The 144179-nt window shown below is 40.7% G+C and overlaps 5 protein-coding genes across 6 annotated transcripts; all 5 read right to left on the bottom strand.

The window, feature by feature from the left end:
* Window positions 1-6222: 6222 nt before the first annotated feature.
* Window positions 6223-8252, bottom strand: LOC129860108 (zinc finger protein 239-like). Its single transcript, XM_055930428.1, has 2 exons — window positions 8231-8252; window positions 6223-7305 (listed from the first exon to the last, which is right to left on the bottom strand). The coding sequence occupies exons 1-2, from the start codon at window positions 8250-8252 to the stop codon at window positions 6290-6292; spliced, it is 1038 nt and encodes a 345-aa protein (XP_055786403.1). The 3' UTR covers window positions 6223-6289.
* A 29636-nt stretch (window positions 8253-37888) lies between these two features.
* LOC129860107 (zinc finger protein 239-like) lies at window positions 37889-40593 on the bottom strand. The gene is made up of 2 exons (XM_055930427.1): window positions 40581-40593; window positions 37889-39358 (listed from the first exon to the last, which is right to left on the bottom strand). The coding sequence occupies exons 1-2, from the start codon at window positions 40591-40593 to the stop codon at window positions 38427-38429; spliced, it is 945 nt and encodes a 314-aa protein (XP_055786402.1). The 3' UTR covers window positions 37889-38426.
* Window positions 40594-51962: 11369 nt separating this feature from the next.
* Window positions 51963-104534, bottom strand: LOC129860216 (zinc finger protein 345-like). The gene is made up of 5 exons (XM_055930607.1): window positions 104322-104534; window positions 88690-88938; window positions 66720-67734; window positions 63900-63911; window positions 51963-53504 (listed from the first exon to the last, which is right to left on the bottom strand). Exons 1-5 carry the CDS (start codon window positions 104422-104424, stop codon window positions 52421-52423), a joined length of 2463 nt encoding a protein of 820 aa, XP_055786582.1. The 5' UTR covers window positions 104425-104534; the 3' UTR covers window positions 51963-52420.
* On the bottom strand, window positions 84644-142382 carry LOC129860165 (zinc finger protein 883-like). Its single transcript, XM_055930526.1, has 2 exons — window positions 142221-142382; window positions 84644-86339 (listed from the first exon to the last, which is right to left on the bottom strand). The coding sequence occupies exons 1-2, from the start codon at window positions 142321-142323 to the stop codon at window positions 84892-84894; spliced, it is 1551 nt and encodes a 516-aa protein (XP_055786501.1). The 5' UTR covers window positions 142324-142382; the 3' UTR covers window positions 84644-84891.
* LOC129860178 (gastrula zinc finger protein XlCGF17.1-like) lies at window positions 128252-141877 on the bottom strand. Of its 2 annotated transcripts, none has more exons than XM_055930555.1 (3): window positions 141476-141877; window positions 134141-134389; window positions 128252-130883 (listed from the first exon to the last, which is right to left on the bottom strand). In XM_055930555.1, exons 1-3 carry the CDS (start codon window positions 141576-141578, stop codon window positions 129868-129870), a joined length of 1368 nt encoding a protein of 455 aa, XP_055786530.1. In that variant the 5' UTR covers window positions 141579-141877; the 3' UTR covers window positions 128252-129867. The 2 variants fall into 2 exon arrangements, with proteins under 2 accessions (XP_055786530.1, XP_055786531.1); XM_055930556.1 differs by lacking the exon at window positions 141476-141877 and adding an exon at window positions 135272-139757.
* Window positions 142383-144179: the final 1797 nt, after the last annotated feature.

Genomic DNA, 144179 nt, shown 5'->3' with positions numbered 1-144179 from the left:
GGTACCCTTCCCCAGATCTGTGCCTCCACACAATCCTGTCTCTGAGCTCTACGGACAATTCCTTCGACCTCATGGCTTGGTTTTTGCTCTGACATTTACTGTCAACTGTTGGACCTTATATAGGTGTGTGCCTTTCCAAATCATATCCAATCAATTGAATTTACCACAGGTGGACTCCAATCAAGTTGTAGAAACATCTCAAGGATGATCAATGGAAACAGGATGCACCAGAGCTCAATTTCGAGTCTCATAGAAAAGGGTCTGAATACTTATGTAAATAAGGTATTGATGTAAAAAATAAAATGTAAAAAAATTCTAAAAACCTGTTTTTCCTTTGGCATTGTGGGGTATTGTGTGTAGATTGCAGAGGAAAACGTTTTATTTAATCAATTTTAGAATAAGGCTGTAACGTAACAAAATGTGGAAAAAACCAAGGGGTCTGAATACTTTCCGAATGTACTGTAGCCAATTTAGAAAAACGGGATTGTCTTTTTCTCCCCTTTTTAACATTACAAATAACAATGGAAATCAACAACTCTGTCTCTGTTGTCATATGTTTCTTTCTAGTAAGTATTTCCCATCCTGGAGACTGAGACCTTGTGGAAATCTGTGGTAGAGAATAATGAATGACAATTTAGACACTACTGTAAAGGGTTGCGTCAATCTAATCTGGTATCAGGATAAAATGTGATTCAAAGTCACCGAATATACTGTAACGACCCTGGGTTTATAAGCGCGGAAATCGACTTTGCCGCTCGAGCATGCTTTTGCGGCACAGTCGATAGCGCGCCGGACCTCGGGCTAGGAGGTCGAGGGTTCGAGACCTGCTCCCTGCTGTTTCATTACAATACTTTAAGTATTTTTACTTAACATAAGTGATAAATGGTAAATGCAATTTTCGTATATACGGGTTCACTGTATCACCACGCAGGGTAAAGCAGAGAACTGACTGAAATAGTACAGACATCTTCTTTTATACTGTGACAGATGTAGTTCCAACTTTAGAGTTGGCCTGTCACAGTAGAGGCTTAGCGTGGTTTAAACTTGCTAGCCTATCGGTGGTGCCCAGGCTGGAACTACATCTGTCACAGTAGAGGCTTAGCGTGGTTTAAACTTGCTAGCCTATCGGTGGTGCCCAGGCTGGTCCCAGCCTCACAGCACACAGGATCCAGATATCCGGAAGTGTTTGTTGTGAAGCTTGAGCTGATTCTTCGGTGGCTACACTGCTCAGTTCCTGTTTTCTTGTTATTCAGCAGTCACGCTATGTTTTGATATTTTTGTTAAAAAGAGAACAAAACCATCCTTCACACTACGTTACCCTATAGTAGTTATCATCATCATGCTTTCCATAGTTTAAGCATGTAGCTACCTAGGCCTTGCAAACTAGTTATTGTGTTATCCAGCTAGTTATAAAATTGCATGCTAACACGAAAGATTTGTATAACTAACCCAAGATAGACCACACCCTGTTGTTTCCAATGGAGGACTTTTATTATGAAGGCGAACCGTAAATTATACTGTTGTGGATTATCGCAAAAGTGAGCCCTGCTAGCTAGCGAGTAGCGACCATAACATAGCTATTTGCCATCTTTATGTTAGTTAATTTAGCTACAGTGGCTAGTCAAGGTCAGAAAACTATCTAGCGTGCTAGCTAATACAAATAAAACTCAACATACTACATGGTAAATCTATTCTGTACAATGTGCTATGGTAACTTGTTAGCTAGCTAGCCTAGTTGGTAGGCCTAACATTAACGCCAGCTAACGTTAGCTTGCTACATTTATGGCTCTTCCGTTAGCTAGCTAGCCTTCCGCTAGTTAGCTAGCCAACAGTTGCTAGCTAGCTTGTTAACGTCCTATGCTAAATCATCCAGCAGGATTCATGTATTCCCAAAAGGAAACGAAACAAATTGCATGGAAAACGTACCTTTCTCTTTTCTGTCTTGACGTTTTAATCTTGTCTATAACACTTTTTTTCTTTTGCGGCAATCTATCATATCAAGATTTTGCACGCTGATCTTCTCGACCCCTGTTCTAAAGACAATCATGTACGTTTTACTCAATACATTTTCCCTGACACCCAAAAGTACTCATTACAGTTCGAATGCTTAACAGGACAGGAAAATGGTCCAATTCACACAGTTACCAAGAGAACAACCCGGGTCATCCCTACCTCCTCTGACCTGGTGGACATACTAAACATAAATGCTTTGTTTGTAAATGATGTCTGAATGTTGGAGTGTGTCCATTGGCTATGCATAATATTTTTTTTAATTGTGCCATCTGGTTTGCTTAATATAAGGAATCTGAGATGATTAATGCATTGACTTTTGCAACTTAAGTATATTTAAAACCAAATACGTTTAGACTTTTACTCAAGGAGCATTTTACTGGGTGACTTTCTATTAAGGTATATTTACTTTTACTCAAGTATGACAACTGGGTACTTTTTCCACCACTGGCTATTGGTTCACTGTAATTACAAGTAAGTACCCCTCAAGATAGACTTCATTATAACTGGCCAAATCCTGTGTAACACCTAGTAATTACATTGTACTTGTGCAGATATTAAATATACTCTGTGGTGTACTAGTGTATTTGTTATGTCACGTCCACAAGCTTTAAATTGAGTGCCAGGTTGTCAGGGTAGTGTACTGTATAGGTACACATTAATTACTCCTAAAGATACACTTCACTTTATCTAGCTAAATCCTGTGTAAGAAGTAGAAATTACATTGTATTTAGCCAAACATTACATGTGCTTTGAACATTTCTTATTCCTCATCTGGGATGAGACTTGTATTATATTTGTTTTCGTAAACTCAACCAAGTTAACCCAGATCGTACGCTTTATTTTGGGGGCTAGTGCTAGCAACAGCATTGACTGTAGATGTATTTTGAACAGTGCACATTAATGTTTAAGTAATTACATTTTTTTTTTTTTACCAGGGAAGTTGACTGAGAACACATCCTCATTTACAGCAACAACCTGGGGAATAGTTACAGGGAAGAGGAGGGGGGATGAATGAGCCTGGAAGCTGGGGATGATTAGATGGCCAAGATGGTATGAGGGTCAGAATGAGAATTTAGCCAGGACTCCGGGGTTAACAATCTTCCTCTCTGGTTCCTGTCCCTAATAGTAATTGGGTCATTGTTGATTTTTGGTGGTAATGCTGTTACAAGACATTGGTACCATATAAAACTTTAAAATGACAATACTTTTTTTTTCATTTGATTTAACTGTCATTTAATAAGAAACATATGTAAGTCCTTTATAATGCAAAACATATATTTGTGTGCATTGTAGCAATTACTGGTGGCTAGCAAATTGGCTTGTCCCCATGGTGATGTGTAAAGGTGTAGTGACATGTTTTGAGTAGATAGACATGTAAATTATTTTGAATTCCATGAATTAAACAAAAACATTGTATTTTCTGTATAGATAACCCAAAAAACAAAGGTTGACCAACACAAATTCATGTAGAATGTTTATTTCTCATTAGCAGATCAATTCAGTTCATTACAGTTATCCAAATGCATTAATGATCAATGACTAAAATAATGAATCTATCTAGTTTTAAAAGACAATTTAATTAACACGTAGTCGTTTCATAGCCTGTGTATCATTAAACAAAAGTTATGTAGTAAAAAAATTACTGACACCATCTCTATCTGATACATGTGTCTACTAGCTCATTTCGACAGAGAACTGCAGAGGGACAACTTGGTGTCAGAGCAAAATGTACTATATGTAAAAAAAAACTTAAAAAAAAACTTGATAAAAACATAGCACACAATTTAGTATTTTACGGTATGTTATGTTACATTGGCCTATAACTGTAATACGATTTGTAGGATGTATAGTATGTTACGAATTAGATTTAGTACAATATGTTACAAATGTATGATATTTTACGTATTCCAATTTGTTGTTGCTAACATTAACATTCTAAGTAGTTGCATGCTAGGCTAACATGCTAAGCAGACTATATAAACAAAAGTATGAGGACACCTCTTCAAAATAGTGGATTTGTCTATATTTCAGCCACACCCTTTGCTGACAGGAGTATAAAATCGAGCACACAGCCTTGCATTCTCCATAGACAAACATTGACAGTAGAATGGCCTTACTGAAGAGCTTAGTGACTTTCAATGTGGCACCGTCAGTTCATAAAATTTCTGCCCTGCTTGAGCTGCCCTGTTCAACTGTAAGTGCTGTTATTGTGAAGTGGAAATGTCAAGGAGCAACGGCTCAGCCGTGAAGTGGTAAGCCACACAAGCTCAAAACACAGGACCGCCGAGTGCTGAAGCATGTAAAAATTGTTTGTCCTCGGTTGCAACACTCACTATCAAGTTCCAAACTGCTGCTTTTCATGGTTCGGACTAGTCCCCTTAGTTCCAGTGAAGGGAAATCTTAACGCTACAGTATACAATGACATTATAGATGATTCTGTGCTGCCAACTTTGTGGCAACAGTTTGGGGAAGGCCCTTTCCTGATTCAGCGTGACAATTCCCCCGAGCACAAATAGACGTCCATACACAAATGGTTTGTCGAGATCAGTGTGGAAGAACTTGACTGGCCTCCACAGAGCCCTGACCTTAACCCCATCGAACACCTTTGGGATAAATTGAAACGTTGACTGCGAGCCAGACCTAATCGCCCAACATCAGTGCCGACCTCACTAGTGCTCTTGTGGCTAAATGGAAAAAGTTCCCACAGCAATGTTCCAACATCTAGAGTAAAGCCTTCCCAGAAGAGGAGTCCTTTATTGCAGCAGAAAAGGGGGACCAAGTCCATATTAATGCCCATGATTTTGGAATTAGATGTTTGACGAGCAGGTGCCCACATACACTACCATTCAAAAGTTCGGGGTCAATAAGAAATGTCCTTGTTTTTGAAAGAAAAGCAATTTTTTGGTCCATTAAAATAATATCAAATTGATCAGAAATACAGTGCAGTCTCAACGTCAACAGTGAAGAGGCGACTCCGGGATGCTGGCCATCTAGGCGAAGTTCCTCTGTCCAGTGTCTGTGTTCTTTTGCCCATCTTTTATTTTTATTGGCCAGTCTGAGATTTGGCTTACAACTCTGCCTAGAAGGCCAGCATCCCGGAGTCGCCTCTTCACTGTTGACGTTGAGACTGGTGTTTTGCGGGTACTATTTAATGAAGTTACCAGTTGAGGACTTGTGAGGCGTCCGTTTCTCAAACTAGACACTAATGTACTTGTCATCTTGCTCAGTTGTGCACCGAGGCCTCCCACTCCTCTTTATATTCTGGTTAGGGCCAGTTTGCTCTGTTCTGTGAAGTGAGTAGTACACAACATTGTACGAGATTTCTTGGCAATTTCTCGCATGGAATAGCCTTCATTTCTCAGAACAAGAATAGACTGAAGAGTTTCAGAAGAAAGTTATTTGATTCTAGCCATTTTGAGCATGTAATCGAACCCACAAATGCTGATGGTCCCGATACTCAACTAGTCTAAAGAAGGCCAGTTTTATTGCTTCTTTAATCAGCACAACCGTTTTCAGCTGTGCTAACATAATTGCAAAAGGGTTTTCTATTGATCAATTAGCCTTTTTAAATTATAAACTTGGATTAGCTAACACAACGTGCCATTGGAACACAGGAGTGATGGTTGCTGATAATGGGCCTCTGTACACCTATGTAGATTTTCCATAAAGAAAATCTGCCATTTCCAGCTACAATAGTAATTTACAACATTAACAATGTCTACACTGTATTTATGATCAATTTGATGTTATTTTAAAATGGACAAAAAAATGTATTTTCTTTCAAAAAACAAGGACATTTCTAAGTGACCCCAAACTTTTGAACGGTAGTGTACTTTTGGTCATGTAGTGTAGTTGCAAAGTTGCTTATTAGCTAAAATGCTAAAGTTGTCCGTGATGAGATTTGAACAGGCAACCGTTGGGTTGCTAGACTTTCATGTTATATGCTGACTCATCCATCCACCCGACCAACCACCATCCTTTTACCTTAATAGGACATTTTAAAATGTTTCAACTTCATATTCATCATCTCCAGCACCACCCCAACATCAACACATGTGAAAATGGCGCGTTTCTATGTTTTGAAGTAAAAAAAAAGATGGAGAAAGATGATTTCCAATGTCATCATTCTATAACGCTCCCTTTCCTCTGCACAGTTCTCTCACAGTGAGAAACAATAGGATTACAATAGAGTGTTCTACGCTTTCTTCAATAGATCCAATTCACTCTTACCACTTCTTTTATGAGATGAGGATTAATTGATGGAGTGACTTTAATCTTAGCTGGTCTGAGAGAAGTGATGTGAATTCTCTCCTTTATGTGTACATTGATGTGTTTTTAAGGTAGCCAATCGGGAGAAACTCTTCCCACAGTCAGAGCAGTAGTAAGGCTTCTCTCCTGTGTGTGTTCTCTGATGAGATTTTAGCTCAGTTGATGTTGTGAAGCATTTTCCACAGTCAGAACAGGAATAAGGCTTCTCTCCTTTATGTATACGTTGGTGTATTTTTAAGTTGCCCTGTTGGGAGAAACTCTTCCCACAGTCAGAGCAGGAGTAAGGCTTATCTCCTGTATGTATTCGCTGGTGACATTTTAATATATCCAATCGGGTGAAACTCTTTCCACAGTCAGGGCAGGAGTAAGGCTTCTCTCCTGTGTGTATTCGCTGGTGACATTTTAAGTGAACCTGTTGAGAGAAACTCTTCCCACAGTCAGAGCAGCAGTAAGGCTTCTCTCCTGTGTGTGTTCTCTGATGAACTCTTAACTCAGCTGATGTTGTGAAGCATTTTCCGCAGTCAGAGCAGAAGTAATGCTTCTCTCCTGTATGTATATGTTGGTGGGTTTGTAAGTGGCTCTGTTGAGAGAAACTCGCCCCACAGTCAGAGCAGAAGTAAGGCTTCTCCCCGGTGTGTATTTTTAGGTGTGTTTTTAAGTTGCTTGATACGGAGAAACTTTTCCCACAGTCAGAGCAGGAGTAAGGCTTCTCTCCTGTGTGTATACGTTGGTGTGTTTTTAAGCTGCTCTGTTGAGAGAAACTCTCCCCACAGTCAGAGCAGGAGTAAGGTTTTTCTCCAGTGTGGACTCGCAGATGAACTGTCAGAGCCTGTGATGTTGTGAAACTCTTCCCACAGTCAGTGCAGGAATAGAGATTCTCTCCTGTGTGTATTTTTAGGTGTATTTCTAGTTTTGATAGAATTGGGAAAATCTCCTCACAATGTGGGCAGTGGTGAGACCTCTTATCTCTGTGATCTTCCTGCTGTTGCTCTCCGGATATAGAGAATGTCTCAACATGGTCTCCTGTGTGAACAACATCAGAAGAACCAGTCAGTTGGGGTGATATACATATGACTTCATATCAGTAGGCTGTACAATACAGGGAATAAAGCTATTAGGGCTGTCCCGACAAAAAAAATATTCCCGGTCGACCGAGAGTCTTGTTTTCTTTTGACCAAATGTTTTAATTTTCAAAACGTGTATTTTTCCATATATATGTGTTGAAATAAAATCAACTATATGGAGGCTACTGAGCTTGTCTGATGCTTTAAGTGCTGCGATTAAAAATTACACAAATTATTCAAGAGGGATCCAGAGATCAATATAGCGTAACCAGAAGAAAATACATCTGTTCTCGACTCTCCTCCTCCCGCTGCTGCGTTATGATTTGTGGAAGAGTTTCGTTTAATTTATAATAAAGTCTTCATATCTCAAATCAATGTCATGTGGTTAATCAAAATTCTATCAAAATGACACAAATCTAAAAGTAACTTCTATTGCCAATATGTAAAAATAGCTTTCATAAAGCCAACAAATAAAAACAATCGCAGCCTGCAGGTAGAACATACCCTGATGAAAATAGATATCCTATGAATCAAATTGGCTGCACATTGCCTGTCTGCAAGAAACTTGAAACATTGTATCAATTAATCATTTGGTCTGGCCCTTGCTAGCAAACTTGCAACATTGTATAAAATATTCTGGGCCCTTAGAGTTTCCCATGACAGCGAGCTCCAGACAGACAGAGCTGTAGGCTATATTGTACAAGGGATAAGAAGTAATCAGGTAGGCCTATTTTATGACGTTTCCACTGGATCAGAGCATTACATTTTTTCCCCTTTCATGCTGAGTGCTTATCGAAAGGGAGAGAGATGGAACGATTTTTCAAATAGGCTACGTTGAGGAACTATTGTCATTCTCACTGGATATAGAAACAGACTTTGTTTACTTGCTGTTTGAGGTGAAGTCATTTTTTATTTGAGAAACTCCACAGTGACGGCGAGTAAAGACAATCAGAAATAGTATCAGATCCCCAAATGGGCACATTTATAGGCCTACATTTGCAAGCAGGGCAGGTAGCATAGGCCTACTTCTATGTGTAATCAAGGCCAGGTAGCCTATAGGCCTACTTCTATGTGTAATCAGGGCCAGGTAGCCTATAGACCTACTTCTATGTGTAATCAGGGCCAGGTAGCCTATAGGCCTACTTCTATGTGTAATCAGGGCCAGGTAGCCTATAGGCCTACTTCTATGTGTAATCAGGGCCAGGTAGCCTATAGACCTACTTCTATGTGTAATCAGGGCCAGGTAGCCTATAGGCCTACTTCTATGTGTAATCAGGGCCAGGTAGCCTATAGGCCTACTTCTATGTGTAATCAGGGCCAGGTAGCCTATAGACCTACTTCTATGTGTAATCAGGGCCAGGTAGCCTATAGGCCTACTTCTATGTGTAATCAGGGCCAGGTAGCCTATAGACCTACTTCTATGTGTAATCAGGGCCAGGTAGCCTATAGGCCTACTTCTATGTGTAATCAGGCCAGCTAGCCTATAGACCTACTTCTATGTGTAATCAGGGCCAGGTAGCCTATAGGCCTACTTCTATGTGTAATCAGGGCCAGGTAGCCTATAGACCTACTTCTATGTGTAATCAGGGCCAGGTAGCCTATAGGCCTACTTCTATGTGTAATCAGGGCCAGGTAGCCTATAGGCCTACTTCTATGTGTAATCAGGGCCAGGTAGCCTATAGACCTACTTCTATGTGTAATCAGGGCCAGGTAGCCTATAGGCCTACTTCTATGTGTAATCAGGGCCAGGTAGCCTATAGACCTACTTCTATGTGTAATCAGGGCCAGGTAGCCTATAGGCCTACTTCTATGTGTAATCAGGCCAGCTAGCCTATAGACCTACTTCTATGTGTAATCAGGGCCAGGTAGCCTATAGGCCTACTTCTATGTGTAATCAGGGCCAGGTAGCCTATAGACCTACTTCTATGTGTAATCAGGGCCAGGTAGCCTATAGGCCTACTTCTATGTGTAATCAGGGCCAGGTAGCCTATAGACCTACTTCTATGTGTAATCAGGGCCAGGTAGCCTATAGGCCTACTTCTATGTGTAATCAGGGCCAGGTAGCCTATAGACCTACTTCTATGTGTAATCAGGGCCAGGTAGCCTATAGGCCTACTTCTATGTGTAATCAGGCCAGCTAGCCTATGGGCCTACTTCTATGTGTAATCAGGGCCAGGTAGCCTATAGGCCTACTTCTATGTGTAATCAGGCCAGCTAGCCTGTAGGCGTAATCAGGTGTGTGTCCTTATTCAAGATTGACAGGAGCGCTCCAAACAATAGACAATTAATAAATTGACAACTCGTAAATGGAATGAGATATACCAAAATATTTTTCTCACAAGTGTAGCCAAGGTTGTAGGCTCTGCAAACAATGTGTCCACTCCTACAATGATAATGGTAAGACTGGCCTCCCGGGTGGCGCAGTGGTCTAGAGCACTGCATCGCAGTGCTATGCTGCGCCACCAGAGTCTGGGTTCGCGCCCAGGCTCTGTCGCAGCCGGCCGCGGCCCGGGAGGTCCGTGGGGCGACGCACAATTGGCTTAGCGTCGTCCGGGTTAGGGAGGGTTTGGCCGGTAGGGATATCCTTGTCTCATCGCGCTCCAGCGACTCCTGTGGCGGGCCGGGCGCAGTGCGCGCTAACCGAGGGGGCGGGTGCACGGTGTTTCCTCCGACACATTGGTGCGGCTGGCTTCCGGGTTGGAGGCGCGCTGTGTTAAGAAGCAGTGCGGCTAGGTTGGGTTGTGCTTCGGAGGACGCATGACTTTCGACCTTCGTCTCTCCCGAGCCCGTACGGGAGTTGTAGCGATGAGACAAGATAGTAATTACTAGCGATTGGATACCACGAAAATTGGGGAGAAAAGGGGATAAAATTTAAAAAAAAAAAAAAAAAAAAAAAAAAAAAAAGATAATGGTAAGACTGTAATAATAATATATTGAATGCATTACCGTAATTAAACAAACATTGTAGATTAGAAATGCTAAATGTACTAAGGCTAAATGTACAACTGGTGATAGTGGTGTGTCATCCCCTCCGCAATGGACTCGTCCACCCAGACAGGCAATGGTCTAGTCCACCCAGACAGGCAATGGACTAGTCCACTCAGACAGGCAATGGACTAGTCCACTCAGACAGGCAATGGACTAGTCCACTCAGACAGGCAATGGACTAGTCCACTCAGACAGGCAATGGACTAGTCCACTCAGACAGGCAATGGACTAGTCCACCCAGACAGGCAATGGACTAGTCCACTCAGACAGGCAATGGACTAGTCCACCCAGACAGGCAATGGACTAGTCCACTCAGACAGGCGTGAATCAGACAGATGTCTCGTGTGCCATAAATGTTTTATATATACAGTACCAGTCAAAAGTTTGGACACACCTACTCATTCAAGGGTTTTCTTTATTTTTACTATTTTCTACGTTGTAGAATAATAGTGAAGACATCAAAACTATGAAGTAACACTTGTGGAATCATGTAGTAACCAAAAAAGTGTTAAAAAAAATCAAAGATAATTTTATATTTGAGATTCTTCAAAGTAGACACCCTTTGCCTTGATGACCAGCTTCATGAGGTAGTCACCTGGAATGCATTTCAATTAACAGGTGTGCCATGTTCAAAGTTCATTTGTGGAATTTCTTTCCTTCTTAATGCGTATGAGCCAATCAGTTGTGTTGTGACATGGTAGGGGTGGCATATAGAAGATAGCCCTATTTGGTAAAAGACCAAGTCCATATTATGACAATAACTGCTCAAATAAGCAAAGAGAAACGACAGTCCATCATTACCTTAATACACAAAGGTCAGTCAATCCGGAAGATGTCAAGAACTTTGAAGGTTTCTTCAAGTGCAGTCGCAAAAACCATCAAGTGCTATGATGAAACTGGCTCTCATGAGGACCGCCACAGGAAAGGAAGACCCAGACTCTGCCGCAGAGGATAAGTTAGAGTTACCGGCCTCAAAAATTGCAGCCCAAATAAATGCTTCACAGAGTTCAAGTAACAGACATCCCAACATCAACTGAGATTTTTGGTTTCAACCACCGTGTCTTTGTGAGGCGCAGAGTAGGTCCTCCTTCCCACCGTGAAGCATGGAGGAGCAGGAGTGATGGTGTGGGGGTGCTCTGCTGGTGACACTGTCAGTGATTTATTTTGAATTCAAGGCACACCACAGCAATCTACAGCGATATGCCATCCCAACTGGTTCTGAGCATAGCAGGACTATTATTTGTTTTTCAACAGGACAATGACCCAACACACCTCCAGGCTGTGTAAGGGCTATTTGACCAAGAAGGAGAGTGATGGAGTGCTGCATCAGATGACCTGGCCTCCACAGTCACCCGACCTCAACCCAATTGAGATGGTTTGGGATGAGTTGGACCGCAGAGTGAAGGAAAAGCAGCCAACAAGTGCTCAGCATATGTGGGAACTCCTTTAAGACTGTTGGAAAAGCATTCCTCATGAAGTTGGTTGAGAGAATGCCAAGAGTGTGCAAAGCTGTCATCAAGGCAAAGGGTGGCTACTTTTAAGAATCTAAAATATATTTTGATTTGTTTAACACTTTTTTGGTTACTACATGATTCCATGTGTTATTTCGTAGTTTTGATGTCGTCAGTATTATTCTACAATGTAGAAAATAGTAAAAAATAAAGAATGGGTGTGTCCAAACTTTTGACTGGTACTGTATATTTGCCACTGCTCGACAAAAAAAAAAATCTTGGTCGACTAACAGCCTATTGACCAACAGTTGACCAGTCGACTAAATGGGGTCGGCCCTAAAAGCTATTCCACAGTTGAGGGCAGAAAGGGGTGAATAACTACACAGACTAATTTCATATCATCCTCCACTCACTACCACAAGGGTTAGTACATCTTTATTACTAGGCAGAAAGTTAAGTGATACGGGCCACAAACTGTTCCTTCTCCCTTAAGGTGACCTGACCTTGGCCCCCCTTCCTCACTAATCCGCAGCTCTCCACCCTTATCAGTACCTCTTAACATGTGATCATCATCCCATCACTCAGTACATTCCAATCTTAACTGTATCCACCATATCCATTCCTCCTAAAGATAACCATTCACTTCTGGTGTAGACCCTCTAGACCAGGCCTGGTGATTGGTGTCAAACTTTTTCCCCAGCCCCAGCTAACACACTTGACTCCAATACATGATCTTCAGTTTAAGAACGCAATTAGATAAAATCAGCTGTGTTTGCTAGGGATGGGGGCAAAATGTGACACCAATCAGGCCCCCAAGGACTGGAATTTCCCAGTCCTGCTGTAGACCATAGCACTCAATATTTCAATAGGATACCTGATAATTAACACATTAACACTAAATGTAGGCGTCAGAACCCAGAATCCATCATTAGTAACTACACAGACTCATTTCATATAATCCTCCACTCACTATCACAAGGGTTAGTAACTACAGACTCATTTCATATCATCCTACATTCACTATCACAAGGGTCAGTAACTACACAGACTCATTTCATATCATCCTCCACTCACTATCACAAGGGTTAGTAACTACACAGACTCATTTCATATCATCCTCCACTCAGTATCACAAGGGTTAGTAACTACACAGACTCATTTCATATCATCCTCCACTCACTTTCACAAGGGTTAGTAACGACAGCCTCATTTCATAGAACTTTAAAACACTGGCAGTTTGTCTATTTCACTTCTTTAGTCTCCTCTCTGAGCACTCCAGATAGACCAGTTAATAAAACAAATACTGGTGTCAAACCATGCAAGTGTCAGTAGCATGAAATAACATCTACCTTCTCATTGTAACAGTTCATCATGAAACAGTTCTACTGTAACTTTTCATACACAGTGGGACGAACAACAAACTTAGTTAGACAGAATCTGCTCTTACCATGAGAAACAGATGTCCCAATCTTCACCTCCTCTTCTTCATCTTTAATGTTGACATTCAGCTCCAGTGTTTGACTGCAGTCTTCCAGCTTCACTGATGCCATCTCTGGATCCTGCAGTGCAAAACGGTCTCCTGTGTCACAATCAGGACCCAGTGACTGTAGGTTTGGACTCAGTGTGGAAGGAGAGAGGGAGGCTGGGTCTGTCCTCACTGTTGATGTTACCGACCTCAGACTTAATCTGAGTCGGCCTGTAGTAATAAAGAGAAACGGACACAAAAATGAGTCTTGAAAGTTCTGACACAATATTTATTCTCAAACTATATTAGATCAGGTAGCTAAGCACTGACAACAAACCATTAAATTCATCTTTACATTAGACACAACGTTCACACTATAAATTAGGGTACACTACGTAAATGAACTTAGCGTATTCTAAACTAGATTTCCTAAACAGTGCATTCAGATAATATTCAGACATCTTGACATTTTACACATTTTGTTACATTACAGCCTTATTCTAAAATGTATTAAATCGTTTTCCCCCCTCATCAATCTACAGACAATACCCCATAATCACAAAGCGAAAACAGGTTTTAGGAATGTTTTGCAAATGTATTAAAAATTCTAAACAGAAATATCACATTACATAAGTATTCAGACCCATTTACTCAGTACTTTGTTGAAGCACCTTTGGCAGCGAATACAGCCTCGAGTCTTCTTGGGTATGACGCTACAAGCTTGGCAGACCTGTATTTGGGGAGTTTCTCCCATTCTTCTCTGCAGATCCTCTCAAGCTCTGTCAGGTTGGATGGTGAGCGTCGCTGCACAGCCATTTTCAGGTCTTTCCAGAGATGTTCAATCTGGATCAAGTCCGGGCTCTGGCTGGGCCACTCAAGGACATTCAGAGACTTGTCCCAAAGCCACTCCTGCATTGTCTTGGCTGTGTGCTTAGGGTCGTTGTCCTGTTGGAAGGTGAACCTTCACCCCAGTCTGAGGTCTTTAGCAGGTTTTCATCAAGGATCTCCCTGCTCCATTCATCTTTCCCTCGATCCTGACTTGTCTCTCAGTCCCTGCCGCTGAAAAACATCCCCACATCATGACACTGCCACCACCATGCTTCACTGTAGGGATGGTGCCAGGTTTCCTCCAGATGTGACACTTGGCATTCATGCCAAAGAGATTCATCTTGGTTTCATCAGACCAGAGAATCTTGTTTCTCATGGTCAGAGTCCTTTAGGTGCCTTTTGGCAAACTCCAAGCGGGCTGTCATGTGCCTTTTACTAAGGAGTTGCTTCCATCTGGCCACTCTACAATAAAGGATTGACTGGTGGAGTGCTGCAGAGATGGTTGTCCTTCTGGAATGTTCTCCCATCTCCACAGAGGAAGTCTGGAGTTCTGTCAGAGTGACCCTGGGTTCTTGGTCACCTCCCTGATCAAGGCCCTCCTCCCCCTATTGCCCAGTTTGGCCGGGCAGCCAGCTCTAGGAAGAGTCAATCCTGTCTCAGAGCTCTACGGACAATTCCTTCGACCTCATGGCTTGGTTTTTGCTCTGACATGCACTGTCAAATGTGGGACCTTATATAGACAGGTGTGTGCCTTTCCAAATCATGTCCTATTAATTGAATTTACCACAGGTGGACAACAATCAAGTTGTAGAAACATCAAGGATGATCAATGGAAACAGGATGCACCTGAGCTCAATTCTGAGTCTCATAGCAAAGGGTCCGAATACTTATTGAAATAAAGCATTTGTTTAAAAAAAAAAAGATTAATTTGCAGAAAATTTAAAAATGTGTTTTTGCTTTGTCATTATGGGGTATTGTGTGTAGATTGATGAGGAAAAACATTTAATTTCATCAATTTTAGTACAAGGGTAAAGTAAAAAAATGTGGAAAAGGGAAGGGATCTGAATACCTTCAGAATGCACTGTAAGTAATAAGCAACTTGTTCTCATGCTGAGAAATATGGTAGGCCACTTGATTTAAACATCTGAACATGTTGGACAGGCTAACATAATTTTCAAACAGTTGGAGACAGAAAGAAGGGTGTGTTCATAACAATTAAACTGTTCAACCTTGTTAGCAAATAGATCCAAGTAGCAAATAGATCTAAACTTGAAATATAAAAGATTAGCTGGCTAATCACTAGCACGTGGGCTTGAGAGAAGTGATTATTGCAACAACAAAAAATAGCAGGTTAAACTATTTTGATAAAATAATAAATTATTAGTGGGTGTTATGGTTGTGGATGGCTTATATTTAGCTTAGGTATAACTTCACAAACCCTGGATTCATTAGATTATTGCTGACTGTTTGAAATGCAGTGTATTCAACCTTTAATTGTACAACGCTTATTTAGAGAAAAACAAAATCTCTCTCTCTCTCTATATATATATATATATATATATATATATATATATATATATCGTGAATTGCCCATAAGTTAAAAAAATAATAAAAAAAAAAAAGATACAGCTGTATGATATTTAGTCCATATCGCCCAGCCCTAACGGAGTACATTAGAGTAGAGTACAATACAGTACGTTATACTGTACTATACTCTATACTGTTGTACTGTACGGAACTAACCGTTACTTTTCTTTCCTGTACTCTACTGTACTGTGCTTTCCAATCTTGTGAAACAGTAGCTATGTTTCCAACAAGTTATCCAGTGATTTTTTTTGTTGACATGTAGAAAAAGTTTGAATAGAAAATAGATCCGATGATTGCCCGCTAGTGTTTTCATTTAATTATCTTGTGTCGATAAAAACAGCTGTTAGTAATGATGCAACCCATACAGTCAAATTCCGCAATCATATATATTTTTTTTTTAAACACAGATTCACTTGTCAGAATAAAGAAAATTTGACAAAAGAAAAATCCACCATCAAACGATTAAAAATGTTGTTGAGCTTTATAACCAATATTCTTATTATTATAACCATAATTTCTCTTATATCTGTCGTCGCAAAGATTTGACACAATACTTTTGTCGAATGCTCCTTCGTCAATGAAACCCTGCCTAATGATGTGATTGGTTCAGATTTGGTCCGGTCTAATGTTTGGGCCAAGTCAAAAAAAGTCATCCAAAAGACGTTGACGTCGGTCCTTGTTTACTGGGGTGTATCCTACAGTGTCGGCCTATAACTCTATTTTATGAATGTCCATCCATGTGGTAGGCCTAGCGTTTGTAAAACAGCCAGTTGCATTGGCTTTATTAGTCCTGGTTCCTGTGATTAATTATTTTGTCTATTTAAGCTCTGAATAGACCCATCAGCTAAACAACTTTATTAGGAGTTATCCTGAGCCTATTTGCAATGAGAATCAATGCGTTTACACAGCGGGAAATGCAGCAGTATTTATTTTTTGCTATGATCATCTCGTCAAAAATGTACAGAGAAACTTGAAACCACTGATGATCATGACAATTTAGCTGACAGGGTTAAACTCCCAGACAACAGTGTTTTCAGAGTCCTGCAATAGAGCTGAGATGCTAATATTTGTGTAAACTCTACATAGTTGTGTTCTGTGGGTGTCACTGAGTAGGCTGAACAATCCATAGGTAAGAATGTAGAGTGCAATATGAATGTCCAACACAAACAAAAGACCCTCCATACTCAACTGGTGGACCGCGGACCGGATCCAGAATGGGGTCAATACGTACCACGGGACCAAAAAAAATATATAATAATACTTTTTTTGTTGGGCTTCGACCCCTGGTATCATATAAACACACATAATACATGGAAACGTGCAGAATTGCAGGAAATTAGCTTTAAAACGGAAAAGAATTGATCTTGCCCCATCGCAAAATGTGTAGAATTGTGTGATATTACATTTAAACCTGCCAACAAGAGGGTTGTGAAGATTTTGGGGTTGCAAGTTGGGGGTTTGTTACTACGCCAAAAAATGACAATATCCATCCGGACCTTTGCCACCTAGGAAATGTGTGTGACTGGACCTTCTCAAATAGTACTGGAGTACCCCTGTAATAGACTGACTGGGGAGGTGATTTTTCAGTCAAAGTCCTGCAATAAGAGCTAAAACGCTAATATGTGTGTTAACTCTTGATAATTGTTTTCTGTGTGTGTCACCTGTTTCATGGGTGCACAATCCAACCCATTTCATAAATACATATAAAAATGTCCAATACAATTATGTGGTCTATATCATCCACAGTGGGATTTCAAACGTTTTTTTGTCTTTATTTTCATTTTAATCAATTATTGTAATTCGTTTTAAATGAAGTAACATTCCAATCATGTTAGCATTATCTAGTCCAAATATGGAATGATTCCACTATTTTCTATCCATTTGCCTCACTTTCAATTAGGTACTTTTATTTTGAGGTTGAACCGAAAATTCCACTATTGTGGCTAATCGTTATTGTGGCTAGCTTCACATAGGTAGGGACAAGCTGGTACCAGGGCTGCGTCCAGCAGGAGGACTGAGACGTTGGCCACGATCAGATATAAATGTATTATGTAGAACAAACATGCCTCTGATTCTAAGGAATCATGTCAGTTCTATTCAGGGCATTTCTATCTGCAACTTCTACAACGTTTTTGTACTGAACATCCCCAGGCGAAACCCACTGAGCTATATACGAACAATGAAAGCCTCACAATTGACAACGTGTGGTGGACCCCACGCCGTGTGCTTGTAAAATATTTTTTATCACGTTCTTCACTCACTCGGTTTGACACAAAAATTACACAAAACCTTTCCCAAACGTTATTTCGATATTAGTCCGTTTAAACGTGATATTACATACCTGTAATAATAAAGAGAAACGGTCAGCACAGTTCTGGCGTTTTCTTTATTCTGTAGAGTGGTGGGCCCGGAACTTCCTGTTCCCCCCACTGCCACAGCGACATTATTGGACTGATGGACTAACTACTACTAAAGCATGTAGAATAATAAAGTGAACTTGATTAGCTACACAAATAATCATTGGTTTAAAAAAACTATGGGGGTGTCTGTTTTAGTGTCTTAAGTTTTTCAACCCATTACATATGTATTGTAGATGATCTCTGTGGAAGGCCAAGAAGATCATCAAGAACCTCAGCCACCAGAGACACGGCCTGTTCACCCTGCTACCATCTAGGAAAGGGGGATACCTAGTCAGTTGTACAACTTAACGGCTTAAACTGAAATGTGTCATCAGCATTTAACCAAATCCCTCTGAATCAGAGAGGTGCGGGGGGCTGCCATAATCGACATCCACGTCTTCGGCGCCCGGGGAACAGTGGGTTAACAACAGATATTAAACTTGTCAGCTCGCTCTAACTACTAGGCTACCTGCCGCCCCTAGCAGTTGGAGACAGTACAGGTGCATCAAAGCTGGGACCGAGAATGAAACCGCTTCTATCTCCAGGCCATAAGACTGTTAAACAGTCATCACTGATTTGATTTCGAGAATATTGGTGACTAGCAAATTGGCTTGTCCCAGTGTGTAGAGGTGTCGTGACACGTATTGAGTAGATAAATACAGATATATTTATTTGAATTTCATGAATTAAACAAAAGCATTATATTTACTGTAAAGATAACCCACATAACTACAATGATTCAGTAGATCAATAAAGTTGCAGTACTCTAGCAGGTCTCACAGCTGCTTATGCTGACAAAACATATTAGAGAATAGGTTAGATTTAGCTTTGTGATGCTCATTTCAACTTCCTGTCTTGTTAAGCTTCAGAAAAGCACTAAATATGTCACTTAAAATGTGTTTTTTTTGTAATTCGTTACACAAAAGAGAAGGGTTTGACCAGTACAAATTAATGTACAATCTTTATTTTTCATTGGCAGATACATTAAGCAGGCTTCAATTAAGTTATCCAAACATATTCATAATGAATAACTAGTCTAGTTTTAAAATACAACTTAATAAACAAAAATAATCCACCCAAACGAATGGTGAAAACTGATCATCACACCATCTCTATCTGATATCAGCTCATTCCCACAGAAAACTGCAGAGGGAAGCAGTACCACCCAGTCAAGCAGCCTCACAGAGGATATTCAACCCTCAGGGCAAATCCAAGGTAATCTCAATATCTTTACAGTAGAAGCTAACAAAACACACCAAAACTGACCAGGTGCACACTGATCAGTAAAGAGAGGCTAACATTCTATAACGCTCCCTTTCCTCTGTACAGTTCTCACAGTGAGAAACAATAGGATTACAATAGAGTGTGCTACGATTTCTTGAGAATTAAGTGATGGAATGATTTTAATCTTCACTAGTCAGAGAACTGATGAGGATTTTCACATTTATGTTGGTGTCTTTTTAAGTGGCCATGTTGAGAGAAACTCTTCCAACAGTCAGAGCAGGAGTAAGGCTTCTTTTGCCAAGACCAAACTCCCACAGAGCAAGCAATGCAGACGCCCAGTGGCGAGGAAAAACTCCCTAGAAGGAAGGAACCTAGTTAGAAACCTAGAGAGGAACCAGGATCCGAGCAGTGCCCAGTCCTCTTCTGGCTGTACTGGGTGACAAATGACTTCGGGAAAGTATTCAGACCCCTTGACTTTTTCCACATTGTTACGTTACATCCTTATTCAAAAATGTATTAAATTGTTTTTTTAATTTTTTTATCATCAATCTATACACAATGCCCCATAATGACAAAGAAAAAACTGGTTTAGACATTTTTGCTAATTTATTTTTGCTAATCTACCATAAAAGCTTGATTGGTGGAGTGCTGCAGAGATGGTTGTCATTCTGGAAGGTTCTCCCATCTCCGCAGAGGAACTCTAGAGCTCTGTCAGAGTGACCATCAGGTTCTTGGTCACCTCCCTGACCAGGGCCCTTCTCCCCCGATTGCTCAGTTTGGCCGGGCGGCCAGCTCTCGCAAGCTCTTGGTGGTCCCAAACTTCGTCCATTTAAGAATGATGGAGGCCACTGTGTTCTTGGGGACCTTCAATGCTGCAGATATTTTTTGGTACCCTTCCCCAGATCTGTGCCTCGATACAATCCTGTCTCGGAGCTCTACGGACAATTCCTTCGACCTCATGGCTTGATTTTTGCTCTGACATGCACTGTCAACTGTGGGACCTTATATAGACAGGTGTGTGCCTTTCCAAATCATGTCCAATCAATTGAATTTACCACAGGTGGACTCCAATCAAGTTGTAGAAACATCTCAAGGATGATCAATGGAAACAGGATGCACCAGAGCTCAATTTCGAGTCTCACAGCAAAGGGTCTGAATACGTATGTCAATCTTTTTTTTTTTTTTTATAGATATATTTTGAAAAATATATATAAAAACCTGTTTTCGCTTTGGCATTATGGGGTATTGTGTGTAGATTGCAGAGGACATTTTTTATCTTATCAATTTTAGAATAAGACTGTAATGTAACAAAATGTGGAAAAAGCCAAGGGGTCTGAATACTTTCCGAATGCACTGTAGCTAATTTAGAAAAACAGGATTGTCTTTTTCTCCCCTTTTTCATGTTACAAATAACAATGGAAATCAACAACTCTGTCTCTGTTGTCATATGTTTCTTTCTAGTAAGTATTTTCACATCCTGGATTCTGAGATCTTGTGGAAATCTGTGGTAGAGAATAATGAATGACAATTTAGACACTACATTACCCTACAGTAGTTATCATCATCATGCTTTCCATAGTTTAGGCCTATAGCTAGCTAGGCCTTGATAACTAGTTATCGTGTTATCCAGCTAGCTACAAAAGTGCATGCTAACACTTAATATTTGTATAACTAACCCAATATTGACCTCACCCTGTTGTTTCCAATGGGGTACTTTTATTATGAAGGCAAACCTTAAATTCCACTGTTATTTATAATCCTTATTGTGGCTAACTTCACACAATGGTGAGCCTCGCTAGCTAGCGAGTAGCATAGCTATTTGCCAGCTGTAGTTTATGTAATTTAGCTAGCTACAGTAGCTAGTCAATGTTAGAAAACTAGCTAGCTAATACAAACACAAACTCAATATACTACATGGAAAGTATATTCTGTACAATGTGCTATGGTAACGTGTTAGCTAGCTGGCCTAGTTGGTAGGCCTAATAATAACGCCAGCTAACGTTTGCTACCTAGCTAAATTTAGTTAAGTACGTTTCCTAACGTTAGCTAGCTACAGTTATGCCTCTGCAGTTAGCTAGCCAACACTTGGTGAGCATAATAATAAAGAAATTCCCATCAAAATCCTTCTGTTTAAGCATTAGATTTATATTTGCATGGGCTGCGTCTCAATCTACCGCATCCGCTGATGTCGTCCTTCCGTGGCAGAGCCGCGGTGGTGTTTGTCAGACCAGGAGACACCAACTTCTGTCTGTATCGTCCGAAAAATTCGGCCAACAAGCTGAGACTCACGAACAAGTATATTTTTCTCTAGGACGCCCACAAGTGTCTGAATGTAACAGGTACCAGTAAAAAACATATTTAAGTATATATTGAAGTACTTTAGTGGGGGGGGGGGGGTTCAGGAACCCCCCCCCCCCCCTCAGAAACTTCAAAACCAACTTCCCTTTGAAAAGTGTTATCTATATCATCCCCCACTAATTATCGCAAGGCTTATCAACTGTTAGGGTCAATTCCATTTCAATTAGGCAATTCACAAAGTAACCCAAAATCCAATTCAACATTTTCCTCATTCAAAAGCGTTTAAGAGAATTGGATGTCAGAATTACAGAATTCAACCTAACAATAGACTGCGTGATAATTTATGGAGGTCTAATTTATCAAGATAATTTATAGTTAGATAGAACCTGCTCTTACCATGATTAACAGATTTCCCAATCTTCTCCTCCTCTTCATCTTTAATGTTGACATTCAGGTCCAGTGTTTGACTGCAGTCTTCCAGCTTCACCGATGCCATCTCTGGATCCTGCAGTGCAAACTTGGCTCCACTGTCACAATCAGGATGCAGTGACTGTAGGTTTGGAGTGTGGAATTTGTCAACTCTGAATAGTATCCCAGTCCTAAATAGAAGTCTGAGATGAACTTCCTGGTCCTCCCCTGTGCATGCCACACCCCCTCCCATTGTAATGTACATATTAACACATTTTGAACAATGGCTTCCTAAAATGCTGTGGTGCTGACTAACACAATAGGAAAGGTTGTGGTAGATGTGGGCCATCACAGGTGAGTTCACAGCTTTCACTCTAAACATTCATATCAATAACTCACCCTGAAATGGGCCATCAATACCAGAGTTCTACAATACTATTTACATAAACAACTGGGCATTACATCAGTCTGACCCTCAATATAGTCTTTGGTATATATTGAGCTCTAACAAAGGGCCATGGAAAAGGTCTGTTGAAATGAATACTGTAGTGGTGTAGAGAAAGGTAACACAAGCTTCCTCTCTGATTCCATTCCCCAATAGTAACTGGGTCATTGTTGATTTGTGGTGGTAATGCTGTCCCTGGATACCATATAAAACACTTTAAAAATGACAATTGTTTTTTGTTTTATTTAACTGTAATTTAATAAGAAACATATTTAATTCCTTTACACTGCAAAACATTCATTTGTATGCATTGTAGTAAATTGGATTGTCCCAATGGTGATGTGTAAAGGTGTAGTGACATGTTTTGACTCAATAGATATTTTGAATGCCATGAATTAAACAAAAAATTTGTTTTTTGGGTTAACTATACAGAAAATACAAAAGGTTAAACGAGCACAAATTCATGTAGAATGTTTATTTTTCATAGGCAGATCAATTACATTAATTGCAGTTATCCAAATAAATGTATCAATGACTAAAGTAATCAATCTAGTTTTATAAGACAATGTAATAAACACCTAGTCATTTCATAGCCTGTGTATCATTAAACAAAAGTCAGTATGTAGTAAAAAAAGAATCCACCCAAACTAATGTTGAAAACTGATCATCACACCATCTCTATCTGATACATGTATCTACTAACTAATTCCCTACCTGCAGGGGAATAACTTTTTATTTTATTTATTATCATTGTTGAATATTTAAAACATACAATCTATTTTCAGTGAAGCCGCTCGACATCTACATCACATTAGTCATCTGACAGACTCCCATCCAGAGCGACCCACAGATGCAACAACGGTCAAAGCTCTGAGAGACAACTTGCTGTCAGATCAAAACGTATTATATCTTACAAAAATCCATACCGCTCACTTTAGTATGATACCAGTATATTATGTTACATTACATTGGCCTACGAATGTATATGAGTCGTACAATATAATACGATTTGTAGGACGTATAAGTATGTTACGAATTACAATTCATACAATATGTTATGAATATGCAATACGTATAATATTTTACTTATTCCAATTTGAGGCTGTTAACATAAATTAGCATGCTAAATAGTTACATGCTAACCTAACATGCTGAGTACACTATATAAACTTAGCAAAAAAATAAACTTCCCTTTTTCAGGACCCTGTCTTTCAAAGATAATTCGTAAAAATCCAAATAACTTCACAGATCTTCATTGTAAAGGGTTTAAACACTGTTTCCCATGCTTGTTCAATGAACCATAAACAATTAATGAACATACACCTGTGGAACGGTCGTTAAGACACTAACAGCTTACAGACGGTAGGCAATTAAGGTCACAGTTATGAAAACTTAGGACACTAAAGAGGCCTTTCTACTGACACCAAAAGAAAGATGCCCAGGGTCCCTGCTCATCTGCGTGAACGTGCCTTAGGCATGCTGCAAGGAGGCATGAGGACTGCAGATGTGACCAGGGCAATAAATTGCAATGTCCGTACTGTAAGGCGCCTAAGACAGTGCTACAGGGAGACAGGACAGACAGCTGATTGTCCTCGCAGTGGCAGACCACGTGTAACAACACCTGCACAGGATCGGTACATCCGAACATCACACCTGCGGTACAGGATGGCAACAACAACTGCCCGAGTTACACTAGGAACGCACAATCCCTCCATCAGTGCTCAGACTGTCCGCAATAGGCTGAGAGAGGCTGGACTGAGGGCTTGTAGGCCTGTTGTAAGGCAGGTCCTCACCAGACATCACCAGCAACAACGTCGCCTATGGGCACAAACCAACCGTCGCAGACAGGACTGGAAAAAAGTGCTCTTCACTGACTAGTCACGGTTTTGTCTCACCAGGGGTGATGGTCGGATTTGCGTTTATCGTCGAAGGAATGAGCGTTACCCCGAGGCCTGTACTCTGGAGCGGGATCGATTTGGTTGAGTGTCCGTCATTGGCCTGGGGCGGTGTGTCACAGCATCATCGGACTGAGCTTGTTGTCATTGCAGGCAATCTCAACGCTGTGCTTTACAGGGAAGACATCCTCCTCCCTCATGTGGTACCCTTCCTGCAGGCTCATCCTGACATGACCCTCCGGCATGACAATGCCACCAGCCATACTGCTCGTTCTGTGAGTGATTTCCTGCAAGACAGGAATGGCCAGCGAAGAGCCCGGATCTCAATCCCATTGAGCACGTCTGAGACCTGTTGGATCGGAGGGTGAGGGCTAGGTCCATTCCCCCCCAGAAATGTCCGGGAACTTGCAGGTGCCTTGGTGGAAGAGTAGGGTAACATCTCACAGCAAGAACTGGTAAATCTGGTGCAGTCCATGAGGAGATGCACTGCAGTACTTAATGCAGCTGGTGGCCACACCAGATACTGACTGTTACTTTTGATTTTGACCCCCCCTTTGTTCAGGGACACATTATTCAATTTATGTTAGTCACATGTCTGTGGAACTTGTTCAGTTTACGTCTCAGTTGTTGAATCTTCTGTTCATACAAATATTTATACGTCCAGTTTGCTGAAAATAAACGCAGTTGACAGTGAGAGGACGTTTCTTTTTTTTGCTGAGATATCTATATATCTCTCTATATCTATATACACACACAAAAGTATGTGGACACCCCTTCAAATTTGTGGATTCGGCCATTTCAGCCACACCCATTACTGACCGGTGTATAAAATTGAGCACACAGTCATGCAATCTCCATAGACAAATGTTGGCAGTAGAATGGCCTGAAGAGCTCAGCAACTTTCAAAGTGGCATTGTCAAAGGATGCCACCTTACCAACAAGTCAGTTCGTCAAATTTCTGCACTGCTAGAGCTGCCCCAGTCAACTATAAGTGCTGTTATTGTGAAGTGGAAACGTCTAGAAGCAACAACGGCTCAGCCGCGAAGTGGTAGGCCACATAAGCTTACAGAACGGGACCGCCAAGTGCTGAAGCGCGTAAAAATAATTTGTCCTCGGTTGCAACACTCACTACCGAAATCCAAACTACTTCTGGAAGCAACGTCAACATAAGAACTGTTTGTCGGGAGCTTCACAAAAAAGGGGTTTCCATGGCCGAGCAGCTGCACACAAGCCTAAGATCACCATGCGCAATGCCAAGCGTCAGCTGGAGTGGTGTAAAGCTATTGGACTTTCTGGAGTGATGAATCACGCCTCATCTGGAAGTCTGATGGACAAATCTGGGTTTGGTGGATGCTAGGCGAACAATACCTGCCCCAATGCATAGTGCCAAATGTAAAGTTTGGTGGAGGTATAATGGTCTAGGGCTGTTTTTCATGGTTCGGGCTAGGCCCCTTAGTTCCAGTGAAGGAAAATCTTTACGCTACAGCATACTATGACAGTATTGACAATTCTGTGCTTCCAACTTTGTGGCAACAGTTTGGGGAAGGCCCTTTCCTGTTTCAGCATGACAATGCTCCTATGCACAAAGCGAGGTCCATACAAAAATGGTTTATCGAGATCGGTGTGGAAGAACTTGACTGGCCTGCACAGAGCCCTGACCGCAACCCCATCGAACAACTTTGGGATGAATTGGAACGCTGATTTTGAGCCGAATGAAAGAAAGTCCCCACAGCAATGTTCCAACATCTAGTGGAAAGCCTTCCCAGAAGAGTGGAGTCTGTTATAGCAGCAGAGGGGGGACCAAGTCATTATTAATGCCCATGATTTTGGAATGAGATGTTCGACGAGCAGGTGTCCACATACTTTTGGTCATGTAGTGTAGTTGCAAAGTTGCTTATTAGCTAAAATGCTAAAGTTGTCCGTGATGAGATTTGAACATGAAACCTTTGGGTTGCTAGACATTCATGTTATATGCTGACCTATCCACCCCGACCAACCAACCACCATCCTATTGTTTTTGCCTTAAAGGAAAATGTTTAAATGTTTCAACGTCATATTCAACATCTCCAGCACCACCCCAAAAAATATATATTTTCAATTACATTCTATAACGCTCCCTTTCCTCTGCACAGTTGTCAGTGAGAAACAATAGGATTACAAATGAGTGTTAGTCTTAATGTTATCAAATTCACTGTTACCACTTCCTTTATGAGATGAGAATGCAGTGATGCAGTGACTAATCTTAACTGGCCTGAGACAACTGATGAGGCTTCTTGCCTTTATGTGTACGTTGATGTGTTTTTAAGGTAGCCAATTGGGAGAAACTCTTCTGGCAGTCAGAGCAGCAGTAAGGCTTCTCCCCTGTGTGTGTTCTCTGATGAGATTTTAGCTCACTTGATGTTGTGAAGCACTTCCCACAGTCAGAGCAGGAGTAAGGCTTCTCTCCTTTATGTATACGTTGGTGTATTTTTAAGCTGCCCTGTTGGGAGAAACTCTTCCCACAGTCAGAGCAGGAGTAAGGCTTCTCTCCTGTGTGTCCTCTTTGATGAACTTTTAGCTCAGTTGATGTTGTGAAGCACTTCCCACAGTCAGAGCAGGAGTAAGGCTTCTCTCCTTTATGTATGCGTTGGTGACATTTTAAGTTGCTCTGTTGGGAGAAACCCTTCCCACAGTCAGAGCAGGAGTAAGGCTTCTCTCCTGTGTGTATTCACTGGTGACATTTTAAGTGGATCTGTTGAGAGAAACCCTTTCCACAGTCAGAGCAGTAGTAAGGCTTATCTCCTGTGTGTGTACGTTGGTGTGTTTTAAAATTGCTCTGTTGAGAAAAACTTTCCCCACAATCAGAGCAGTAGTAAGGTTTCTCGCCAGTGTGCATTTTCTGATGAACTGTCAGAGTCCGTGATGTTATGAAACTCCTCCCACAGTCAGAACAGAAGTAAGGCTTCTCTCCTGTGTGTGTTCTCTGATGAACTTTTAGCCCAGTTGATGTTGTGAAACATTTTCCACAGTCAGAGCAGTAGTAAGGCTTCTCTCCTGTGTGTATACGTTGGTGTGTTTTTAAGTTGCTCTGATGAGAGAAACGCTCCCCACAATCAGAGCAGGAGTAAGGTTTCTCTCCAGTGTGCACTCTCTGATGAACTGTCAGAGCCTGTGATGTTTTTAAACTCTTCCCACAGTCAGTGCAGGAATACAGATTCTCTCCTGTGTGTATTTTTAGGTGTATTTTTAGCTTTGATAGAAATGGGAAAATCTCCTCACAATGTGGGCAGGGGTGAGACCTCTTAGCTCTGTGATTTTCCTGCTGTTGCTCTCTGGATGTAGAGAATGTCTCAACATGGTCTCCTGTGTGAACAACATCAGAAGAACCAGTCAGTTGGTGTGATATACATATGACTTCATATCAGTAGGCTGTACAATACAGGGAATTAAGCTATTAGGGCTGTCCCGACAAAAAAAATTATCCTGGTCGACAGAGTCGTCTGTTCTTTTGACCAATCGATTGGTAGACATTTTAAAACGTGTATTTTTCCAAATATTAGACAGACCCTTTGTTTGAATAAAATCAACTATATGTAGGCTACTGAGCTTGTCTGATGCTTTAAGCACTGCAAGAAAAAAAATCAAGACACAAATTACTAAAGAGGGAGCCAGAGATCAATATAGCCTAACCAGAAGAAAAAAACCTGTTCCAGACCCTCCTCCTCCCCACTGCTGCTGGCCTTCTCAGATTCTGCCGTCACCCTCCTGAAGTTGCTGATAATAAGCTACACCAGCGGTCAACAGATTTTTCCATTTGGAGTGGCAGGTTATCGTGCCATTTCTACTGATCTGCGTGTCAGTTATGATTTTCATCTGCACATTTTCATGGAACCTTTTAATTTATTTTATAATAAAGTCTTCATATCTCAAATCAACGTCATGTGGTTAATCAATTATATCTAAATTAAAATGATTCAATTCTAAAAGTAACTTCTATTGCCATTGCCAATATGTAAAGATAGCCTACATAAAGCCAACAATAAAAACACTGCAGCCTGCATGTAGAACATATTTCTTATGAAAATAAATATTCTATAAATCACATTGGCTATGCATGGCCTGACTGCAAGGAACTTGAAACATTGCATCCAACTATTCATTTGGTCTGGCCCTTGCTAGCAAACTTGCAACATTGAATAAAATATTCTGGGCCCTTAGAGTTTCCCGTGCCAGTGAGCTCCAGACAGACAGAGCTGTAGGCTATTTTGCACAAGGGATAAGAAGTAATCAGGTAGGCCTATTTTATGACGTTTCCACCGGATCAGAGCATTACATTTTTCCCCCTTTCATGCTGAGTGGTTATCGAAAGGGAGAGAGATGGAAAGATTATTCAAATAGGCTACATTGAGGAACTATTGTCATTCTCACTGGTTGTAAAACCAGACTTTGTTTACTTGCTGTTTGAGGCGAAGAAAAATGACTTTGAGAAACTCTACAGTGATGGTGAGTTAAGACAATCACATTTGGAAAGAAGTTGAAGGTGCTCAACCAACGTGAGTAGAGTTGTAACCTCAAAATGTGTAAACATCATTGAACAGGAAAAGGCACACACTCGCTCACCATTTTAAAGAATCTTAGTTTTATTAAGCAAGTTTAAAACATTGACGTTTCGGTCTTCAATGCCCTTCAAACGTCAATATTTTAAACTTGCTTAAAACAAAATCATAGTCATGAGTGAGAGTTGTGCCTTTTCCTGTCCAATGAGTTAAGACAATCAGAAATAGTATCAGATCCTCAAATGGGCACATTTATAGGCCTACATTTGCACACAGGCCAGCTAGCCTATAGGCCTACTTCAATGTGTAATCAGGCCAGGTAGACTATAGGCCTACTTATATGTGTAATCAAGCCAGGTAGCATAGGTGCGTGTCCTTACTCAAGATTGTCTAGAGCGCTCCTGTCAATTAATAAATTGACAACTCGTAAATGCAATGAAATAAACCAAAACGTTTTTCTCACAAGTGTAGCCTAGGTTGTTGCTCTGCAAACAATGTGTAAACTCTTACAATGACAATGGTAAGACTGTAATAATAATAATAATAATATATTGTGCATTACCGTAATTAAACAAACATTGTAGATTAGAAATGATGTGAATTAACAGTAAAAGCACTACTGGTGATACAGGTGTGTGCCATCCCCGCGGCCTCTGCAATGGACTAGTCCACTCAGACAGGCAATGGACTAGTCCACTCAGACAGGCAATGGACTAGTCCACTCAGACAGGCAATGGACTAGTCCACTCAGACAGGCAATGGACTAGTCCACTCAGACAGGCAATGGACTAGTCCACTCAGACAGGCAATGGACTAGTCCACTCAGACAGGCAATGGACTAGTCCACTCAGACAGGCGTGAATCAGACAGGTGTCTTGTGTGCCTTATATTATTTTATTTATATATATATGCCACTGCTCGACTAAAAACATATTGGTCGACCAACAGCCTATCGACCAATCGACTAAATTGGGTCAGCCTTAAAAAAAAAGCCTAGCTATTCAACAACCTAAGCCAAAAAGGGGCGAAAATTATGAGTCATATAATCCTCCATTCACTATCACAAGGGTTAGTAACTACACAGACTAATTTCATAGAACTTTAAAACACTGGCAGTTTGTCTACTTCACTTCTTTAGTCACTCCAGATAACCCAGTTGTTCAGGGATGTGTTGTCAGAATTACAGAATTAAACCTATTAATAGACTGGGTCAAAACTTATGGCGGTCTGTTACTCATGCTCTTACCACGAGTAACAGATGTCCGTTTCTTCTCCTCCTCTTCTTCTTCATCTTTAATGTTGACATTCAGCTCCAGTGTTTGACTGCAGTCTTCCAGCTTCACTGATGCCATCTCTGGATCCTGCTGTGCAAACTGGGCTCCACTTTCACAATCAGGACCCAGTGACTGTAGGTTTGGACTCAGTGTGGAAGGAGAGAGGCAGGCTGGGTTTGTCATCACTGTTGATGTTACCGGCCTCAGACTTAATATGAGTCGGCCTGTAGTAATAAAAAAATGGACACAAAAAGTCTTGAAAGTTCTGGCACTTTTATTCTCAAACTATATTAGATCAGGTAGCTAAGCATTAACAAACCATTCAATTAATTTCAAATTATACAAGGTTCACACTAGAGGTCGACCGATTAATCGGAATGGCCGATTAATTAGGGCCGATTTCAAGTTTTCATAATCGGAATTTATTTAACTAGGCAAGTCAGTTTAAGAACACATGCTTATTTTCAATGATGGCCTAGGAACGGTGGGTTAACTGCCTTGTTCAGGGGCAGAACGACAGATTTTTACCATGTCAGCTCGGGGATTCAATCTTGCAATCTTACGGTTAACTAGTCCAACGCTCTAACCACCTGCTTTACATTGCACTCCACGAGGAGCTTGCCTGTTACGCAAATGCAGTAAGAAGCCAAGGTAAGTTGCTAGCTAGCATTAAACTTATCTTATAAAAAAACAATCAATCAATCATAATCACTAGTTAACTACACATGGTTGATAATATTACTAGTTTATCTAGCGTGTCCTGCGTTGCATATAATCGATGCATTCGCGAAACAGGACTGTCGTTGCTCCAACGTGTACCCAACCATAAACATCAATGCCTTTCTTAAAATCAATACACAAGTATATATTTTTAAACCTGCATATTTAGTTAATATTGCCTGCTAACATGAATTTATTTTAACTAGGGAAATGGTGTCACTTCTCTTGCAACAGAGTCAGGGTATATGCAGCAGTTTGGGCCGCCTGGCTCGTTGCGAACTGCGTGAAGACTATTTCTTCCTAACAAAGACAGCCAACTTTGCCAAATGGAGGATGATTAATCAAAAGCTCATTTGTGAAAAAAGCACAATCGTTGCACGACTGTACCTAACCATAAACATCCATGCCTTTCTTAAAATCAATACACAGAAGCATATATTTTTAAACCTGCATAGTTAGCTAAAAGAAATCCAGGTTAACAGGCAATATTAACCAGGTGAAATTGTGTCACTTCTCTTGCGTTCAATGCACGCAGAGTCAGGGTATATGCAACAGTTTGGGCTGCCTGGCTCGTTGCGAACTAATTTGCCAGAATTTTACGTAATTATGACATAACATTGAAGGTTGTGCAATGTAACAGGAATATTTAGACTTATGGATACCACCCGTTAGATAAAATACGGAACTGTTCCGTATTTCACTGAAAGAATAAATGTTTTGTTTTCGAGATGATCGTTTCCGGATTCGACCATATTAATGACCTATGATTTGATAGAGCAGTCTGACTGAGCGGTGGTAGGCAGCAGCAGGTTCGTAAGCATTCATTCAAACAGCACTTCCGTGTGTTTTGCCAGCAGATCTTCGCAATGCTTCAAGCATGGCTGTTTATGACTTCAAGCCTATCAACTCCCGAGAAGAGCTGGTGTAACCGATGTGAAATGGCTAGCTAGTTAGCGGGGTGCGAGCTAATAGTGTTTCAAACGTCACTCGCTCTCAGACTTGGAGTAGTTGTTCCCCTTGCTCTGCATGGGTAACGCTGCTTCGAGGGTGGCTGTTGTCGATGTGTTCCTGGTTCGAGCCCAGGTAGGAGCGAGGAGAGGGACGGAAGCTATACTGTTACACTGGCAATACTAAAGTGCCTATAAGAACATCCAATAGTCAAAGGTATATGAAATACAAATCGTATAGAGAGAAATAGTCCTGTAATTCCTATAATAACTACAACCTAAAACTTCTTACATGGGAATATTGAAGACTTATGTTAAAAGGAACCACCAGCTTTCATATGGGACCAAAAAATATACATAATAATACTTTTTTGGTTGGGCTTCGACCCCTGGTATCATATAAACACACATAATACATGGAAACGTGTAGAACTGTAGGAAATTAGCTTTAAAAAAGAGAACAAATCTCAGCCCTATCGTAATGTGTAGAATTGTGGGATATTAGCATTAAAACTGCTAAATGTTCTCTCCGCCAACAAGAGGGTTGTGAACAGTTTGAACAGTTGCAAGTTGGGAGTTTGTTACTATGCCAATGTAACAGTATAACTTTAGACCGTCCCCTCGCCCCGACACTGGCGCGAACCAGGGACCCTCTGCACACATCAACAACTGACACCCAAGAATCGTCGTTACCCATCGCTCCACAAAAGCCGCGGCCCTTGCAGAGCAAGGGGAAACCCTACTTCAAGTCTCAGAGCAAGTGACGTAACCGATTGAAACGCTATTAGCGCGTACCCGCTAACTAGCTAGCCATTTCACATCCGTTACACTCACCCCCCTTTCGACCTCCTCCTTTTCCGCAGCGACCAGTGATCCGGGTCAACAGCATCAATGTAACAGTATAACAACAACTGACAATATCCATCTGGACCTTTGCCACCTAGGAAATGTGTGTGACTGGACCTTCTCAAATAGTACTGGAGTACCCCTGTAATAGACTGACTGGGAAGGTGATTTTTCAGTCAAAGTCCTGCAATAAGAGCTAAGAAGCTAATATGTGTTTTAACTCTTGGTAATTGTATTCTGTGGGTGGCACCCGTTATATGGGTGAACAATCCAACCCGTTTCATAAGTACATAGAAAAATGTCCCCAATGCAACTTTGCGGTCTAATACATCCACAGTGGGATTTCAACCGTTATGTTGTTTATTTTCAAATTAATGAATTATTGTAATTAATTTTAAATGAACTAACATTCCAACCATGTTTAGCGTTTCTAGTCCAAATATGACACCATTCCATTAATTTGAATCAGTTTGCATCATTTTCAATGAGATCGAACCGCAAATTCCACTATTGTGGCTACTCGTTATTGTGGCTTGCTTCACATACCCAGGGACAAGGGGTGCGTCCAGCAGGAGGACGGAGACGTTGGCCACGATCAGATATAAATGTATTATGTAGAACAAACATGCCTCTGATTCTAAGGAATCATGTCAGTTCTATTCATGGGATTTCTATCTGCAACTTCCCAAAACGTTTTTGTTCTGAACATCCCCAGGCGAAATCCACGGAGTTATATACGAACCTGGAAAGCTTCACAAATGAAAACGTGTGGTGGACACCGCGCCATGTGCTTGTAAAATATTTGTTATCATGTTCTTCACTCACTCGGCTTGACAGAAAAATAAGACAAAACCTTTCCCAAACGTGATCATACCTTGACGGATTTGTTATTTTAACTGGTTATGACGTTATTTCGCTATTAGACAGTTTAAATGTGCTATTACATACCTGTAGTAATAAAGCGAAACGGACAGCACAGTTCTGGCGTTTTCTTTATTCCGAAGAATGGTGGCAGGCTACCCGGAACTTCCTGTTTCCCACTACCGTAGTGCAACAGCGACATTATTGGACTGATGGACTAACTACTGCTGAACCATGTAGAATATAAAAGTGAGATTGATTAGCTAGACAAATAAACTTTGGTTCAAGAAAACTAAAGCAGTGTCAAAGTTTTCAACCCATTACATATGTATTGTAGATGATCTCTGTGGAAGGCTAAGAAGATCATCAAGAACCTCAGCCACCCGAGACACGGCCTGTGCACCCTTCAACCATCAGGCGGAGACGGTACAGGTGCATCAAAGCTGGGACAGAGAGAATGAAACTGCTTCTATCTCCAGGCCATAAGACTGTTAAACAGTCATCACTGATTTGATTTCAAGAATATTGGTGAATAGCAAATTGGCTTGTCCCAATGTGTAGAGGTGTCGTGACATGCTCATTTCAACTTCCTGTCCTTAGCTTCAGAAAAAATCTAAATATGTCACTTGAAACATTGTTTTTTGTAATTTATTATACAAAAGAGAAGAGTTTGTCCAGCATAAATTCATATACAAACTTTATTTTTCATTGGCAGACCAATTGTTAGCTTAAATATGGTTTTCCCAAACACATTAATTATCAATGACTAACATAACAAATCTAGTTTTGAAAAGACAATTTAAGAAATACACGAAGTCGTTTCATAGCCTGTTTATCATTAAAGAAATAGTAATTTAGTATTAAAAAATTATCCCAAACTAGTGGTGAAAACTGATCACACCATCTCTATCTGATACATGTTGTGTCTACTAGCTCATTCCCACAGAACACTGCAGAGGGAAGCAGCACCAAAGCACCCCCACACCATCACACCTCTAACTCCATGCTTTACGGTGGGAAATACACAAGCGGAGATCATCTGTTCACCCACACCGTGTATCACAAAGACACAGCGGTTGGAACCAAAAATCTCCAATTTGGACTCCAGACCAAAGGACAAATTTCCACCGGTCTAATGAACATTGGTCATGTTTCTTGACCCAAGCAAGTCTCTTCTTCTTACTGGTGTCCTTTGGTAGTGGTTTCTTTGCAGCAATTTGACCATGAAGGCCTGATTCACACAGTCTCCTCTGAACAGTTGATGTTGAGATGTGTCTTTTACTTGAACTCTGTGAAGCATTTTTTTGGGTTGCAATTTCTGAGGCTGGTAACTCTAATGAACTTATCCTCTGCAGCAGAGGTAACTCTGGGTCTTCCTTTCCTGTGGTGGTCCTCATGAGAGCCAGTTTCATCATAGCGCTTGATGGTTTCTGCGACTGCACTTGAAGAAACTTTCAAAGTTCTTGACATTTTCAGTATTGACTGACCTTCATGTCTTAAGGTAATGATGGACTGTAATTTCTCTTTGCTTATTTGAGCTGTTCTTGCCATAATATGGACTTGGTCTTTTACCAAATAGGGCTATCTTCTGTATAGGTATATTGATTGAGGGATCAATATCTTGTCACAACACAACTGATTGGCTCAAACGCATTAAGAAGGAAAGAAATTCCACAAATTAACTTTTAAGAAGGCTCACCTGTTAATTGAAATGCATTCCAGGTGACTACCTCATGAAGCTGGTTGAGCGAATGCCAAGAGTGTGCAAAGCTGTCATCAGGCAAAGGGGGGCTATTTGAAGAATCTCAAATATAAAATATATTTTGATTTGTTTAACACTTTTTTGGTTACTACATGATTCTATATGTGTTATTTCATAGTTGATGTCTTCACTGTTATTCTACAATGTAGAAAATAGTAAAAAATAAAGAAAAACCCTTGAATGAGTAAGTGTTATGAAACGTTTGACCAGTAGTGTGTATATATATATCTTTAATTTTGTTTGCAAACTGATATGTGACACGTATTAATGCCAAAATAACATTTTATTTTTAGCTAAACAGCTGGGGCTCAAATCAGGCTCTGTTCCACCTGCCCTGAATGACGCGTCGCCACTGCCTAAATCTATTATCACTGCACTTTCAACCATATGAAAGCACAACAAAGTTGAAATGGGAAAACAATGTTAGATATTTAGTTTATTTATCCAACAACAATGTGTTCTCACTGTGCTTCAGTTGAGTTTGCATTAACAGTACATGGTGCAAGTGGTAAACGCTGTTCAATAAGGTTCTGACAGATTATTACAACAATTATGAAGATCTCACAGACCTGAAACCTGCTGTCCTGAACATGCACACTTTCTCTGACTACATAAGAACAGTATAGTTACAGCAACCCCAAAATATGTCCATGGATGTTTTATTTGTTTAAAGGTTGAATAAATACTATTACATTAGTTTGTAAGATAATCAAAAATGTCAAAAGTGAAGGTTAGTACATGATTCCATATGTGTTATTTCATAGTTTTGATGTCTTCACTATTATTCTACAATGTAAAAAATAGTACAAATAAAGATATATTTGAGTTAATAAAGCCGCACACAAACATTGTCTCTTTTTTGTTTTCTTGTGTAAGGCAGCTCCAAAATGCAGGTGTTTCAGCCTAGCTCAGTGCTTTCTGTTGAGATGGGGCAAGCCAGCAGAAAATACAGAGTGTAGGGGTTGGTAATGTTCTCTAGTTGCGCCGTGATTGGCTCAATGTTCTGTCACTCATGGGGACACAACGTCACCGCAAAATCTACGGGTAGAGCAAAAAAATTCTAGGCCCTTGGGTGCTGCCAAAGACTCACATTAGAAATGGCCACCCAGGAAAGCTCAAGGTCAGATAAAATGACGTCAAATCAAGTGCGCTGCCCTATGGGACCCCTGATCACGGCCGGTTGTGACCCAGCCCAGGATCGAACCAGAATCTGTAGAGAAGAGAAATTATAGATAAAACGTATCGGTGCTCATTGGCTATAAACATTACACAAGTTGGAAATGGCAAATTCAACAATGAGTGCCAAGGCGCCACTGCAGCCCCGGGTTCGATCCCAGGCTGTATCACATGACCCATGAGGCGGCGCACAATTGGTCCAGAATCGTCCAGGTCAGGGGAGGGTTTGGCCGGCCGGGATGTCCTTGTCTCATGGTGCTCCAGCAACTCCTTGTGGCGGGCCGTACAACTGCAAGCTGACTGTGGTCGTCAGTTCGACAGTGTTTCCTCCGACACATTGGTGCGGCTTGGCTCTTGAGTTAAGCGAGCAGTGTGGTTTGGCTCTCGACCTTCACCAAGTCCGTAGGGGAGTTGCAGCCATGAGAAAAAAAATTGCAACTACCAATTGGATATCACAAAAAAGGACGTAACACCAGGGGCCAGAAAAGTTTGAATACATTGGCCATCATGTCAATCCAGCATGACTTCTGTTGCGTTCAAAACAACTGGAAAGTCAGAACTGGGAAATCTCAGACTTCAGTGAGTTCAAGACAACTGGGAACTCGGACAAAACAACTCAGACTTGTGAAAATACATAAAAAAATATTTTAAACGGTCATCCAACTCAGAATTCCAAGTTGGGAACTCAGGCCTCTTTTAAGAGCCCACAAGAAGGATCACCGCGCAACCTTCCTGTTCAAGTGAGCACGGCACAACAAGGTAAGTCCAAAAATGCTGCTGCTGCATAAATGATGTAATATGCCAGGGAGATGTGTATACTGTAGCTAGGAAAGTAATGCTAAGTGTATGTTGTGTAGTAAGATGTTAGTAGGTCATGTGCCTCACCCTAATAATTTGGTCTATTTTCACCTCTCAAATTTGCCTACTTTTCTGCTTCACCCTATTTTCAACACAATTGGCTGGAACACCTCAATGATTCAGGAAACTTTGATTCCCCATCACTAGAGACAATTAACAAAAAATCTGATGTTGTTAAAATAAAGGTACTTACAAAATGTTTAATTGTGTGTGGTCACTGAATGCACACTCATTATTTTGCAGCATGGGGAAGGGGTGTGGTCACTAAGTATAGATTCTTCTTCTATGGTGTTTATTGGTAGTGTGCAAACCAACATTAACTGTGCATCACTGCCACATTCTGGGCTGGAGTGTGATAGAGACATGTGGTTCTGTCCTGGTGACATCACAGGGTCAGAGAGAACTCCTGACTGTAGTCATACCAAAACACTCCCGGCACTCAGCCCATAAGAGCCATTCATACTGTCAGATCTAATATGAAGAACTGAATACAACCATAAGAACCATTCATACTGTCAGATCTAATATGAAGAACTAACTATAAAAGAAAAGAGTTTGACCAGTACAAATTCATGTAGAATTATTATTTTTATTAAATCGGCAGATCAGTTAAGTTTGCTTCAATGCAGTTATCTAAACATATTCATCATCAATGACAAAAATAACTAATCTAGTTTTAAAATGCAACTAAATAAACAAATGTAGTTGTTTCATAACCTGTATATAATTAAACCAATATTTGTTTAATAAATCAAATATTCCCCCCAAACGAATGGTGAAAACTGATCATCACACCATCTCTATCTGATACATGTTGTCTACTAACTCAATTCCACAGAAAACTGCAGAGGGAAGCAGTACCACCCAGTCAACCAGCCTCATAGAGGTTATTCCATCCTAAGGGCAAATCCAAGGTAATCTCAATATTTTTACAGTAGAAACTAACAAAACACACCAAAACTGACAAGATGCACACTGATCAGTAAAGTAAAGAGAGGCTAAAATTCTATAACGCTCCCTTTCCTCTGTACAGTTCTCACAGTGAGAAACAATAGGATTACAACAGAGTGTGCTAGGATTTCTTGAGAATTAAGTGATGTAATGACTTTAATTTTAGCTGGTCTGAGAGAACTGATGAGGCTTCTCTCCTTTATGTATACGTTGGTGTGTTGTTAAGGTATACAATCGGGAGAAACTCTTCCCACAGTCAGAGCAGTAGTAAGGCTTCTCTCCTGTGTGTGCTCTTTTATGAACTTTTACATCAGTTGATGTTGTGAAGCACTTCCCACAGTCAGAGCAGGAGTAAGGCTTTTCTCCTTTATGTATAAGTTGGTGTGTTTTTAAATTACCCAGTTGGGAGAAACTCTTCCCACACTCAGAGCAGCAATAAGGCTTCTCTCCTGTATGTATTCGCTGGTGGCATTTTAATATATCCAATCGGATGAAACTCTTCCCACAGTCAGGGCAGGAGTAAGGCTTCTCGCCTGTATGTATTCGCTGGTGACATTTTAAGTGGTTCTGTTGAGAGAAACTCTTCCCACAGTCAGAGCAGCAGTAAGGCTTCTCTCCAGTATGAGTATGTTGGTGTTTTTGTAAATGGATCTGTTGAGAGAACCTCTTCCCACAGTCAGAGCAGGAGTAAGGCTTCTCTCCAGTGTGCACTCTCTGATGAATTGTCAGAGTTCCTGATGTTGTGAAGCTCTTCCCACAGTCAGTACAGGAATATGGATTCTCTCCTGTATGTATACGTTCATGTGTTTTAAAGGTATCCAATCGGGAGAAAGTCTTCCCACAGACAGTACAGGAATACAGATTCTTTCCTGTATGTATATGTTCATGTGTTTTTAAGGTATCCAATCGGGAGAAAGTCTTCCCACAGTCAGAGCAGGAATACGGATTCTCTCCAGTGTGTATTTTTAGGTGTATTTTTAGCTTTGATAGAATTGGGAAAATCTCCTCACAATGTGGGCAGTGGTGAGACCTCTTAGCTCTATGACCTTCCTGCTGTTGCTCTCTGGTTGTAGAGCATGTCTCAAAATGGTCTCCTGTGTGAACAACATCAGAAGAACCAGTCAGTTGCTGTGATATACATGTCAATCAAATGTATTTTATGAAGCCCTTTTTACATCAGTAGTTGTCACAAAGTGCTTAACAGAAACCCAGCCTAAAATCCCCAAAGAGCAAGCAATGCAGATGTAGAAGCACAGTAGCCAGGAAAAACTCCCTAGAAGTCAGGAACCTAGAAAGAAACAGAGAGGAACTAGGCTCAGAGGGGTGGCCAGTCCTCTTCTGTCTGTACCGGGTGACATATGTATTCATATCAGTAGGCTGTACAATACAGGGGAATAAAACTATTCTAAAAAGTGGGTAAGAGTTGAAAGCTAAAAAGGTGCGTATCATCCTCCACTCACTATCACAAGGGTTAGTAACTACACAGACTCATTTCATATCATCCTCCACTCACTATCACAAGGGTTAGTAACTACACAGACTCATTTCATATCATCCTCCACTCACTATCACAAGGGTTAGTAACTACACAGACTCATTTCATATCATCCTCCACTCACTATCACAAGGGTTAGTAACTACACAGACTCATTTCATATCATCCTCCACTCACTATCACAAGGGTTAGTAACTACACAGACTCATTTCATATCATCCTCCACTCACTATCACAAGGGTTAGTAACTACACAGACTCATTTCATATCATCCTCCACTCACTATCACAAGGGTTAGTAACTACACAGACTTATTTCATATCATCCTCCACTCACTATCACAAGGGTTAGTAACTACACAGACTCATTTCATATCATCCTCCACTCACTATCACAAGGGTTAGAAACTACACAGACTTATTTCATATCATCCTCCACTCACTATCACAAGGGTTAGAAACTACACAGACTCACTTCATAGAACTTTAAAACACAGGCAGTATGTCTACTTCACTTCTTTAGTCTACTCTCTGATCACTCCAGATAACCCATTGAATAAAACAAATGCTGGCAATACTGGTATCAAACCAGGCAAGTCTCAGTCGCATGAAATAACATCTACCTTCTCATTGAAACAGTTCATCATGAAACAGTTCTACTGCAACTTTTCATGTACAGTGGGAAGTTGGAATGAATAACAAGCTTTGTTGTGCAGTCTGGAGTTTCTCAGGGATGTGATGTCAGAATTACAGAATTTAACCTAGCAGTAGACTGGGTCATAACTTACGGAGGTCTAACTAATGAAGATAACTTATAGTTACCTGCTCTTACCATCATAAACAGATTTCCCAATCTTCTCCTCATCCTCTTCTTCATCTTTAATGTTGACATTCAGCTCCAGTGTTTGACTGCAGTCTTCCAGCTTCACTGATGCCATCTCTGGATCTTGCAGTGCAAACTGGGCTCCACTGTCACAATCAGGACCCAGTGACTGTAGGTTTGGACTCAGTGTGGAAGGAGAGAGGCAGGCTGGGTTTGTCCTCACTGTTGATGTTACCAGCCTCAGACTTAAATTCTAGTCGTCCTGTAGTAACAATGAGAAACAGACACAAAAGTTATTGTCTTGACAGTTCTGGAACTTTCTTTATTCTCTAAAAATATATGATTATTTCTTCTTGTTCAATTCTCACTTCAATAGATCAGGTACCTAAGCATTGAGAACAAAACATTAATTAATTCACATTAGACACAAAGTACACACTTTAAAATTACACAACGTAAGTACACTTAACATATAGTAGATATCCTGAATTCAAATAAATGACTCAAAAACCATTTAGTACAAAGTTATTAGTATGTTTTAAGCAGCACTATGTGCTATTTTCCAGAATAACCTTGTTTTAACTATTATTTCAGTCACACACAATTGTATTTCCCGTTCACACCATATTAACAATTATAGATCAAGAGAGAAACAACTTAAAGTGTCTGAACATTAGTACACATGTATAAAACTGATAATCATTACATTCAGCTTCAAAACAGTAGGGCGACCGTGAAATTGTCTCTCTCTCTGATCAGAGTAAGAACAAGCTCATTTTGACTGGAGCACGGAGCAAGATTCCCACCGGCTGGAGTGTCAGCCTTCTCGCCCGCTCCAATTTCACTCCAGTAGCGCACACTTCATGAGCTCAGGGCCCAGAATGTATTGGTAGTCTACTTGTGTGCTGCTATAACCCCTTGCTTTAGCTACAGTCATTGAGTTTGCTAAATATTTTCATAAAGAAACTGATTTAAAAAAAAACACAGGTGCAAAATCAAGGTGACTTACAAAGATGAGGACCAAGACAAATTTCTTGTGATGTAATGTCCACAACTAAAGAACCATTGATGGTGTACTTACTACATGCTAAAAGACAGGAACAAGGTGGGTAGCTAATGAAGTGTGTCATTGTAGCAAAGTATTTATAAACTAAAAATCAGATATCTTAAAAGTTTCCTTCATTTTGGTTCTATTATCTATACAATAGGCCATAATTGATGTAGACCCAATAGGCCTGGCATATTCACACTTTCAAGGAGCTTTATATTTTGTCTGGGTTATTTTGCCTAAAAACTTTAAGGCCTACCTATAGGAAGACAAAACAACAACTCTGCATCCCTGCCCAGCCTGGCAAGAGTGGCCAAAAAGGTGTTTGCCATCCCCAGCGGCTCTGCAAGCACAGAGAGGATATTCTCCGCTGCTGGCCTGCTGTCCAGGCACCATCACGTGAACCAGAAGCCACAGACTCTGGCCAAATTGGTGTTTCTAAATATACATTCAAAGTCACTGAGCCTAAGCAAGTCACAGTCTACAGTCCATTCGGAAAGTATTCAGACCCCTTCCTTTTTTCAAAATGTTGTTACATTACAGCCTTAATCTAAAATGGATTAAATAATTTTTCCACCTCATCAATCGACACACAATTACCCATAATGACATCACAATAACCCATAATGACATCACAATAACCCATAATGACAAAGCAAAAACAGGTGTAGACATTTTAGCAAATATATTCAAAAAAATATATAGAAATACCTAATTTACATAAGTATTCAGACCCTTTGCTATGAGACTTGACATTGAGCTCAGGTGCATCCCGTTTCCACTGATCATCCTTGAGTTGTTTCTACAACTTGATTGGAGTCCACCTATGGTAAAAATAAATTGATTGAACATGATTTAGCAATGCACACACCTGTCTATATAATGTCCCACAGTTGACAGTGCATGTCAGAGCAAAAACCAAGCCATGAGGTCGAAGGAATTGTCCATAGAGCTCCAAGACAGGATTGTATCGAGGCACAAATCTGGGGAAGGGTACCAACATTTCTGAAGCATTGAAGGTCCCCAAGAATAGTTGCCCCTATCATTCTTAAATGGAAGAAGTTTGGAACCACCAAGACTATTCCTAGAGCTGGCCGCCTGGCCAAACTTAGCAATCGGTGGCAAAGGGCCTTGGTCAGGGAGGTGACCAAGAACCCGATGGTCACTGACAGAGCTCCAGAGTTCCTCTGTGGAGATGGGAGAACCTTCCAGAAGGACAACGATCTCTGTAGCGCTCCACCAATCAGGCCTTTATGGTAGAGTAGCCAGATGGAAGCCACTCCTCAGTAAAAGCCACATGACAGCCCGCTTGGAGTTTGCCAAAAGCCCCCTAAAGGACTCTCATACCATGAGGAACAAGATTTTATGGTCTGATTAAACCAAGATTGAACTCTTTGGCCTGAATGCCAAGCGTCACGTCTGGTGGAAGCATCATGCTGTGGGGATGTTTTTCAGAGGCAGGGATTGTGAGACTAGTCAGGATCGAGGGAACGATGAACAGAGCTAAGTACAGAGAGATCCTTGATGAAAACCTGCTCCAGAATACTCAGTACCTCAGACTGGGGTGAAGGTTCACCTTCCAAAAGGACAATGACCCTAAGCACACAGCCAAGACAACACAAGAGTGGCTTCGGGACAAGCCTCTGGAAGTCCTTGAGTGTCCAAGCCAGAGCCCGGACTTGAACTCGATCGAACATCTTTGGAGAGACCTGAAAATAGCTGTGCAGCGAAGTTAACCATCCAACCTGACAGAGATTGAGAAGATCTACAGAGAATGGGAGAAACTCCCCAAATACAGGTGTGCCAAGCTTGTAGCGTCATACCCAGAAGCCTCAAGGCTGTAATCGCTGCCAAAGGTGCTTCAACAAAGTACTGAGTAAAGGGTCTGAATACTTATGGAAATGCAATATATATACTTTTTTATAAATTGACAAAAATGTCTAAAAAACAGTTATTGCTTTGTCATTATGGGGTATTGTGTGTAGATTGATGAGGAGAAAAAACGATTTAATCCATTTCAGAATAAGACTAATGTAATAAAATGTGGGAAAAGTCAAGGGGTCTGAATACACTGTATATTCTATATTATTATAGACTGATTTAATACAACTAAATGCTGTTAAAATGCTGAGCGCTTAATGTTCCTGACTCCCTACCAGTCTAGTGTCGCACTTAGGGATGCCAACTGTCCCGTATTAGCCGGGATGTCCCTTATATTGGGCTAAATTGGTTTGTCCCATACCCCCTTGTCCCGTATATTCATCCAATCACAGTATAACGTAAACGCGCCAATTCCTGCAAAGTAATTTCTGTTGTTGTTCGGTCGGTTTTGCATATCAAGGAAATATGGATCAATCTGGAAAAAAAGACTGTGCAGCTACAAAAACAATGTGAAGCAACAAAGATGTGGGTTAAGCACGTCAGTGGTGACTCGACGAAAGCTTTCTGTTCTTTATGCCGTCAGGAATTCTCAATTGGCCAATGGAGGGGAGAGTGACCTAACTCAGCATGCATCAACAGAAATGCACAAGAAGGCCACGCTAGCTAAAGGTGCTAGGCTAGCAATATCGGCGCATTCTTCGTGACGTCTACTGCGGGAAATGATCCGCCTCCTACGGAAGGTGAGCCCGTGTATTTCTCAGTGACGCCTCCAACAAGGGAAATAGAAACAGGTTTCCTGTGAGATATTTCTCTGTGTCTGTCTGGAAAAAGCACGAACAGGATATTAGACACATCACAGCCTATGGCGCAGATAATGCCAATGTCAACTTTGGAAAACACCACTCCGTTTACCAGTTATTGAGCAGTGACAACAATCGCATTCTGAAAGCTAATTGCCCAGCCCACATAACTCATAATGCCTTTTGCCTTTCCAATTGAATACACTGTATATTCATTCCCATAACACCATACCCACACCGCCGTGTCACCGTGCACGCCATATTTAGTCCCTTATTTGGTAGTGAGAAAGTTGGCAACCCTAGTCGCACTCGCAATTGCTTCACAATGTATTTCTTTGTTGGCTACAGCCTTGAAATAATTGAAATAATATAGCCTAAATTATTAATTTCCTTCTTAGGCTCCCTGTCTGGCACCTGGCCTATTTATAGTGTTATATGCTGTTTAATATAACATGTAGCCTATTTGAAATGATGAGCGCTTCTTACATTCACCTTTTCATGTTTATTAAAAACTTTTAATTCAAATCATATGGCTTGGTTTCAATAGTTCAAAACCAAATGGTAGGTCCATGTAGTCACAAAAATAGATGGGTGTTGGTTACATTGTGATTTTAATGAATGGAGCGGCAATTTTCTTTCCTGTAAACTAAGTGCAGGTTTTAGCGGAGCATTTGGAAAGGACGTGGAACGCCGGAACAGTGAGCGGGATTTCCGACCGCTCAACTCTGCTCATCTACTCTCTGTCTCTGATGCATCCGCACTGCCTGTACTGAAGTCTGGTGACGCAGTTGTTGGCGCCGCCATTTTACCAGCTCGCGTCACTAACTTAGAAATGTCAAATAAATGGATCCTTTAGGAAATGACCTTGATGAAATTATGTACATTCACTTAGACAAACCAACGTCTCTAGTTATGTGACTTGTAAAATAACTTATCGCGTTCTTCACTCATTCGGTTTAACAGGAAACAGGAAACAAATAGCACATAAAACCTTTACCAAACGTTATACCTGACATGATAGTAGACGGATTTGTTACCTGATATGTTATGACATATTCTTTCGAAATTATGTTTAAACGTGCTATTACATACCTTTAGTAATATAAAAGCTATCGTTTCGACAGCACAGTTCTGCGGCTTTACTTCCTGTTCCTCCACTACCACAGTTCAACAGCGACATTACAGATAGAACAATGAGACAGTTATTTCACCGGATGTATAAATGTGAAGCATCCGCTTGGCGTTTCCACTCTGACTGGCAGTGGGAGAAGATGGAAAGAGATGAATTTTGGCCGACATTTTGCATTTTCTCATCGAAGAAACATCTGATGTCAATACAGTTATTTGTTCCCACAACTAAAATGCTATGAACAGAGTAGACTTCACCCTTTGCAAAAGTTTTTAACAATCGCGTTATTTAGAAGGCGTGCAAAGGTGAATTGAGTTATTGCACAAGTGCATTTCAAAGAGGAGGCGTTACCTAACGGAAATATGCAGATGAATGCTAGAATGCGCCAATAGGATCTTGCTAGCTCGTGCTTGGCTCTGCCCAGCTCCTTGCTTATTCTGCACACTATGATTCATTTGGTCCCGTTTGGTAGGCTGTAGTCTATCTTGGTTAAGTTATAAAACCCTTTGGCGACATCTTATTTTTTGGTATAATGGCATTCTGCCACCTCCACTACAGGTGGGTAATAAAGATCCCTAAAATGAAATAATACAGGGTTTAAAAAAATTATATATATATATATACTTTAAAGACGAATCCATACAAACTATCGACATTTAAATTAGACTGAATCAGCCTGCTTTTCTGTTCTAATCAGGTCGGTTTTCTGCAGCCAGTAGTCCTTGCAGTGAAGTCTTGGAGGCCCAAAAACTTCTCAAATGCAGATATAATGATGTCCATCTTACTGGACTTCTTGTGCAGTACAATTAATAACTGTGGCTATAAATGCTACAAAATCCATCTTCTTCACAATAAGTGTATCCAGATCACTTGATTGACGTACAACATTTGCAACTCGTTGCGGTGCATCCAACACCATATCTGCTTCAGAACTGTGGCCTTTTTCCCCTTCAACTCTCTTCACTGTCTCCACATAGGAGATTTGCTGTACAGCCCTGATCCTTGACCCGTCAACCTCTTTCACCCTAAACAGGGCACTCTGGGAATTCTGGAATACGACCCCCACCACAGTTGCAACATTTTACATTCAGACTCTTCAATAACATATTCCTTCTGTCTGCAAACACTTTACACTTTTTAGACTTCATGCATTGCATCAGGTTTAACACGAACGCTCTTACTGGGTAACGTATATATCCCAGCTTTACATAGTGTGGTGACAGAAATTAAAGTTATTAGTAATTAAGGTTTGTTTGTGATTAAATGCTTAAACTACTGCATTAATGAACTTGTGTGTGGGAAGACAGACCTGTGACCATAAGAGAACAAGCACTGCAGACTTTACAATTTTCTCTGTGGCTTCCTCTTAGGGCGAAGGCTCTGTTCCTCTTTCTCCTAAATATTCTCTGTACCTCTTTCTCCTTAACGTCTAGATGTAGCGCCAATATAGCTTGCAACCATGATAATGTATGGGGTTAATTTCACGCCATATGTATTGAATATAAAATAAATTGTGAACATGAAAAATAAAGTTGAGAATGTAAACATATTTTCGAGGACGGGTGAAATAGATGTTGAAATCAAAAACCAAACAATTGAAAGCAAAATGTATAGAAAATATAGCAAAACCCAAAACCTTGTAAGCAAATCATTTTAAAGCGAGAGCAAAACTCTGACAAATTATTTTAAAAAATATTTGAATTGATTGGTTTTTGATTTCAACATCCATTATTTCACCCTTCCTCGAAAATATGTTTACATTCTCAACTTTATTTTTAATGTTCACGATTTATTTTATTTTGAATTCAGTATGGCGTGAAATTGACCCCATAATAATGCATCCTATTGTTGAGACGAACAAAGTAACATAATGAGCTGAGGGGCGCCGGCGTGTTTCCTATTGGCTAGGGATTAGAGAAAAGGAGAACGACTCTTCGCTCTGCACTTATGATTTTGGGGTAGAATGTTGTGCAAAGGGCGTTTATGCACGTGCTATAAAATAACTCTGACGTCTTTGTATCCCTGGGTTCTCAACTATACACCATTGAGGTGATGTTTGACCAGGCTCAGTTTTGCAAATCTTAATTAAAATAAAGGTTGTTTGAAGAATCTAGTCTCTCTCCTTTCTCGTTAGAATTTCCACGACAACAAGGCGGTACACACTCAGCAAAACATCAATACTACAGATAAACTTTGCTTCTATTCCCCCCTCTCCATACGGCGGTACACTCAGCAAAACATCAATACTACAGATAAACGTTGCTTCTATTCCCCCCTCTCCATACGGCGGTACACTCAGCAAAACATCAATACTACAGATAAACTTTGCCTCTATTCCCCCCTCTCCATACGGCGGTACACACTCAGCAAAACATCAATACTACAGATAAACTTTGCCTCTATTCCCCCCTCTCCATACGGCGGTACACACTCAGCAAAACATCAATACTACAGATAAACTTTGCTTCTATTCCCCCCTCTCCATACGGCGGTACACACTCAGCAAAACATCAATACTACAGATAAACTGTGCTTCTATTCCCCCCTCTCCATACGGCGGTACACACTCAGCAAAACATCAATACTACAGATAAACTTTGCCTCTATTCCCCCCTCTCCATACGGTGGTACACACTCAGCAAAACATCAATACTACAGATAAACTTTGCCTCTATTCCCCCCTCTCCATACGGCGGTACACACTCAGCAAAACATCAATACTACAGATAAACTTTGCTTCTATTCCCCCCTCTCCATACGGCGGTACACACTCAGCAAAAACAGCTTTTACCGGTGCCCTGCTCTGAAAATCAAAGCTGTCCACTTCATGCGTTTACTTCGTGATCCACAATGCACGCTCATTTTGCTCTTTAGATACACACAATATCAACACCATACCACTTCTGGTTACTTTGGCTGCATCCACTTCTCCCAACGCCTACTTCACCATCCTCGTGGCTTCAAAAGGGTTTCCCAAATGAACATCCTTATCCAAAAAACGTACTCCAACAAGCAACGTTTCAGACTCATTTTGCACACCAATTTTTGTCCTTTTTGTTCCATTCTTGGATGGAAAGTAATTTGCCCTTGTAGTTGCTAGTTTGAAGCAAGGTTTACATCCTATAACTGATGAAGAACAATCTCGTTTTATGCATGGTCAACACATTAGTAATAATCTCAGGTTGACCTTTTAGATATGATTGACTATAATGACCTCATCCTTGATGATAGTTTTCTTATGTTTATTGATTTTTATAAAGCATTTATCCCGCGAAACACGTTTTGGAAAGATTCAAGCCGAATAATGAGTATAATTGGGATTTCTGTGGATGTCTTTTTTTCCTGTATTTACAGTATAAATTGTTTTAATTAACATACATAACTTTGTTACAAAGATAACAGGACATGTTGTACAATTAAATTATATGATTTAGTTCAGAAATTCAGACATTGATAAGGAATTAGTATATTTCAGTCTTCTCAGGAGACTGAAAAGATTTGGTATGGGTCCCCAGATCCTGAAAAAGTTCTACAGCTGCACCATCAAGAGCATCTTAACCGGTTGCATCTCCACCTGGTATGGCAACTGTTTGGCATCTGACCGTAAGGCACTACAGAGGGACTTGCGTACGGCCCAGTACATCACTAGGACCAAGCAGGACCTATATACTAGGCGGTGTCAGAGGAAAGCCCAAAAAATGGTCAACGACTCCAATCACCCAGGTCATAGACTGTTCTCTCTGCTTCCGCACGGCAAGCGGTACCAGAGCCAAAAGGCTCCTTAACAGCTTCTACCCCCAAGCCATAAGACTGCTGAACAGTTAATCAAATGGCCACCCAGAATACTTCCCCCCTTTGTTTTTACACTGCTGCTACTCTCTGTTTATTATCTATGCAGTCACTTTACAAATGACTTTGACTAACCTGTACCCCTGGTACCCCCTGTATATAGCCTCGTTATTGTTATGTCATTTTCTTGTGTTACTTTTAGATTGTTGTTTTTACTTTAGTTTATTTAGTAAATATTTTCTTAACTCTATTTCTTGAACTGCATTGTTGGTTAAGCAGTCATTGTAAATAAGAATGTGTTCTTAACTGACTTGCTTAGTTAAATAAAGGTTACATTAATAAAGGCTTGCAAGTAAGCATTTCACAGTAAGGTCTACACCTGATTTGATTTGAAATGATCTGATTCAAAACCTAACTTTTTTTCACTTTATAAATGAATTTATAAAAGTATTATAATAGTAGTGTTATTAATGAATATGATCTGTTTGTGTAGGACTCCTGGTCATGGAAACAGTTTGTTTGCTATTTTTGCATTTGACTATTCCTCTTTTCTTTGTTGATGTTTGTTATTAATAAAATATTAAATACTGCTATGCCACCAAGTTTCCCAATCAGCCTTTGAAAATGGTGGACTGATGCAGGGCAAAGAAAAAGGTCAACATTTATGATATACAGTCAAAGGTTTGAACAAACCTACTCATTCAAAGGTTTTTCTTTATTTTTTACTATTTTCTACATTGTAGAACAATAGTGAATATATCAAAACTATGAAATAACACATATGGAATCATGTAGTAAACAAAAAGTGTTAAACAAATCTAAATATATTTTTGATTCTTCAAAGTTGTCACCCTTTGTCTTGATGACAGCTTTGCACACTCTTGGCATTCTCTCAACCAGCTTCGAGGTAGTGACCTGGAATACATTTCAATTAACAGATGTGCCTTGATAAGAGTTAATTTGTGGAATTTATTTCCTTCTAAATGCGTTTTGAGCAATCAGTTGTGTTGTGACCTTTTGACCCGTACCGTACACATGGATTTTGTGTAGTAGAGTAGGGGCCTGAGGGCACACACTTAATATGTTGTGAAATCTGTTGTGAATGTATTGTAATGTTTCAAAAAAAGGATAACTGCTTTAATTTTGCTGGACCCCAGTAAGAGTAGCAGCTGCCTTGGCAGCAGCTAATGGGGATCCATAATAAATACAAATCTGTAAGGTTGTCCAATGGGACAGGTAGTCCATGCAAGCACCAGACTCTTGAATGATTTTCTTGGCCTTCCTTTGACATCAGGTGTTGTGGATGTCCTGGAGGGCAGGCAGCGTGGCCCTGATGATGCGTTGGGCTGAACGCACCACCCTCTGGAGAGCAATGTAGTTGAGGAGCAGTTGCCGTACCAGGCGGTGATGCAGCCCGACAGAATGCTCTCAATGGTGCATCTGTAGAAGTTTGTCAGGGTGTTAGGAGCCAGGCACTGTTGCGCCTTCTTCACCATGATGTCGGTGTGGCGAGATAATTTCCGGTCCTCAGTGATGTGCACACGAGGAACTTTAAACTTTTGACACCCGTCGAGGAAGATGCATCCTCTTCTGTCTCCTGTAGTCCACAATAAGCTCCTTCGTTTTGTTGATGTTGAGGGAGAGGTTATTTTCCTGGCTCCATGCCGCCAGGGCTCTAACCTCCTCCCTGTAGGCTGTCTCGCCGCTGTTGGTAATCAGGCTTACTATTGTCGTGTCGTCAGCAAACTTGATGATTGAGTTGGAGTCGTGCATGGCTACGCAGGAATGGATGAACAGGGAGTACAGGATGGGGACTGAGCAAACACCTCTGCGGGGCCCCCGTGTTGAGGATCAGTGTGGCGGAGGTGTTGCCTACCCTCACCACCTGGGGTCGGCCCGTCAGTAAATCTAGGACCCAGTTGCACATGGAAGATTTCAGAACGAAGGCTCTGAGCTTAGTGACGAGCTTAGAGGGCACTATGGTGTTAAAAGCTGAGCTGTAGTCACTAAACAACATTCTCACATAGGTATTCCTCTTGTCCAGGTGGGATAGGGCGGTGTGCAGTACAATGACGATTCTGCCGTCCGTGGATCTGTTGGGGCGGTAAGTGAATTGTGTGGGTCTACGTTGTCAGGTAAGGTGGAGGTGATATGATCCTTAACTAGTCTCTCAAAGCACTTCATGATGACAGAAGTGAGTGCTACAGGGCAATAGTCATTTTGTTCAGTTACCTTCGCTTTCTTGGCTACAGGAACAACAGTGGACATCTTGAAGCAAAGTGGGTACAACAGATTGGTATAGGGAGAGATGGAATATGTCCGTAAACACTCCAGCCAGCTGTACACAAGAATAATACAAAAGAGAAGAGATTGACCAACACAAATACACGTACAAAATGTATTGGCAGATCAATGCAGTTATCCAAACATGTTCATCATTAATGACTAAAATAACAAATGTAGTTTAAAAAAGACAACTTAATAAACATGCAGTCGTTTCATAGCCTGTGTATCATTAAACAAATAGTAATTTAGTAGCAACAAATAATCCAGTCAAATTTATGGTGAAAACTGATGATGTGATGATCTCTATCTGATACATGTTGTATCTACCAGCTCATTCCCACAGAACACTGATTATCACACCATCTCTATCTGATACATGTTGTATCTACCAGCTCATTCCCACAGAACACTGATTATCACACCATCTCTATCTGATACATGTTGTCTACCAGCTCATTCCCACAGAACACTTTAGATGAAAGCAGTACTACCACAGTCAACCCTCAGACTTCATTGTTTCAATGAGAGACACCTCAGAGGGTATTCAACCCTAAGGGCAAATCCATGGTGATCTCAATATCTCTACAGTAGAAGCTAACAAAACACACTGATCAGTAAAGTAGAGGCTAACGTTGTAGAAAACACTCCCTTTCCACTGCAGTGAGAAACAACAGTGTGCTACGCTTTCTTCTTTTGATCAAATGAACTGTTACTACTTCCTTTATGAGAATTAAGTGATTGAATTAAGTGATTACTTTCATTTTAGCTGGTCTGAGAGAACTGATGATGCTTCTCTCCGTTATGTATACATTGATGTGTTTTTAAGGTATTCAATCTGGAGAAACTCTTGTCCACAGTCACAGTGGTAAGGCTTCTCTCATGTGTGTTCTGCGATGAACGTTTACCTTAGCATTTACCACGATCAGAGCAGGAGTGAGGCTTCTCTCCTTTATGTATACATTGGTGGGTTTTTAGGTTGCCCGATATGGAGAAACTCTTCCCACAGTCAGAGCAGGAGAATGGCTTCTCTCCTGTGTGTATAAGTTGGTGGGTTTTTAGGTTGCATGATACAGAGAAACTCTTCCCACAGACAGAGCAGGAGAATGGCTTTTCGCCTGTGTGTATACGTTGGTGGGTTTTTAAGGTATTCAACCTGGAGAAACTTTTCCCACAGTCACAGAAGTAAGGCTTCTCTCCTGTGTGTGTTCTCCAATGAACATTTACTTCCGCTGATGTTTTGAAGCATTTACCACAGTCAGAGCAGGAGTAAGGCTTCTCTCCTTTATGGATACGTAGGTGGGTTTTTAAGTTGCCTGACATGGAGAAACTCTTCCCACAATCAGAGCAGGAGAATGGCTTCTCTCCTTTATGTATACGTTGGTGGGTTTTTAGGTTGCCCGATACGGAGAATCCCTTCCCACAGTCAGAACAGGAGAATGGCTTCTCTCCTGAGTGTATACGTTGGTGGGTTTTTAAGTTGCCCAGTTGAGAGAAACTCTTCCCACAGTCAGAGCAGACGTAAGGTTTCTGTCCTTTATGTATTAGTTGGTGACTTTTTAAGGCATCCAATCGGGAGAAACTCTCTCCACAGTCAGAGCAGGTGTAAGGCTTCTCTCCAGTGTGCACTCTCTGATGAATGGTTAATTTAGCTGATTTAATGAAGCATTTCCCACAGTCAGAGCAGGAGTAAGGCTTCTGTCCTTCATGTATTAATTGGTGATTTTTTAAGGTATCCAATCGGGAGAAACTCTTTCCACAATCAGAGCAGAAATAAGGCTTCTCTCCTGTGTGCACTCTCTGGTGAATTGTCAGAGCCCTCGATGTTGTGAAGCTATTCCCACAGTCAGCGCAGAAGTATGGCTTCTCTCCGGTGTGTATACGTTGGTGTGATTTTAAGTGGCCATATTGGGAGAAACTCGATCCACAGTCAGAGCAGGAGTAAGGCTTCTCTCCTGTGTGCACTCTCTGATGAATGGTTAATTTAGATGATCTATTGAAGCATTTCCCACAGTCGGTGCAGGAGTAAGGCTTTTCTCCAGTGTGCTCTGGAACTGTCAGATCCCTTGATGTTGTGAAGCTCTTCTCACAGGCAGTGCAGGAATACAGATTCTCTCCTCTTTGCATTTTTAGGTGTATTTTTAGCTTTGATAGAATTGGGAAAATCTCCTCACAATGTGGGCAGTGGTGAGACCTCTTAGCTCTGTGACCTTCCTGCTGTTGCTCTCTGGATGTAGAGAATGTCTCAACATGGTCTCCTGTGAGAACAACATCAGAAGAACCAGTCAGTGAGATATACATATGACTTCATATACAGTGCCTTCAGAAAGTATTCACAGCCCTTGACTTTTTATACATTTTGTTGTGTTTCAGCCTGATTTTAAAATGGATTAAATTGAGTCATTGGCCTACACACAATACCACACACATACAAGGGCATGGATACATGACTAGATATTGTTGTACCAACATGAATTCTACTACGACTATGTAGCATCTGAATATGAATACCACATCTGTAGATTCTAAACCACCAGTTGGAGGACAGATCACCTGGAGGACAGATGGAACTAAACCACCAGTTGGCCAGAAAGTGTTATATATGGGAGGCCTGTAAACGGTTTTGTCTTTACCCCATAACGTCAGTGGAATCCCCCATAACGTCAGTGGAATCCCCCATAACGTCAGTGGAATCCCCCATAACGTCAGTGGAATCCCCCATAACGTCAGTGGAATATCCCATAACGTCAGCGGAATACCCCATAACGTCAGTGGAATACCCCATAACGTCAGTGGAATACCCCATAACGTCAGTGGAATCCCCCCCATGTCAGTGGAATACCTCATAACGTCAGTGGAATACCCCCATAACATCAGTGGAATCCCCCATAACGTCAGTGGAATCCCCCCCATGTCAGTGGAATACCTCATAACGTCAGTGGAATAACCCCATAACATCAGTGGAATACCCCATAACGCCAGTGGAATATCCCATAACGTCAGCGGAATACCCCATAACGCCAGTGGAATACCCCATAACGTCAGTGGAATACCCCATAACGTCAGTGGAATACCCCATAACGTCAGTGGAATCCCCCCATAACGTCAGTGGAATACCCCCATAACGTCAGTGGAATACCCCATAACGTCAGTGGAATACCCCCATAACATCAGTGGAATACCCCCATAACGTCAGTGGAATACCCCATAACGTCAGTGGAATACCCCATAACGTCAGTGGAATACCCCATAACGTCAGTGGAATCCCCCCCCATGTCAGTGGAATACCTCATAACGTCAGTGGAATCCCCCATAACATCAGTGGAATACCCAATAATGTCAGTGGAATACCCCCATAACATCAGTGGAATACCCCATAACGCCAGTGGAATACCCCCATAACGTCAGTGGAATAGCCCATAATGTTGAGTCAATAAGTATTCAACCCCTTTGTTATGGCAAGCTTAACAAGTCACATGGTCTCACTCTGTGTGCAATAATAGTGTACAACAGGTGTAGACCTTACAGTGAAATGCTTACTTACGAGCCCCTAACCAACAATGCAGTTTAAAAAAATACAGATAAGAATAAGAAATAAAAGTAACAAGTAATTAAAGAGCAGCAGTAAAATAACATGTGCAGGGGCACCGGTTAGTTGAGGTAATATGTACATGTAGGTAGAGTTATTAAAATGACTATGCATAGATGATAACAACAGAGAGTAGCAGCAGTGTAAAATAGAGGGGGGGAGGCAATGCAAATAGGCTGGGTCGCCATTTGATTAGGTATTCAGGAGTCTTATGGCTTGGGAGTAGAAGCTGTTAAGAAGCCTCTTGGACCTAGACTTGGCGCTCCGGTACTGCTTGCAGTGAGGTAGCAGAGAGAACAGTCTATGACTAGGGTTGCTGGAGTCTGACAATTTTTAAGGCCTCCTCTGACACCGCCTGGTATAGAGGTCCTGGATGGCAGGAAGCTTGGCCCCAGTGATGTACTGGGCCATTTGCACTACCCTCTGTAGTGCCTTGTGGTTGGAGGCCGAGCAGTTGCCATACCAGGCAGTGATACAACCATATTCATATCCTGAATACAAAGCGTTATGTTTGGGGTAAATCCAACACAACACATCAAGAGTCCCACTCTACACATGGTGGTAGCTGCATCATGTTATGGGTGTGCTTGTCATCAGCAAGGACTTGAAAGTTTTTTCGGGAGATAAAAAGAAACGGAATAGAGCTAAGCACCGGCAAAATCCTAGAGGAATACCTGGTGCAGTCTGCTTTGCAACAGACACTGGGAAACAAATTCACATTTCAGAAGGGCAATAACCGAAAAAACAAGGCCAAATATACACTGGAGTTGCTTACCAAGACAATATTGAATGTTCTTGAGTGGCCTAGTTAGTTTTGACTTAAATCAGCTTGAAAATCTATGGCAAGACATGAAAATCGCTGTCTAGCCATGATCAACAACCAACTTGACAGAGCTTAAAGAATTTGTACAACATTGTACCATCCAGGTGTGCAAAATTCTTAGAGACTTACCTAGAAAGACTCACAGCTGTAATTGCTACCAAAGGTGTTTCTACAAAGTATTGACTCGGGGGGTGTGAATACTTATGTAAATTTGATATTTCTGCACTTCAATTTGTATAAATTTGCAAACATTTCTAAATACATTATGTATGTCATTATTGGGTATATTAAAAATCAATTTCATCCATTTAGAATTTAGGCTGTAACATAAAATGCAGAATAAGTCAAGGGGTATGAATACTTTCTGAAGGCTCTATACTGTACAATACAAAAGGGGAATACAATTATTCTAAAAGTGGACAACAGCTGATTGCAAAAAGGAGTGAAAATTCAGACCCATATAATCCTCCACTCACTATCACAAGGGTTAGTAACTACACAGACTTATTTCATAGAACTTTAAAACATTGGCAGTTTATCTTGTTCACTTCTTTAGTCTACTCTCTGCAGACTCCAGATAACCCAGTGAATAAAACAAACACTGGCAATACTGTTGTTGGAAAGAACAACACAAGCTTTGTTGTACAGTCTGGTGTTCTTCAGGGATGTGATGTCAGACTTACAGAATTTACAATAGCAATAGACTGGGTCATAACTTAGTAAGATAGAACCTGCCTTTACCATGACTAACAGATTTCCCAATCGTCTCCTCCTCTTCTTCATCTTTAATGTTGACATTCAGCTCCAGTGTTTGACTGCAGTCTTCCAGCTTCACTGATGCCATCTCTGGATCCTGCAGTGCAAACTAGGCTCCACTGTCACAATCAGGACCCAGTTACTGTAGGTTTGGACTCGGTGTGGAAGGAGAGAGGCAGGCTGGGTCTGTCCTCACTATTGATGTTACCGGCCTTAGACTTAATCTGAGTTGACCTGTAGTAATAAAGAGAAACGGACACAAGTTATTGTCTTGACAGTTCTGTCACTTTATTCTATAAAAATATATTATATTTTTTCTTGTTCAATTATCTAATTTCAATAGATCAGGTAGTTAAGCATTGACAACAAAACATTCATTCACATTCACTGTTACGGATACAAGTATTCAGTGTGTATCCTGTGTGTATTTCTGTTCTCTCCTTCACCCCTACTCACAGGTGACAATCATCCTTCCCCAATCAATCATCAATCAGTCGCTAATCGGAAGACACCTGCTCCTTTTCCCTTACCCAATCACAGTCCCTTTCCCTTGGTTTAAAAACCCTGTCAGTTGTGTTCTCTAGATCTCAATCTCTCTGTAAATGCCATATGTCTGTAGATCTCTTGTGTGGGTTAGCATCTACATGTCACTTTGTCCCCACCTGTGAGTATGGTGTTTGAGTGTTTGTTTGATAGTAGGAAAAGGGGGTAACCAGACAGTTTGCCCATGGGCATACACTACCCATAGGTAAACTTTGTTAAATACACTAGTTAGAACTGGGTGGACCACCCACTGTATTTTTGGTTAGTTAGCTGTTGTTGAAATAGGCTAGTCTAGCTTAGGGGTGTTTTTACTAATAAACCCTGAGTTTGACGGTAGATTTAAGTTGTCGTGGTTATTTGTTCTCACTGTTACTTTGTCACTCTTACACTTTGCATGAGTTATGTTACGGGTATCGTTACCATCCCCCCTAGACTGTCGGGCCAAAGGGATTCGTAACATTCACATTAGACACAAAGTGCACACTTTTTAAAATTACACAACGTAAGTGCACTTAACCTATAGTAGATTTCTTAAATTCACATAAATGACTCAAAAAACCATTTAGTACAATGTTGCAGTATGTTTTAGGCAGCACTATGTACTATTTTCCTGAATAACCTTTTCTTCACTGTATTTCACTAAAAAAACAATAGTATTTCCCTTTCACATCATTAACAATTATAGAAACTGAATGTGTTTAAATTCTACTACACATGTAGAAAACTGATAATCATTACATTCAGCTTCAAAACAGTAGAGCGACCTTGTCTTTCATGCACACGCACTGCCTGACCTGAAGTCTGTTGACGCTACTGAGTTACCGCCACCTGCGGTAATGGAGTAAACATATCGAATGAATACGAATTTATGTTTTTGCGCTATATTCCATTAGCCTGTATCGCAATTTTTATGAGCGTCTATGTCGGCTTGTTGTATTTTTGGTCTCGTCTCCGTCGCTTCTCTGTGCCGTGTGCACCTTCCCATTTACACCAGAGATCTGTATATAATGACGAGATGCACGTCTCCGCCCTAACAATGGGAGTCAGTGTCCCAAAGGCGGGAAGGCAGGGGACAAGCTTAGGTCCAAAGCAAGCCCATAGAAAAGCTTTGGCCGTATTTTGGATCGATTTTATTTTTAAACAAAAGACCCTCCATACTCAACTGGTGGACTGTAACTGAACGGGGTCAATATGGACCCCGGGTCCCCCAAAAAATATACATAATAATACTTTTCTGGTTGGGCTTCGACCCCTGGTATCATATAAACACACATAATACATGGAAACGTGTAGAACTGTAGGAAATTAGCTTTAAAAAAGAGAACAAATCTCAGCCCCATCGTAATGTGTAGAGTTGTGGGATATTAGCATTAAAACGGCTAAATGTTCTCTCCGCCAACAAGAGGGTTGTGAACAGTTTGAACAGTTACAAGTTGGGAGTTTGTTACTATGCCAACAACTGACAATATCCATCTGGACCTTTGCCACCTAGGAAATGTGTGTGACCGGACCTTCTCAAATAGTACTGGAGTACCCCTGTAATAGACTGACTGGGAAGGTGATTTTTCAGTCAAAGTCCTGCAATAAGAGCTAAGAAGCTAATATGTGTTTTAACTCTTGATAATTGTATTCTGTGGGTGTCACCCGTTATATGGGTGAACAATCCAACCCGTTTCATAAGTACATAGAAAAATGGTTTAATACATCCACAGTGGGATTTCAACCGTTTTGTTGTTTATTTTCAAATTAATTATTGTAATTCATTTTAAATAAAGTAGCATTCCAACCATGTTTAGCGTTTCTAGTCCAAATATGGCATGATTCCACTATTTTCTATCCGTTTGTATCACTTTCATTTGGGACTTTTATTTTGAGGTCGAAACGCAAATTCCACTATTGTGGCTAATCGTTATTGTGGATAGCTTCACATAGGTAGGGACAAGCGGGGAGGACGGAGACGCTGGCCACGATCAGATATAAATGTATTATGTAGAACAAACATGCCTCTGATTCTAAGGAATCATGTCAGTTCTATTCAGGGGAATTCTAGCTGCAACTTTCCAAAACGTTTTGTACTGAACATCCTCAGGCGAAACCCACTGAGCTATATACGAATATGGAAAGCCTCACAAATGAAAACGTGTGTGCTTGTAAAATAGTTTTTTATCAGGTTCTTCACAGAAAAACAAGACAAAACCTTTCCCAAACGTGATCATACCTTGACGGATGTGTTATCTAACACGTTATGACGTTCTTTCAATATTAGACCGTTTAAACGTGCTATTACATACCTGTAGTAATAACGATAAACGGACAGCACAGTTCTGACGTTTTCTTTATTCCGAAGAATGGTGGCGCCAACCCGGAACTTCCTGTTTCCCACTACCGTAGTGCCACAGCGACATTATTGGACTGATGGACTAACTACTGCTAAACCATGTAGAATATAAAAGTGAGATTGATTATCTAGACAAATAAACTTTGGTTTAAAAAACTAAAGCAGTGTCTGTTTTAGTGTCTAAGTTTTTCCACCCATTACATATGTATTGTAGATGATCTCTGTGGAAGGCTAAGAAGATCACCAAGAACCTCAGCCACCAGAGACACGGCCTGTTCACCCTGCTACCATCTATCAGGCGGAGACAGTACAGGTGCATCAAAGCTGGGAGAGAGAGAATGAAACCGCTTCTATCTCCAGGCCATAAGACTGTTAAACAGTCATCACTGATTTGATTTCGAGAATATTGGTGACTAGCAAATTGGCTTGCCCCAATGTGTAGAGGTGTTATGACATGTATTGAGTAGATAAATACAAATATATATTATTTTGAATGCCATGAATTAATGCCATGAATGAACAAAAGCATTATATTTACTGTAAAGTTAACCCCCCAAAACTACAATGATTCAGTAGATCAATAAAGTAACAGTAGCAGGTTAGCAGGTGCTTATGCTGATAAAACATGTTAGAGAACAGGTCAGATTTAGCTTTGTGATGCTCATTTCAACTTCCTGTCTTGTTCAGCTTCAGAAAAACCTAAATATGTCACTTGAGTACATTTTTTGTAATTCATTATACAAAAGAGAAGAGTTTTACCAGAATAAATTCATATATACAAACTTTATTTTTCATTGGCAGATCAATTTAGTTGGCTTGAATGTGGTTTTCCAAACACATTATTTATCAATGACTAAAATAACAAATCTAGTTTTTAAAAGACAATTTAATAAATACATGAAGTCGTTTCATAGCTGTTTATCATTAAAGAAATAGTCATTTAGTAGTAAAAAATTATCCCAAACTAGTGGTGAAAACTGATCATCACACCATCTCTATCTGATACATGTCGTATCTACTAACTCATTCCCACAGAAAACTGATCATCACACCATCTCTATCTGATACATGTCGTATCTACTAACTCATTCTCACAGAAAATTGATCATCACACCATCTCTATCTGATACATGTTGTATCTACTAACTCGCTCCCACAGAAAACTGCAGAGGGAAGCAATACCACCCAGTCAACCAACAGACTCCATTGTTTTAAGTGATGGGCACCAATATGGAAAATATATATCAATAACAGTAGGATTTTTTCAAACTGATATCGATACCAAACTCAGGAGGTTGGTGGCACCTTAATTGGGGAGGCCAGGCTGGTGGTAATAGTTGGAATGGTATAAAATACATCAAACACATGGTTTCCATGGTTTCCAGGTGTTTGATGCCGTTCCATTCACCCCGTTCCAGCCATTATTATGAACCGTCCTCCTCTCAGCAGCCTCCACTGAGATCATATCTATTTCAATGAATAACAATGCAACTGTCTACACTTCACTTCCATGGCTTTGTGAAGTCCAGAAAACTGATGTTGGATGCTCATTGGGCCAAGTGTGATTGTTCTGGGTGTCTAACATACCTAAACAGTTTGAATACAATAGGAATCAATTAAATGCCCGTGGTCAAGCAGTTAACTATGCTAAATTGAGAAGGTTTAGAGCCTGCAGCAACAGTCATGTAGGCTGTTCTACTATACATAAAAGTGTAGGTTAACAGCAAGTATAAACCGATATCACAATATGCCTTGCTCATATCTATATCAAACAAAATCAATATCATATCTAATTATCTATATTGGTTCTCACCGCAAATTGTTTCAATGTGAGAAGCCAGAGGGTATTCAACCCTAAGGGCAAATCCAAGGTCATCTCAATATATTTTCAGGAGAAGCTAACAAAACACTGCACAAACTGGGCACAAACTGGTTGAATCAACGGTGTTTCAACATAATTTGTCAACGTATTGTGACGTGGAATGTACGTGTAGAATACTGTACATTGAATTTGCAAAAACAGTTGTTTTGAGGTTACAACTACAGGATTAACCAATTTTCAACATAGTTAAACCTTGTATAAATAGGTTGAATATATGTTGAATTTGTACCTTTTGAAACAACGTTAGATCTTCAACCTTCTATCCACTATCTCCAGCCTCCCTAGTCATAGACTGTTCTCTCTGCTACCACACGGCAAGTGGTACCGGAGCGCCAAGTCTAGGTCCAAGAGGCTTCTAAACAGCTTCTAGCCCCAAGCCATAAGACTCCTGAACATCTAATCAAATGGCTACACACTATTTGCATTTTACACCGCTGCTACTCTCTGTCGTTATCATCTATGCATAGTCACTGAAATAACTCTACCTATATGTACATATTACCTCAACACACCGGTGCCCCCGCACATTGACTCTGTACCGGTACCCCCCTTTATATAGTCTCGCTATTATTATTTTACTGCTGCTCTTTAATTACTTGTTACTCTTATTTTTTAATCTTATCCATATTTTTTCTTATACTGCATTGTTGGTTAGGGGCTCGTAAGTAAGCATTTAGTAAGGTCTACCTACTCCTGTTGTATTCGGCGCATGTGACTAATAACATTTGATTTGATAATAGGCTGGCAGCACCTCTTAGTGGAGAGTTGATGTATCTACAGCTATCCTTCTGGTCTCTGGGTGGACATATTAAAATGAGTAGGTGAGCTGATGTCACCTCACCTGAGGCAAAGCAAAACACGTGATTGGCTGTTCAGATACAGCTCAACAGACAGTAATATTGATTGATTTAATTAGTGATTTTTCAGACTTTGGTGATTACATCTGCCTTAGTTCAAAATCAATACAATATAAATGCAGTTTTCACTGTGCATTCCCTTTATCCTAGACCTGCTTAGCAGGTCACTGTCACTGACTATTACCAATGTTCTATCTTGAGATGAATTATTGAGGCGCAATGTTCCCTCTAAACTGCGCGCCTGCGCGGGCACTCAGCTCCCCTCAGACTGCCCTGCAGAAGAAATGTCAGCCAGCGCAGAGAAGCACAAGATTGAACTTCACTCAACTTTCCAGAGTTTTTCCCCCCTTTAGTTAACACTATCAACGTTTCACTCTACTGTGGGAATTGTGCTCGAATCAACGCAATATTAGCCACGTTCAATGTAACATACCCAATCAAAACAAACTATGCAAAGACTTGTAGTATGCTAAACTATGCAAGGAATGTTCTTGTAGACAGAACGCATTGGAGTAGGATTCTATTGCATTGACAGACAAGATTCAGGTCATTACTCTACACAGACCATTGCGCCATAACCAATCAGAGCTGCTGTAGGCCTAAATGCAAATAGCCCATTGTCATATATGGATCTGCCATTCACTTTGAACTGGACTGTGTTTACAATACGAGTGGTCACAAGTAGATGTGCTTGTTTTGAGATCAAAGCGAGAGCTGCATGTAGCCACCTGTGCACCTTTGTTCATAATCTTTGCTAGTTAGTGAGTTATTATCCCAGTTATAGATCATTTCTAGTCAACAATGGGGGAGTGGTTGCTTCCTACAAGAGCACAAAATGTCTGCATTTCTAGTCATCTTTGAAAAGCCAGTAAGGTAAAAAGCTTTTTTTAATCTCTTAAAGGGGCACTGTTGTATTTTGAGAAGGTCTTGAATAAGCTAAGTAGCCAATAGGCAATGGGTAGCATAATTAATCTCATTCTCTATGATAATGATATGGGAATAATAATGCATTTTGTTTTCTAAAGTGATTTCTTGCATAAAACAACACATGTTTAGTCACCTCCTTGTCTGAAGGACAAGTGGATAAACAGGTTAATGTCAAGACCTGCATGTTTTTTTTTAAAGTCTCATGGAATGTAGGCCTACATTGAACACCACACATTTGCTGCTACTGTAGGCTGAATGATAGAACAGCTATTTCCATGTTAAAATATTATGGGATGCATTCTTCTCCATAGTTTTTTATGGTATGCCACTCTGGTAGGCCTACATTATGATTAAATAGCCACAGTAGCCTACTTGGCCACTGTTAGAAGTGTAACTTAAAGCGGGTACAGGAAGTTGCATAGAATTTTGACAACATTAATGTTTTTGCTCAGCAGACCTGATATTTGCTCAATGCCCAAAACAATTATAGGGAACATTGATTGAGGGATCTCAATAATTGATATGTTCGATTCACGTCTCCATCTCAACCAATAATCCAAACTTCAGAGTGTTTTCTATCCAATACGAATAATAATATGCATATATTAGCAACTGGGACTGAGGAGCAGGCAGTTTACTATGGGCACCTCTGTGCACCTTTCATCCAAGCTACTCAATACTGCCCCTGCAGCCATAAGAAGTTTATGGTAAAACCAACAGCATAAGAAATACAAAATATGGGCACAATAACCCGACGCGCACCAGTCAAACAAATGTGCACTTACAATAAACAATACCACACAAAGTCATGGGGGGGAACAGAGGGTTAAATACACAACACATAATGCGGGAAATGAGAACCAGGCGTGTGGGAAAACAAGACAAAACAAATGGAAAATGAAAAATGGATCGGCGATGGCTAGAAGACCGGCGACGTCGACCGCCGAACACCGCCCGAACAAGGAGAGGCATCGACTTTGGTAGAAGTCGTGACACTTTCTGTGGTGGTGGGGCAGCCAGCGGAAAATACAGAGCGTAGGGGTTGGTAATGTTCTCTAGTTGCGCCGTGATCTCCAGGAAGAGGGTTGGACTGAACACCTAAAGGACAGTAGATCTCCAGGAAGAGGGTCGGACTGAACACCTACAGGACAGTAGATCTCCAGGAAGAGGGTTGGACTGAACACCTAAAGGACAGTAGATCTCCAGGAAGAGGGTCGGACTGAACACCTACAGGACAGTAGATCTCCAGGAAGAGGGTCGGACTGAACACCTACAGGACAGTACATCTCCAGGAAGAGGGTTGGACTGAACACCTACAGGACAGTAGATCTCCAGGAAGAGGGTCGGACTGAACACCTACAGGACAGTAGATCTCCAGGAAGAGGGTTGGACTGAAAACCTACAGGACAGTAGATCTCCAGGAAGAGGGTTGGACTGAACACCTACAGGACAGTAGATCTCCAGGAAGAGGGTCAGACTGAACACCTACAGGACAGTAGATCTCCAGGAAGAGGGTCGGACTGAACACCTACAGGACAGTAGATCTCCAGGAAGAGGGTCGGACTGAACACCTACAGGACAGTAGATCTCCAGGAAGAGGGTCGGACTGAACACCTACAGGACAGTAGATCTCCAGAAGGAGGGTTGGACTGAAAACCTACAGGACAGTAGATCTCCAGGAAGAGGGTTGGACTGAACACCTACAGGACAGTAGATCTCCAGGAAGAGGGTCAGACTGAACACCTACAGGACAGTAGATCTCCAGGAAGAGGGTCGGACTGAACACCTACAGGACAGTAGATCTCCAGGAAGAGGGTCGGACTGAACACCTACAGGACAGTAGATCTCCAGGAAGAGGGTCGGACTGAACACCTACAGGACAGTAGATCTCCAGAAGGAGGGTTGGACTGAAAACCTACAGGACAGTAGATCTCCAGGAAGAGGGTCGGACTGAAAACCTACAGGACAGTAGATCTCCAGGAAGAGGGTCGGACTGAACACCTACAGGACAGTAGATCGCCAGGAAGAGGGTCGGAGTGAAAACCTACAGGACAGTAGATCTCCAGGAAGAGGGTTGGACAGCCCTGCGCTACAGGGTGTGGGACATAGTCAGTTAGAATTAGGCTGCTGTAAATTATTTTGACCAGCAGGTGCCACAGGCGTACAGTGTGTTGATCAAGGACTTGAAAAATGAATCTATTTTCGACACAATTGGCTGGAACACCTCAATGATTCAGGAAGCTTTGATTCCCCATCTCTAGAGACAATAAACAAAAATCTGACATTGTTGTTAAATTAAAAGTACTAACAAAATGTTTAACTGTGTGCAGTCACTGAATGCACATAAATTGTTTTCCTGCATGGGGAGGTGGTGAGGTCACTAAGTATGCAGTCTTCTTCTATAGTCTTTATTTGTAGTGTGCAAACCAACATTAACTGTGCATCGCTGCCACCTTCTGGGCTGGAGTGTGATAGAGACATGTGGTTCTGTCCTGGTGACATCACAGGGTCAGAGAGAACTACTGACTGTAGTCATACAAAAACACTCCAGGCACTCAGCCCATAAGAACCATTCATACTGTCAGATCTAATATGAAGAACTGAATACAACCATAAGAACCATTCATACTATCAGATCTAATATGAAGAACTGAATACAACCATAAGAACCATTCATACTGTCAGATCTAATATGAAGAACTGAATACAACCATAAGAACCATTCATACTGTCATATCTAATATGAAGAACTGAATACAACCATAAGAACCATTCATACTGTCAGATCTAATATGAAGAACTAACTATAAAAGAAAAGAGTTTGACCAGTACAAATTCATGTACAATTTCATTTATTTTTATTGGCATGTCAATTAAGTTGGCTTCAATAGAGTAACCTAAACATATTCATCATCAATGAAGAAAATAACTATTCTAGTTTTTAAATACAATTTAATAAAACACATGTAGTTGTTTCATAACCTGTATATAATTAAACAAACAGTCCTTTAATTGCTCAAATAATCCCCCCAAAATAAAGGTGAAAACTGATCATCACACCATCTCTATCTGATACATGTTGTGTCTACTAACTCATTCCCACAGAAAACTGATCATCACACCATCTCTATCTGATACATGTTGTCTACTAACTACTTCCCACAGAAAACTGATCATCACATAATCTATATCTGATACATGTCATATCTACTAACTCATTCCCACAGAAAACTGATCATCACATCATCTCTATATGATACATGTTATATCTCATTCCCACAGAAAACTGCAGAGGGAAGCAGAAGTGATGTAATGACTTTAATCTTAGTTGGTCTGAGAGAACTGATGAGACTTATCTCCTTTATGTATACATTGATGTGTTTTTAAGGTATACAATCTGGCAAAACTCTTACCACAGTCAGAGCAGTAGTAAGGCTTCTCTCCTGTGTGTGCTCTTTTATGAACTTTTACATCAGTTGATGTTGTGAAGCACTTCCCGCAGTCAGAGCAGGAGTAAGGCTTCTCTCCTTTATGTATAAATTGGTGTGTTTTTAAGTTGCCCAGTTGTGAGAAACTCTTCCCACAGTCAGAGCAGCAGTAAGGCTTCTCTCCTGTATGTATTCGCTGGTGGCATTTTAATATTTCCAATCGGATGAAACTCTTCCCACAATCAGAGCAGGAGTAAGGCTTCTCTCCTGTATGTATTCGCTGGTGAGATTTGAAGTGGTTCTGTTGAGAGAAACTCTTCCCACAGTCAGAGCAGCAGTAAGGCTTCTCTCCTGTATGTAGACGTTTGTGTTTTTGTAAGTGGATATGTTGAGAGAACCTCTTCTCACAGCCAGAGCAGGAGTAAGGCTTCTCTCCAGTGTGTACTCTCTGATGAATTGTCAGAGTCCCTGACGTTGTGAAGCTCTTCCCGCAGTCAGTACAGGAATATGGATTCTCTCCTGTATGTATACGTTCATGTATTTTAAAGGTATCCAATCGGGAGAAAGTCTTCCCACAGTCAGTACAGGTATACGGATTATTTCCTGTATGTATACGTTCATGTGTTTTTAAGGTATCCAATCGGGAGAAAGTCTTCCCACAGTCAGAGCAGGAGTAAGGCTTCACTCCTGTATGTACATGTTGGTGTGTTTGTAAGTGGAACTGTTGAGAGAACCTCTTCCCACACTCAGAGCAGGAGTAAGGCTTCACCCCTGTATGTACATGTTGGTGTGTTTGTAAGTGGATCTGTTGAGAGAACCTCTTCCCACACGCAGAGCAGGAGTAAGGCTTCTCTCCAGTGTGCACTCTCTGATGAACTGTCAGAGATTGTGATGTTGTGAATCTCTTTCCACAGTCAGTGCAGGAATACGGATTCTCTCCTGTGTGTATTTTTAGGTGTATTTTTAGCTTTGATAGAAATGGGAAAATCTCCTCACAATGTGGGCAGTGGTGAGACCTCTTAGCTCTGTGATCTTCCTGCTGTTTTTCTCCGGATGTAGAGAATATCTCAACATGGTCTCCTGTGTGAACAACATCAGAAGAACCAGTCAGTTGGTGTGACGTACATACGACTTCATATACAGTGCCTTCAGAAAATATTCACACCCCTTGACTTTTTATACATTTTTTTGTGTTTCAGCCTGATTTTAAAATGGATTAAATTGAGTCATTGGTCTACACACAATACCACACACATACAAGGGCATGGATACATGACTAGATATTGTTGTACCAACATGAATTCTACTACGACTATTTACCATCTGAATATGAATAGATTCTAAACCACCAGTTGGTGGACCGATCAGGACAGAAAGTGGTAGGCCCGAAAAGTGTTTAGTCCTTACCCCATAACGCCAGTGGAATACCCCATAACGCCAGTGGAATACCCCATAACGCCAGTGGAATACCCCATAACGCCAGTGGAGTACCCCACAACACCAGTGGAGTACCCCCATAACGCCAGTGGAGTACCCCATAACGTCAGTGGAGTACCCCATAACGCCAGTGGAATACCCCATAACGCCAGTGGAGTACCCCCATAACGTCAGTGGAGTACCCCATAACGCCAGTGGAATACCCCATAACGCCAGTGGAGTACCCCATAACGCCAGTGGAGTACCCCATAACGCCAGTGGAGTACCCCATAACGCCAGTGGAGTACCCCACAACGTCAGTGGAGTACCCCATAACGCCAGTGGAGTACCCCATAACGCCAGTGGAGTACCCCATAACGCAAGTGGAATACCCCACAACGTCAGTGGAATACCCCATAACGCAAGTGGAATACCCCACAACGTCAGTGGAATACCCCATAACGCAAGTGGAATACCCCATAACGCCAGTGGAGTACCCCATAACGCAAGTGGAATACCCCATAACGCCAGTGGAGTACCCCATAACGCCAGTGGAGTACCCCATAACGCCAGTGGAATACCCCATAACGCCAGTGGAGTACCCCATAACGCCAGTGGAGTACCCCATAACGCCAGTGGAGTACCCCATAACGCCAGTGGAGTACCCCATAACGCCAGTGGAATACCCCATAACGCCAGTGGAGTACCCCATAACGCCAGTGGAATACCCCATAACGCCAGTGGAGTACCCCATAACGCCAGTGGAATACCCCATAACGCCAGTGGAGTACCCCATAACGCCAGTGGAATACCCCATAACGCCAGTGGAGTACCCCATAACGCCAGTGGAATACCCCATAACGCCAGTGGAGTACCCCATAACGTCAGTGGAGTACCCCATAACGCCAGTGGAGTACCCCATAACGCCAGTGGAGTACCCCATAACGCCAGTGGAGTACCCCATAACGCCAGTGGAGTACCCCATAACGCCAGTGGAGTACCCCATAACGCCAGTGGAGTACCCCATAACGCCAGTGGAGTACCCCATAACGCCAGTGGAGTACCCCCATAACGCCAGTGGAGTACCCCATAACGCCAGTGGAGTACCCCATAACGCCAGTGGAGTACCCCATAACGCCAGTGGAGTACCCCATAACGCCAGTGGAGCACCCCATAACGTCAGCGGAACACCCCATAACGCCAGTGGAGTACCCCATAACGCCAGTGGAGTACCCCATAACGCCAGTGGAGTACCCCATAACGCCAGTGGAGTACCCCATAACGCCAGTGGAGTACCCCATAACGTCAGTGGAGTACCCCATAACGCCAGTGGAATACCCCATAACGTCAGTGGAATACCCCATAACGCCAGTGGAGTACCCTATAACGTCAGTGGAATTAAGTTTTTCTAAATGTTTACAAATGAATTTAAAATGAAAAGCAGAAATGTCGAGTCAATAAGTATTCAACCCCTTTGTTACGGTAAGCCTAAAATGTTGCATAACAAGTCACATAAGCAGCATGGACTCACTCTGTGTGCAATAATAGTGTTTAAAATGAATTTTGAATGACTACTGTGGTAGCAGGATTACAAGATTATGTTACATTTAAGCACCAAATGGTAGTTTTATTAAATAAATCCTATTGGCGCAGAGTGATGATGTCAGAGAGTGATGTGGTGAGAATGGGATGGTCTGAGTAAGGTTCTTAGGACTCTCTCTCTCCCTTTCTGAGTTAACTGAGAGGAGTCTTTTTGAAGCTTGGGCTGGCAACTGTTAAAGAGATGGTTTCCAGTCTTGCTTCCTGCAGTTAGTCTGGGCGTAGGGTCAAGGAAATGGGTTTTTGCTAGATAGCTTGGGCTGACAATGACTTGGTGATAATTACCTAAAGCTATCATTCCATAGACAATATGTGGTGTGTGTGACCCGAGATAGAGATAGCCTGGAAGAGTTTAGAACAATGCCTCATTGTCTCATCTTCCTGGCATCTGGGAAACTAAGCCGGTTTGAGGGTAAACACCATCCTGTGTAAATAACCAAGGTGGCTTATGGGAGTTGGAACCAGCCTGATTTAGCATTTTTAAGTCCTATATATATTATCACTATCAGTTAGGCTGCTCAGCTCAACAGTCAAGACCGTTGGGCTGACTGGTTTCATTATTGCAATAATTAATCAATATTAAATAAGATGATTGTTTGAAGAAATGACCAAGTCTCTCACTTGAATAGAATATTCCACCACACTACCTCATCTCTGTAACCCACACATGCAATTATCGGTAAGGTTCCTCAGTCAAGCAGTATATTTCAAACACCCAGTCACAATCAATACATCAATACACCCAGTCACTCCAAAGATACAGGCGTCCTTCCCAACTCAGTTCCCGGAGAAGAGGCCAATCTAACACAACACATCACGGAGTACCACTCTCACTCTTCGCATGGTGATAGCTGCATCATGTTATGGGTATGCTTGTCATCGGCAAGGACTTGGATGTTAATTTAGGGATATAAAATTAAACGGAATAGAGCTAAGCACTGGCAAACTCCTAGAGGAAAACCTGGTTCAGTCTGCTTTCCAACAGACACTGGAAGACAAATTCCCATTTCAGCAGGACGATAACCAATAACCTAAAACATAAGGCCAAATATACACTGGAGTTGCTTACCAAGACAACATTGAATGTTCCTGAGTGGCCTAGTTACAGTTTTGACTTAAATCGGCTTGAAAATCTATGGCAAGACTTGAAAATGTCTGTCTAGCAATGATCAACCAACTTAAGAGAGCTTTAAGAATTAGAAAAATAATAAATGTGCAAATATTGTACAATCCAGGTGTGTAAAGCTCGGAGAGATTTACCCAGAAAGACTCACAGCTGTAATCACTGCCAAAGGTGCTTCTACAAAGTATTGACTCAGGGGTGTGAATACTTACGTAAATGAGATATTTCTGCATTTACATTTTTTACATTTCAAAAAACATGTCATCAGAAAAAATATCAATTTAATCCATTTTGAATTTGGGATGTAACATAACAAAATGTGGAATAAGTCAAGGGGTATGAATACTTTCTGAAGGCACTGTAAGTAAGTATACTGTACAATACAAAGGGGGAATACAACTACTCTAAAATTCAGATCCATATCATCCTCCACTCACTATCACAAGGATTAGTAACTACACAGACTCATTTCATATAATCCTCCACTCACTATCACAAGGATTAGTAACTACAGACTCATTTCATATCATCCTCCACTCACTATCACAAGGGTTAGTAACTACAGACTCATTTCATATAATCCTCCACTCACTATCACAAGGATTAGTAACTACAGACTCATTTCATATAATCCTCCACTCACTATCACAAGGGTTAGTAACTACAGACTCATTTCATATCATCCTCCACTCACTATCACAAGGGTTAGTAACGACACAGACTAATTTCATATAATCCTCCACTCACTATCACAAGGATTAGTAACTACAGACTCATTTCATATCATCCTGCACTCACTATCACAAGGGTTAGTAACTTCACAGACTCATTTCATAGAACTTTAAAACACTGGCAGTTTGTCTACTTCACTTCTTTAGTCTCCTCTCTGATCACTCCAGATAGCCCAGTTAATAAAACAATAGCTGGCAATACTGGTGTCAAACCATGCAAGTCTCAGTAGCATGAAATAACATCTACCTTCTCATTGAAACAGTTCATCATGAAACAGTTCTACAGCAACTTTTCATACACAGTGGGAAGTTGTAACGAACAACAAACTTAGTTAGATAGAACCTGCTCTTACCATGAGAAACAGATGTCCCAATCTTCTCCTCCTCTTCTTCATCTTTAATGCTGACATTCAGCTCCAGTGTTTGACTGCAGTCTTCCAGCTTCACTGATGCCATCTCTGGACCCTGCAGTGCAAACTGGGCTCCACTGTCACAATCAGGACCCAGTGACTGTAGGTTTGGACTCAGTGTGGAAGGAGAGAGGCAGGCTGGGGTTGTCCTCACTGTTGATGTTACCGGCCTCAGACTTGACCTGAGTCGGCCTGTAGTTATAAAGAGAAACGGACACAAAAGTTATTTTATCAACTCTCGCAGGAGCGGTAGAGATACTCTTAATGATCGGCTATGAAAAGCCAACTGACATTTACTCCTGAGGTGCTGACTTGCTACACCCTCGATAACTACTGTGATTATTATTATTTGACCATGCTGGTCATTTATGAACATTTGAACATCTTGGCCATGTTCTGTTATAATCTCCACCCGGCACAGCCAGAAGAGGACTGGCCACCCCTCATAGCCTGGTTCCTCTCTAGGTTTCTTCCTAGGTTTTGGCCTTTCTAGGGAGTTTTTCCTAGCCACCGTGCTTCTACACCTGCATTGCTTGCTGTTTGGGGTTTTAGGCTGGGTTTCTGTACAGCACTTCGAGATATTAGCTGATGTACGAAGGGCTATATAAAATAAACTTGATTTGAAAACTTGATTGTCTTGACAGTTCTGGCACATTATTTAAAAAATATATATATCTTATATTTTTTCTTGTTCAAGTATCTCATTACAATAGATCAGGTAGCTAAACATTGATAACAAAACATTCATTCACATTAGACAAGTGCACACTTTAAATTACACAATGCACTTAAATTGGAACTGACAGCGTTTTCACTACTTTGCAGATATGAAACAAACAGACAATCACTATATCAGTCAAAAATATATAAATCCCAGTTTATGCTACAAAACCCACTTCATAAGAGGTTTTAAAAATAGGTCCATTTGACTCAACATTCCATGACGTACAGTAAGATATTGTTGGCAGAATAGATGGATGCAGTTCAATGTGTCATGATTTTCCCTTCTGGGTGACAATCAGAGAGCCCCCCTCCCACCAGAGAGGAAGGGGGGAATGGGGTGAAGTTGGCCAGTTTGATGACGGTCGTAAATACCTTACAGAAACTCTCTCTTCCTTGTCATGCAATAATGAGGGAGAGAACCTCTGTGGAACAAAGGGAGTCCTCCCTCAAACTCCCAACATCAACAGACTGGATAATGAAACAATGTTTCTGTAATCCAATCATTTGGAATGGTCCGTGGGTACTTAAAGAACAATCCTGTTGAATTCATTACTCCTTTGTGATGTCACTAAGGACAGTAGAACAACATAACTGTATCTCTGAAAGTGTACATTTCCCAGTTATCAGATTCACATCTAAATGTTGGGGAACTTATATGATTAAATATGAAACTATTTGTGAGCAGATGAAATGTGATGTTAGCCTTCTTAATGAGAATTGTTTTTCATATGAAAGTTCTACCCAGTCAGTGAACACACCCATGAGAGCAGACATTATTTCGGCGTCATGGAACACCCCCTTTTGTGAGTGCATAAAACCACTCGTTAACTAAATCTACATTAGACCAAGCACGCAGACGTAAGCCGGACGTCAGGTAATGGTTAAAACTATTAGACCAGTACATTGCCGGGTTGCTACTGGCATTTAAAATGGTCGGGAGCTGAACCCTGAATAATCAACCATTTGAGACCAGCGTGACCGACAGCGTGAGCTGAACGGTACGAAATGGTTAGAAACTCTGAAACGTTCAACAAAGAAGAAGACTAGACGACACATTCACAGTCTGCAGCTGTATATGTAAAATAGTCCAGGAAACTCGACCGAAGACGAGAAGAACATATTCCTCTCATCATTGTGGTACTCTTGTAGTATCCATTCTAACCAACACTCCAGAACAAAAGCCTAATACAACTACAAAAGACATTGTGACCTCCGGGTTACAAACCAGAGACTTCTGTTGAACTGCTCTCCACAGACGGACCGGCGATTTCAACAGAGAGAGAACAAAGACATACAAGCGTAAATACGTACATAGCAATTCTTTTCGAATGAGCGGCCGTTCATGTGCAAAGTATTAGCATTTCCATGAGCATAGTTATCAACTGTATGTAGTGGGTCCATTCTGTCTTTCCCGCTCTTTATCTGTCCCCACCTCTTTCCATTGTCTACCAAGCCGTCATATCGGGTTAGTCCACTAGGGACCTTTCATTGCATTATGTTAGTATTCTATAATCATCCTGTGTGTGTGTTTATGTATTTCTGTGTGATTATTTCATTAGTTAGTAAATAAATAATTAAGCCAATTGCGTAAGCTGATTCATCATGAAGACTAGGGTTCGTGCAGATATCCAAGAATTTTGAAACATTCATTATGAGACTGATGAGGTAATAATTAATCATTGATTAATATGATGACGGTTAAGATACTTCGAGATATTCTGATCTACATTTGAGTTAATTCGGGAAACGGTAACTCGTTAAACAAACTTTTCCCGTGGTGCTCCAGGTTACTACTTAATCAATTGTTATATGGTTAATTACCTCGTAATAATTGACCGTGGTATGTAATTATTCGATGAATAGCCGTCATCGCATTAATGGTAGCAACAACACGACAAATGCATGATTAATATAATTCACCAATACATTCTTAATGTTTTATTTCATTGAATATTACAACATACAATCTACCTGCAGTGAACAGTAGGTAATAATATGGTTATGTCATTACCTTGCCTTCCTATTGATGGGACATCAAATAAACAATACACAGGTTATGTTACCAACGTTATGAGTTTAGAAAATAGTTTATAGCAGAGGACCATTTCTGAGCCTTCGGCAAATTAGATTACTGTTCTACTGTAATGGTCCCGGTCAATGCACGTGTGGTGAGGGAAGTGAATGTGATTGGCTTAGAGGAAAGTGAATGTGATTGGCTTAGAGCTCGGGTGAGAACACAGGAAATTGTGTTAGTATTGGATGAAGCATTAGGATGACAGGAACCTCTCCGAAAGGGACAAAGTGTGCCATGGAGGTACCGCTCGGCCCCCTGGGTATCAGTGACTGTACCTGGATCTTTCTAGGTTAGTCATTTATTTAACAGGTCTGTCGTCATGTATCTGGTTGGATCACCTTGTCTTCCTCTACAACTCACTGTATACTGGATCCCTTGTAGGTTACAGAGGAACTGTATACTGGATCCCTTGTAGGTTACACAGGAACTGTATACTGGATCCATTGTAGGTTACACAGGAACTGTATACTGGATCCATTGTAGGTTACAGAGGAACTGTATACTGGATCCATTGTAGGTTACAGAGGAACTGTATACTGGATCCATTGTAGGTTACAGAGGAACTGTATACTGGATCCATTGTAGGTTACAGAGGAACTGTATACTGGATCCATTGTAGGTTACAGAGGAACTGTATACTGGATCCATTGTAGGTTACACAGGAACTGTATACTGGATCCATTGTAGGTTACAGAGGAACTGTATACTGGATCCATTGTAGGTTACAGAGGAACTGTATACTGGATCCATTGTAGGTTACAGAGGAACTGTATACTGGATCCATTGTAGGTTACAGAGGAACTGTATACTGGATCCATTGTAGGTTACAGAGGAACTGTATACTGGATCCATTGTAGGTTACAAAGGAACTGTATACTGGATCCATTGTAGGTTACAAAGGAACTGTATACTGGATCCATTGTAGGTTACACAGGAACTGTATACTGGATCCATTGTAGGTTACAGAGGAACTGTATACTGGATCCATTGTAGGTTACAGAGGAACTGTATACTGGATCCATTGTAGGTTACACAGGAACTGTATACTGGATCCATTGTAGGTTACAGAGGAACTGTATACTGGATCCATTGTAGGTTACAAAGGAACTGTATACTGGATCCATTGTAGGTTACAAAGGAACTGTATACTGGATCCATTGTAGGTTACACAGGAACTGTATACTGGATCCATTGTAGGTTACAGAGGAACTGTATACTGGATCCATTGTAGGTTACAGAGGAACTGTATACTGGATCCATTGTAGGTTACAGAGGAACTGTATACTGGATCCATTGTAGGTTACAAAGGAACTGTATACTGGATCCATTGTAGGTTACAAAGGAACTGTATACTGGATCCATTGTAGGTTACACAGGAACTGTATACTGGATCCATTGTAGGTTACAGAGGAACTGTATACTGGATCCATTGTAGGTTACAGAGGAACTGTATACTGGATCCATTGTAGGTTACAGAGGAACTGTATACTGGATCCATTGTAGGTTACAGAGGAACTGTATACTGGATCCATTGTAGGTTACAGAGGAACTGTATACTGGATCCATTGTAGGTTACAAAGGAACTGTATACTGGATCCATTGTAGGTTACAAAGGAACTGTATACTGGATCCATTGTAGGTTACACAGGAACTGTATACTGGATCCATTGTAGGTTACACAGGAACTGTATACTGGATCCAAAGCTACCTTTCACTGGTGACTGTCAGCAGCATTACTTTGAAAGACATACTACTGGGCTTATTGTCTGTCTCTCTGTCTGTGTCTCTCTCTCTGTGTCTCTGTCTCTCTCTCTCCTCTCTCAAAGTGGACCTCTGGGAGATAACACTGACAGGAGATTTACGATGTCTTTTTGGTGGTAAAATGGTTAATGTTTCTGTTCTATACGGTACCAGGAAGAGATGGCTCCAGTAGGGCCAGACACTGGTCTCTACGCAATGAAAACTGTTGACACAGCAGATACTGTCTGCTGTGAATTAAAAGTATCTTCCATACAAAATCTCAACCAAAATCTTATAGATCTTCTCATTGAAAGCAAGTCTAAGAAGCGGTAAATCTGTTCTATGTGCACTCAAACAGGATTCAATGCTGGTCTGACCAATCGGAATCCACGCGTTAGATAAAATACGGAACAGTTCCGTATTTCACTGAAAGAATAAACGTTTTGTTTTCGAGATGATAGTTTCCGTAATCGACCATATTAATGACCTACGGCTCGTATTTCTGTGTGTTATTATGTTATAACTAAGTCTATGATTTGATAGAGCAGTCTGACTGAGCGATGGTAGGCACCAGCAGGCTCGTAAGCATTCATTCAAACAGCACTTTTATGCATTTTGCCAGCAGCTCTTCGCAATGCTGTTTATGACTTCAAGCCTATCAACTCCCAAGATTAGGCTGGTGTAACCGATGTGAAATTCTCTGGAGTGATAAATCACGCTTCACTATCTGGCAGTTTGATGGACAAATATGGGTGTGTCGGATGCCAGGAGAACGCTACCTGCCCCAATGCGTAGTGCCAACTGTAAAGTTTGGTGGAGGAGGAATAATGGTATGGGGCTGTTTTTCATGGTTCAGCCTAAGCCTCGTAGCTCCAGTCAAGGGAAATCTTAACACTACAGCATACAATGACATTCTAGACGATTCTGTGCCTCCAACTTTTTGGCAACAGTTTGGGGAAGGCCCTTTCCTGTTTCAGTATCACAATGCCCCCGTGCAGGGGTCCATAAAGAAATGGTTTGTCGAGATTGATGTGGAAGAACTTGACTGGCCTGCAGAGCCCTGACCTCAACCCCATCGAACACCTTAGGGACGGATTGGAACACAGACTGGGAGCAAGGCCTAATCGCCCAACATCAGTGCCCAACCTCCCTAATGCTCATGGCTGAATGGAAGCAAGTCCCCTCAGCAATGTTCCAACATCTAGTGGAAAGCCTCTGTTGTGGAAAAATTACATAATTAGTCATGCTATCCCGTGTTTTACTGCTTAAAGAATAGTCTCTTGTTATATGCTAGTGTTATTTCTAACCTGATACAAACTTGTCTTTGTGGGACTCAGCCATAAGCCATAACTAAGGTCCGTTTGGGTGAAACCGCAGCATGTGACATCCCGTGGGTTTACTATCTACAGGAAGTCACATGTATGGAAACTTGCAGAAAGGAGCACATTATAGTGTTTGCTGTTGGGAATGCAGTTAGACGGTTGAGACCTCGGGCTATCAACCTCGTGCTATCTTCAATCTGCACAGACAACTAATGACCTTATACACACTCTCTGCTCACTGCCACGGATACAGAAAGGATGTACTTATCCATAAAAAGCAGAGACCCCACTATGTTTGTTAAGCTTTCAACTCTTAACCATTCTTGGTGATGGTTGATTGCTTCATTTTTGCAAATCTTATAATAAAGCTGTTAGAAGAATCTACAGTCTCGCTCTTCCTATAGAATTGCTACCACACCTTCCCAATACAGTGGAGGCTGTGATAGCAGCAAAGGGGGGGACCAACTCCATATTACTGCCTATGATTTTGGAATGAGAGGTTCGATGAACAGGTGTCCACATACTTTTGGTCATGTAGTGTAGTTATGGGATAGCTAGGCTAATATTCTCCTTTGCCTGCTAGCTAGTAAACTAAAGCTAACACACAATCACATCAAGCAACTGAAATGACAGCAAACTATGTGAATTTTCATTTGTTTCAGCTACTACCTTTGTTTCTATTGCCAATTCTTTGGATATATCATTAGAATGATCCTGATAAATGAATTGGCTTGGATCAGAGAAGCTGTCAGTCTCGTCACATTCATATGCATGGCACAGTGGAGATGCAACATGGTGCACAGGTCAGATAGGCTAGTAGCATGGAGAAATATTGTCAAGAGACGCTTTTTTCCAAGGGAGGTTTATAAATTGACTGGCTGGGCTGTGGGAGAGTGGATGTGGTAAAACTAATGGAAGTGCTAACAGGCCTTATGCATGAATATTGGTGATAACTCCTTGCTATCAACCAATCAGCATCCAGGATCCAAACAACCCATTTTATAATGTGACAAAGAGATTGGTAAATGATATAACACCCCGTTATAACATCTGGTATGCAGACACTTATGTAGCATGTAATAGAATAGGACATAAGTTGTCATGCAGACTGTGTAATAGCAGTTGTTATTAACAGTAGACATGAGTGCATATGACAACAGGATAAACAGTCATCTATAAACACCCATTATAAACTAGTTTCATAAGATTTTATGCCGTTACTTATTACTGTTATATATAGGTGTTATAAAAGGCTTTATTAACACATGACTAAGGATACCTACAGTAAAGTGTTACCCCAACTTCTCCTGATCGAAAAGCATTGTAGAGAATTGAAATTTGAATGAGTCTATTTCCTGAATTGACTGGAATTCAAATGGAATTGACAGCAACCGTAGCAACTACACAGAGTCATTTCATAGAACTTCAGAACACTGGCAGTTTATCTACTTCACTTCTTTAGTCTACACTCTGATCACTCCAGATAGCCCATTGAATAAAACACATGCTGACAATACTGGTGTCAAACCATGCAGATCTCATTAGCATGAAATAACATCTACCTTCTCATTGAAACAGTTCTACAGCAACTTTCAACGCACAGTATGAAGTTGAAACCAACAACAGTCTGGAGTTCTTCAGGGGTGTGTGAGTCAGAATTATAGAATCAACCTGAAGATAGAATCTGCTCTTACCATGATAAACAGACTTCCCAATCTTCTCCTCTTCATCTTTAATGTTGACATTCAGCTCCGGTGTTTGACTGCAGTCTTCCAGCTTCACTGATGCCATCTCTGGACCCTGCAGTGCAAACTGGGCTCCACTGTCACAATCAGGACCCAGTGACTGAAGGTTTGGACTCAGTGTGGAAGGAGAGAGGGAGGCTGGGTTTGTTCTCACTGTTGATGTTACCGGTCTCAGACCTGACCTAAGTCAAACATTTTTTTAAATAATTTTCACATAACAGTAGTTCACCTGACTCACAATTAATGCTTGGGTTGTTTGCTTAAGAATCTTTGGTAAATATTTAGCTATCCTTCTGATAATGCATGCAGTTTATGCAGCACTATTTACTATGTTCCTGAATAATCATGTCTTCACTGTATTATTTCACATCACAAAAATCTATTGTATTTCCCATTTTCACACCATAGTAACAATCATAGATAAAGATAGAAACAACTGAATGTCTGAATATTGTTACACATGTAAAAAAAAAACTATAAAAAAAACGCGCTGCCTGCACTGAATTCAGTTGACGTAGACAGAAGGGGAGCCGCCATTTTACCATCCCGTGAATTTTACACAAAACCATTAACGAACTCAAAAATCGCTAATAATTAGATTTTTTAAATGAAATTAGCTTTACTAAATGATTTTCATTCACTCTGCCAAACCCAAAGTCTCTAGCTATTTGACTTATAAAATAGTTATGCACACTCGGCTTGACACAAAAGTAACACGTAAAACCTTTACCAAACGTGATAATACCATAAAGGATGTGTTACCCAGGACGTTATGACATATTCTTTCGATATTACAAAGTATAAACGTGCTATTACATACCTGTAGTATTACATGTGAAACGGACACAAAATATATCGTCTTCGCCACACTGTTCTGGCGCCTTCCCGGAACTTCCTGTTCCACCACGGCAACAGAGCAAATGCGAAATCACAGACAGAACAATGCGACAGATATTTCATTGGATGTATAAATATGGTAGTGAGAGGAAAGCCCACTGGCAGAGAGTGGGAGAAGATGGAACGAGATGGATTTTGGCCGATATTCGCCAAATTTTCTCATTGATTAAACATTTTATCTCAATACAGTTTTCTGTTCGTCAAACTAAAATCTGTTATGAACAGAGTGGACAAAGTTTGCTTAGGAATCCAAAGCCAAATTGAGTTATTGCACACAAGCGCTTCACCGAGTAGGCGTTGCCTAAAGGAAATATTCAGAGGTTTGCTAGAACACGCCAATAGGATATCACTAGCGCGTGCTTGGCTCTGCCTACTATGACTCATTTGTTCCCATTGGAAACAACAAGATGTGGTCTATCTTGGTTTACATAAACATATTTGGAGACACCTTCTCTGTGTACATTTTGGGCAGACTAGACACTCTTGCGTATTGCTGCCTATCGCAGGTTGGAGTACCGATTTCACATTTAGGTCACAAAAAAAACTGGGAAAAGGAGAATGGGAAAATCTTAAATTCCACCATTTAATCCTGTACCTATATACTATCCCCAAAAACTCACCACACCATCCCACTACTTTGGCCCTAAACCATCCTACACCAGGCCATCTGCCTTGGAGGATGGAACCACTTCCCTCAACTTCTTCTGCACTAAAATCTCTCACACCCAAATATGTATCTGCAACTACCACATCTATTTTATGTGATTTCCACTCCCATCAGTGCAATGCAATTGATCACAATGACTATAAACGCAAGGAATTCGACCTTACTAAAACTCATCCTCAGCAAGACTACAAATTCCTGCAGGAAGCTCCTACAGGTAGTCTCTAGCCGACACTGTCAGCTACCGTTCACCACCGCGATCAGCAAGACCTCCTGGATCCAATCCATTAATGTATATCCCCTTTCTCTGTTTTAGCTACTCACTGGCTACACGTTAGCTAGCTAGTTAGCAGAGCAGTAGATCAAACATCATTGTTAGCCTAGGTAATTGCTTGTACAATATGTCAACGTTGGTGTCTATTTCAGACCTCATGGTATTTTTCAAGGATAAGCATAAGAGCATTGGAAGAGGAGAAGTCCACTAGAAGTTGGCCATGTGGAGAAGTGCAGCTATAGTAAGCAACAATTCACCGGTTTGGTCAGGCCCAGCATGAGGGATAAAGATTATCCTGTGTCTGGTGAGTGTAGCTCTTAAGTGAAGTTTGAGCATCTTTGCAATACAATATGTTCTATACAGCTGTCAACATTCTACAAGGAAAGAGCCACTTAACTATATAATCATTAACCAGATTACCCCGGATACCGGACTTCGATGAGTGATAACTCAGTTCTAGAATGTTGCCATTGATGAGAATGAATCTAAATCTATTGACATTCAGAATTGATTTTGTTTAGACATCCAGCCAGTTTTGTAGTTTAATGACCAGACACAAATCTTCAAAACGCACTGTATTTATTTATTCGGAGTGGTACATGCATTCACAGTCTTGATCTTGTTGTGTCTTTGGCATCATTAAAGTGAAGACTTTTATTTTATCAAATAAATTCTCTGTAATTATTAAAATGTGACTAAACTAATCATGTAAATGTAATTAACTAGGAAGTCGGGGCACCAAGGAAAATATTCAGATTACAAAGTTATAATTTTCCTAATATAACTCTTCAGGTATTTTAATATCTGATCAATTAGTCTTCTAATTAATGAATTATTCTTTACCTCACATTAGTCTCCTTCCAAACGTCGTAAATTGTTGGTTATCTGCACGAACCCAGCCTTTACTATGAATCACAAGTCTCTGCTAGGTAAAGTCCCCCCGTATCTCAGCTCGCTGGTCACCATAGCAGCACCCACCTGTAGCACGCGCTCCAGCAGGTATATCTCTCTGGTCACCCCAAAAACCAATTCTTCCTTTGGCCGCCTCTCCTTCCAGTTCTCTGCTGCCAATGACTGGAACTACAAAAATCTCTGAAACTGGAAACATTTATCTCCCTCACTAGCTTTAAGCACCAGCTGTCAGAGCAGCTCACAGATTACTGCACCTGTACATAGCCCATCTATAATTTAGCCCAAACAACTACCTCTCCCCCTACTGTATTTATTTTTGCTCCTTTGCACCCCATTATTTCTATCTTTACTTTGCACATTCTTCCACTGCAAATCTACCATTCCAGTGTTTTACTTGCTATATTGTATTTACTTCGCCACCATGGCCTTTTTTTTTGCCTTTACCTCCCTTATCTCACCTCATTTGCTCACATTGTATATACTTATTTTTTCTACTGTATTATTGACTGTATGTTTGTTTTACTCCATGTGTAACTCTGTGTTGTTGTATGTGTCGAACTGCTTTGCTTTATCTTGGCCAGGTCGCAATTGTAAATGAGAACTTGTTCTCAACTTGCCTACCTGGTTAAATAAAGGTGAAATAAAAAATAAATAAATATATTATGCGGTTCAGATTGTATTCGTTTTGAATGGTTAGATTTATATGCACTTTGTTTAAATACATTAAAAAGTTATACTTTAAATGCAAATGTTTAATAGCATTCTATTTAATAACAAACCAATGCATTTTTAAATACATTGTGGTTAAGGTAGAGTATGATTTCATTCAATAATTTAATTAGAATTGTTTTAACACCAATCATAGTCAAACTATCGCAAACTGTTTGACTTGAAAAAATACAAAACATACTTTTTTTAAAGAGCCGCTTGGGAGCCAAAAGAGCCGGAATGCCCATCACTAGACCGTAGGTTTGGACTCAGTGTGGATGGAAAGAGGCAGGCTGGGTTTGTCCTCACTGTTAATCTGTAAACTCTGGGTAGAATCCCAGTTCTAAATAGAAGTCTGAGATCAACCTCCTGGTCCTCCCCTGTGCAGGCCACACCCCCTCCCATTGTTACTGTGTGTATGAACACATTTTGAACAATGGCTTCCTAAAATGCTGTGGTGCCGACTAACACAATAGGAAAGGTTGTGGTAGACGTGGGCCATCACAGGAGAGTTCACAGCTCCTCCACTCTGAACAATGGGGCATGGAAAGGGTAATGCAAGCTTCCTCTCTGGTTCCATTCCCCAAGAGTAAGTGGATCATACTTGAATTGTGGTAGTAATATAGTCTCTGGACTTTGGCACCATAGAAAACACATTACAATTATACATTGACAAAATAAATGTTATTTTATTTAACTTTTACTTAAATATGAAATACATGTCCTTTATCCTGAAAACATTATTTGTATGTATTGTAGAACATACAGGGGGCTAGCTAATTGGCATGTAGAGGTGTAGTGACATGTATTGAGTAGATACATAGACATTTAAATTCGTTTTAATAACATCAATTATACAAAAAACATTGCATTGTCTGTATAGATAACCCAAAGTTTGACCAGCACAAATTCAGGTAGAATATGTATTTTTCATTCGCACATCAATTAAGTTTAATGCAGACATCCAAATACATCCATCAATGACGAAAATAATACATCTATTTAAGACAATTTAATAAACATGTTTATCGTTTCAAAGTATGTATATCATTAAACAAAAGTTGCTTAGTAGTAAAAAACAAAACAAAAAAACAACCAAACTAAATGGTGAAAACTGATCACACCATCTCTATCTGATACATGTTGTATCTACTAACTCATTCCCACAGAAAACTGATCATCACACCATCTCTATCTGATACATGTTGTATCTAAACTGATCATCACACCATCTCTATCTGATACGTGTTGTATCTACTAACTCATTCCCACAGAAAACTGATCATCACACCATCTCTATCTGATACATGTAGTGTCTACTAACTCATTCCCACAGAAAACTGATCATCACACCATCTCTACCTGATACATGTAGTGTCTACTAACTCATTCCCACAGAAAACTGATCATCACACCATCTCTAACTGATACATGTTGTATCTACTAACTCATTCCCACAGAAAACTGATCATCAAACCATCTCTACCTGATACATGTTGTATCTACTAACTTATTCCCACAGAGTACCACACAGTCAACAGTCAGACTACATTGTTTCAACGTAAGAAGCCTCGTAGGATATTCAACCCTAAGGCCAAATCCAAGGTACTCTCAATATCTTTAGAGTAGAAACTAACAAAACACACCAAAACTGACAAGGTGCAGACTGATCAGTAAAGAGAGGCTAACATTCTATAACACTCCCTTTCCTCTGCACAGTTCTCTCACAGTGAGAAACAACAGGATCCCAATAGTGTTTTATTCTTTCTTAAATGTTATCAAATTCACTGTTACCACTTAATTTATGAGATGAGAATGAAGTGATGTAATGACTTTACTCTTAGCTGGTCTGAGAGAACTGATGAGGCTTCTCTCCTGTATGTATACGCTGGTGACATTTTAAAAGGTATCTAAATCGGAAACTCTTCCCACAGTCAGAGCAGAAGTGAGACTGTCTATATGTATTCGCTGGGGACATTTTAACTTTTCCAATTGGGAGAAACTCTTCCCATAGTCAGAGCAGAAGTAAGGCTTCTCTTCTGTGTGTGTTCTCTGATGAACTGTTAGCTCAGTTGATGTTTTGAAGCACTTACCACAGTCAGAACAGGAGAATGGCTTCGCTATGTGTATTAGTTGGTGACTTTTTAACTTATCCAATCGGGAGAAACTTTTCCCACAGTCAGAGCAGGAGTAAGGCTTCTCTCCAGTGTGCACTCTCTGATGAATTGTCAGAGCTTGTGATGTTGTGAATCTCTTCCCACAGTCAGAGCAGAAATAAGGCTTCACTCCTGTGTGTGTTCTCTGATGAACTTTTACCTCAGTTGATGTTTTGAAGCACTTACCACAGTCAGAGCAGGAGAATGGCTTCGCTATGTGTATTAGTTGGTGACTTTTTAACTTATCCAATCGGGAGAAACTTTTCCCACAGTCAAGGCAGGAGTAAGGCTTCTCTCCAGTGTGCACTCTCTGATGAATTGTCAGAGCTTGCAATGTTGTGAATCTCTTCCCACAGTCGGAGCAGAAGTAAGGCTTCACTCCTGTGTGTGTTCTCTGATGAACTTTTACCTCAGTTGATGTTTTGAAGCACTTACCACAGTCAGAGCAGAAGTAAGGCTTCTCTCCTGTGTGTGTTCTCTGATGAACTGTTACATCAGATGTTGTGGTGAAGCATTTTCCACAGTTAGAGCAAGAGTATGGCTTCTCTCCTGTATGTACACGTTCATGTACTTTTAAGGTATCCAATCGGGAGAAACTCTTGCCACAGGCATAGCAGAAGTAAGGCTTCTCGCCTGTGTGTGTTCTCTGATGAACTTTTACCTCAGTTGATGTTTTGAAGCACTTACCACAGTCAGAGCAGAAGTAAGGCTTCTCTCCTGTGTGTGTTCTCTGATGAACTGTTAGATCAGATGTTGTGGTGAAGCATTTTCCGCAGTCAGAGCAAGAGTATGGCTTCTCTCCTGTATGTACACGTTCATGTACTTTTAAGGTATCCAATCGGGAGAAACGCTTTCCACAGGCAGAGCAGAAGTAAGGCTTCTCTCCTGTGTGTGTTCTCTGATGAACTTTTACCTCAGTTGATGTTTTGAAACATTTGCCACAGTCAGAGCAGGAGTAAGGCTTTTCTCCAATGTGCACTTTCTGATGAATTTTCAGAGCTTGTGATGTTGTGAATCTCTTCCCACAGTCAGTGCAGGAATACAGATTCTCTCCTGTGTGTATTTTTAGGTGTATTTTTAGCTTTGATAGAATTGGGAAAATCTCACAATGTGGGAGGTGGTGAGACCTCTTAGCTCTGTGATCTTCCTGCTGTTGCTCTCTGGATGTAGAGAATGTCTCAACATGGTCTCCTGTGTGAACAACATCAGAAGAACCAGTCAGTGAGATACACATATGACTTCATATACAGTGCCTTCAGAAAGTATTCACACCCCTTGATTTTTTTCTACATTTTGTTGTGTTTCAGCCTGATTTTAAAATTGATTAAATTGAGTCATTGTCCTACACACAATACCACACACATACAAGGGCATGGATACATGACTAGATATTGTTGTAACAACATGAATTCTACTACGACTATGTACCATCTGAATATGAATACCACATCTGTAGATTCTAAACCAACAGTTGGAGGACAGATCACCTGGAGGACAAATGGAACTAAACCACCAGTTGGCCAGAAAGTGTTATATATGGGAGGCCTGTAAAAAGAATTTAGTCCTTATACCATATGTGTCAGCCGAATACCCCATATGTGTCAGCGGAATACCCCACAACGCCGGCAGAGTACCCCACAACGCCAGCGGAGTACCCCACAACGTCAGCGGAATACCCCACAACGTCAGCGGAATACCCCACAACGCCGGCAGAGTACCCCACAACGTCAGTGGAGTACCCCACAACGTCAGCGGAGTACCCCACAACGTCAGCGGAATACCCCACAACGTCAGCGGAGTACCCCACAACGTCAGCGGAATACCCCACAACGTCGGCGGAGTACCCCACAATGTCGGCGGAGTACCCCACATCGTCAGCGGAATACCCCACAACGTCAGCGGAGTACCCCACAACGTCAGCGGAGTACCCCACAACGTCAGCGGAATACCCCACAACGTCAGCGGAGTACCCCACAACGTCGGCGGAGTACCCCACATCGTCAGCGGAATACCCCACAACGTCAGCGGAGTACCCCACAACGTCAGCGGAGTACCCCACAACGTCAGCGGAGTACCTCACATCGTCAGCGGAATACCCCACAACGTCAGCGGAATACCCCACATCGTCAGCGGAATACCCCACAACGTCAGCGGAATACCCCACAACGTCGGCGGAATACCCCACAACGTCGGCGGAGTACCCCACAATGTCGGCGGAGTACCCCACAATGTCGGCGGAGTACCCCACAACGTCAGCGGAATACACCATTGCGTAGAGACCAGTGTCTGGCCCTACTGGAGCCATCTCTCCCTGGTACCATATAGAACAGAAACATTAACTCATGCTCTGGAATGCTCTTTAGGTTTTATCACCCAAAAGACATCATAAATCTTCTCTGTCAGTGTTATCTCCCAGAGGCCCATCCTCAGTAGAACACACACACAATAGTTAAGAATACTGTATTCTGTCGAATAAAACAACAATTTGATGCAATAAAAGTATTATAACATAATCTTAAAATTTTCCACCATAATACTTATGTAAATTAGATATTTCTGCATTTTTTTTTTTAACATTTCAAAAAAACATGTTTTGCCTGTCATTATGGGGTATTGTGTGTAGATGGCTCAAAAATCCATTTTGAATTTAGGCTGTAACATAAAATGCGGAATAAGTCAAGGGGTATGAATACTTTCTGAAGGCTCTATACTGTACAATACAAAAGGGGAATACAACTATTCTAAAAGTGGACAACAGCTGATTGCAAAAAGGAGTGAAAATTCAGACCCATATAATCCTCCTCTCACTATCACAAGGGTTAGTAACTACACAGAATTATTTCATATCATCCTCCACTCACTATCACAAGGGTTAGTAACTACACAGACTCATTTCATATCATCCTGCACTCACTATCACAAGGGTTAGTAACTACACAGACTCATTTCATATCATCCTCCACTCACTATCACAAGGGTTAGTAACTACACAGACTCATTTCATATCATCCTCCACTCACTATCAAAAGGGTTAGTAACTACAGACTCATTTCATATCACCCTCCACTCACTATCACAAGGGTTAGTAACTACACAGACTCATTTCATATCATCCTCCACTCACTTTCACAAGGGTTAATAACTACACAGACTAATTTCATATCATCCTCCACTCACTATCACAAGGGTTAGTAACTACACCGACTCATTTCATAGAACTTTAAAACACTGGCAGTTTGTCTAATTCACTTCTTTAGTCTACTCTCTGAGCACTCCAGATAGCCCAGTGAATAAAACAAATGCAAGTGTCAGTAGCATGAAATAACATCTACCTTCTCATTGAAACAGTTCATCATGAAACAGTTCTACTGCAACGTTTCATACACAGTGGGAAGTTGGAATGAAAAACAAGTTTTGTACAGTCTGGTGTTCTTCAGGGATGTGATGTCAGAATGACAGAATTCACAATAGCAATAGACTGGGTCATAACTTATGGAGGTATAACCTATGAAGGGAACTTATAGATAGAATCTGCTCTTACCATCATTAACAGATGTCCCAATCTTCTCCTCTTCTTCTTCATCTTTAATGTCAACATTCAGCTCCAGTGTTTGACTGCAGTCTTCCAGCTTCACTGATGCCATCTCTGGATCCTGCAGTGTAAACTGGGCTGCACTGTCACAATCAGGACCCAGTGACTGTAGGTTTGGACTCAGTGTGGAAGGAGAGAGGCAGCCTGAGTCTGTTCTCACTGTTGATGTTACCGGCCTCAGACTTGACCTGAGTCGGCCTGTAGTTATAAAGAGAAACGGACAAAAGTTATTGTCTTTTAGTTCTGGCACTTCCTTTATTCTCAAAAAATATATATATTTATTTTTATTTTTGTTCAATTATCTAATTTCAATAGATCAGGTAGCTAAACATGACAACAAAACATGAATTCACATTAGACGAGTGCACACTTTAAATTACACGTAAGAAAACTTTAGGCGTACATTTTTTTTAACTTAAAAGTGCAACTGACAGCGTTTGTACTACCTTTCAGACATGAAAGTGACACAGACAATCATAATATCAGTAAAAAATATCTAATTCCCATTTCATGACGTACACTAAGGCATTGTAGGTAGAATAGATGGATGCAGTTCAATGAATAATTCATATAATTTACCAATACATTTATTTGATTTAATATTAAGAGAGGCCCACAGACTCCCACCCAGAGAGGCCCATAGACTCCCACCCAGAGAGACCCACAGACTCCCACCCAGAGAGACCCACAGACTCCCACCCAGAGAGACCCACAGACTCCCACCCAGAGAGACCCACAGACTCCCACCCAGAGAGACCCACAGACTCCCACCCAGAGAGACCCACAGACTCCCACCCAGAGAGACCCACAGACTCCCACCCAGAGAGACCCACAGACTCCCACACAGAGAGACCCACGGGAGCAACCAGGGTCAAGCGCTCCGCCCAAAGGCAGGTCGACAGCTCTCCCGAACCAGCGACTTATTGGCCACCGGCCCAAACTCCCAACTGCCAGGCCACCAACCATCCAAGATCCCCCTACAGTTCTCTGAGAGCTGCCCCTCAGCCATCCGAGAACACCCCTGCTTTTGCACTTTCGATTGTGTACACCAGCTTCAAACAGCTGAAAATACAGTATTTTTGGTTATCGGAAAATATATTTCACAGCGCTTTAGATGGTACAATGATTCTCTACACAATGACTGCTTGATTTGTCACAAACTGAGATTAGGAAAACTGTTAGAATTTTAGCAACCAGGAAATGGCAGAGCATATTGCACCTTCAAGTACAGTGGTGGGGAAAGTTATTAAGTAAAGTTATAACATCAAATTCCTTATATTAAGCAAACCAGAAGGCACCATTCTGTCAGGGAAAATGTATGGGAGCAGAAAGTACATATCTTGGTCCCGCATTATTTCAAGTGTATCTTATGAAGGCTTCATAAAGCATTCATATAGGCTTCATAAGCACTACATAAATGGGTCACAAATCATCTATAACCGTATTTCATGCTCTATAAAAGGATGAATAAATGTGAACAAAATAACTGTGTGACAAAACCATAAATTTAAGCCACATTATGGACATTTATTGAGCATGATGTTACGGCAAACAACGTTTCCACTCCAAGAATGAGATACGGTAAATTAATGTAATTAACACAGTAAATTACTGTAATTAACCCTTGCATTAACAAGCGCTCATTGTTACTGTAGCCTGCAGATCTTCCTTTTTTCACAGCTTTCACAAATCCTGTTGTGAGTTTGTGATATAATTTTATTTGCTTCCATTTAGTTTCAAAATTATATTATTATAATAACATGCCAAAAAACAATGTAGCTTTTTTTTAATATCTGGAAGTGGTTCTGCTTGTACAACTCAGTAGTTTGTCATCCTAAATATATATATCTCTGTCTATGCTCCAATTTGCCCATATTTCTTGGAGGTCCTGAATGTTTCTGTGATACTATCACCTCTGCAGTATTAGGCACATCTGTAACGGTGTTATAACACCTCAAATGAATATCACTCTACTTAAGGGTTAAGGAGTCTGTGCACACTATAATGACTTATGACATGGTTATGACACCCATCATTCCATGTTATAGTTAAGTAATAAGGGATGAGAACCCAGGGATTATCGTGTGATAACTCCCTTAGGGTTTATGGTAGAACATTTACAAGATTATGTTGTAATACTGTTTGTTTATGCATCGAATAAGGTTTCTCAGTACTCTCTCATCTGTGTCTGTGTGGACCGAGTTGGGCCTCTGGGGCTGGCAATTGATTTATGATAGCTTGGTGATAAAAGCTACAGCCTGCATTCCATAGACTTGAGTTGGTGTTTGTGTACTACGAGGTACCAGGGAGGAGATGTCTCTGGTCTGGAGAGCTGATGAGAAGAACCCCGTCTTGGGGGCCAAGCCCTGGTTTCTATACAATGACAACAGTCGTCACAGCAGATTCTATCTGATGTGAATTATTCATTTAATTTTATACAAATGATAACTTTGACCCATTCGACATATCTGTTGTTTGTCATTTATTCAGGAGGATGTGTCGTTGACAAGCTCCATTATTGCAATAATTAATAATACACTTTGATTGTTTTGAAAAAATCTAATAAAAAGTCTCCCTTGGTTAGAAATGTTCCCCAACAGGCTGTTCTTAGGCACAAGGCAAATAATTACATGTTTTCATTAAAACCATTATTTTAAAATCAGTACATACATTATATTCATCCTCTCACCAGACAATGGGTGTGATAGTAAATACACCCTGGCAATCTACTCCGCTTTCAGAGCACTCTAGTTTGACAGTGGCAGAGCGCAGAATAACTGAGGAATTTACGAACGACCTAAAATCGGTGTTGTTATGACAGGCAGTGGCGATTTTAGCATGTTAATCTTGGTGGGGCAAAAAATAATTATTTTTAGATGCATGCCAGCGAAGAAACTACAACACATAAAAATGCACTATAACGGTTCCCACAAACTGTTAGGGTCTACAGAAAGCTGTCCCAACTGGGGAGCCTATGGCTGACTTGCTTAAATAAATATGGTTTCTACTGACACCTTGTGGATTTGTGTAACTGGATAAGAACCGCTTTTCTCCTTCAATAATAATGAATGTCGACATGAGTTGAAACATTCACAAACATTATTACATTTATGTTCTGTACATTCACAATGTTTGTTCTTCTATAATTAACACTTAGCTCTTAAGTATAAGCAAGTTCATGCAAACGAGCTGCGATGAGGCCTATTCGTTCATCAATTTCTAAATGGACAGCGACAGAAATTCAGATAGATATTAGTTCAGATAAATTCAGCAAGATGTTGAGGCCTCAACTTTACTCTTCGTTAAGTCACCACAGAGCGAGAGACCCAGACTCAGCGATGAGTCTACCATTTGAAGTATTTTATTAGTCCTATGTGGTCTAAAAAAGGAAGGACAATGCAATCACGAGGATCCACTTTTATAGACAATATACAGACGCACTGAAAGCACATTGAGCAAACAAAACTACCCTTGCAATATGAACTGGAATAAGATGGGTCTATTACTGAACTGTCTGTTGAACATGAGACTGTCACTGGCAACCATGGTTACGAGGAGGGGATACTATAATATAATGTTATTGGGTCTGTAACTTACCACCCTTCTCGTAGAGAAAAGCACCAGAGATAATTATAACACACAAAGTAAGAAAAACAAATGAAATGCATCATTCTAACACTGCCTAAAATGATGAATAAGATACTAATGAGATGGACCTTTATGAGCAATATAACAATGCTGATGTACAAACTATGACATAAATGAAGATAAGCGGGTAAGAGGAAAGCCGTCATTTCCATTAAGACATGAGCGAGCTGAGACAGATGTAGCCTATACGCCACCTATTTGTTCAGCACTTTTGAAATGGACAGCGACATAATTCAGAACATGGGCCATTCTTACAGTATCCTCCCTGTACACCAAGTCAAAACAGGAGGATAAATTAACAGGGGTACATAAGCAGACAATGAAAGTTCTTACAATGGGGGCAGGTAAGCAGGCTGTTACAATATTAAATTAAATTTTTCTAAAACAGGCTATCTGTGCACCACCAAGTTAGAACAATAGGCTAAGTTCTTAGGGGGGAAAGGGTACTCAATTCTTAGGGTGAGGCACATGAGCTACTAACATACACTTAGTATTACTTTGGCATTCTCTGGATGAAGTCATACTGGATTGACAGCATGGCCAAAGCATTTAACCTTTCTGGCCCATGGAGTTGCGTATGAAGGTTTTTATCCTTTTAAGGTAAAACAGTTTCTCTCTGACTCTGTAGTTGTCATCGGAGTGGTGATAATGATTTTGAGAAGAGAGACCGTCTCAGACAAGTCCTCCTGCAGGTTATTCTCGTAGAGTGATTTCAATAAAGAAAGTGCTGTCTTTCCAGTGTGCAGCTCAGGATGCCGGTAGACAGTGAACAGCTCCATTTTCAGCTTCTCCTGGTTACCCACAAGGCATAGCTGGGTAGAACACTGGAGTTCTGCGGTCGGGAAGGAATCCTTCAGTAGCGTTTGGACACCACGTACATTACCACTCATCAGCGCTGACCAATCGTAGGTTTGTGCAACCAGCTTCTCCTTGACATTCAGTGGAGCTAGTACTTGTTTGATGGTGTTGGAGAGGCCAACACCAGTTTTGTCCTTCACCTCTACAAACACCTCTCACACACACTGTTGTCTGGTGTTGGAATCGGCTAAACTTTGAACATTGAGATATTAAATAAATGATAGAGACAAAGCCTTGAATAGAAAGAGTTTGTAAAAAGCCAGAAGGCGTTGGAATGTGTTTGATGGAGGAGAGGAGAGAGAGGTGTTGATATAGGGAAGACAGATGGATATCTGTGGGTCAGGAGGTGAGAGGTGAGGTCAGTTCCCCTTAAGGGAGTAATCAGGGTTGCTATCTGGTTACCTTCTTTCCTGTGGAGCCATAAACTGTAAGGAAGAGGAGTGTCTGAAGTAGGATGTATATAAACTGTGATGTCTGAAATGTTTTGTCTGATTTCAGATGCACAAAACCTTTGGGAAGATTGGTTAAAGCTTCTCTAGTGTTTGTGAGTTATTTACTCTGAAAAATAAGAACCTAATAGTTGACGATTTGTAATCAAAGAGTCCAGATCAGTGGAACAGGAGCCGGCACAGCAAATAAGGTAGGCAAGTTCCTACACCTGTTACCACTCATTTTGACATCTTGGGGAGATGAGAATCGTAGGCTGAATAATTATAGAATACAGCCTTTTGAAGCCTGAGTTTATTCAAAAGGCCCATTGTGTAACGACCGGTCGTAGTTTTATAGTAAATGGTAAGGCCCGGAAGGTAAACTCATACAGGCTGGTACCTGTAAGGTAAGTCCTAGGGGGTAACTCCCTAGCAGGTTGGTTCCTGCTAGTACTATAAAGTCAATAGTAAATCCCAGTGGATTAATACCTGTGATTACTATTAATATAGGGTGAGTCCCAGAAGGTAAACTCACGCAGGCTGGAACCTGCGAAGGGTAAGTCCTAGGGGGTAAATACCAGTGGGTTTGGTTCCCTGCATAGCTATAACAGTGTGAGAGCCTAGTTGTATTGGCCATAAAAGTGTGAATGGAAGGTTAGTTGTGTGCCCTGTTGGGGGGGTGAACCATGGCAGATTATGTGGAAATAGGAAGACAAGTGTGAATAATTTGTGAAGTGTTATCAATAATAGGGATATTGGAGGAGATACGGCACAAAGACATTAAGAAATCCGTATTCTCCAGTAATAGATTCGCAGACGTTTATGGTATCGGTTTTAATACAAGGTATTAAGTGCCGTGTCCAATGAATTATTATCCAGGGAAGTGTGTAGTGCGATCTTAGAAAGTAGTTAATAGATGGTGTGTATAATCGACGGGAGTAAACTTCTTGTGGATCAGTGGGACGCTAGTGTACCATCTCGACAACTTCCGGTGAAATTTCAGAGCGCGAAATTCAAATGACAGAAATATTAATATTTAACATTCATGAAAATACAAGTGTCATACATCAGTTAACTTCTTTGGTCTAATAGGGGGCAGCATTTTCACTTTTGGATGAATTTCGTGCCCATAGGGAACTGCCTCCTACTCTGTCCCACATGCTAATATATGCATATTATTATTACTATTGGATAGAAAACACTCTGAAGTTTCTAAAACTGTTTGAATGATGTCTGTGAGTATAACAGAACTCATATGGCAGGCAAAAACCTGAGAAAAAATCCAAACAGCAAGTGAAAAATCTGAGAGTGGTCGTTGTTAAAGTCATCGCCTATTCAATTCCCTGTAATATATGGATCTGTTTGCACTTCATACGCCTTCCACTAGATGTCAACAGTCAGTAGAACGTGGAATGAAGCTTATGCTGTGTTGTGGGACCGGATGGGAGGGGAATGAGTCAGTGGTCTGGCAGATTGCCAGTTCTTGGTCGTGCGCTTTCCTCATTATATCGTCTTGCGTTCCATTACTTATAGAGACTGAAAATAATTATCTTATAACCTTATTGGATATAAATGATAACAACATCCTGAAGATTGATTCTCTACTTACTTTGACGAGTTTATTCGACCTGGAATATAACCTTTTGAAGTTTTCGTCCGACGTTTGCCTGCATCTGCGCGAGCGTTTGGACACGTGCACTACACATGCTAGTAAAATTAGCTAATTGGACATAAGTAATGGACATTATCAAACAAAACAACGATTTATTGTGGAACTAGGATTCCTGGCACTGCATTCTGATGAAGATAATCAAAGGGAATATTTATGATGTTATTTCATATTTCTGTTGACTCCAACATGGCGGAGAAATGTTGTTACTATCTGAGCGCCGTCTCAGATTATTGCATGGTGTGCTTTTTACATAAAGTTTTTTTTAAATCTGACACAGCGGTTGCATTAGGAACAAGTGTATCTTTAATTATATGTAAAACATGCATCTTTCATCAAAGTTTATGATGAGTATTTCTGTTATTTGACGTGGCTCTCTGTAATTACTCCGGATATTTTGGAGGCATTTCCGAACATGGCGCCAATGTAAACCGAGATTTGTGGATATAAATATGCACATTATCGAACAAAACATAAATGTATTGTGTAACATGATGTCATATGAGTGTCATCTGATGAAGATGTTCAAAGGTTAGTGATTAATCTATTTCTGTTTTTTGTTACTACTATCTATTGCTGGGAAAATGGCTGTTTTTCTGTGGCTATGTACTGAGCTAACATAATTGTTTGATGTGCTTTCCCCCGTAAATCCTTTTTGAAATCAGACATGTTGGCTGGATTCACAACATGTGTAGCTTTAATTTGGTTTCTTTCATGTGTGATTTCATGAAAGATTGATTTTTATAGTAATATATTTGAATTTGGCGCGCTATATTTTGGCCAAGTGGGACGCTATCGTCCCACCTATCCTAGAGAGGTTAAAAGCTTAACTTCTTGTTAATACAGCCTCTGTGTCAGATTTCAAAAAGGCTTTACGGCGAAAGCACACCATGCGATTATCTGAGGACAGCGGCCAGCACACAAAAGCATTAAAAACATTTTCCAACCAGGCAGATGCGCCACAAAAGTCAGAAATAGCGATAAAATAAATCACTTACCTTTGAAGATCTTCTTCTGTTGGTACTCCAAAAGGTCCCAGCTACATCACAAATGGTTGTTTTGTGCGATAAAGTCCTTTATATCCCCAAATACTCAGTTTAGCTGGCGCGCTTCTTTCAATAATCCACCGGTTTCCCTCCTTCAAAATGCATACAAAATTAATCCCAAACATTACCAATAAACTTTTCCAAACCAGTCAAACAACATTTATAATCAAACCTCAGGTACCCTAATACGTAAATAAACGATCAAATTTAAGATGGAGAATCGTTATTGTCATTACCGGAGATAAACAACAAAGTACGCACATTCACCAGTATGCGTAACAAACACTACAGCCAAAATGGGAGCCACTTAGAGAAACTACAAATTCTAGCTCATTTTTCCAAAAACAAGCCTGAAACTCTTTCTAAAGACTGATGACATCTAGTGGAAGCCATAGGAACTGCAATCTGGGAGGTTTTCCCTTTATGTTAAAAATGACAGCCATAAGAATCAATGGTGGGCTGAATTTTTTTTCTTTTTCTGGATGGTTTGTCCTCGGGTTTTCGCCTGCCATATCAGTTATGTTATACTCACAGACATCATTTTAACAGTTTTAGAAACTTTACTAACTTTAGAAACTTTTCTATCAAAATCTACCAATTATATGCATATCCTAGCTTCTGGGCCTGAGTAACAGGCTGTTTACTTTGGGCGCGCTTGTCATCCAGATGTCAAAATACTGCCCCCTAGCCCAAAGAGGTTAAGAAATCTAAGATACCCTGAACACCGTCGGGAGTGTTTAGGGAATAATAACTATTGATAATGGCGACAAACGGACCTGTTTCTCCCTGTAATATAGAGATAGCAGAATTTAATCAAGCCATGGAGGCGCTTAAAAAAGCATTCTACCAATTCGGCTGGAATATGGGAAAAAGTTTTGCAAATTAGATACATTTGGACAATATTTTCCTGCTGACAGTGAATTCAAATCAAATAAAGAATTCGGAGAGGCAATTATGACTTGGCACAAGGACATAAAAACAGAATCAAAAGCTCAATATACCAGCGTTTTAATGTCAGCATTCTATCAACAGAAAATGTGTAAACCCATAAAGTGTAACACCAGTACTTTACTACAGAAGGCCTGGGTGTAACGTTCCTGACCTGTTTTATGTTGTTTTTGTATGTGTATATGGTCAGGGCGTGAGTTTTGGGTGGGCAGTCTATGTTTTCTGTTTCTATGTTGGTTTTGGGTTGCCTGGTATGGCTCTTAATTAGAGGCAGGTGTTTTGCGTTTTCCTCTAATTGAGAGTCATATTTAGGTAGGGTGTTCTCACTGTTTGTTTGTGGGTGATTGTCTCCTGTTTCGTTCATGTCTGTACCATACGGGACTGTTTGGCTGTTCGTTCGTTTTGATGTAGTCTGTTCCTGTCCGTGAGTTCTACGTTTAGTTATGTAAGTTCATGTTCAGGTTTTCGTCTACGTCGTTTTCTTGTTTTGTAATTTTGTAAGTGTTTTGTTGCCGTCGTTTCAAATAAAGAGATGGCTTATTTCCCTACTGCTGCGTATTGGTCCACTGATCCTTCTCTCCTCTCCTCGTCCGAGGAAGAGGAGGACAACAGCCCTTACAGAATCACCCACCAAACTAGGACCAAGCGGCAAGGGAAAGCTCAACAGAGCAACCAGGACTTCTGGACTTGGGAGGAGATCCTGGACGGTAAAGGACCCTGGGCTCAGCCAGGGGAATATCGCCGTCCCAAGGCGGAGTTGGAAGCAGCGAAGGCAGAGAGGCGCTGGTATGAGGAGGCAGCGCGGCGACGCGGTTGGGAGCCCGTGAGTCAGACCCAAACATTTCTTGGGGGGGGGCACACGAGGAGTGTGGCAAAGCCGGGTAGGATACCTGAGCCAACTCCCCGTGCTTACCGTGGAGTGAGAAGGCGTCGTACTGGTAAGACATCGTGTTATGCGGTAAAGCGCACGGTGTCCCCAGTACGCGTGCTTAGCCCAGTGCGGGCTATTCCACCTTGCCGCACTGGGAGGGCTAAGTTGGGCATCGAGCTGGATGTCATGAAGCCGGCCCAACGCATCTGGCCACCAGTGCGTCTCCTCGGGCCGGCATACATGGCACCAGCCTTACGAATGGTGTCCCCGGTTTGCCAGTATAGCCCAGTGCGGGCTATTCCACCTCGCCGCACTGGCAGGGCTACGGGCACCATTCAACCTGGTAAGGTTGGGCAGGCTCGGTGCTCAAGAGCACGTGTCCTCCTTCACGGTCCGGTATACCCGGTGCCACCTCCATGTACCAGTCCTCCGGTGGCAGCCCCCCGTACCAGGCTGTCTCTCCGGGTTCTCTCTCCAGCTGTTTCCTCCTCTCCAGCGCAGCCAGTGCCTATACCACGCACCAGGCTGTCTCTCCGTCTCCTCCCTACTGAGCTGCCCGTCGGGCCAGAGCCGTCCAGCCAGGACCAGCCAGAGACGTCCAGCCAGGACCAGCCAGAGCCGTCCTGCCATGACCAGCCAGAGCCGTCCTGCCATGACCAGCCAGAGCCGTCCTGCCATGACCAGCCAGAGCCGTCCTGCCATGACCAGCCAGAGCCGTCCTGCCATGACCAGCCAGAGCCGTCCTGCCAGGACCTGCCAGAGCCGTCCTGCCAGGACCTGCCAGAGCCGTCCAGCCAGGACCTGCCAGAGCCGTCCAGCCAGGACCTGCCAGAGCCGTCCAGCCAGGACCTGCCAGAGCCGTCCAGCCAGGACCTGCCAGAGCCGTCCAGCCAGGACCTGCCAGAGCCCCTCAGCCAGGACCTGCCAGAGCCCCTCAGCCAGGACCTGCCAGAGCCCCTCAGCCAGGACCTGCCAGAGCCCCTCAGCCAGGACCTGCCAGAGTCCCTCAGCCAGGACCTGCCAGAGTCCCTCAGCCAGGACCTGCCAGAGTCCCTCAGCCAGGACCTGCCAGAGTCCCTCAGCCAGGACCTGCCAGAGTCCCTCAGCCAGGACCTGCCAGAGTCCCTCAGCCAGGACCTGCCAGAGTCCCTCAGCCAGGACCTGCCAGAGTCCCTCAGCCAGGACCTGCCAGGGTCCCTCAGCCAGGACCTGCCAGAGTCCCTCAGCCAGGACCTGCCAGGGTCCCTCAGCCAGGACCTGCCAGGGTCCCTCAGCCAGGACCTGCCAGGGTCCCTCAGCCAGGACCTGCCAGGGTCCCTCAGCCAGGATCTGCCAGGGTCTCTCAGCCGGGACCTGCCGCCCCTTGTCCCGGTGCTGCCCCTTGTCCCGGTGCTGCCCCTTGTCCCGGTGCTGCCCCTTATCCCGGTGCTGCCCCTTATCCCGGTGCTGCCCCTTGTCCCGGTGCTGCCCCTTGTCCCGGTGCTGCCCCTTATCCCGGTGCTGGCCGTTCATTTAGGGGGTTTTAGTTGGAGGGTGGTCATTGGGAGGGGAATACAGAAGCGGGGAGTGACTATGGTGGTGTGGGGACAGCGTCCGGAGCCTGAGCCACCACCGTGGTCAACTGCCCACCCAGACCCTCCCCTGGACTTTGTGCTGGTGCGCCCGGCGTTCGCACCTTGAGGGGGGGGTTCTGTAACGTTCCTGACCTGTTTTATGTTGTTTTTGTATGTGTATATGGTCAGGGCGTGAGTTTTGGGTGGGCAGTCTATGTTTTCTGTTTCTATGTTGGTTTTGGGTTGCCTGGTATGGCTCTTAATTAGAGGCAGGTGTTTTGCGTTTTCCTCTAATTGAGAGTCATATTTAGGTAGGGTGTTCTCACTGTTTGTTTGTGGGTGATTGTCTCCTGTTTCGTTCATGTCTGTACCATACGGGACTGTTTGGCTGTTCGTTCGTTTTGATGTAGTCTGTTCCTGTCCGTGAGTTCTACGTTTAGTTATGTAAGTTCATGTTCAGGTTTTCGTCTACGTCGTTTTCTTGTTTTGTAATTTTGTAAGTGTTTTGTTGCCGTCGTTTCAAATAAAGAGATGGCTTATTTCCCTACTGCTGCGTATTGGTCCACTGATCCTTCTCTCCTCTCCTCGTCCGAGGAAGAGGAGGACAACAGCCCTTACACTGGGAACGGGAGTGTATTGAAAAAAATTGCGCTTCTGCTTTAATGACGGGGTTGAACCCTCTGATCAAAACGGTAATTGCGGGGATAGTAGATGTATTCAAGACAATGTTTTGAGAGTGGAATATGACTCCGCTCACCTTGCAGACGTGCGAGGGGTTAATAGGGCCATAGAGGAAATCGCTAACAATAGTTTCAATGGCCAGGATAAAACGAAGAAACGTAGCGATAAAACATCAAAACGTAAGGAGAGGGCTCCCTGTTTTAGGGACTATCGAACATTGGAAGAATGAGTGTAAGGTGATACTGGAAGCTAGTGCATTAGCAGGAAATGCAGCTATACAAGAGTTTGCATCTTTTTCAAAAGAGCAACAACTAATCGTTTTGAGGTTAGCAAGAATGGAACTTTCACCTAGCGGTGTATAGTTCCTGTTCGATCGATAAGAGGTACATAGAAATTACATTTTCTATGTGATGGAAGACGTATTAGATCAGGTTTACCTTAACTTTAATTGAAGTACCGATTGGATTTACAAATAGTCCCACGTGGTATCATTTAGCATTGAAACAAATCGTTAAAAGGGTGTCAAATGTAGGTTCTGTGTTGGTACAATACGTGGATGATTTGTTATTAGCGTCAAAAGACAAAGAAACTCTTATGCGAGACCGCACCACATTGGTAGACAATTTGGCGGAACGGGGTCATAAAGCATCGTATGACAAAGCACAACTAGTAAAGCAAAAGGTATTTTGGGGTTTTACATTTCTACGGGCAAGATACACATTACCCGGGAACGGGAAGAAAACCCTGCGTTCTTTGGCACGGACAAACACTCCTCGCACGCTCAGGAAAACTTTATAGGAGTTTTCAATTTTGTTAAACATTTTATTCCGTCATTCTCTGAAATTGCTGAGCCGCTTACAGAGTTGTAGCTAGAGACCAAGTGATAAACTGGGAAACAGGTAGGGGGTATCTGAAAGGTTCAGTCCTAGACTTATCAGTAAAACACGAAGACAATAGGAGAGCAGGAGACAAATTCCAGGCAACAGCTATTCTCACAGCAGTCGCTGTAGGGACAGTAACAGAAGGAGCAGTAGTAGAAGTGTAGGATGCTATATTAATAGCATGGAATTGGACTACTGCACAAAGGAGGGGTATTGTGAGACTATAGTCATGAGCCATGTTGGAAGTAGCAATGGTTACTGTAGTAGCATTGTTGGGATATCAGTATATGACGACTCATGTCACATGGATTGGTTACTGGTAACTGGGGGACCGATGGGAGGGCAGGGGATGCTGTTATTCAAATATCACAAATGATGTTGTCAGGAAATGACCCATGTGTTGCAGTGTGCATATCCTCAGGTGGAACCAAGATATAACCAAGGGCACGGGCTGAATTCTGGAGATTGAGTGTATATCAAGAAACACCAGGAGGGGGTGTTGGAACAGCATTGATTTGAGAGACAGGCAGGGTTGGCAGAATGTGCTAAAGCAGTGAATAAAGCAAACTTAAAAGAGTAGGCTTCTAATGTTAACATGCATGAAACCAAGGCTTTTACGGTTACAGAAGTCAACAAATGAGGACACCTGGGGAGTAGGAGTGGAGCTAGGCACTGCAGGTCCTGGATTAACCTCTACATCACCAGAGGAACAGAGGAGAAGTTGGATAAGGGTACGGCTAAAGGCTATAAGAACTGGCCGTCTAGCACGTTCGGAACAGAGTAAAGGGAGCAGGTTTCTGGGCACGATAGCATAGAATCAAGGCATAATGTACAGACAAAGGTATGGTAGGAAGAGAGTACATTGGAGGTAAACCTAGGCATTGAGTAATGATGAGAGAGATATAGTCTCTAGAGACGTTTTAACCAGGTGATGTCATCGCATATGTGGGAGGTGGAACAACATGGTTGGTTAAGGTATATTGAGCAGGGCTAGAAGCTCTACAGTGAAATAAGACAGTAATCACTAAGACAGGACAGTAATGGACAAGGCATATTGATATGAGGGAGAGGCATGCGTAGCCAAGTGATCGTATGGGTCCAGTGAGTGGTTGGGCTGGCTGGAGACACGGCGATTCAGACAGTTAGCAGGCCGGGGCTAGCAAGCTAGCATAAGGGCCTTAGAGGGACGTCGCGATGGGGGAAAGTCTGTTTTCGTCTCCCCGTGCGGTGACGTCGATAGACCAGTCGTGGAATTAGTAGAGTTCCAAGTAGCAGAGGGGTCCAAGTCCAATTGGAAAAAAGTGGTATAGTGGTCCAAGAAACTGGCCGATGGATCAGCTAACAGTCAAATATGTTCTAGATAGCTAGCAGGCCGCGGTTAGCAGAAGGGGCCTTCAGGGTACGACGCGCCCTAGGGGCCTGTTGGGATCCTCGGACAGATTATGTCGGTATTCCAGTCTTGAAGGCTCGGCGGGGTTCCGTGCCCCATACCGGCAGTAGAAGGGGTCCGGATATTGTAGCCGAGGAGTGGGCTTCAGGAGTAGCCCAGGAGCCCTAGCCGGAAGATGGGTCTAGCATGGGCTAGCTCCAGGCTAGTTGGTGCTTGCGCCGGGACGGAAACGTTAGCCAGGAGTAGTCAACCCGGGTTGCAGTTAGCTAGCTGCGATGGTCCAGATGAAAAGGTTCAGAGTTTGCTGTAGGAATCCGGGGATATGGAGAGAAAAATAGGTCCGGTATGCTTCTGGTTTGAAACGCGTTGTACGAACTGGCGAGAGCTTTCCGAGCTAAAGGTTAGCTGATGACCTCTAGCAGTGGTTAGCTGACTGATAGCTGGTAGCTAGTTAGCTTCAGTTGAGGTATTCCAGTTCGGAGGTAAATAGAAATACTTTAGAAAAAAAACAGATGCACTGGGTGAGGCGGGTTGCAGGAGAGTATTTTGAAGTTGAGGTTTAGGAAAAATATTAAAAAGAATGCGAAGAAAAAGATATAAAAAGATATATACATGGGACGAGACAGACGTCTGACTGCTACGCCATCTTGGATACAGTTAATGGGTTAATGCATCATATGTTAGAGGATAGAGTCACTCGTCACGTTCATATGCATGGCACAGTGGAGACACAACATGTTACACAGGTCAGATAGTCTAGTAGCATGGGGAAATATTGTCTAGAGAAGCTTTTTTCCAGGGCAGATTAGAGTTATAAATTGACTGGCCGGGCTGTGGGACAGCGGATGTGATAAATCTAATGGAACTATTTACAGGCATTGTGTGTGGATTGTGGTGATAACTCCTTGCTATCAACCAATCAGCATCAGGGATCCAAACAGCCCGTTTTATAATGTGACAAAGAGATTGGTAAATGATATGCAGACACTTATGTAGCATGTAATAGAATAGGACATAAGTTGTCATGCAGACTGTGTAATAGCAGTTGTTATAACAGTAGACATTAGCGCATATGACAACAGGATAAACAGTCATCTATAAACACCCATTATAAACTAGTTTCATAAGATTTTTTGCCGTTACTCATTACTGTTGTTATATAGGTGTTATAAAAGGCTTTATTAACACATGACTAAGGACACCTACAGTAAAGTGTTACCCCAACTTCTCCTGATCGAAAAGCATTGTAGAGAATTAAAATTAGAATGAGTGTATTTCCTGAATTGACTGGAATTCAAAATGGAATTGACAGCAACCGTAGCAACTACAGACTCATTTCATAGAACTTCAGAACACTGGCAGTTTATCTACTTCACTTCTTTAGTCTACACTCTGATAACTCCAGATAACCCATTGAATAAAACACATGCTGACAATACTGGTGTCAAACCATGCAAGTCTGAGTAGCATGAAATAACATCTACCTTCTCATTGAAACAGTTCTACAGCAACTTTCAACGCACAGTATGAAGTTGAAAGGAACAACAGTCTGAAGTTCTTCAGGGGTGTGTGAGTCAGATAACTTATCTAGATAGACTCTGTGCTTACCATGAGAAACAGATGTCCCAATCTCCTCCTCCTCTTCTTCATCTTTAATGTTGACATTCAGCTCCAGTGTTTGACTGCAGTCTTCCAGCTTCACTGATGCCATCTCTGGATCCTGCAGTGCAAACTGGGCTCCACTGTCACAATCAGGACCCAGTGACTGTAGGTTTGGACTCAGTGTGGAAGAAGAGAGGCAGGCTGGGTTTGTCCTCACTGTTGATGTTACCCTCCTCAGACTTGACCTGTCGGCCTGAAGTAATAAAGAGAAACGGACACAAAAGTTATTTTCTTGACAGTTCTGGCACGTTCTTTATTCTCTAAATATAAATTATATTTGTTCAATTATCTAATTTCAATAGATCAGGTAGCTAAGCATTGACAACTCAACATTCATTCCCATTAGACACAAAGTGCACACTTTAAATTACACAACGTAAGTGCACTTAACCTATAGTAGATTTCCTACATTTACATAAATGCATCAATTACTCAAAAAAACATTTAGAACAAGGTTGCAGTTTCTTTTGATTTTATGTGGATATATTTTACTTCCCATTTGGACTATTCTTCCAAGAGTCCTTAAAACATTAAAAACACAATTTATAATGCGATCACATTTTCACACATAACACACTGTTACAAAGAGACATAACACACTGTTACAAAGAGACATAACACACTGTTACAAAGAGACATAACACACTGTTACAAAGAGACATAACACACTGTTACAAAGAGACATAACACACTGTTACAAAGAGACATAACACACTGTTACAAAGAGACATAACACACTGTTACAAAGAGACATAACACACTGTTACAAAGAGACATAACACACTGTTACAAAGAGACATAACACACTGTTACAAAGAGACATAACACACTGTTACAAAGAGACATAACACACTGTTACAAAGAGACATAACACACTGTTACAAAGAGACATAACACACTGTTACAAAGAGACATAACACACTGTTACAAAGAGACATAACACACTGTTACAAAGAGACATAACACACTGTTACAAAGAGACATAACACACTGTTACAAAGAGACATAACACACTGTTACAAAGAGACATAACACACTGTTACAAAGAGACATAACACACTGTTACAAAGAGACATAACACACTGTTACAAAGAGACATAACACACTGTTACAAAGAGACATAACACACTGTTACAAAGAGACATAACACACTGTTACAAAGAGACATAACACACTGTTACAAAGAGACATAACACACTGTTACAAAGAGACATAACACACTGTTACAAAGAGACATAACACACTGTTACAAAGAGACATAACACACTGTTACAAAGAGACATAACACACTGTTACAAAGAGACATAACACACTGTTACAAAGAGACATAACACACTGTTACAAAGAGACATAACACACTGTTACAAAGAGACATAACACACTGTTACAAAGAGACATAACACACTGTTACAAAGAGACATAACACACTGTTACAAAGAGACATAACACACTGTTACAAAGAGACATAACACACTGTTACAAAGAGACATAACACACTGTTACAAAGAGACATAACACACTGTTACAAAGAGACATAACACACTGTTACAAAGAGACATAACACACTGTTACAAAGAGACATAACACACTGTTACAAAGAGACATAACACACTGTTACAAAGAGACATAACACACTGTTACAAAGAGACATAACACACTGTTACAAAGAGACATAACACACTGTTACAAAGAGACATAACACACTGTTACAAAGAGACATAACACACTGTTACAAAGAGACATAACACACTGTTACAAAGAGACATAACACACTGTTACAAAGAGACATAACACACTGTTACAAAGAGACATAACACACTGTTACAAAGAGACATAACACACTGTTACAAAGAGACATAACACACTGTTACAAAGAGACATAACACACTGTTACAAAGAGACATAACACACTGTTACAAAGAGACATAACACACTGTTACAAAGAGACATAACACACTGTTACAAAGAGACATAACACACTGTTACAAAGAGACATAACACACTGTTACAAAGAGACATAACACACTGTTACAAAGAGACATAACACACTGTTACAAAGAGACATAACACACTGTTACAAAGAGACATAACACACTGTTACAAAGAGACATAACACACTGTTACAAAGAGACATAACACACTGTTACAAAGAGACATAACACACTGTTACAAAGAGACATAACACACTGTTACAAAGAGACATAACACACTGTTACAAAGAGACATAACACACTGTTACAAAGAGACATAACACACTGTTACAAAGAGACATAACACACTGTTACAAAGAGACATAACACACTGTTACAAAGAGACATAACACACTGTTACAAAGAGACATAACACACTGTTACAAAGAGACATAACACACTGTTACAAAGAGACATAACACACTGTTACAAAGAGACATAACACACTGTTACAAAGAGACATAACACACTGTTACAAAGAGACATAACACACTGTTACAAAGAGACATAACACACTGTTACAAAGAGACATAACACACTGTTACAAAGAGACATAACACACTGTTACAAAGAGACATAACACACTGTTACAAAGAGACATAACACACTGTTACAAAGAGACATAACACACTGTTACAAAGAGACATAACACACTGTTACAAAGAGACATAACACACTGTTACAAAGAGACATAACACACTGTTACAAAGAGACATAACACACTGTTACAAAGAGACATAACACACTGTTACAAAGAGACATAACACACTGTTACAAAGAGACATAACACACTGTTACAAAGAGACATAACACACTGTTACAAAGAGACATAACACACTGTTACAAAGAGACATAACACACTGTTACAAAGAGACATAACACACTGTTACAAAGAGACATAACACACTGTTACAAAGAGACATAACACACTGTTACAAAGAGACATAACACACTGTTACAAAGAGACATAACACACTGTTACAAAGAGACATAACACACTGTTACAAAGAGACATAACACACTGTTACAAAGAGACATAACACACTGTTACAAAGAGACATAACACACTGTTACAAAGAGACATAACACACTGTTACAAAGAGACATAACACACTGTTACAAAGAGACATAACACACTGTTACAAAGAGACATAACACACTGTTACAAAGAGACATAACACACTGTTACAAAGAGACATAACACACTGTTACAAAGAGACATAACACACTGTTACAAAGAGACATAACACACTGTTACAAAGAGACATAACACACTGTTACAAAGAGACATAACACACTGTTACAAAGAGACATAACACACTGTTACAAAGAGACATAACACACTGTTACAAAGAGACATAACACACTGTTACAAAGAGACATAACACACTGTTACAAAGAGACATAACACACTGTTACAAAGAGACATAACACACTGTTACAAAGAGACATAACACACTGTTACAAAGAGACATAACACACTGTTACAAAGAGACATAACACACTGTTACAAAGAGACATAACACACTGTTACAAAGAGACATAACACACTGTTACAAAGAGACATAACACACTGTTACAAAGAGACATAACACACTGTTACAAAGAGACATAACACACTGTTACAAAGAGACATAACACACTGTTACAAAGAGACATAACACACTGTTACAAAGAGACATAACACACTGTTACAAAGAGACATAACACACTGTTACAAAGAGACATAACACACTGTTACAAAGAGACATAACACACTGTTACAAAGAGACATAACACACTGTTACAAAGAGACATAACACACTGTTACAAAGAGACATAACACACTGTTACAAAGAGACATAACACACTGTTACAAAGAGACATAACACACTGTTACAAAGAGACATAACACACTGTTACAAAGAGACATAACACACTGTTACAAAGAGACATAACACACTGTTACAAAGAGACATAACACACTGTTACAAAGAGACATAACACACTGTTACAAAGAGACATAACACACTGTTACAAAGAGACATAACACACTGTTACAAAGAGACATAACACACTGTTACAAAGAGACATAACACACTGTTACAAAGAGACATAACACACTGTTACAAAGAGACATAACACACTGTTACAAAGAGACATAACACACTGTTACAAAGAGACATAACACACTGTTACAAAGAGACATAACACACTGTTACAAAGAGACATAACACACTGTTACAAAGAGACATAACACACTGTTACAAAGAGACATAACACACTGTTACAAAGAGACATAACACACTGTTACAAAGAGACATAACACACTGTTACAAAGAGACATAACACACTGTTACAAAGAGACATAACACACTGTTACAAAGAGACATAACACACTGTTACAAAGAGACATAACACACTGTTACAAAGAGACATAACACACTGTTACAAAGAGACATAACACACTGTTACAAAGAGACATAACACACTGTTACAAAGAGACATAACACACTGTTACAAAGAGACATAACACACTGTTACAAAGAGACATAACACACTGTTACAAAGAGACATAACACACTGTTACAAAGAGACATAACACACTGTTACAAAGAGACATAACACACTGTTACAAAGAGACATAACACACTGTTACAAAGAGACATAACACACTGTTACAAAGAGACATAACACACTGTTACAAAGAGACATAACACACTGTTACAAAGAGACATAACACACTGTTACAAAGAGACATAACACACTGTTACAAAGAGACATAACACACTGTTACAAAGAGACATAACACACTGTTACAAAGAGACATAACACACTGTTACAAAGAGACATAACACACTGTTACAAAGAGACATAACACACTGTTACAAAGAGACATAACACACTGTTACAAAGAGACATAACACACTGTTACAAAGAGACATAACACACTGTTACAAAGAGACATAACACACTGTTACAAAGAGACATAACACACTGTTACAAAGAGACATAACACACTGTTACAAAGAGACATAACACACTGTTACAAAGAGACATAACACACTGTTACAAAGAGACATAACACACTGTTACAAAGAGACATAACACACTGTTACAAAGAGACATAACACACTGTTACAAAGAGACATAACACACTGTTACAAAGAGACATAACACACTGTTACAAAGAGACATAACACACTGTTACAAAGAGACATAACACACTGTTACAAAGAGACATAACACACTGTTACAAAGAGACATAACACACTGTTACAAAGAGACATAACACACTGTTACAAAGAGACATAACACACTGTTACAAAGAGACATAACACACTGTTACAAAGAGACATAACACACTGTTACAAAGAGACATAACACACTGTTACAAAGAGACATAACACACTGTTACAAAGAGACATAACACACTGTTACAAAGAGACATAACACACTGTTACAAAGAGACATAACACACTGTTACAAAGAGACATAACACACTGTTACAAAGAGACATAACACACTGTTACAAAGAGACATAACACACTGTTACAAAGAGACATAACACACTGTTACAAAGAGACATAACACACTGTTACAAAGAGACATAACACACTGTTACAAAGAGACATAACACACTGTTACAAAGAGACATAACACACTGTTACAAAGAGACATAACACACTGTTACAAAGAGACATAACACACTGTTACAAAGAGACATAACACACTGTTACAAAGAGACATAACACACTGTTACAAAGAGACATAACACACTGTTACAAAGAGACATAACACACTGTTACAAAGAGACATAACACACTGTTACAAAGAGACATAACACACTGTTACAAAGAGACATAACACACTGTTACAAAGAGACATAACACACTGTTACAAAGAGACATAACACACTGTTACAAAGAGACATAACACACTGTTACAAAGAGACATAACACACTGTTACAAAGAGACATAACACACTGTTACAAAGAGACATAACACACTGTTACAAAGAGACATAACACACTGTTACAAAGAGACATAACACACTGTTACAAAGAGACATAACACACTGTTACAAAGAGACATAACACACTGTTACAAAGAGACATAACACACTGTTACAAAGAGACATAACACACTGTTACAAAGAGACATAACACACTGTTACAAAGAGACATAACACACTGTTACAAAGAGACATAACACACTGTTACAAAGAGACATAACACACTGTTACAAAGAGACATAACACACTGTTACAAAGAGACATAACACACTGTTACAAAGAGACATAACACACTGTTACAAAGAGACATAACACACTGTTACAAAGAGACATAACACACTGTTACAAAGAGACATAACACACTGTTACAAAGAGACATAACACACTGTTACAAAGAGACATAACACACTGTTACAAAGAGACATAACACACTGTTACAAAGAGACATAACACACTGTTACAAAGAGACATAACACACTGTTACAAAGAGACATAACACACTGTTACAAAGAGACATAACACACTGTTACAAAGAGACATAACACACTGTTACAAAGAGACATAACACACTGTTACAAAGAGACATAACACACTGTTACAAAGAGACATAACACACTGTTACAAAGAGACATAACACACTGTTACAAAGAGACATAACACACTGTTACAAAGAGACATAACACACTGTTACAAAGAGACATAACACACTGTTACAAAGAGACATAACACACTGTTACAAAGAGACATAACACACTGTTACAAAGAGACATAACACACTGTTACAAAGAGACATAACACACTGTTACAAAGAGACATAACACACTGTTACAAAGAGACATAACACACTGTTACAAAGAGACATAACACACTGTTACAAAGAGACATAACACACTGTTACAAAGAGACATAACACACTGTTACAAAGAGACATAACACACTGTTACAAAGAGACATAACACACTGTTACAAAGAGACATAACACACTGTTACAAAGAGACATAACACACTGTTACAAAGAGACATAACACACTGTTACAAAGAGACATAACACACTGTTACAAAGAGACATAACACACTGTTACAAAGAGACATAACACACTGTTACAAAGAGACATAACACACTGTTACAAAGAGACATAACACACTGTTACAAAGAGACATAACACACTGTTACAAAGAGACATAACACACTGTTACAAAGAGACATAACACACTGTTACAAAGAGACATAACACACTGTTACAAAGAGACATAACACACTGTTACAAAGAGACATAACACACTGTTACAAAGAGACATAACACACTGTTACAAAGAGACATAACACACTGTTACAAAGAGACATAACACACTGTTACAAAGAGACATAACACACTGTTACAAAGAGACATAACACACTGTTACAAAGAGACATAACACACTGTTACAAAGAGACATAACACACTGTTACAAAGAGACATAACACACTGTTACAAAGAGACATAACACACTGTTACAAAGAGACATAACACACTGTTACAAAGAGACATAACACACTGTTACAAAGAGACATAACACACTGTTACAAAGAGACATAACACACTGTTACAAAGAGACATAACACACTGTTACAAAGAGACATAACACACTGTTACAAAGAGACATAACACACTGTTACAAAGAGACATAACACACTGTTACAAAGAGACATAACACACTGTTACAAAGAGACATAACACACTGTTACAAAGAGACATAACACACTGTTACAAAGAGACATAACACACTGTTACAAAGAGACATAACACACTGTTACAAAGAGACATAACACACTGTTACAAAGAGACATAACACACTGTTACAAAGAGACATAACACACTGTTACAAAGAGACATAACACACTGTTACAAAGAGACATAACACACTGTTACAAAGAGACATAACACACTGTTACAAAGAGACATAACACACTGTTACAAAGAGACATAACACACTGTTACAAAGAGACATAACACACTGTTACAAAGAGACATAACACACTGTTACAAAGAGACATAACACACTGTTACAAAGAGACATAACACACTGTTACAAAGAGACATAACACACTGTTACAAAGAGACATAACACACTGTTACAAAGAGACATAACACACTGTTACAAAGAGACATAACACACTGTTACAAAGAGACATAACACACTGTTACAAAGAGACATAACACACTGTTACAAAGAGACATAACACACTGTTACAAAGAGACATAACACACTGTTACAAAGAGACATAACACACTGTTACAAAGAGACATAACACACTGTTACAAAGAGACATAACACACTGTTACAAAGAGACATAACACACTGTTACAAAGAGACATAACACACTGTTACAAAGAGACATAACACACTGTTACAAAGAGACATAACACACTGTTACAAAGAGACATAACACACTGTTACAAAGAGACATAACACACTGTTACAAAGAGACATAACACACTGTTACAAAGAGACATAACACACTGTTACAAAGAGACATAACACACTGTTACAAAGAGACATAACACACTGTTACAAAGAGACATAACACACTGTTACAAAGAGACATAACACACTGTTACAAAGAGACATAACACACTGTTACAAAGAGACATAACACACTGTTACAAAGAGACATAACACACTGTTACAAAGAGACATAACACACTGTTACAAAGAGACATAACACACTGTTACAAAGAGACATAACACACTGTTACAAAGAGACATAACACACTGTTACAAAGAGACATAACACACTGTTACAAAGAGACATAACACACTGTTACAAAGAGACATAACACACTGTTACAAAGAGACATAACACACTGTTACAAAGAGACATAACACACTGTTACAAAGAGACATAACACACTGTTACAAAGAGACATAACACACTGTTACAAAGAGACATAACACACTGTTACAAAGAGACATAACACACTGTTACAAAGAGACATAACACACTGTTACAAAGAGACATAACACACTGTTACAAAGAGACATAACACACTGTTACAAAGAGACATAACACACTGTTACAAAGAGACATAACACACTGTTACAAAGAGACATAACACACTGTTACAAAGAGACATAACACACTGTTACAAAGAGACATAACACACTGTTACAAAGAGACATAACACACTGTTACAAAGAGACATAACACACTGTTACAAAGAGACATAACACACTGTTACAAAGAGACATAACACACTGTTACAAAGAGACATAACACACTGACATATTGACCAGATAAATACTCTTAACAGTCTGAAAGTTGGATTGATTCTTCCATAGTCCTGCATAACCTTCCAATGTATTATAATTAAATGATTTTAAAAGTACTGTTTGAATTTATATATTGAAAGGTTTCTGGTTCGCTCAGATAAATTATTCAATTTCGTTATTGCTCTGAATCTAAATGTTATTTAGCCTATTTCTCGTTTCTGTCTGGATAACACAGATTGTGGACAATCTATTCCTGGTATTGACTGAATGTCTGTCTCTAACCAACTGAATACTGGTGTGAATAGAGTTTGTCCGTTTTAAATGGTGTGCATTGTGAAATAAAATAAACATGTTTTTTTTTCAATTATCTTGTTGATTGATCAACAACCAAGAGCATGGTGCCTGACTACAACAGAAGAACCATATCTCTACCTTAAAACAATCCTTGTTGCTTTGTTCTGTCCAATCTGCAGCCTCTGAAATTTTACTTGCTGATGCACGTCCCCAGACCACAGAACAGTAGTTCACCTGACTCACAATTAATGCTTGGGTTGTTTGCTTAAGAATCTTTCCTGGTAAATATTTAGCTATCCTTCTGATCATGCTTGCAATTTAGGCAGCACTATGTACTATGTTCCTGAATAATCATGTCTTCACTGTATTATTTCACCTCACAAAAATCTATTGTATTTCCCATTTGTCACAACATATTAACAATCATAGATAAAGATAGAAACACCTGAATGTCTGAATATTGTTACACATGTAAAAAATGAAAAAATGAACCCGCGCTGCCTGCACTGAATTCAGTTGACGTAGACAGAAGGGGAGCCGCCATTTTACCATCCCGTGAATTTTACACAAAACCATTAACGAACTCAAAAATAGCAAATGAATAGATTTTTTAAATGAAATTAGCTTTACTAAATGATGTTCATTCACTCTGCCAAACCCAAAGTCTCTAGCTATGTGACTTATAAAATAGTTATGCTCACTCGGCTTGACACAAACAATACACGTAAAACCTTTACCAAACGTGACAATACCTTAAAGGATCTGTTACCCAGCACGTTATGACATGTTCTTTCGATATTACAAAGTTTAAACGAGCTATTACATACCTGTAATAATAGACACAAAATATATCGTCTTTACCACACAATTATGGCGCCTTCCCGGAACTTCCTGTTCCACCACTACAACAGAGGCAGTGTTGCCAACTCCTCAGTAAGGAAAGTAGCTATTGGCTGTCTTTTTTTTTATATTTGTTTTTTATTAACAACAAATCAATACAGGAAGTACATGAGGGAACACAAGTATATATGAATAATATACAATGGATAATTGGGCTAGGGGGTACAATATCACATTACACAAGGACCTTATTAAGGGACATACATACACTTATAATTCTAACAGCTTTTTTATTAGTAGAGTATTTAATTGTCTTAAAATACAGTTCAATTTCGTGTTTAAGGTAAGAAAATGTTTTTTTTATTTGTTAATATTGTTAATTTGTTAAAATTTGGCCAAAAGAATAACGAAATGAATCACATATAAATGTTTCAGCTTATTTCTATCATAGGTAAAGACTCCAAGCAGTACATCTCTCCACAATAGTGTAAGTTCTTCATAAATGTGTTCAATTATAAACCTACTGATGTCTTGCCACAGTTTTCTTACATGAATACAATGCCAAAAAAAGATGCAACACTGTTTCTGGGTGGTCATTACAAAAGGAGCAATTTGAGTTGATGTTTTCCTTAAACTTCTTCATATAGTGGTTGGCAGGATAATATTTATGAATAATATTGAAGGAAACGTTCTTACTTTTGTTAACAAGTAGGTATGTGTGTGGCAACATCCAAACTTTTTTCCAACAGATATTATCAATAAATCCATTCCAATAAGGCATGACATAAGGTATAGATACAACATCCTGCTGAAACAAGGTTCATATCGCTTTGTTGTTGAATGGACGAAAAGAGAAACAAATCTTTCCTACTGATGAGTCAACAGGGTCAATAGAAGGTCGGCTCTGAGGGTCAGGTCTTGACACGTTCCTGAATAATAAAGCAACACCTGAGGGAATGGCATCTAAAACAATTGCAAAATCTTTAGGTGTTACAGGGACCTTGTAAAGTGATAAAAATTCCTTATAACTGAGTAAAAGACCCTCTGCATTTACCAGTTGGCTCACCAATAGGATATTATTTCGGGAACCAATATTCCAAAAACAAATAAGTATTTTTATACAATATATCCTGATTATTCCATATATAATATCTTTGTGGAAAAAAATTGTGTTTATAAATTAAGGACCATGACAAGAATACCTGCCGATGAAAAGCAGAAAGTTTCACTGGAACTTTGTCAATATTATAATTGCAAACCAACATGAAAAGTAGAAAAGACATGATGAGGAATAACATTCCACATAGAAGTGGGTCTTCTTAGGAATTGTTTTATCCAATTCTTAAAAGTATTATTTAAGGTAGTAAAGTCCAGAAAATTCAGCCCACCATTCTCATAAGTGTTCATTACAACAGTTTTCCTAATGTAATGGGTACGGTTTCTCCACAGAAAGTTGAAAAGCATCTGGTGTATCTCCTTGCGTATTTTACTGTCAAGATATAAAGATAGAGCGCCATTTGTTAGTCTAGCCTTGGTTATTAGGACTCTACCTTTTAAAGATAAGTCCCTCTGTAGCCATTGATTTAGCTTCTTCTGGGGGTTTTTAATAAGAGGGTTAAAATTTTGTAAGCCTCTAGACTTCTGATCCTTTGTAATGGTTATGTCTAAATATGTAAGTTCTTCTTTTACTGGAATACCATAATATGAAGGTGTCACACAATCTTTGACAGCTATGAGTTCACATTTATTAATGTTAAGATATAGATCAGACGCTTTGGAAAAGGATTGTATCACATTGATCGATATGGGAATTTGCAGCACAGCAGCACCCGCTTCTCGTTGAGAAGAGTAAGAACGATACATGTTTTCACGTCAGTCTCCAAAAGTCTCCAATAACACCAGAAAAAAATGATAGATTTGTCGCTTTTTTGAAAATTTGTCGCTAGAGAGGTCTGAATACTCGCTAAATATAGCGACAAAGTTGCTAAATTGGCAACAGTGAACAGAGCAAACGCGACATCACAGACAGAACAATAAAACAGATATTTCATTGGATGTATAAATGTGAAGCATCCGGTTGGCGTTTCACACTCACTACCAGATACGGTAGTGAGAGGAAGCCCACTCGCCGGCAGTGGGAGAAGATGGAACGAGATGGATTTTGGCCGACATTCTGCAAATTCTCTCATCGATTAAACATTTTATCTCAATTCAGTTTTCTGTTCCCCAAACTAAAATCTGTTATGAACAGAGTGGGCCAAGTTTAGTAGACTTTACCCTTTCAAACGATTTTTGAAATGTCGTTGTTTAGGAATCCAAATGCAAATTGAGTTATTGCACACAAGCACTTCACCGATTAGGCGTTCTCTAAGGGAAATATTGAGAGGTTAGCTAGAACACGCCAATAGGATATCACTAGCACGTGCTTGGCTCTACCCACTATGACTCATTTGTTCCCATTGGAAACAACATGTGGTCTATCTTGGTTTACATAAACATCTTTGGAGATATTCTCTTCTTCTTTATGTGAATTTCCGTCAGACTAGACACTCTAGCGTATTGCTGCTTATCGCAGGTTGGAGTACGGATTGCACATTTAGGTCACATAAAAAAAATGAATAAAGGAGAATGGGAAAATCTTAATTTCCACCATCTAATCCTGCACCAATACACTATCCCTAAAAACTCACCACCCCATCCCACTACTTTGGCCCTAAACGATCATACACCAGGCCATCTGCCTTGGAGGATGGAACCACTTCCCTCAACTTCTTCTGCACTAAAATCTCTCACACCCAAATATGTATCTGCAACTACCACATCTATTTTATGTGATTTCCACTCCCATCAGTGCAGTGCAATTGATCACCATGACTATAAACGCAAGGAACCCGACCTTACTAAAACTCATCCTCAGAAAGACTACAAATTCCTGCAGGAAGCTCCTACAGGTAGTCTCTAGTCGACACTGTCAGCTACCGTTCACCACCGCGATCAGCAAGACCTCCTGGATCCAATCCATGAATGTACATCCCCTTTCTCTGTTTTAGCTACTCACTGGCTACACGTTAGCTAGCTAGTTAGCAGAGCAGTAGATCAAACATCATTGTTTTACTTAGCCTAGGTAATTGTTTGTACAGTATGTCAACGTTGGTGTCTATTTCAGACCTCATGGTATTTTTCAAGGATAAGCATAAGAGCATTGGAAGAGGAGAAGTCCACTAGAAGTCTGGCCATGTGGAGAAGTGCAGCTATAGTAAGTAACAATTCACCGGTTTGGTCAGGCCCAGCATGAGGGATAAAGATTATCCTGTGTCTGGTGAGTGTAGCTATTAAATGAAGTTTGAGCATCTTTGCAATACAATATGTTCTATACAGCTGTCAACATTCTACAAGGAAAGAGCCACTTAACTATATAATCATTAACCAGATTACCCCGGATACCGGACTTCGATGAGTGATACCTCAGTTCTAGAATGTTTCCATTGATGAGAATTAATCTAAATCTATTGACATTCAGAATTGATTTTGTTAAGACATCCAGCCTGTTTTGTAGTTTAATGACCAAACACAAATCTTCAAAAGGCACTGTATTTATTTATTCAGAGTGGTACATGCATTCACACAGTGTTGATCTATAGGATCCTTCCCACTGTATGATTAATATTAAGTGATAAAATCCCAAGTTATTAATTAAAAGGTCATGGAAAAACCACTTGTCCTGAAAATGACAGTTTATTAAATATTCTACAGCGGTAATGTCTTCAATCAAATCAAACTTTATTTAGATGGCACATTTCTTACAACGAATGCATTTCAAGGTGTTCCAAGTCATTCATTGAAAGGCATGTGGCACTTAACATCCTTCCTCTTGGCAGGTCTCTATAGGTGACCAGGGGATTCTCTCTACCACATGAGAATGCCTCCGTGGAGCTCATCAGTGGCGCCATGCAGCCTATTTTGGCGGTTCACAATATTGTCCGTACGGCTGGCACCCAACCAGGTGCAGTCAGTGGAGGAACTGTACCCGGCCAAAGACCACAACCCTCTGTCCCGAGAGCCCACAGAGGAGGATCATCAGAGGGTAAGGAACAGTCTCTGGGGCAGGTTCAGTGGAAGGAAATGTCTTCTTGAACCTGAGCCAGAACAACCGCTACCCTCCACGTCATCCCTGTCTGTACCGGACGTTGTAAAAACAAGGGCACCTGGGGCATGCAGGCGTCCTGGCTGGAGCAGGAGGCTAAACGGTAGGCAACAGTTGGACAGCACACCAACAGGCACACCATGAGGAGGGAGGTTGAAGGACAGCAATTATGGAGCTGTGGTTAGGATCAAGGTGTTACTTCGTCACTGCTAAGAACAGTCCTCAGATCAGTCGTTGGATGGGGTGTTGTCTGATAAGGAAGAGGAGGGCATCAAGGCATTCAAATGGCTACAGGGATGGATGTGGAGGAGTCAGGGTTTTGGGTCACAGGGTCTGGGTGCCTCACCAGATGGTCTGGTGGGCACCACAGCAGTGACTTTATGGTGCAGGGGACCTTACCATTGAAGAGGAAGGATTTCAACTTCACTGAAAATGTGAGTGTTCTATCATAAAGTGAGAACATTTAATTTCCCTGGCTGATATGGTTGCTATTTAGAAATACTAGAACAGTACATTAATAGATTACATTCACTGCTATAAAATCGGTCTCCAATTTAAATCGCATAGTTTACATAAACCCACCAAATCTCAGTGTGAAAAGGCTTTCCTTCGGTCTGTTTTGTCAACGAACTCAATGTATTCCAAACACTGGTGGTATTAGATGATCCTAATAAATGATGTAGCCTAGTAAACGATGCCCTCCTCTGGTATGTTCTATTGAACTCTCTGGGACTCGTTGTTTCCCTGCTTACTACGCAAAGATATTTCACTGATTAGGTAAAAGACTAAATTAACTTCAATGCACTGGTCTCAAATGTATTAGCATAACTATGCTACACAGAACTAAGGCTGACCCATTGTAAAATGAGAGGCTTTATTATATTAAAATGTGTCCCAGTCCAACGTGCCTAGCTCTGCCCACTGGGGCATGGCTTACGGAGCGCTCTCTGAAATAAATGCTCATGTCCCCTTATTCCGACTATGGAAGGCCAAGAGTTTCAAAAGGCTATATAAATAAATTTGATTTGATTTGATCGCAGCAGGCCGGAAGTCAAACTCACAGAAATGAAGATGGGAGGGGCTACAATGTGGTACTTTCAGACGCATGAAAAGTAACCGTTACTACACAGGTGTTCAAAACGTGTGTAGTGGCACCATTTCGTGCGTCCGAAAGTATAATATTCAAACGTTCTAATCACCTGTAAATGCACACTGAACAGGTGTAATGAACGCGTGTAAAAATGCCCATAACAAGAGTTTTAACGCGCCAACCCAGACAGGAAGACCACGTCAGTGACTCAACCCACTCAAGTGACGCACCCCTCCTAGGGATGGCATGAAAGAGCACCAGTAAGCCAGTGACTCAGCCCCTGTAAAAGGGTTAGAGGCAGAGAATCCCAGTGGAGAGAAGGGAACCGGTCAGGCAGAGACAGCAAGGACGGTTCGTTGCTCCAGTGCCTTTCCGTTCGCCTTCACACTCCTGGGCCAGACTACACTCAATCATAGGACCTACTGAAGAGATGAGTCTTCAATAAAGACTTAAAGGTTGAGACCGAGTCTGCGTCTCTCACATGGGTAGGCAGACCATTCCATAAAAATGGAGCTCTATAGGAGAAAGCCCTGCCTCCAGCTGTTTGCTTAGAAATTCTAGGGACAATTAGGAGGCCTGCGTCTTGTGACCATAGCGTACGTGTAGGTATGTACGGCAGGACCAAATCGGAAAGATATGTAGGGGTAAGCCCATGTAATGCTTTGTAGGTTAGAAGTAAAACCTTGAAATCAACCCTGGCCTTAACAGGAAGCTAGTGTAGGGAGGCTAGCACTGGAGTAATATGATCACATTGTTTGGTTCTAGTCAGGATTCTAGCAGCCGTTTTTAGCACTAACTGAAGTTTATTTAGTGCTTTATCCAGGTAGCCGGAAAGTAGAGCATTGCAGTAGTCTAACCTAGAAGTAACAAAAGCATGGATTCATTTTTCTGCATCATTTTTGGACAGAAAATGTCAAATTTTTGCAATGTTACGTAAATGGAAAAAAGCTGTCCTTGAAACAGTCTTGATATTTCGTCAAAAGAGAGATCAGGGTCCAGAGTAACGCCGAGGTCCTTCACGGTTTTATTGAGACGACTGTACAACCATCAAGATTAATTGTCAGATTCAACAGAAGATCTTTTTGTTTCTTGGGACCTAGAACAAGCATCTCTGTTTTGTCCGAGTTTAAAAGTAGAAAGTTTTCAGCCATCCACTTCCTTATGTCTGAAACACAGGCTTCTAGCGAGGGCAATTTTGGGGCTGCACCATGTTTCATTGAAATGTACAGCTGTGTGTCATCCGCATAGCAGTGAAAGTTAACGTTATGTTTTCGAATGACATCCCCAAGAGGTAAAATATATAGTGAAAACAATAGTGGTCCTAAAACGGAACCTTGAAGAACACCGAAATTTACAGTTGATTTGTCAGAGGACAAACCATTCACAGAGACAAACTGATATTTTTCCGACAGATAAGATCTAAACCAGGCCAGAACTTGTCCGTGTTGGCCAATTTGGGTTTCCAAAAGAATGTGGTGATCAATGGTATCAAAGCAGCACTAAGGTCTAGGAGCACGAGGACAGATGCAGAGCCCCGGTCTGACGCCATTAAAAGTGCAGTCTCAGTGCTATGATGGGGTCTAAAACCAGACTGAAGCATTTCATATACATTGTTTGTCTTCAGGAAGGCAGTGAGTTGCTGCGCAACAGCTTTTTCTAACATCTTTGAGAGGAATGGAAGATTCGATATAGGCTGATAGTTTTTTATATTTTCTGGGTCAAGGTTTGGTTTTATTACTGCTACTTTTAGTGAGTTTGGTACACATCTGGTGGATAGAGAGACGTTTATTATGTTCAACATAGTAGGGCCAATCACAAGAAGCAGCTATTTCAGTAGTTTAGTTGGAATAGGGTCCGGTATGCAGCTTGAAGGTTTAGAGGCCATGATTATTTTCATCATTGTGTCAAGAGATATAGTACAAAAACACTTGAGTGTCTCCCTTGATCCTAGGTCCTGGCAGAGTTGTGCAGACTCAGGACAACAGAGCTTAGGAGGAATACGCAGATTTAAAGAGGAGTCCATAATTTGCTTTTCCTAGAAGATGTTCATGAATTTATTACTGCTGAAGTGAAACCATCCTCTCTTGGGGAATGCTGCTTTTTAGTTAGCTTTGCGACAGTATCAAAAATAAATTTCGGATTGTTCTTATTTTCCTCAATTAAGTTGTAAAAATAGGATGATCAAGCAGCAGTGAGGGCTCTTCGATAGTGCACGGTACTGTCTTTCCAAGCTAGTCGGAAGACTTCCAGTTTGGTGTGGCGCCATTTCAGTTCCAATTTTCTGGAAGCTTGCTTCAGAGCTCGGGTATTTTCTGTATATCAGGGAGCTAGTTTCTTATGACAAATGTTTTTTGCTTTTTGGGGTGCAACTGCATCTAGGGTATTGCGCAAGGTTAAATTGAGTTCCTCAGTTAGGTTAGGACAAAAACTGATTTTTGTCCTCTGACATCCTTGGATAGGCAGAGGGAGTCTGGAAGGGCATCAAGGAATCTTTGTGTTGTCTGAGAATTTATAGCACAACTTTTGATGCTTCTTGGTTGGGGTCTGAGCAGATTATTTGTTGCGATTACAAACGTAATAAAATGGTGGTCCGATAGTCCAGGATTATGAAGAAAAACATTAAGATCCACAACATTTATTCCATGGGACAAAACTAGGTCCAGAGTATGACTGGGGCAGTGGGTAGGTCCGGAGACATGTTGGACAAAACCCACTGAGTCGATGATGGCTCCAAAAGCCTTTTGGAGTGAGTCTGTGGACTTTTCCATGTGAATATTAAAGTCACCAAAAATTATAAGATTATCTGCTATGACTACAAGGTCTGATAGGAATTCAGGGAACTCAGTGAGGAACGCTGTATATGGCCCAGGAGGCCTGTAAACAGTAGCTATAAAAGTGATTGAGTAGGCTGCAAGATTTCATGACTAGAAGCTCAAAAGACGAAAACGTCGTTTTTTGGGGAGAAATTGAAATTTGCTATCGTAAATGTTAGCAACACCTCCGCCTTTGCGGGATGCGCGGGGGATATGGTCACTAGTGTAACCAGGAGGTGAGGCCTCCTTTAACACAGTAAATTCATCAGGCTTAAACCATGTTTCAGTCAGGCCAATCACATCAAGATTATGATCCGTTTTTAGTTCATTGACTATAACTGCCTTGGAAGTGAGGGATCTAACATTAAAGTAGCCCTATTTTGCGATGTGAGGTATCACAATCTATTTCAATAATGGCAGGAATGTAGGAGGTCTTTATTCCAGTGAGATTGCTAAAGCGAACCCCGCTATGTTTAGTTTTGCCCAACCTAGGTCGAGGCACAGACACGGTCTCAATGGGGATAGCTGAGCTGACTACACTGACTGTGTTAGTGGCAGACTCCACTAAGCTGGCAGCCTGCTGCCTGGCCTGCACCCTATTTCATTGTGAAGCTACGGAGTTAGAGCCCTGTCTATGATCGTAGATAAGATGAGAGCACCCCTCCAGCTAGGATGGAGTCCGTCACTCCTCAACAGGCCAGGCTTGGTCCTGTTTGTGGGTGAGTCCCAGAAAAAGGGCCAATTATCTACAAATTCTATATTTTGGGAGGGGCAGAAAACAGTTTTTAACCAGCGATTGAGTTGTGAGACTGCTGTAGAGCTCATCACTCCCCCTAACTGGGAGGGGGCCAGAGACAATTACTCGATGCCGACATCTTTCTAGCTGATTTACACGCTGAAGCTATGTTGCGCTTGGTGACCTCTGACTGTTTCATCCTAACATCGTTGGTGCCGACGTGGATAACAATATCCCTATACTCTCTACACTCGCCAGTTTTAGCTTCAGCCAGCACCATCTTCAGATTAGCCTTAACGTCTGTAGCCCTGCCCCCCGGTAAACAATGTATGATCGATGGATGATTCGTTTTAAGTCTAATACTGCGGGTAATGGAGTCGCCAATGACTAGGGTTTTCAATTTGCCAGAGCTAATGGTGGGTGGCTTCGGCGTCTCAGACCCCGTAACGGGAGGAGTAGAGACCAGAGAAGGCTCGGCCTCTGACTCCGACTCGCTGCTTAATGAGAACCGGTTGAAAGTTTCTGTCGGTTGAATGAGCGACACCGGTTGAGCATTCCTACAGCATTTCCCTCCAGAAGCCATGAGAAAGTTGTCCGGCTGCGGGGACCGTGCGAGGGGATTTAGACTACTATATGTACTTACTGGTGGCACACACGCTGTTTCATCCTTTCCTACACTGAGATGAATCGCTTACTCAGGGAGGGAGGAGATGTTTCTAAATATGGATCAAATTGTTAAAATTAGTGAATTAACGTTAGCTTTGCAGAATGTAAACGCTACAGCAAGGCGTTGGTGAGAAAAATGGAGGAAGAAATTAAAACGACTTTTCCACATAGCTATGTAGTTGTAATGCTGACGCTGGCTAGCTAGCTTATTTTCATTGAAATAGCATGGCTAGTTAGCTAGCTAGCAATAGTCTTCTGTCCAACCTGTAACTAATGGTTGTTACGTTGTGGAACAGAACAATAGTTCTTTGTACTTGTCATTTGGTTGAGACTAGTATTAGTTTAGAAAATAATTGTTTACTTTGTATTTGTTGTGTAATTGGTTAGCTTTGCTAGTTAGCAAGCGGAGATGTATTTGCTCAAGTTGGCTAACTTAGCTATTAGCTAATGTTTTAGGAGAACAGGCTCGCTCCCTGCAGAATCTAAACAATAGAGAATGGGGAATAAGATCTGTCTGTTGCAGTGCCCAGACGAGGTGAGAGGAAACTGCTACAGAGATAAAAGATCTCTATCTTTAGATATATTTCAAGGTTGAACCAATGCAGTAGGTATTTTATTGGCTTGCTAAATGAGCTGCTTTTCCTGATAATGTCTATCTGATAAAGCTACACTCTTAGAAAAGGTGCTATCTAGAACATTAAGTTATTCAGCTGTCCCCATAGGATAACTTTTTTGAAGAACCCTCTTGGGTTCCAGGTAGAACCCTCTGTGGAAAGGGGGTTCTACATGGATCCCAAACGGGTTCTACCTGGAACCAACTAGTTATACTATGGGCACAGCTGAAGAACCCTTTTGGAACCCATTTTTTTTAAAGAGTGTATCTAGTTGTTGTTCTAATGCAATGTCCATGTTACAGCCACAACATGATCATTTAGTCTAGAGCATCTGAAGACTAGCATCTGAAGACCAGCATCTGAAGACTAGCATCTGAAGACTAGCATCTGAAGACTAGCATCTGAAGACTAGCATCTGAAGACTAGCATCTGAAGACTAGCATCTGAAGACTAGCATCTGAAGACCAGCATCTGAAGACTAGCATCTGAAGACTAGCATCTGAAGACTAGCATCTGAAGACTAGCATCTGAAGACTAGCATCTGAAGACCAGCATCTGAAGACCAGCATCTGAAGACCAGCATCTGAAGACTAGCATCTGAAGACTAGCATCTGAAGACTAGCATCTGAAGACTAGCATCTGAAGACTAGCATCTGAAGACTAGCATCTGAAGACCAGCATCTGAAGACTAGCATCTGAAGACTAGCATCTGAAGACTAGCATCTGAAGACTAGCATCTGAAGACCAGCATCTGAAGACTAGCATCTGAAGACCAGCATCTGAAGACCAGCATCTGAAGACTAGCATCTGAAGACTAGCGAGGAGGAGAAAAGCCTGCTTTGGATGAGCAAGGAAGAACAATAACTAGCTATATCAGATAAACATGTTCACGAAAAGCAGGGAGAGAGCAAGCTAGTAGTAGTAACATTATTTGAAACCTCACATGCGCATGTATCTGTGTTATATTTAAGCAATAAGGCACCTCAGGGGTTTGTGGTATATCGACAATATACCACGGATTGGGGCTGTTCTTCTGCATGATGCAACAGAGTGCCTGGATACAGCCCATAGCCGTGGTATATTGGCCATATACCACAAAAACCAGAGGAGCCTTATTGCTATTAAAAACTGGTTACCAACGTAATAATCAAGTAATATTGACTCATACACCATGGCTTGCTATTTGTCTCATGTTGTACCGATCATCAACATGAACAAGACTGAATTCTGTTGAATTGTCAACTGGTCTAAATTCCTGTTAGGAAGATGTTGCTGTTCAGAATGACATGTTTATAATGATGTTCACAGGAATCTCCAAATGCTATGTTGAACGAGCACCACGAATGAAGGAGCGGGAAGAAAACAGACTGCTTCTTTCTACCAACTTCACCAAGTCATACAATGTTTGCGTCAGGAAATATTGTTACATCAAATAAATACAGAATTATTTTAGTTTATTCTGTTTTTTTTATGCTGGATGTAATTTAGCAGGTCTATAGTATAATGTATTGTTTTGAAATGTTTATTAAATATCTATTCAGTCAAATTATTTTATGTTTGCTAAAATAATGGTTTTGTACTGTTACTTTTTACATACTGAAAGTCTCATTAGTTTTGAGCTAGACTATGATCGGGGAAATGTCTACTGCCCTTTTTTAAAATGTTTATGAATGAAATTAGCACCGTTTGTAATAGTTTGTTGCTACTGTCTGGTGAGGAAGTGGGCAATATGGAATTAATGAGAAATCAGAACTTGGACAACGTCAGGGAATAAGTATACACTGAACAAAAATATAAATGCAACATGTAAAGTGTTGTTCTCATGTTTCATGAGCTGAAATAAAAGATCCCAGATATTTTCCATATGCACAAGAAGCTTATTTATCTCAAATGTTGTGCACCCTGGTCCTTTCTCCGCTGCATCGGTAACAGTTTATAAAACATTGGAATTCAGCCTTTGCGGTTTGGAAAGTATAGTGACTGCTATTGCTTTAATTTATTCATCAAACAAATGGGGTTATGGAAAAGTAGGTGCTTAGCTTAATACTTCAGACAAGGACAAATTAACTGAAAATAAAAAATACCTTTGTGCAATACATAAATGCTTAAAATAAAAAAATCATAAAATGTGACGTTAGCTACCAAATAAGTTTTCGGCAATTATACAAAAACGCCATTCCTTACCCAACAGGCTGAACAGGTGTAATGAACGCATGTAAAAATGGCCATAAGTGTTCAAATCGCCTGTAAACAGACACTGCACCGTTTTTTTTTAAATCACGTGTACAAAAAAAAAGACATTTGACACTTGAAACAAGCAAGTGAAAAATGACGTGTTCCGGTAAAACGATTTGAAACTCTTGGCCTTCAATATCTGACAACTCGAGTTCTCACGCCTGTGGTTCGAAAACATGGCATCATAGTTCTGTCAAGCCGCTTTGCTGACAACTAACCATCTCGCGACCCGGGTATTCAGCCAATCAGCAGCTGCCGCTGCAGTTGAGAGTAACTTTGGGCAAAACAAAAGATTAAAGTGCCTTTCCACGGGGTATGATAGTAGGTGCCAGGCACAACCAGCCAACTTGACAATAATAGGAAGCATAGGAGTCAACATGGGCCAGCATCCCTGTGGAACACTTTCGACACCTTGTAAAGTCCATGTCCCTACAAATTGAGGCTGCTCTGAGGGCAAAAAAGGTGCAACTGAATATTAGGGTGTTATTAATATGAAATACCTGTTATGCTGATGCCATAACAAACACTACCATGGATACCTGCTATGCTCATGAGAAAACGTTATAATCATTACCATAGCCACAGGAAGTAGAGGTGCTGGGTGCCAGTCACAATAAGGACCCAGTGACTGAGGTTTGGATGAGAGAGGTAGGCTGGGTTTGTCCTCACTGTCAACCTGGAAACTCTGGGTAGGATCCCAGTTCTAAATAGAAGTCTGAGATAAACCTCCTGGTCCTCCCCTGTGCATGCCACACCCCCTCGCATTGTTACTGTGTGTATGAACACATTTTGAATAATGGCTTCCTAAAATGGTGTGGTGCTTACTAACACAATAGGAAAGGTTGTGGTAGATGTGGGCCGTCACAGGAGAGTTCTCAGCTCTTCCACTCTGGAAGCTTCCTCTCTGATTCCATTCGCCAATATTAAAAGGTCATACTTGAATTGTGGTAGTAATATTGTCCCTGGACTTTGACACCATAGAAAACACATTATAATTATACATTGACAAAATAAAATGTTATTCTATTTAAATATGAAAAACATGTCCTTTATACTGCAAAACATTATTTGTATGTTTTGTAGAACATACTGGCGGCTAGCTAATTGGCATGTAGAGGTGTAGTGACATGTATTGAGTAGATACATAGACATTTAAATTAGTTTGAATGACATCAATTAAACAAAAACATTGCATTGTCTGTATAAGTTTGACCAGTACAAATTCATGTATAATATGTATTTTTAATTAGCACATCAAGTTCAATGCAGTCAACCAAATACTAGATTTATTATTTTCGTCATTGAATGTAAGACAATTTAATAAACACGTAGTCATTTCAAAGTATGTGTATCATTAAACAAAAGTTACTTAGTAGTAAAAAAAATTATCCACACAAACTAATGATGAAAACTGATCACACCATCTCTATCTGATACATGTTGTATCTACTAACTCATTCCCACAGAAAACTGATCATCACACCATCTCTATCTGATACATGTTGTATCTACTAACTCATTCCCACAGAAAACTGATCATCACACCATCTCTATCTGATACATGTTGTATCTACTAACTCATTCTCACAGAAAACTGATCATCACACCATCTCTATCTGATACATGTTGTATCTACTAACTCATTCCCACAGAAAACTGATCATCACACCATCTCTATCTGATACATGTTGTATCTACTAACTCATTCCCACAGAAAACTGATCATCACACCATCTCTATCTGATACATGTTGTATCTACTAACTCATTCCCACAGAAAACTGATCATCACACCATCTCTATCTGATACATGTTGTATCTACTAACTCATTCCCACAGAAAACTGATCATCACACCATCTCTATCTGATACATGTTGTATCTACTAACTCATTCCCACAGAAAACTGATCATCACACCATCTCTATCTGATACATGTTGTATCTACTAACTCATTCCCACAGAAAACTGATCATCACATCATCTCTATCTGATACATGTTGTGTCTACTAACTCATTCCCACAGAAAACTGATCATCACATCATCTCTATCTGATACATGTTGTATCTACTAACTCATTCTCACAGAAAACTGATCATCACACCATCTCTATCTGATACATGTTGTATCTACTAACTCATTCTCACAGAAAACTGATCATCACACCATCTCTATCTGATACATGTTGTATCTACTAACTCATTCCCACAGAACGGATCATCACACCATCTCAATCTGATACATGTTGTATCTACTAGCTCATTCCCACAGAACACTGATCATCACATCATCTCTATCTGATACATGTTGTATCTACTAACTCATTCTCACAGAACGGATCATCACACCATCTCTATCTGATACATGTTGTGTCTACTAACTCATTCCCACAGAAAACTGATCACACCATCTCTATCTGATACATGTTGAATCTACACTGATCATCACACCATCTCCATCTGATACATGTTGTCTACCAGCTCATTCCCACAGAAAACTGCAGAGGGATGCAGTACCACCCAGTCAGCCATCAGACTCCATTGTTACAATGTGAGAAGCCTCAGAGGGCATTCAACCCTAAGGGCAAATTCAAGATACTCTCAATAACTTCAGAGTAAAAGCTAAAAAATAAATCAAATATATATTTTTTAAACTGACAAGGTGCACACTGATCAGTAAATTAACGAGAAGCTAACATTCTACAACACTCCCTTTCCACTGCACAATTCTCTTACAGTGAGAAACAGTAGGATCCCAATAGTGGTTTACTCTTTCTTAAATGTTATCAAATTCACTGTTACCACTTAATTTATGAGATGAGAAGGAAGTGATGGTGACTTTAATCTTAGCTTGTCTGAGAGAACTGATGAGGCTTCTCTCCTGTATGTATACGCTGGTGTGTTGTTAAGCTGCTCGGATCAGAAAAACTATTCCCACAACCAGAGCAGGAGAAAGGCTTCTCTCCTGTATGTATACGCTGGTGACATTTTAAGGTATCCAATCGGGTGAAACTCTTCCCACAATCAGAGCAGAAGTAAGGCTTCTCTCCTGTATGTATACGCTGGTGACATTTTAAGGTATCCAATCGGGTGAAACTCTTCCCACAGTCGGAGCAGAAGTAAGACTTTTGGTCTGTATGTATTTGCTGGTGACATTTTAACTTCTCCAATTGGGAGAAACTTTTTCCACAGTCAGAGCAGAAGTAAGGCTTCTCTCCTGTGTGTGTTCTCTGATGAACTGTTAGCTCAGATGATGTTGTGAAGCATTTTCCACAGTCAGAGCAGGAGTATGGCTTCTCTCCTGTATGTACACGTTCATGTACTTTTAAGGTATCCAATCGGGAGAAACTCTTTCCACAGTCAGAGCAGAAGTAAGGCTTCTCTCCTGTGTGTGTTCTCTGATGAACTGTTAGCTCAGTTGATGTTGTGAAGCCTTTTCCACAGTCAGAGCAGGAGTAAGGCTTCTCTCCTGTGTGTATACGTTGGTGTTTTTTGAAGTTGCTCTGTTGAGAGAAATTCCTCCCACAGGCCGAGCAAGAGTAAGGCTTCTCTCCTGTATGTATACGTTGGTGTTTTTTTAAGTTGCTCTGTTGGGAGAAACTCTCCCCACAGTCAAAGCAGGAGTAAGGCTTCTCTCCTGTGTGTACTCTCTGATGAACTGTCAGAGCCCTTGATGTTGTGAAACTCTTCCCACAGTCAGTGCAGGAATACAGATTTTCTTCTGTGTGTATTTTTAGGTGTATTTTTAGCTTTGATAGAATTGGGAAAATCTCCTCACAATGTGGGCAGTGGTGAGACCTCTTAGCTCTGTGATCTTCCTGCTGTTGCTCTCTGGATGAAGAGAATGTCTCAACATGGTCTCCTGTGTGAACAACAGAAAAACCAATCAGTTGGTGTGATACACACTGAGAGTCAAAACATTAGGAACACCTGCTCTTTCCATGACAGACTGACCATGTTAAAGCTGTGATCCCTTATTGATGTCACTTGTTAAATCCACTTCAATCAGTGTAGATGAAGAAACAAATTAAAGGATTTTTACGGCTTGATACAATTGTGACATGGATTGTGTACGTGTGCCATTCAGAGGGTGAATGGGCAAGACAAAATATTGAAGTGCCTTTTAACGGGGTATGGTAGTAGGTGCCAGGCGCACCGGTTTGTGTTAATAAATGCAATGCTTCTGGCTTAATCCATGCGCAACAGTTTCCTGTGTGTGTGAAGAATGGTCCACCACCCAAAGGACATTTAGCCAACTTGAAACAACTGGGAAGCATTGGAGTCAACATGCGCCATCATCCCTGTGGAAAGCTTTCCACGCCTTGTAGATTCCATGCCCCAACGAATTCACGCCGAGGGCAAAAGGGGGGTGCAACTCAACATTTGGAAGGTGTTCCTAATGTTTTGTACATTCATTGTACATGTCAAGCAAATACATTTGATGCACTTTTTACATTAGCAGTTGACACAAAGTGCTTATACAGAACTCCATCTTAAAACACCAATAAGCAAGCAATGCATATAAGCACAATGGCTAAGAAACTCCCCAGAACGCAGGAACACTAGGAAGCAACCTAGAGAGGAACCAGTCTGAGGGGTGGCCAGTCCTCTTCTGGCTGTACCGGGTGACATACAGTGCATTCGAAAAGTATTCAGACCTCTTCTCTTTTTCCACATTGTTATGTTACAGCCTTATTCTAAAATGGATCTTTATTTTTTTTTTTTTACAAATCTACACACAATACCCCATAATGACAAAGCTAAAAACAGGCTTTTTGAAATGTTTGCAAATGTTTAAAAAAAATGTTAAAAAAATTCAATCCTTATTTACATAATTATTCAGACCCTTTGCTATGAGACTCAATTGAGTTCTGGTGCATCCTGTTCCCATTTATCATCCTTGAGATGTTTCTACAACTGGAATCCACCTGTGGTAAATCCAATTGATTGGACATGATTTGGATAGGCACACACCTTTCTATATAAAAAGGTCCCACAGTTGACAGTGCATGTCAGAGCAAAAACTAAGCCATGAGGTTGAAGGAATTGACCGTAGAGCTCCGAGACAGGATTGTTTCGAGGCACAGATCTGGGGAAGGGTACCAAAATATTTCTGCAGCATTGAAGGTCCCCAAGAACACACTGGCCTCCATCATTCTTAAATGGAAGAAGTTTGGAACCACCAAGACTATTCCTAGAGCTGGCCGCCCGGCTAAACTGAGCAATCGGGGGAGAAGGGCCTTGGTCAGGGAGGTGGCCAAGAACCCGATGGTCACTCTGACAGTGCTCTAGAGTTCCTCTGTGGAAATGGGAGAACCTTCTAGCAGGACAACCATCTCTGCAGCACTCCACCAGTCAGTCCTTTATTGTAGAGTGGCCAGACGGAAGCAACTACTTAGTAAAAGGCACATGACAGCCCGCTTGGAGTTTGCCAAAAGGCACCTAAAGGACTCTGACCATGAGAAACAAGATTCTCTGGTCTGATAAAACCAAGGTTGAACTCTTTGGCCTAAATGCCAAGCATCGCATCTGAAAGAAACCTGGCACCATCCCTACGGTGAAGCATGGTGGTGTCAGCATCATGCTGTGGGGAGGTTTTTCAGCAGCAGGGACTGGGAGACTAGTTAGGCTCAAGGGAAAGGTGAAAATAACAAAGTACAGAGAGATCCTTGATGAAAACCTGTTCCAGTGTGCTCAGGACCTCTGACTGGGGAGAAAGTTCACCTTCCAACAGGACAACAGCCAAGACAACGCAGGAGTGGCTTCGGGACAAGTCTCCGAATGTCATTGAGTGGCCCAGCCAGAACCCGGACTTGAACTTGATCTAAATTTTCTGTAGAAACCTGAAAATAGCTGTGCAGCGATGCTCCCCATCCAACCTGACAGAGCTTGAGAGGATCAGCAGAGAATAATTGGAGAAACTCCCAAAATACAGGTGTGCCAAGGTTGTAGCATCATCCCCAAGAAGACTCTAGACTGTAATCACTGCCAAAGGTGATTCAACCAAGTACTGAGTAAAGGGTGTGAATAGTTATATATTATATATATATAACGCAGAAACTCCCCAGAACTCCCCAGAATGATAATATATATATATATATATATATATAATATATAATAATATATAATATACCTGTCTCCTGGTAGCGCCTGCATGCTCTGGACACTACGCTGACAGACACAGCAAACCTTTTTGCCACAGTTCGCATTGATGTGCCATCCTGGATGAACTGCACTACCTGAGCCACTTGTGTGGGTTGTAGACTCCGTCTCATGCCACCACTAGAGTGAGAGCACCGCCAGCATTCAAAAGTGACCAAAACATCAGCCAGGAAGCATAGGAACTGAGAAGTGGTCTGTGGTCACCACCTGCAGAATCACTCCTGTTTTGGGGGGTGTCTTGCTAATTGCCTATAATTTCCACCTTTTGTCTATTCCATTTGCACAACAGCATGTGCAATTTATTGTCAATCAGTGTTGCTTCCTAAGTGGACAGTTTGATTTCACAGAAGTGTGATTGACTTGGAGTTACATTGTGTTGTTTAAGTGTTCCCTTTATTTTTTTGAGCAGTGTATATAAAAGCTGAAATCACATTTGCACATATACACATTTTCAAAAATGTATCAAAACCTGTGTTTTTGTTTTGTCATTATAGGATATTGCATGTAGATTCATGGAGGGGGGGACAATTGAATCAATTTCAGAATATGGCTGTAACATAACAACATGTGGTAAAAGTCAAAGGATCTGAATACCTTCCAAATTCACTATATTTATTCATATCAGTAGGCTGTACAATACAGGGGAATAAAACAACTCTAAAAGTCGATAAGACTTGAAAGCTAAAAAAGGTACAAAAGGGTTACTACACTCAGAACTTTAAAACACTGTCAGTTTGTCTACTTCACTTCTTTAGTCTACTCTCTGATCACTCCAGATAGCCCAGTGAATAAAACAAATGCTGACAATACTGGTGTCAAAACATGCAAGTCTCAGTAGCATGAAATAACATCTACCTTCTCAATGAAACTGTTCATCATGAAACCGTTCTACAGCAACTTTTCATGAACAGTGGGAAGTTGGAACGAACAACAAACTTAGATAAAACCTGCTCTTACCATGAGAAAGAGATTTCCCAATCTTCTCCTCCTCTTCTTCATCTTTAATGTTGACATTCAGCTCCAGTGTTTGACTGCAGTCTTCCAGCTTCACTGATGCCATCTCTGGAACCTCCAGTGCAAACTGGGCTCCACTGTCACAATCAGGACCCAGTGACAGTAGGTTTCTACTCAGTGTGGAAGGAGAGAGGCAGGCTGGGTCTGTCCTCACTGTTGATGTTACCGGCCTCAGACTCAATCCGAGTTGGCCTGTATTAACAAAGAGAAACGGACACAAAAGTTAGTCTTGACAGTTCTGGCACTTACTTTATTCTCTTAAAAATATGTAGTTTTTTACTTCTTCAATTATCTTATTTCAATAAATCAGGTTGCTATGCATTGACAACAAAACATTAATTTACATTAGACGAGTGCACACTTTAAATTACACAACGTAAGTGCACTTAAGCTATAGTAGATTTCCTACATTTACATAAATGCATAAATTACTCAAGCCATTAACGTTGCAGTGTTTGAGGAAGCACTATGAACAATTTTCTTGAATAACGTCGTCTTCACTGTATTATTTCACCCACAAAAAAACGATTGTTTCTATCTATAATGTGAAATACAATGTGTCTGAATATTATTACACATGTAAAAAAAAATTACAAAAATAAAAGATAAACATTGTATTCAGCCTCACAACCGTATGGCAAGTGAAATTGTTGCTCTCTGGTGCATATATATATATAAAAAATATAAATATAAAAAATATAAATATATAAAAAAAAAAAATTGCTCTACGGTGCATCTGCACTGCCTGCACTGAAGTCCGTTGACGCTGACAGAGCTGGTGCCGCCATTTTACAAGCTCGCGAATTTTACACAAAACCAATAACATGTAAAAGGAGCTCAGAAATCGCAAATAAATAATTTATTTCAAAGGTAATTTCATAATCTATGTTCATTGACTCAGACAAACCCAAAGTCTCTAGCTATCGACTTATAAATTGTTTTTAGTCACGTTTTCCTCTCACTCGGTTTGAAGCCAAATAACACAAAACCTTTACCAAACGTGATAATCTCTTACCTAGCACGTTATGACATGTTATTTTGATATTAGACAGTTTAAAACGTGCAATTACATACCTGTAGTAATACATTTAAAAACGGACACAAAAGGTATCTTGACAACACAGTTCTAGTTCCGGAACTTCTTGTTCCCCCACTACAACCAAAGATGTTTTAAGTTAAGTTGTAATGTCACAAGCACAGTGAAATTCCTTTCTTGCAAACTCAAAACCAAATAATGCAATTATCAATAAGCATATATTACTAGAAAAAAACACACAAGAAATAAGAATAGGAAATACACAAATAAGTAAGCATACTATAAATACAGCAAATAGTTAAAAAGTCAGTTCCAATACCTTATTTAGATGTGCAGGGATACTGGAGTGATGGCGGTAGATATGTATAGAGGTAAGTGGCCTGGGCAACAGGATAAGATAAAGAGAATAGCAGCAGCTTGTATGTGAGTGGGTGTGCGGGTGTGTAGTCAGTATAAATGTATGTGCATACTGTGTGTGAAAGGAGAATGTGAAAATCTTAAAATTGCACCATCTTTTCCTGCACCTATACACTATCCCCCAGAACCCACCACTTTAGCCCTAAATGATCCTACAACAGGCTGTCCGCCTTGGAGGATGGAACCCCTTCCCTCAAAACCGACTGTAGATCTTCTTTACTAAAATCTCACACTCAAATATTCCTCTGCTGCTGCAACTATCACATGTACCTTCTGTGATTTCCACTCCACCTGTGCAGTGCAGTTCATCACCATGGCTATAAACGCAACATGTCCAACCTTACTAAAGCTCATCCTCTCGGGATCTTTCTCTCTTCAGACCTACTCACTGGGAGGCTCCGTTGCCCTTGGGCTACCATCTACTCTCTTTATTGTCTCGGCATAGGAAACGTTCTGCCCCACTTAAACTGACAATTTCAACCTGTCTTCCTCACAAGGCATTTCAGATCCTCAGCTGCATTGGCAACCTCACTGTTGACACACAGTGCTTTCTGTATCCCAACTGTACACTCCCTCTGACTTTGCCCTCCTGCACTTTCCTCACATCGTGGGATCCCTCTTCTACACACTGCTGCAACATGTCCAAATCCTTGGCACCTAAAGCACCGTAGCGGAGCAGATTCAGAACATAGGCCCTCACGGAATACCTAATCTAACCTGACCTTATCAGGTAGCAACTCTGTCAAAGCTCAACAAGACAGACATGCTTTTCTGAGTCTCACCATTGCCACCGGGTCTACGTCTTACCAAACAGCTGGCAACACAAACACTAGGAATATTCCTTTTCATTTGATCCCCCTCTAACCCACTGATCACCCCTTTGAGCAGGGCCCTACTCCGGAGAGTAAAGCACACCACAGGTTGAGACCCGGGTCGCGTGACTTGAAGCACCCACTTCCTCTGGGCGGTGGATAAGCAAAAAAATCTAAACAATTCCACTTCGAGACTTTGTAACACAGATATAACCATTCCCAGTTTGTTTTTTACCCAACTTGACAAAACGTATGGGTGGGCCAAAAAGCAAGAATCGACGCCTTCTAAAAGTCTCACTCCTACCTGTCCAAAATCATCTCTGGTAGGTTTCTCAGGGCAAACGTTTGAAGTCTCAACTACACCCTGTGGTGTAAAGTATTTTATTTTTTTTACAACTTTTACTTCACTACACTTAAGAAAATTAGGTACTTTTTACTCCATACATTTTCCCTGACACCCAAAAGTACTCATTACATTTTGAATGTTTAGCAGGACAGGAAAATGGTCTAATTCCCACACTTATCAAGAGAACATCCCTGGTCATCCCTGCTGCCTCTGATCTGACAGACTCACTGAACACATGCTTTGTTTGTAAATGGATGTCCAAGTGTTTAAGCGTGACCCAGGCTATCTGTAAAAAAATTAAATAAACAAGAACATGAGGCCTGGTTGGCCTAATAAGGAATTTAAAATAATTTACACTTGTACTTTTACTTCTGATACTTAAGTATATTGTATATATAGTCCAACCTATATATCCTACTATATATATTTATATATAGTATATAAATGTAATAAAATGTATGCACTCTACTGTAAGTCGCTCTGGATAAGAGCGTCTGCTAAATGACTAAAATGTAAATGTAAATGTATATTTAAAACCAAATACTTTTACTCAAGTACTATTTTACTGGGTGACTTTCACTTGAGTCATTTTCTATGAAGGCATCTTTACTTTTACTCAAGTATCTCAATTGGGTACTTTTTCCACCACTGACTACACCTGTCTACCGCAGGTAGGCCCACTTAATCCTGGACTGGCTCAACCTCCATTTCAGGATCATCAAGGTTCTCAAGAGAGCATGTAGACCTATAAATATGATTACTCAGTTTGTATTCAGGAGACAAAAGGTACAGTTGAAGTCGGAAGTTTCTATACACTTAGGTTGGAGTCATTAAAACTTGTTTTTCAACCACTCCACAAATTTCTTATTAACAAACTATAGTTTTGGCAAGTCAGTTTGGACATCTACTTTGTGAATGACAGGTAATTTTTCCAACAACTGTTTACAGACAGATTATTTAATTTATTTTACTCACTGTATCACAATTCCAGTGGGTCAGAAGTTTACATCCACTAAGTTGACTGTGCCTTTAAACAACTTGGAAAATTCCAGAAAATTATGTCATGGCTTTAGAAGCTTCTGATAGGCTAATTGACATTTGAGTCAATTGGAGGTGTACCTGTGGATGTATTTCAAGGCCTTCAAACTCAGTACCTCTTCAAACTCAGTGCCTCTTTGCTTGACATCATGGGAAAATAAAAATAAATCAGCCAAGACCTCAGATTTTTTTTTTGTAGACCTCCACAAGTCTGGTTCATCCTTGGGAGCAATTTCCAAATGCCTGAAGGTACCACATTCATCTTTATAAACAATAGTATGCAAGTATAAACACCATGGGACCACGCAGCCGTCATACCGCTCAGGAAGGAGATCCGTTCTGTCTCCTAGAGATGAACGTACTTTGGTGCGAAAAGTGCAAATCAATCCCACAACAACAGCAAAGGACCTTGTGAAGAGGCTGGAGTAAACAGGTACAGAAGTATCTATATCCACAATAAAACGAGTCCTATATCGAAATAATCTGAAAGGCCGCTCAGCAAGGAAGAAGCCACTGGCCCAAAACTGCCAGAAAAAAGCCAGACTACGGTTTTCAACTGCAGATGGGAAAAAAGATTGTACTTTTTTGAGAAATGTCCTCTGGTCTGATGAAACAAAAATATAACTGTTTGGCCATAATTACCATTGTTATGTTTGGAGGAAAAAGGGGAAGGCTTGCAAGCCGAAGAACACCATCCCAACCGTGAAGAACGGGGGTGGCAGCATCATGTTGTGGGGGTGCTTTGCTGCAGGAGGGACTGGTGCACTTCACAAAATAGATGGCATCATGAGGAAGGGGAATTATGTGGGTATATTGAAGCAACATCTCAAGACATCAGTCAGGAAGTTAAAGCTTGGTTGCAAATGGGTCTTCGAAATGGACAATGACCCCAAGCATACTTCCAAAGTTGTGGCAAAATGGCTTAAGGACAACAAAGTCAAGGTATTGGAGTGGTCATCACAAAGCCCTGACCTCAATCCTATAGAAAATTTGTGGGCAGAAATTAAAAAGTGTGTGCGAGCAAGGAGGCCTTACAAACCTGACTCAGTTACACCAGCTCTGTCAGGTGGAATGGGCCAAAATTCACCCAATTGATTGTGGGAAGCTTGTGGAAGGCTATACAAAACATTTGACCCAAGTTAAACAATTTAAAGGCAATGCAACCAAATACTAATTGAGTGTATGTAAACTTCTGACCCACTGGGAATGTGATGAAAGAAATAAAAGCTGAAATAAATCATTCTCTCTACTATTATTATGACATTTCACATTCCTAAAATAAAAGTGGTGATCCTAACTGACCTAAAACAGGGAATTTTTACTAGGATTAAATGTCAGGAATTGTGAAAAACTGAGTTTAAATGTATTTGGCTAAGGTAGATGTAAACTTCTGACTTCAACTGTATGTTTACATCTTTGTTCGAGGTGTACACTCGGGACACAAATCTCTGAAGCGCCATTCTTACGCTTTCGCATCATTGCACTACATTTAGCTCCAGGTCAGATTCTCTCCCGTGTGAATAAATTGGTGTCTTTTTTAAGTCCCCAGTTGAGCAGCGGCGGTTCGCCCAATAGGAGAAGGGGGTAGCGGCATCTCAATACCCGACCGGAGTATGAGCGAGTGGGTGTGTCGAAAGGAAAGTAGTGGGCTTGTGGAAAGGAGTGAATCGAAAGCGCTGTGCTATAGGTTAGACTGAGTCGAAAGCGCTGTGCTATAGGTTAGACTGTTTGATTGCACTGTGGTGGGTTTCTCTCTTCCTTTTCTTACCACACAACTACCATACATTCAGGGTTGAGGACTAACAGATTACATGTTATCCGTTACATGTAAAGGGATTACAAAAAACGGTAACTGCAATAAATTACCAGCAAAAATATTGTAATCAAATTACCGATACTTTTGAAAAACTAGAGGATTACTTCAAGGATTACTTTTAAAAATTCTGAAATTATTTTTGCTGGAAAAAAATAAAAATAATTCTCAATGCCATTCAAATCAGCATTGGAAAAAAGGCGCATGTTTAAATTTGTTCCACCTGAGTGAGTCTGACCACAAATCAGAGACCACTATGATGACACACCAAATTATCCAACTTGAATAAAAGCTTGGAGGTAAGGATGACAGTAGTGGTGTAGTCTACAGTGATACGGATATCACTTATTATTGTTATCTACATAGCGCATTGATGTGAATCACACTGCTGCTCTCTCATTTAGCTATTTGCACCTTACGGATTGTGGTTGTTGAGGATGTCTGTTCAAAAATCTAAATGTGTATTTGAATCCAATAATGGTTTAATTCAAGAAGTTGAAGCTGCCTATCAATCATTGATTTTGAAACCAGTGGACAGCCAGTGAAAAATTCACTCTTGCAACAGCAGCATAGTGTGGATCCAAGCCTATGGAATAAAAGTGGGGCTTTTAATGCTCAATCTAATTCATGCTGATAAAAATAAAAAAATCCATAGGCCTAATGGACACATGCTCAAACTTGCACACTTGTGATAGCCCCTTTTTAAGTCTATCTGTTTAGGGACTTATACATTCTATATACACAGTACCAGTCAACGTTTGGACACACCTACTGATTCAAGGGTTTCTTTATTTTTACTATTTTCTGCATTGTAGTATAATGAAGACATCAAAACTATGAAATAACACATAAGGAATCATGTATTAACCCCCCAAAAATTAAAATAATTAATAATTATTATATACAATTAATAATTGTACAGTTTCAGCTACAAAACTGACAACTCTTTATTAAAAAAAAAAAAAAAAAGATTGATGGTGTGCTTCATGTGCTGTACGTTGGGCCCCCGAGTGGCTCAGCGGTCTAAGACACTGCATCTCGAGTACTAGAGGAGTCACTACAGAAACCCTGGTTTGAATCCAGGCTGTATCACAACCGGCTGTGATTGGGAGTCCTATTGGGCGGCGCACAATTGGCCCAGCGTCGTCCACGTTTGGCCGGTCATTGTAAATAAGATAGTTTTTCTTAACTGACGTGCCTAGTTAAATAAAGGTTAAAAAAAGTGCAGCTGTCACCTTGAAAATGGCTACTAGGTAGCTACTTCATACTAGGTTGCCATGGCTACTAGGTTGCCAGAGTAGTGCTTGTCAAGCGGAAGCGAAGGGCACTGTGTCCCTTTGTTGTTGACGTTCATGTTTACCCCATTGAGTAGTAGACTGTATACTGAACCGAAATAAAAGCAACATGCAACAATTTCATTGATTTTACTGAGTTACAGTTCATTTGAGCAAATCGGTCAATTGAAAGAAATGAATTAGGCGCAAATCTTTGGATTTCACGACCGGGAATGCAGATATGCATCTCTTGGTCACAAATACCTTTAAAAAAAAATAAAAAAAATGGGCCTCACAGTGGTCTTCAGAATCTCGTCAAAGTATTTTTGTGCATTCAAACTTCCATCGATAAAATGCAATCATGTTCGTTGACCATAGTTTATGCCTGCCCATAACATAACACCACCATGGGGCACTCTGTTCACAACGTTATTAACATCAGCAAACCCCTCGCCCACACGACAGAAGCAGAATTTAACCCAGCATTAGACTGGGTCATAAATTATGGAGGTCTAATTTACGAAGATAGAGCCTGCTTTTACCATGATTAACACATTTCCCAATCTTCTCCTCCTCTTCTTCATCTTTAATGTTGACGTTCAGCTCCAGTGTTTGACTGAAGTCTTCCAGCTTCACTGATGACATCTTTGGATCTTGCGGTGCAAACTGGGCTCCAATGTCACAATCAGGACCCAGTAACTGTAGGCTTGGACTCGGTGTGAAAGGAGAAAGGCAGGCTAGGTTTGTCCTCACTGTTAATCTGTCAACTCCGGTTTGGATCCCAGTCCTAAATAGAAGTCTGAGATCAACTTCCTGGTCCTGTGCATGCCACACCCCCTCCCATTGTACTGTATGTATGAACAGACTTTGAACAATGGCTTCCTAAAATGCTGTAGTGATAACTAACACGATAGGAAAGGTTGTGGTAGACGTGGCACATTACAGGTGAGTTCTTCGATTATGTTGAATGGCTGTTGGCATCCAATAAATGTTGCACTACCGCCACCTACTAGACTGGAGTATAACTCTTATACATTGCTTGAAAGTTATTTCATAGTTTTGATGTCTTCACTATTATTCTACAATGTAGAAAATAGAACAAAATAAAGATAAACCCTGGAATGAGTAGGTGTGTCCAAACCTTTGACTGGTACTGTACATTTATGTTAATCCAGTAGCATGAAATAACATGACCTTCTCATTGAAACAGTTCTACTGCAACTTTTCATGAACAGTGGGAAGTTGGAACGAACAACATACATTTAGTTAGATAGAACCTGATCTTACCATGAGAAACAGATTTCCCAATCTTCTCCTCCTCTTCTTCATCTTTAATGATGACATTCAGCTCCAGTGTTTGACTGCAGTCTTCCAGCTTCACTGATGCCATCTCTGGATCCTGCAGTGCAAACTGGGCTCCACTGTCACAATCAGGACCCAGTGACTGTAGGCTTGGACTCCGTGTGGAGGGAGAGAGGCAGGCTGGGTTTGTCCTCACTGTTGATGTTACCCTCCTCAGACTTAATCTGAGTCGGCCTGAAGTAATAATGAGCAACGACACAAAAATTGTCTTGACAGTTCTGCCGCTTTCTTTATTCTCTAAAATTCTATTTTTTTTTGTTCAATGATCTAATTTCAATAGATCAGGTAGCTATGCATTGACAACAAAACATGAATTAATTCACACTAGACACAAATTCCACACTAAATCACAACGTAAATACACTTCATCTAGAGTAGATGTCGTACATTTACATAAACGCATAAAAGACCCAAAACCATTTAGGTTGCAGTTGTTGTTTTAAGCAGCACAATTAACTATTTTCTGGAATAACCTTGTCTTCACTGTATTATTTAAATCACAAAAAAACGATTGTATTTCCTGTTCACACCATAGTAACAATTATAGATATAGAAAGAACTGAATGTGTCTGAATATTGCTACACATGTGAAAAACGGATAAACATTACATTAATCTTCAAACCAGTAGTGTAGCTGTGAATTTGTCTCTCTCGGATGCACGAGCACTGCCTGCACCGAAGTCCGTTGAAGCAGACCGAGTGGGCGCCACCATTTTACCAGCTTGTGAATTTTACACAAAATGTCAAACGCACTCAGAAATATCAAATACTTGTATTTTTTATTAAATTACCTTTACGAAATGATGTACAGTCACTCAGACAAACCCAGTCTCTAGTGTATGTGACTTGAAAAATAGATTTGATCACGTTCTTCACTTGACACAAAAATAGCACATAAAACCTTTACCAAACGTGATACAACTTCAAGTTATTTGTTACCTAGCATGTTATGACATGTTCTTTTGATATTAGAACGTTTAAATGTGCTATTACATACCAGTAGTAATACATTTGAAACCGACACAAAAGTTATCGTCTTGACAACACAGTTAAGGCGCCTGCCCGGAACTTCCTGTTCTCCCACTACCACCAAAGATGTATATGTGATACCACCGTGCAAATGTGACGTCGAAGATCTTTACAACTAAACTAAGATATACCACAGCCTATCGTTTCCAACGGGAACAAATAGAGGGCAGAACAAGGAAAGAGAGTTGACCAGAGCCAAGCACGAGCTAGCGAGATCCTATTGGCGCGTTCTAGCACGCATCTGCAGGTTTCCTTTAGGGAACGCCTACTCTGTGAAGTGCGCGTGTGCAATAACTCACTCTTTCTAAACAACGCGATTTTTTAAAAACGTTGCTACGGGTCAAGTCTACACAACTTAGTCCACTCTGTTCATAACATATTCTAGTTTTCGGAACAGAAAACTGTATCGAAATCAAATATTTCATCGATGAGGAAATGTGCAGAATTTCGACCAAAATCCATCTCATTCCATCTTCTCCCACTGCCGGCCAATGGGCTTGTGGAAACGCAAAGCAGATGCTTCACATTTTTACATCCGGTGAAATATCTGTCTCATTGTTCTATCTGTGGCGATATCTTATTCTTCATGTACATTTCGGGCAGACTCTGTGTTGTGTATTGCTGCTTTTCGCAGGTCGGATTGTGGATTTTGGTCACAAACAACAAAAAACAGGTGAAAATCTTAAATGAGATATTTTGATATTAGAAAGTTTAAATGTGCTATTACATACGTAGTAATACATTTGAACCCAACACAAAAGTTATCTTCTTGACAACACAGTTAAGAAGCCTGCCTGGAACTTCCTGTTCCCCCACAACCACCAAAGATGTATCTGTACACCTATACACTATCCC

This window comes from Salvelinus fontinalis, chromosome 7, assembly GCF_029448725.1.
Source record: "Salvelinus fontinalis isolate EN_2023a chromosome 7, ASM2944872v1, whole genome shotgun sequence".
Lineage (NCBI taxonomy): Eukaryota > Metazoa > Chordata > Actinopteri > Salmoniformes > Salmonidae > Salvelinus > Salvelinus fontinalis.
This window is presented reverse-complemented; position numbering and strand designations above follow the sequence as displayed.

Bases quoted from the DNA above. Each gene is read 5' to 3' on its own strand.
- LOC129860108 (XM_055930428.1), bottom strand. From the start codon at position 8,252: ATGACTTCACCTCAAACAGCAA. The intron at 7,306-8,230 runs GTAAACAAAGTC...TTGTTCACACAG, and splicing joins GACTTCACCTCAAACAGCAA to GAGACCATGTTGAGACATTC.
- LOC129860216 (XM_055930607.1), bottom strand. From the start codon at position 104,424: ATGGCATCAGTGAAGCTGGAAGACTGCAGTCAAACACTGGAGCTGAAT. The intron at 88,939-104,321 runs GTAAGCACAGAG...TTATAACTACAG, and splicing joins TGGGACATCTGTTTCTCATG to GCCGACTCAGGTCAAGTCTG. The intron at 67,735-88,689 runs GTAAGAGCAGAT...TTGTTCACACAG, and splicing joins TGGGACATCTGTTAATGATG to GAGACCATGTTGAGATATTC.
- LOC129860178 (XM_055930555.1), bottom strand. From the start codon at position 141,578: ATGTCATCAGTGAAGCTGGAAGACTTCAGTCAAACACTGGAGCTGAAC. The intron at 134,390-141,475 runs GTAAAAGCAGGC...TTGTTAATACAG, and splicing joins TGGGAAATGTGTTAATCATG to GCCAACTCGGATTGAGTCTG. The intron at 130,884-134,140 runs GTAAGAGCAGGT...TTGTTCACACAG, and splicing joins TGGGAAATCTCTTTCTCATG to GAGACCATGTTGAGACATTC.
- LOC129860165 (XM_055930526.1), bottom strand. From the start codon at position 142,323: ATGGCATCAGTGAAGCTGGAAGACTGCAGTCAAACACTGGAGCTGAAT. The intron at 86,340-142,220 runs GTAAGATCAGGT...TTGTTCACACAG, and splicing joins TGGGAAATCTGTTTCTCATG to GAGACCATGTTGAGACATTC.